Consider the following 144,179-nt stretch of genomic DNA (forward strand, 5'->3'; position numbering starts at 1 on the left):
TTTGAACCACACAATGTTGGAAGAATTGACTAATGCAACAACATATTTTTCTTTTGTTGTAGACTGAGAGATACAATTCTACTTCTTGCTTGTCCAAGATACTAGCCTCTTTCTAAGAAAGAATGCTCCACCACTAGTGATCTTCCTGTCATCGACACTTCCTGCCCAATCAATATTAGTGAATTCTCTCAATTCAAAGTTTCCTCCTTTCTTATACCACAAACCATAATCTTCAATACATTTCAAATACCTCATGAATCTTTTGTTTGTCACCTTATGATTTTCTTTAGGATTAGCAGAGAATCTACAGACCATACCAACTACTAATTCTATATCAAGTCTTGTGTGCACTACATACTAAAGTTTTCCAATCATTGATCTATATGTAGTCTTCTCTACCTCCTTGGAATCATCATTTTTGGAAAGATTATGTCCAGTAGGCATAGGTGATCCAACTAGTCTAGAATCCTCCATTAAAATTTTCTTCAGTATCTCCTTGATGTATTTTTATTAAGTAGTGTAGATACCATCCTTCATCTCTTGAATTTGTAAGTCAAGAATGAATTGTTGCAAATATTACCAAAATCATCAATCCATCATCTATTTCTCTCTATTATAGATTATTGTCTGCCATACTTTTTCTAATTCCAAGCTTTGTTAAATGCTTGTGCAACCTTGCATACCAAGTTATGGATGCTTTCTTTAAGCCATACAATGCTTTCTTTAGTCTGCATACCATGTCTTTGGCATCTGTTGAAGGAAAGCCTTCAGATTGTTCTATGTATATCTCTTCTTCAAGTTCTCCATTTAGAAATATTAACTTAACATCCATCTGATAGACTTTGAATTTCTTATGTGCTGTATAGGCTAAGAATAACCTTATTGCTTCTATTCTTGCCACAAGAGCATAGCTTTTTCCATAGTCTATTCCTTCTTGTTGTGAGTAACCTTTACAGACTAATCTTGCTTTGTTCCTTACAAATTCAGCTTGTTCATTCATCTTGTTCCAAAATAACCATGTTGTTCCTATCACATTCTTGTCTATTGGTCTTGGGACCAACTCCCATGTATCATTCTTCACTATTTGGTCCATTTTTTCTTTCATAGCTTACTTCCAATAGTCATATTTACATGCCTCATATGCATTCTTTGGTTCAACTTGAGATATTAGGCATAGTTCTTCATTGATTCTTCTTTTGGTCATCACACTTTTATCTATGCTTCTAATGATCTGCTCTGGTAGATGATTCTTTTTCATATTCTTAATAGAAGTAGGAGTTGTTATCTCAACTCTTAGCTCTATTGAAGGTTCTAAACTTTGTTCCTACCTTTTCTCACCTTCATTTTAAAAATCATTATTAGTCTCAAATAATACTTCATCATTCCTTGGTTTAGTAACAAAATTCTCATCATCAGAATTGTAATCAACTACTAAGTCTTGTATCCTAAATTTCTCATCAACTCTTACATTTGGACTTTCAATAATAGTCTTAGTTCTCAGATTATAACATCTATATAATGAATAATGAATAACATCATTAGTTTCAATGAATAATGAAGAAACATACCTTCATCACTTTTAGCATCAAATTTACCAATATCATCATCATCTCTTTTGATGTAACATTTTCTACCAAAATTTTTGAAATACTTAAATGTAGGTGAATGACCAAATCATAGTTCATAAGGGGTTTTTTTTTGTGTCTTTCCTGACTTGCACTCTATTCATAGTGTAGACTATTGTATTCATAGCTTCTCTCCAAAAAATCTTGGTTACATCATTCTCAACTAACATAGCTCTTATTGCTTCTATTACTGACCTATTTGATCTCTCTTCAATGCCATTTTTGTTTAGGGGTTCTTGGAGTTGAAAAGTGTCTTTTGATTCCATTAGCTTCACAAAAGATGTTAAAATCATTTGAAGTAAACTCTCCTCCTCTATCTGATCTTAAACATTTAATCTTCATACCTAATTCATTCTCAACTCTATTCTTGAATATCTTGAACTTATCAAATGCCTCAATTTTTTCTTTAAGAAATACAACCCACATCATTCTAGAAAAGTCATCAACAATAATCATTAAATACCTTTCACCATAGAATCCTTTAGTCTTCATAGGACCACTAAGATCTATGTGTACAATCTCAAACTTTTCTGTAGTAGTAAACTTCTTGCTAGAAAAATAAGTTTTGGTATGCTTTGCCAATACACACTCCTTGTAAATTATGTTAGTAGGCTTTAAAATATTAGGAAAATCTCTAACTACAAACATACTACTAGTTTTCACAATGTTGTAAAAGTTTATATGACAAAATCTCTTATCTCATAACTAGTCGTATCTACCTTTGTAACCAAACATGTCATTTCAGTGGGATTCAGCTGAAATACATTACTTCTAGATTAGGTTTATGTTCTAATTACTTTTCCAACTTTGTCTCTGATCATGCATGTATTCTCTATGAACTATAACTAATAATTTTTATCCACTAGTTGTCCAACACTCAAAAGATTGTGCTTCAAACCATCAACAAGATATACATTCTTAGTGTTAGTCTTACCATCAAGAGTTATAGATCCAATACCTTTAACATGGAAAGATTTTTTGTTTCCAACTCTAACAATGCCTCCATCATGAATTTTGTAATCAATAAACTTGTTCATATCACCAGTCATATGATGTGAACAACCACTATCTAAGAATCCAATGTTACACTTTAAGACTAAGCACATTTCTATCAAATATCACATGTTGAGAGAGAAAGTTGTAGAAAAGGAAATTAGACTGGAGTATGTAAGCACCAAAGAGAAGATTGCAAATATTTTCACCAAACCTCTTCCCAAAGAGACTTTAAGTATTTGTGAGGTATGCTAAGGGTTATGCCCCTTCCTACATCATAGTAGATGATGCAAGAGTGCATCAATCCAGTGTTACAAAGTACTATTATTTATTTGGACTGAATGTTGATGCTTCTTGTATGGGGGAGTATCTATGATGGATAGAGTCATCTAGGACTCTTGTTAGATGTTATTTTGAGTAGTGTCTTTGGACACTTGAGAAAGTCAGAGACAATTGTTGCAAAGATTGATGGTTGTTGAAACCTTTGACATTGATGTTAATGTGGCAAATATTATACCATGAAAAATAGTTTGATATAGAGTACATTGAGGAATATAAATGGGGAGAATGATTGATGAAGAGGATTTGAAAAGAAAGGATAACAATCTTTTACAGTTAGTATTTTTGGATCTAGATGTTTTTCATCTATGTTTCCATCAATGCCAAAAGGGGATTTTTTGGAAGCATGAATGCTGATGATACGAATTCTATGGGGGAGTATTGTAGAAACGTGATTAGATCATTATCATGATGATATGTTACATTCATGACTATGTTTTGCATTGATGTCAACATAGCAATTTTTTGTGGTATCTGACAGAAGAATAGAAAAAAGATCAAGTTGGTATGGATAGATCATTGAGAATTATCACTAACTAAGGTTAAAGGGAGATACTATTATGTGTCTAGTATATGCGAATAACCTCAAAAACATAAGATATTAAGTCTAGAAGAAGTTATGCATGTTTTGGTGAAGATTGTTCTGAGATAGAGTTTACAGAACCATATTCTAGTAAACTTGTTATATCTATTAGTAGAATTGATATTATAAGAAGTTGAAGTTAAAGATGTGTAGAATAAATTCTACAGATGACATGGCTAAGCTTGCTCATTATAATGTCACTTGTACAAAAATTTATTCAAGTTACAAGGTGAAAGATCAATGTTATCACTAAGTGTAACATGTTCTTAATGAGGTCCTAAAATAATTAATTGAGAAGGTGTAATAGCTGACTTAGGGAAATTTTTTATGGATTTAGTATAAAGGAAGGACATTTTCCTTTATCATTTATGAAATCTATGAAATATTGCAAGAAGCATGAAGAGCAAAATGCAAAGATAAGAAGAGTAGAGAAAAGTTAGAGAAAACTTCATTGCTGATGTTTTATTGTGAGATCCAAGGTTTGATATTTGGATCTAGGGTTTGTGACATGGTCTACAAGGTCAAAAAATGATTGATTTGGTTGAGAGGATAGAGGAAAGAGGTTAAAGCACATTATAGACAATTATTCTGCAAGGAATAGTTGAGAGATCGGTTGGACAATAAGTTCAGTGATCTGCCCCAAAAGCTATTTGGACAGTGGGTCCTTCTACCTTCTACAACTCCTAATAGGGTTGGCACAACTCTTAATAGGGTTGGAATTCCTAATAGGGATTTAAAGTCTCCTAACAAGGACTCATATGTACTAAATTTTTTAATTTACTCCTACCAAGGTCCATCCTCTAACAAGGAATATTTATATTAGTACATCATCTTGTGGGCATCATTTTTGTTGGAGTTTTTCCTCTGATCAAGGGTTTCCCTAGTTAAAAAATCTAGTGTAATTGTGTATGTGCATCTTGTTATGGTTGTTGTTTACTTTGATTGAATGGTTAATATTAATTAAGGTTGATAAATGCTTTAATTGGATAATTGATTCACCCCCACCTCAATTATCTTGGTGGACTATTGTTTCCAACAACCATCCTTCACCTATTGAATCTATAAGCCAAGAAAGAATTTTATATCTCCAAACACTAAAATTTCAAATTCCTTACTCATTTCCAAAGAAAAATATTTACACAAGTCATCAGTTCTAGTTAATAATGTAGCATCCACAAAGATTTCTGCCAACAAAATCTTCTTAGTTGGTCGTTCTTTTATGTATAGGTCATTGCTATCATTAGTTCTTTGAAATCAATATTTATGAGATAATTATGTAACCTTTCATACTAGGCTCTATGGGATTTTTTGAGACCATACAAAGCTTTGTGTAGTCTAAAAATCATGTCCCTTTTTCTAGGATCAATGAAACCTTTTGGTTGCTTAATGTAGATTTCCTCTTCTAAGATTCCATTCAAGAATGTTGATTTCACATTCATCTAATATACTTTGAATCCTTTGTGTGCTACATATGCAAGGAGTGTTCTAACACCTTGTAGTCTAGCAATAGGAGAAAAATTCTCTCCATAATCAATACCTTCTTCTTGAGCATAACCCTCGCAAATCAATCTTGCTTGTTTCTTTAAAATTCTCCATTCTCATTCAACTTATTTTTAAAATTTATTTTTGAATGCCCATTTTGTGCCAATTACATTCTTGTCCTTGGATCTAGGAACAAGAGTACAAGTTTTATTCCTTCTAATATGATCAATCTCTTCATTCATTGCCTCAATCTAGCTTTCATTTTTTTAATGCATCTCTAATAGTTCTAGGTTCAAACTTAGTAAGAAAACATGTACCTTTTTTATTTTTTTCCTTGTTGTTGTACCTTATGACTAATCTCCAATGATTTTCTCAAATGCAAGATGCCTTTTGACATATCAAACACGTCTAGGCTCCTTTATAAATTCATTAGGCTCACCATGATCTTCTAAATCATGCTCAGGTCCTACTTTCTATGACTTAGGTCCATCAGATGACTCAATTTGCACTGGCTAAAACTCAGGTCCTTCTGACTATGACTCAAGTCCTTCTGACTATGAATCAAGTTGCATCGGCTGCAACTTGGGTTGAACTAGAGATTTTGGGGACTCAGGTGGTGAAGACTACCAACTTCTATTTTCTTGAACTTGAAGTAAAGTATCAAGCTCATAGTAAACAAAGTTTCTGTAGTTTTCAGGTTCTTTCTTGATTTGTTCTTCAAATTCTTCTGCAAATTCATCAATCTTCACATGTGCACTTTCTTAACTTTATGAGTAGATAGATTCAAATATTCATATGTTTTTCTCTTATTGGAGTATCCCAAGAATATGCCTTCATTACTTTTCACATCAAATTTTCCTTTCCTTGAGTCCTTCAAAATATAACATTTGTTTCCAAATAATTTTAAATAACAAACATTGGGTTTATAGCCATACCATAATTCAAAGGATGCTTGATCTAAGTCTTTCTTCAGATAAACTTGGTTCAAGGTATGAACTGCAGTGTTGATTACTTCCTTCTAGTATTTGACAGCAACATTCTTCTCTATCATCAGTGTCCTTGCACAATCCATGATTAATCTATTCCTTTTCTCAGCAATGCCATTCTGCTAAGGTATACCAAGTGTAGATACCTGTCTTTTGATTCCTCTTTAATTGCAGAATTTATTTGAGATGAATTCACCTCCTCTATCTATTCTTAGACACTTTAGTTTCTTTCCTATTTCTTTCTCAACTCTAGCCACATACCATTTGAACTTTGAAAATCTTTTGATTTATCTTTTAAATACATAAATTCCATCATCGTAGAATAATCATCAATAAACAAAATAAAGTACTGATCTCTAGAGTACCTTTGTATGCCAATAGGCCACAAAGGTCTATATGAACCAGCTCCAAGACTTCTTTAGAATGATAGTTCTTGCTTTTAAAACTTGTCTTTCCCATCTTTCCAATTTGACAATTATTGCACATGCCCATATCAAGTTTCTTTAGGCTTGGAGTGCTTCTAACCCTTTTATTCTTGCTTATGTTGACTAGGTTATCAAAATTCACATGACACAACCTTTTATACCATAACCAACTTTCTTCTACTTGAGTTATGAAACATGAACTTTCAGTTAGATCTAGGTAGAATAGATTACCTCTTATTTAATTGCTAGTCCCAACTAGATTTCCATTTCCGTCTAGCAACTTGGCTTTCCTATTCATGAATTCTACCTTAAATCCAATGTTATTCAATTATGCCACACTAAGTAGATTATGTTTCAATCCTTAAACCTAATAAGCATTGTCACATCTAAGATTATTGGTTAGTGCAATATAACCATTTCCCTTCACATAACAAGGTTCATCATTGCCAAATCTGACACTTCCACCATCATAGTGTTCCAAGTGCTCAAATTTAGATTTATCACTAGTCATGTGGTGAGAATAACCAATATCAATAATCCATGTATCATTCTTACTAAGATGAGAGATGAGGGTCATCTTATCATTCTCATCAGTTGATTCATCCTTAGTAGCAATGTAAACCATTTCGTCTTCTTCACTACTATCAAAATCTTTACCCATGTAACCATATTTCTTACCTTTGTCCTTGTAGTCTTTGTAGCTTTTGAAATCCTTCTTGCCTTTGTACTTTTAATGCTTGTTTTCTTCTTTACCTTCTTTTTTTGGACACCTTGCAACAATATGACCAACTTCTTCACAAGAAAAGAAGATCAAAGGAATTTTTCCTTAGTACTTTCCTTTGCCTTTGGGAAATCTTCTTGCAAGAAATGCTTCAATGAATTCAAGTTCATCATCAACACCAACTTCATTTTCACTATTAGACTTCTTGCTTTTAGATTTTGTATCTTTCTTCTTGATTGATAGCTTGGCTTGAAATACAAACTCAAGGTTACTAGAGTTAGGAACATAATTATCAAAAATAGCTAACTCAAATGTTGTCAAACTTCCCACTAGTGCATCCAAGGTTATATCATTCTTAGGATCACATGTCATTTCTTGAATATCTAACACTATAATTACATAAATAGGAAGAAGGTTTTTTATTACCTTGCTAACCACTATTACATCATCAATTTTCCCACTTGAGGCTCTAATTGCACTCACACTAGCTTTGATTCTTTCACTGTACTATGCAATATTCTCATCTTCTTTCATCTTCATCTAATCAAACTGACCTCTAATACATTATGCCTTAGCTCTCTTTACATTATCATCACCTCCATAGAGATTCTTTAATTTGTTCCACATTTCATGAGTAGTGCCACAGTCTTTGACTTCATCAAATTCAACATAATTGAGAGTGGAAGTTCTAGTTGGTGCCACATATTTTTTCTCTAGATATTTCAAGCATGTGTCACCAATGGTTCCCAAATGGATCTTTATAAGTTCTTACCATGCTTGGAAGTTGTCTTTGTTCAGCTTAGGAATCTCCCTTCTATAAGAGATCTTGATCTTTAGCTTAGGTCCTTGAAACCTTCTCTACAAGCACCAAAAGCCCTGATCCCAATTGTTGGAAATATAAGAGTAGTAACTAAGATGGGAGGGGTGAATTAGTTACCACAAAAAAGATCCAAGATCCCTTAAGATGTCAATACAATTCAAAATCAAACTCTTCTAAAAATGAAATGTTGTTGTAACTCGATTAATAGAAGAACACATAGTTAACACTAAGAATTATTGTCAGGTGCCAAACATTGAAATAATGACTTCTTAAAATGTTTCATGTGTTTAACCTTAATTAAATTATTTGCAAAATCACAAAGTAAATACCATGAACACTAGAGACACTAAGATTTAACATGGAAACCTAATTTGGGAAAACCACCATTTGCAACTAGTTACTATTTTTCACTCTTCTGAAGTGAGTTGTATTAGGAGCCAACCCTATTAAAGGTTACAAAACACACTATTCGGTGTAACCCTATTAAAGGATTGAGTTCACCCAAATAGGAGTGGCCTTGCTAGATGTTTTTAGACAATTCAATCTAGAAATGCCACCATTTTAGAGGATTTGACAAATAGTTGTTAAGCTAACTCTATTAGGAGATTTGATTCATAGCTACAATTATTAGAGAGTAAAAATGATATGACCTAATTGTTGATGCAACTATCTTTTCTAATTTTAGATCTTTTTTTTTGCTTGAATACTTGATCCTCCTTCATTAGAATGTTCTTTGTAGCTCAGTCAACTTAGATACTTTGATATCCTTCCAATTCACTTCCTTGATTTATATTTTTAGTCTCATGCTTCTTCTACAATTCAATCCTCAACTTGACCTTATATTTATATGTTTTACCTTGTCAAGTCAGCTTGAATACAATTTCAAACAAATGAAATTCATCCCATGAGTTGGCCAAAACTAACCAACAAAACTGTTAGATCAAATATACTGATGTAAGAAAATCCTTCATTAGTTGACCGAACTTAGTCAACAGTAACTCATAAATGAATTTCCTTCAAACTTCTTTTGGTAACTATGTAAGCTCAGTTAAGATTGGTTCCATGCCAATTTTTCTTTGGTAACTGAGTGAACTCAATTAACACTGGTTCCATGCAGACTTTCCTTAGGTAACTGAGTGAGCCCGGTAGACACTCACTCTGAACTTGGTTAACATTGAAACACTCATCATACACTAGAACTTCCTTTGACTCCTAAGTGAGCTTGGCATACACTAATTACTTGGCATATATTTGACATATGTGTAACATCAAAGACAACATACAACTGAATGATTGTATCAGACAAAAAACATGGGATCCCCTTTCTCAGCCTTTGGTTTTTAATGTTCAACATAATTTCCCACTTCTTCACCCTCTACATTATTTTAGGAATACAATCGTTTATGATGATGTCCTCTTTAATGTTAAATTGGTGATCATATCTTGCAATGAAAGACTTAATTTTTCCCTCACAATCATGTTGTCTTTCCTTGTGACTTTGGAACCCAAAGCTATTCATAATGTACTCCTCCTTTATTCTTGAATAACCTATTATGAATCCATAAAGTTTTATAAAATGAGGCATATGATTTACCTTTCTCCTAGGTTGTGCAATATATCATTTTGTCTACATTATTTGCTAGATAAATTCAATAAAACCTACCCTTAGAGACACAAATTGGGGTAGCCTGTGAGGATCTTGCCTACATCCATATAATCCAATCATTGTGAAATGAGATTTTCATATCCAATCCCCAAAGTTGAACTAATATTTTGTATTAGGAAATTATTCTTTAGGTATCAAAATGATCTTGATATGTTTGGGTATCCTAGTCTTTGGCCTTGCAAGCAACTTGGTGATCCTACTACAAACACATCTCTAAATACCTTAAAATCCACATTTTGACCATGCTTGTTAAAGAAACTATATCACATCCAAATGGGTATTAGGTTTCCTTGGTCATTAATGGTAGTCAATTTCAAAGAATTCTTGAACTAGTCATCATTTTGAAATAGTAGTAGATGGCATAGCAGGGAATAATTTTTGAAATTCTTGGCGGTTCTCCAACTAGCTAACTATGTATGAAGTATTCTTTCAATTTTTTTGGAAAAGTCAAACTCTAAATAAGAATGGGGATTGTGAATCCTCATTTACATTTACATGTAATCAAGGAGAAGATACTCCTTCAAATCATCTCCAAACAACTAAGACCAACCATAATAGTTGTTCTTGAAGAAACTCATAAACCTATCCACAGACTAAGGACCCCTGTGCTCACCTGACATCAACCTATTATTCATACCTCTATTCATGAAGTGTGAAATTTTAGTGAGTCTCAATTTTTATTTTTTCTCATAGTCAATTCTAAATTGGTCCCTATCTATCTTAGTTAAGCCTTGGGTGCTTAAACCAAACATTTTTCAATGCAAGACCTAGTTATGACTAGTAGAGGCATTCCATCTCATTTCCTAACTATTCTTGTGGCTAGTTCATAATGTTCAGCTAAAATGTTGATGATTTCAATGCCTACATACACATTTGAAAGTATAATAATTCCCAGGTCTAGTTTCCTACAAGAACTATTTTTGGGCTCCTTTTCATCATTGTTTGTATAAAAGTACCAAAATAAGAACTTACCATAGATTGGAATCTTTTTATCTTTACATACATCATACATATAAAAAAATATAGACATGGTTCTAGTAGGGGAGGAGTCAAGAAATAATTCTAAGAGTGTTCTCTGAATATTTTTTTCTTTATTTTCTCCTTTATCTCTTATAATAGCTACTTATTTCTTATCACTAACCTCTTTCTTGGGTGACATTTGAAAGGAATCTCAAATTCAAGGGGAAAATTAACTTATGGCTTCTTGAAGCCTAAGATGCAACCACACAACTCATTTTCATATTCTTCAAATCATTTTGCAACTTGAAATGGCACTTAGCATAGAATGATTTATTACCTTTAATAACTTTTTTCCTTAATTCTTCTTTCAATTCTCATTTATGACTTCAAACACTTCGATAAGGGGTCACTTCTCCACTTTGCTTACCCATCACTTCAAAAATTCTGCGATTAATGTCTTTTACTTTAGGGTAGATGAAATGACTTATTTCACCCTTTTAAAATGTTCATCAATCATTTTTTCATTTTTCTATGTGGTTTACTTATCCTTTCCAAAATGGAAAAAATCACCACTTCGCACTTCCCACTTGAAGGTGCTTTTGAATCAATGAGAATTTCTATTTCATTGTTACTTTGTGTTAGTACATGCGATCTCACATCAAATTTCTATTTTGAAAGTCTCTCATCTTAATCATCCAAAATAGAAAAAAAATCATTTCTTCATGAGGTGCCTTCCTTGTCCCATCTGAAATAGTGAAATTTCACCATTTCATGGGTACTCTTGATCTCTCCTTCCAAAATGGTGAAAACAATATTCTTATCAAGGTGTTCTTTAAGAAGACACTAAAAATTTATGGTTCTTTTTGACATGAAATTTTTTAGGGTCTACCACCTTCAATTTACTTTCATATATCATATTGTATATCATCTACTTTTCACATCACATATATCATCCTTTCTAAGAATACAAATAAACTCTTGAACATAGATCTTGCATTGGTAACCTTCATCTTTTTGGTTGTGCTAATAAAATTTTTTTGAGGTTGGGTTTGTATTCCAATGCATATACCACAAGAGAAAACACTTGGAGAGTGATCTACATCTTCTCATTTCTCACTATTTCCCACTACGCAGAAATTAATAGATTTTGACCACATATTTGAAAATCCCTCTAAACTAATTAGATGGAAAGTTCAAATATGGTGCAAATATTGAGGTATACAACTCCTTGGTTATTGTATCCCTTCGTATATAGTTTCCTATGTAGTTTATACCTATTAAAATGAGCTCAAACTTAATTGGGAATGCAATAATGGTGGGATGACATTGAACTAAGAAGAACCATGTAGTTTATCAACACTAACAATCATGTGATGTAGTGCAAAACTAGATGATCCCCTAATGGAGGTGATCTATTCCCAATAATTAACCACATAATAGAAACACAACACAAGATGCAAGATCTAATACCAAAATCAATTCTTTATTCATAAAAAAATTAATTGTATGCAATGTGTTAGGTTTTAAGGCATTCCCAATTATGGTCAAATACAAAGAAAGTAATAGTTCAGAAAGATCCCTCAAGATCCAACCCAAACCCTAGCTAGTCCATATTTGTAGCACAAGAAAAATCTAGTAGAAACCTCCAACAAGATCTAAACTTGTGCTCACAAGCCACCAAGAAATCACCTTTTTTTCCCAAGCCATAGCTACTAGCTCTTCTCACAAATTATCCACCCCAAATTCATGACTCGAATCTTTCTACCTCCATTAATTTATTGAATGCCTATAAATCTACGTAGGCGCTCCTTAAATACTTGCATGATCACATGTTGGCCTATTGTGAATAGAATCATCTAGAACCCAACTAAACATAAAAATCCTTAGTTGGCTTACAACCATTATTAAATACACATAGGATAAATAACCAAGACCCAAATTGGTCCACACATACCCCCATGATCAATCCACATCACAATCATATGCTACACATATTAAATGCACTAAGTCAACTAATCTAATCAACAAGAACACCATTCAGTGAGTCAAATTGTCAAGTGTCAACAAAACTACCAAGCATCATCGAGAAATAGTATATGCTGAGTAACATAGTATATGTCGAGCCCAAAATACACCAAGAAAAATAGTATATGCCAAGCCCACTCAACCAACACTATGTAGGTTTTTCGAGAACCAAAAGCTATGCTGACCTTCATTAGTGACTGAGTTCCTTGGCCAACACTACACCCAAGAAATGCTCAATAATGACTAAGAATCAACTCTTCTTCGACTGATTTCTCCAACCTCAATTTCAAAGTACTCAAGCATGTAGGATTATGAACTACCCCAGGATGCTCATGCATCAACATGAAACCTCTAAATTTCCAAAATGAGGCCTTTTAAAGAATCTAACTATAGGTACTAACACATTAGGATCGTAGAAGCACAAAATTTATTAGAAAAGTAATATTTACATATTTAATGCTATAAAACATTAAATAGAAAAGTTAAATCTAATTCAGGATGTCAAAATGTTATGCTTTTTGGAATATATTTGGGTTTACACCATATTGATAAAGGGATTTCTAACACTTTTTGGAACTTGATATTTGAAAGAATCTTAAGGAAGCTTACAACATGGAAGGTAAAATTCTTAGAATTTTAGGTAAACTTCAACTCTTAGGATCCTCCCTATGAGATATTCCTTTTTACTTCCTTTCCTTATTTCAATTTGACTTGAAGGAGTGCACAGAAAATATCTCATGGACTAGTACAAAAGAGTAAAAAAAATCACTCTTACTCATTTTTATATAGTGTGCTACCAAAATAAAATGGGAGGTCTTTGCATAAGGAAGATTTCTCTTCTCAAAAAGTTATTTACAGAAAAAATGGGATGGAGGTTGGCACATCACAATAATGATTGGTGTAATATAATGAGTTCTAAATATCTTACCTTTGAGAATTTTTACAAGGTTCATGTTAGCCAAGGATTCTCATATTGTTCAAAAATATGGAGCAATGTCCTCAAGTGTAGGGGTATTATATAGATGAACCATAAACACTAGATTGAGAATGACTAATATACAATTAGGTTTTGGGAGGACACTTGGCTTGGGTATAAACATCCATGTTTGATTCATAACTTTAGATATTTTTGTGGTATTGCTAAGATTTTATTTTGACACTAGTTTGTAATTTACTCACCCCTCTAAAATTCTTGGAAAGACATTTCTTATTGTTTCCTCAACTAGTTTGATATGCTATTAAAAGAATATGGAGCTACAAAAGTTGTTAAAGAGAACCAAAATTCCTCTCTTCTAATGGGATGATAAGTTCATTTGGACTAAGACTCCTAGATGAATTTATTATTCAATCAACATAATGTTATTTTGAAGGTAGGAGACCCCACTAGTTTGTCGTAGAAGGTTTGGAAACCTTTGTTAATTCCCAAAATTAACTTCTTTTGGTGGAATATTATGCACAAAAAACTTATGACCCAAGATAATTTCATAAGGCATGGATTTCAAAAACTAAAAAGATGTGTAATGTGTAAATGAGATGAAGAAATTTTCCCCAACATATTGTTGCATTACAATTTTTCTTTAGACCTTTACAGTATGACATGCTCAAAAATATTGAAATTTAGTAGGTCATGATTGGAGAGATCCAACAACTAGAAATAGAATGGGTAAGAATATCACATAATCCTCTTATTAAAAAAATGTGAAAGTTGATTTCCCCATTCATCTTGGTTGGTGTATTTGGAAGTGTTGATCATTGTTATTGCACAATGTCATAGTAGGGAAAAGAGATATGTTTCCCTCTCTTGAAATAATAATAGAATTGATCCCAAGGTTTTGTATGGCTATGGTTTGATTGGTAGAGATTTCAATTGAAGATAAATGTGATTATTCAAAAGCATATGTTTCCTAGATTGATTGTTTGAAGGTTCAAAAACAAACTTTTAAAAAAAAAAATTGCATTTTTTTAAAAAATGGGATACACACAATTCAACATATTGATTTCATGTCAGATTCATCTAGGAATGAACATGAGGTTGTTCATCCCGAAGGATCCGATCAAATTGACGTGTTGTCTTCTATCTAGTAGGGGTTTGAGTACCCACTCTCAGGGTCAAGAGTTATAGTGATTGTGTACTTAGCTAGAATGAAGGATTTAAAAGCATGAGATGGATGCAAAGCTAGAACTAGATCTTTTTTTATTTTCTATGCAAATAGATGAACTGATCTATATGAAAATGTAAATTTAAAGTAAGAATAAATAAGAAAAGAGATATAACTAATATGTATTCAAGTTTAATCTATGTTTTTGAGATTTTTTCAAATTCAATAAGAATGAGATCTCTACTATAAAAAAAAAGAACAAGATAAGATAAAATTTATGCAAATATGCAACTAAAAATGAGAACACTATTCAACAAGATTGGATGCAAAGAGTGAATTTCAATTTGACAAAGTTTCAATACTCAAATGTGGGATCCCTTGCGAGAGATAAGAACTCTCTATTTGTAGAGAAAGTTGGTCAAAAGTCCAAGTAGAGAAATGGAAGGAATCAATTATAATTGGAGGATTCTACAAGGAATAAAATGGCATGTGTCATCCTTTTTCTTCCTTCAAGGATTCCTTTTCTAACTTGTCCCATCTTGAAGCTTCTTTTCGACAAGTGTCTCTTTTTTTGAGTATTCCAAATAGTGTGTCTCATTGTTGAATATTTAAATTCAAATAAAGGAATATGTGGAGAAAACTTTATTTGAAATGATTTAATAAATACCATTATCATGTGTTATTGACTAAAGTATATTAATTTAATAGAAAGTGTTAGAACTTTATATTAAATTAATTAATTGGAGAGATCTAACTAGGGAATTGTAATTGAGTATTTATGAATTTATTTAAGTTAAATGATCATTGAACATTATGGATTTTATGCAATTGATATCCAAATCAAGTACTATGAAGTGGGACTATAAATTCCTAGTGATTTTAGGACTTTAGGATTGATTTAAAGGTTTAGGGCCAAGTTGGTTTAGGAGAAAATTTTATGGTATTACAATTACCCCTCTATATATTAATCCTAGTATATTAATTTAATATAAAGTTTTAGAACTTTTTATTAAATTAATTAATCAGATAGGTTTAACTAGCTAATTTTAATTGAATATTTAGGAATTTATTAAAGTTAAATTATTATTGCACATTATTGATTTTATGCAATTGATATCCAAATCAATTAGCATCAAGTGGGACTAGAAATGCCTAGTGTTTTTAGGGCTTTGGGATTGATTTAAGGGTTTAGGGGAAATATCTCTAGCCTACGTGCATTTAGAAGATTTGAAATTGCCTAAATAAATTTAGGATATAAAGTAAAGTTCAGACTTTATTAAAAAGTTAAATACTTCCAACATTTAAATGGTTTGTTCATGGCCCAGAGCCAACATTTTCAAATGCACACTAGAGGGGAATTTTTTATCAAAAATGCATATTGCAGTATACTATTAGAATCGATAAGAGATAAGCTTTCCAGATCTATAGTCATAAAATGCATAGGTTTTCAGTGGTAAGAGCTACAGGAAGATTTCTAAAATGGGGACATTCTCAACAGATTGAGAAATTTTCATGATTAAGTTACAAAATCAGTTGGAAAGAAGTCATTGAAATTTGTTGCTACCAGATACAAAGTAAAATGATTCTAAGAGTTGTATTTTGCCTCTAGAAGTCATTTGACAAGTGTTTTACCCTTGCTTTGATCTCATATCTGACATTAAAATTAGTTACACTTTTTAATCATTTGGAAGATAATTTCAAGGCTTTCAATAGTAGCAAAGAAAAGATATGATTTTTAGTTGCAAAGAGAGCATAGAGAGATGTTTTGCATCTACAAATGGAGGTTTTCCAAGTGGACAAATGGCAGGATCAAATTTGATCTAGGATTTCTTCTTGTCTATTTATTCTCTTCTTCTCTCATTCACAAGGGTTCCAATCTTGAGATTTTTATCACTATTGTGAGACTAGGGTTCCAATTTTTACTATGAGATCATAGGGTTCTAGTTTCTTGGACTTTTTTCACGGATGTGATACCACAAGGATGGTTCCAATTCAGTTGAAACTTTTGTCATGACTATGATACCATTTTCTCTAGAACTTTTCTTTGTTGTGAGAATTAGTTGTAATTTATTATAAGAAAATAGATTAATTAGTTATTTATTGTGTATATTCTAAGTTTTGACATATACCATGATGTATTGGTTTCAAGGAGATTAATACAAAGCTTCATTTTCTTCATTCCATTCTGATTCTTGTCTCCTTCCTATGTTGTTTGCAATGTTTTGTGTTTAATAACAAAGAGCTTATACTCATTTGCAATCCCTTAAGGTTGTATGTTTGGATAGGATTTCTATTGGAACAAAGAGCCAAGTAAATGCTTATTTACTTTGATAGGGTTGTAGGTTTCACAGGAGGATATTATAGTAAGTATGAGAGTTTTGATGAAGATAGATGTCTATCTACAATGTGAATGGATAGATTAGATAGCTAAATATATGAGTATATCTTAGGTATCCATGTGTATGATTTGACTTAGCTTATGCCCAATGGATAAGGGACTGGTCAGCTAGGAGATTGCATGTGTTTTTTGCTGCATACATGGGTTGTGCTGATATTCAATATCATTAATCAAAATCTTTTCCCTTTCATGTTGAAGAGCTGAAAAGTGTTACCCTCACTCAACTTGTGGATTTCATAGAATTGCAATTTTCTACTGTACATCTTTGTTATTACATAAGTATAGGAGAAAGAAGGGTTTTATTTGCTTTATTTAGATTTAGTGTATGCTTTTGAATAACTAGTACCATATGAAGAATCTATAGGTATTGTATGCCTAAAATGTGAGCACACTTTTATGAGTCATTATATCCAAGATTGCTCAAGAATGAGGTCTCGAATGGCGGCTCATAGCTCTCTATTCATGGAGTACAAGGATTTATAATAGAGGCCATCAGTTTGACCTAGTTTGTGCCCATGCAAGTACAGCATAAAATGAGATATTCAAGGATCAAAATATGAATGCAAATAAGGATGCAAACTAATTGAAATGATAACAATGCAAAGCAATGCAAGAAAAGGAAATCTTAGCTATAAAAGGAAATAACAATGCAATATTAATCTATGAAAACAAATATGGTTCTAAAATAATATGAAAATACAAGGATGAAACCTAATGATGGAAGCCATGGATGCAAGAGAGAATAAGACAAGAAGAGAGCAGTTGCAATGAACCTCCAATGTCTAAACCCTAAGGCTCAAACTCCTCCAAAATTGCTATCTAAACCTATAGCATAATAATACTATAGCAATGAGCTATTTTCTCTATATCTCTCTCTCTATTGTTCTATACCACTCTATATTGTTGTATATCTCTCTATATTGCTCTATATCACTCTATATTGCTCTATATCTCTCTATATTGCTCTATATCACTCTATATCACTCTATATTGCTCCATATCACTCTATATCACTCTATATCAAAATGAGAAGGAGAGGGATCCTTATAAAGGAAAATGTGGAGGTGAGAGGCCTCTCACAAATAATATGGGATAATAGAGTTTGATCCATGTGAAACAAAATTCCACCAATGAGAAAAGAGGCGTGTTTGAGAAGAAAGTGGAAAGAGGAAAAAGAGGAATCTCACTTAGAGAAAAATGATTTATTTATTTAATTTATTTTCTTTTTCAAGTAGGTTTAATTTTTATTTATTTAATTTCATTTTTCACCTGGGATTTTATTTAATTAAAAGGGAGCAAGTTCTTTTAATTAAATAGTAAATATTTAATTGAATTAAAAGAGGGGTTTTTCTCTTAATTAATTAAATGTGGACTAATTATTTAATTAAAAGAGAGGTTTTATTTTAATTAAATAAGACTTAGGATAAAATGATCAAACCTTAGGAAATATTGAAATAATTAAATTAATTACAATTTGATTAAATAAATTGATTTGAATTGATTTAATAAAATATTGCAATCTATTGGTTCAGGAAATTTGATAAATTGAATAATGAGGGCCCATAGTCTAGGTGACCATTTTAGGGTGCATACATTTTCCCCTCTTTGACTAATGTGTAATCAATTTGGGAACACATGTAGTCAAAGAAATAAATTGAAGTGTGAGACCGATTTGGGATCACAAAACAACCTAGATGTGTGGTCAATTTGGGAACACATCAGGACAAAGAATACAAATAAATTTTGACTTTAAAAATTCAAGGATAAAGTTGATAAAATTGAATCAAGGATTGAAGTTGAGAGGTACTACCCCCCTAGTGATCAAAATCAAAATGAGATAGAGGAGAAATAAAAAAATTGATAAATTTGATCAAATTGAACTAAAGATAAAGTTCTTGATGTAAGATGAAAGATATAAGAATCACACAACCAAGGTAGATCATCAAGCATGAAATATTATGCCCCAAAGGAGAATTAGAAGAAAAGAAGTGGGGTAAAAGCAAATGGAAGACAAAATTTTGGAAGATATGGAAAGAAAATTTTCATAAGAAATATAATGCCCCAAAATCAATCAACTATTTAAGAAAGAAATTTTGATTGAGATCACAAAAGAAGATAAGGAAATGAAGATCAAAACATGACCACAATTGATTAAAATTCCACAAGAAAGATGAAGGGAAAACCCTCTCAAACTCATAATATAGCCTAAAAATGTAAACTCGCATGAAGTTTAATAATGCAAGCTACATGAAAATGCAAAGGTGTACTTGCTAAAGAGCAACTGCAACATAGGATTTTGTTTTCATCATTCATTAGAGAATGTTAAAGAACTTATTTTCATCATTGGGCCATTATTAATGGACATCATAAAATCACACAATCATCACTAGTCACAAGCAAAACTATGGAGATATGAATGTGATTTATATTAGATTGGAATGTCGAAAGATGCTAACATAAGCATCAAAGACATAAAGGTCAAGATGACTTTGATTTTAGCTTACCCAATTTAATGTAGCAAAACCATGCTCACATCAAGGCATAGATGCTAGGATGACTAGAAGAATGGTTATGCAAAAATAGTCAAGGATGATGCCTCAAATATCCTAAGTGTTTCAAGGGGACAACAAGAGACACTCTAGAGTTTTAAGACCATACCCACAAGAAGAAAATAAATAAAAACATGCCCCATACCCCAATTCCTCTAGCTATGCATCCCAAAGAGACTTATCAGACAAGGATACTCAACAAAAATCAATAACATTCAGCACACAAAGAAAAGATCATGACATAAGTCAAACATTAAGTGTTTGTGTTTAAAAATTGAAGTGTGTTAATTGATACTGAGTTTCGACGATAAGGATTGAATGCTTGTAGGAAGGTAAGATCACATGACAAAACTGGGTAAGACCAAACTAATAAGTGTTGAAAAACACATGATGTCAGGGTTGTATTGAAAAATATAGTTGGGATGGTGTTGAAAAACACCATTTGTGATGTTTCCTAAAGACTAATGCAACCAAGACACCAAAGCTAACATAGTTATGCTCCTAGACAAAGACCAATTCCAAACCAAGGCAACAAGGACAAGGAATGATGGAGAAAGGTCAAGTGTCAAGGACACGTGCTAAGAAACAAGGGTGCAAAGGCCTCAAGTAGTGCCCATTTCTAGGTTTTCACCACTTAGATTTTTTCTTTTTTAGTTTTTTTCTTTTGGAATATAAATTTTGTTTGGGAGATACATCAAAGTGCTTATTACTAAGATGATCATTTTTTCAGGACATTTTCCAATTTTTAGAATTTTGGTAGTATATCATTATTTTGTATTTTTTAAATATATCATTTTTAAATATTTTTTTAGGAACAATAAATATGTACAAAGATGCCCCCAGATAGAATGAGCATCATGGATAGAACTTCTTCAGGTGCAAGACATTGATAAGATTAGGGAGCTTCTCTCCCTCTACTATAGACAGTAAATAGGCACCAGACCCAAAAGTTGTTGTAATAATGTAAGGCCCAAGCCAATTAGGTTCAAATTTACCCTTTTTATCTCTATTCTATTGATTCTTAGGATTTTCATGTAGGAAAAGATCTCCCACCTATAATTCTCTAGGGTGAACCTTTTGTTGATTGCTTTTGACATGTGCTTTTGATAGACCCCCATATGGTTAAATGATGCTTGGCATTTCTCAACTAGAAGTTCTAACTCTTGAAGTCTCATGGCATAGTAGTCTTCATCTATAACTAGACCTTTGAGGGAAACTCTGAGTGAAGGAATCTCAACCTCTAAAGGTAACACTACTTCAGCACCATATGTAAGGGCAAAAGGAGTAGCCCCAGTAGGAGTTAAAATACTCATTCTATAGGCCCACAAAGATGAATTTATTTGTAAGTACCAATCTCTACCATTCTTATGAACTGTTCTATGCAAGATTTTGAGAATGCTTTTATTTGATGCTTCTTCTTGACCATTTCCTTACAAGAAGTAAATGGAGGACCAATGTTATTTTATCTTGAATTTCTTACAAGTTGTCTAAGGTCCTTATTTTTAAACTAGCCTCCATTTTCAATGATAATCTTGGAAGGAACTCCATATCTACAGATAATATGATTCAAAATAAAAAGAGAAACTGTCTTGCCTGAGGCAACAAAAAGTGGGACAACTTCTACCTGTTTAGTGAAGTAATTAGAAGAAGTGATAATAAACTTTTGTCCACATGATGAGTTGGAATGAATCTTCCCAACAAGATCAAAGGTCTAATGCTAAAATGACTAATGAGAGATAGAAGGAATGAGTTCCCTACTTGGAGCATGTGTCAGGTCATTTTTTTGACACTTTTCACATGACTTTGCAAAAGCTACTGCATCAATCTACATCATAGGCCAATAGTATCTCACCTCAAGCAATTGTCGAGCCATGGAAAGACCATTGGAATTTCCTCCACAGATGCACTCATGGATGTCAACTAACGCTTGATCAGATTCTTCCTTTTCTAAGAATCTAAGAAGTGTTCCATCTAGACCCTTCCTATAAAAATCTCCAGAGATAAGGGAATGGTGAGAGGCATTTTGAATAATATTTCTACATTCAAATTGGTTAAAGGTGTTAGGTATAATGCTATCATGAAGTTATGAATAAATCGCACTGTAATAGGGTGACTCATGACCAACAATGGTACAAATAACATAACTTTATTGGGACTCATAAATAGGGTGATGTAGCTCTTCCACCAAGAATTCAAATCTTGATTCATGTTGCTCTAATTGAAGAAGTGAAGCAAGTGTAGCCATAGCATCAACTCCTTTGTTTTCTACTCTAGAGATTTGCTAAAATGGGATAAATATGAAGTAGCATCTTAAGGAATCAACCATTTTTTTGTAAGGTACCAATTTCTCATTTTTTGTTAAATAATTATCATTGACTAGGTTGATTATCAGCTGTGAATCCCCATAGATGTGTAACTCTATAATTCTCCATTCTATCACCATCTTAAGTCCATTTATTAAAGCTTCATACTCAGCAATTTTATTTGTACATAGAAATAATAACTTGTAAGATTTAGGAATGTGTACCCATGAGGAGAAACAAACAACACACTAGCTCCAAAACCATTTTGTGTAATGGACCCATCAATGAACACCTTCCATGTTCTTTTAGTCATATATATGAGGTGCTTATCTAGGAAATCAACTTGTGTAGGTGCATTATCTTGTAGTGGGAAATCAACCAACTGATCTGCTATGGCTTGCCCTTTGATTGCTTTACGCTCAATCTACTCTATGTCAAACTCTAAAAGAATCATCATCCATTTAGCAAGTCTACCTGTGAAGGGAGCCTTACCTAGTAAATACTTAAGAGGATCAAAATTTTCTATGAGGTGTATAGTGTGAACTAGCATATAATATCGCAACTTTTTGGAAGCAAATACAATTGCAAGGCAAGCTTTCTCAATACTTGTGTAATTAACCTCATATGAAACAAGAGTATGACTAATGTAGTATATTGCTCTTTCTTTGCCATGTTAATCTAATTGAGCTAATAATGGCCCCAAGGAAGACTATATTACTAAAATTTATAGAATAAGTGGTTTCCCTAATATAAGAGGCATTAAAATAGGAGGATTTGCCAAGTATTTCTTGATTTTATCCATGCTCTTTTGACAATCTTCATTCCATACGCATTTGACTTCTTTATGTAAGTGTTTGTTAAAAGGTTGAGCTCTGTCTACCAACTGTGAAATAAACCTCCTTATAGATTGAAGACACCCTTGAAGACTCCTCATTTGACTAATGTTTTTAGGAGGTGGCATATCAATGATTGCTTGAAATTTTTTAGGGTCCACCTCTATTCCTTATGCTGAAATAATGAATCCTAGTAATTTTCCAGATTTAACTCCAAATGCACACTTTTTAGGATTAAACCTTAGTTGAAATTGTTCCATGTGATGTAGAATGACTTATAAATCATTTAAATGTGTATCTATTTTCTTAGACTTGGCCAACGTGTCATCCACATAATCTTCCATGTTTTTATACATCATATCATGAAAAATAGTTATCATGGCTTGTTGATAGGTGGCTCCTACATTTTTTAATCTAAAAGGAATAGCATTCCAACAATAGGTGCCCCATGCACAAGTAAATGTAGTCTTTTCTTGATCTTTAGGATCTATCTTAATTTGATTATATCTAAAAAAACCATCCATTAAGGAATAAATCGCATAACCTGTAGTCATATCCACTATCATGTCTATATTAGGAAGTGGAAAATCATCCTTTGGGCATGCTCTATTAACATCTCTAAAATCTATGTAAACTTGAATGGTTTTGTCATGTTTTGAAACCAGCACAATTTTTTATATCCATTTAGCATAGTCAATAGCTCTTATTAATTTCGTACCAAGGAGTTTCTCTAATTATGCTTTGACTAGGAGAGCTATGTGAGGATGCATCTTTCTCAATTTTTGCTTAACTAGTTTAACACTTGGAGCTATGGATAAGTGATGCATAATAAGATTAGTGTCTAACCCTACCATATCTATATAAGTCCATGCAAATTTGATCTTCTTTTCTTGTAAGAACTTAGTGTAGGATTATTTTTCTTATGATGACAAAAATTGAGCCAAATGTACCATTTGTGGAGCTTCATCCATACCCAAATTGCCTGCTTGTGTTGGTTCAATAAGCACTAAAGATCTATCTTGAAAATAACTAGGGAGATGATCAAGTACCTCATCCTTAGATGCCTCAGAGAGGTTTTCACCCTCAAATATCTCCTTTCTTTTTATTTTTTCTGGTTCTAACACTACCACATAGTGGTTTTCGCCATTAAAACTCCTATTCTTTTTATTTTATTTTCTATTTATTTTGTGACTAAGGTATTTGATGTCTGGCTCTATCATGTTGGTAGCTAGTTCACTAGTGGAAGAGACTACAGGTTCAATGGAATTCAAATAGTAGGCTATCTCATAATCATTTTGAAACATTAAAATCTTAGGTTCATGATTATGTTGGGACCAATCAATCAAATTAGGATGAATAAGGGGTAAATCAATGACCAGTTCAAGGTTATGAATATGAATGATATCTCTGGTGATTGAAGAGTCGGTGTTTGTCAAGTAACTTCCTAAACTACCCAAATTAGGATTTCTCCTAATAAGTGAAGAATCATCCACTAAGATAACATGTGAGTTGAAATCATCTAATCCTACACATGAATCTTCTACTAACTCAGGTTGAGAACTATATGTATGAACAACATCAATGTCCATATCAACTGTAGAAGGCTCCAAGAGGGAGTCCCATTCATACTCATTAGAATCTATTTTTGAATCTTGACTAGGATGCTTACACCGTGAAGGCTTGGGACATTTAGACATGGAAGTCTCAATATCATCAAGGGTCACACTCTCTTGTTCTAAATTGGCAATTGTCTCATGAGATATTGGACTATCTGGATCTTCCCAAAGGAGATTAGTAGAAGGGACCCAATCTTCACACATATCTTGTTGATTTTCCAAATTAGGTATGTACTCTTTTTCTTCTTCACTATTTGAATTATCAAGGATAGGAGAAAGATTATTGTTATTGGCATATCCTAGGCCAACTGGCTTCTTAGACTTACATCCGAAAAGACCATGATCAAGGGGTCCGGCTCTAGCATCCAATCTTTTACTAAGAGGGCCATGTCTAGGATAGCCCATCTTCTTGACCAAAGTACACCCTCTTCCATAAGCTTTAGGAGAGGGAGTGAAGTTCTAATTGTGCATATACTTCCCTTCTCTATAAATCCAATCTCTAACATCCACATCTTCTTTCTCATCTTGAATAGGCACTAACGACTATACAAATGTGTCAAATAATCTCATAGCTGAAAAGGAAGGTTTCATCTCTTATGAAGGTTTACCATAAAACCTAGGTGAAACTGGTAATCTTGCAAAGGAGTTGAGTTGATATCCCCCCATGCCAAGGTCTATGGATTTGAACTTGTCTTTATATTAAGCTAAAGTTGCATCAAAATCATTTGCTTCTCTATTGAGGGGAATATGAGTACTTTCTGAAATCAAGTTAATAGACAAAGTATTGTCCCCAAGTATACAAATCTCTATTCTGTTGTAAGGGAACTTAACACGCTAATGATAGGTAGATGGAACTACTTACATGTCACAAATCCATGGTCTACCAAGTAAAATATTGTATGCAAGGGGTCCAACATCAACTATTTGGAATAAAATATCTTTTTCAATAGGACCAACCCTAATGGGAAGGATGGCCAACCCCTTTGAACTTCTCTCTGCCTCATCATAGGCTTTGATAATAATCTTCCTTTTGGTATCAATAACTTGTTCAGAATAACCTAATGTCTTTAAAATACTCAAATAACAAATATTAAGCCCAACACCCCCATCTATCAACACATGCCTAACATGGGTCCTATGGATCATGACCTCAATATGAAGGGCAAAGTTGTGCAGATGGCTCAAAGAATTATCATCTTCCTTTAAAAAGGAAAGGTAATGAGGGCTAGCAATATGATTAACCATATTCTGGAATTGATTGACATCTAAATTTTTTGTGACATTTGCCATGCACAAAGCATCCTCAAGGACTTGTTTGTGTCTCAGAGACAACTCTAAAAGCTCAAAGATCAAAATTTGAGCGGGGGTTCTTTGTAATTGATCAACAAGATTATAATTTGACCTAGGATTAACCATTGATCTTGAAGGAACATACTTGGATTACACTTTCTTTAGCTTACTTGGTTGTTTTGAACTAGGTCCTTTGACGATAAGGGGACCTTGACTTCACGTAACAACATTGAGACTTTGGGAAGACACTTGCTTGGGTTTACTTGACTAGTTTGAATAGGACCCTCTAATGACAAGGGGACCTTGAGATGACTCTCTAGAGTGAGCACCCCTTAGCACCAAAATAGGTTTTTCACCAAGGATAGGAGAGCTCAAGTTTAAATCATAACCACTGGATATTTATCTTCCATCATGTTGACACTTTCTTCTACAACCTCAAGCATATTGACAACATTTTCTACATTTGCATAAGTGTAATTGATTGCAACTTTGCCATTCTTAGGTTGGGAATCTTCCCCTTTCTCATACTTGGGCAAAGGCTCTTTGAATGTTGTGTGATCAGCATTGGTATTTAATCCATCTATTCCAAGTTTTCCATTCTCAATAAGATCTTGAAAAATATGCTTAAATCTCCCATAGTTTTCAATATCATGTCTAATACCATTGTAAAGCTTGTAATAGGCCTTCTCATCCCACCATCATGGCTTAACTTCATGTATGCAGAAATGTGTGGCATCATAAGGGTGCACATGATTATGATCAAGGAGCTTCATGAATATCTCTTCATATGACTCACCCAATTGTATAAAGTTACATTTCTCTCCTTTAGGCCTTTCTTAATATCTTGGCTTGTTACTTTGCTGATTAGCACTAGCCAAATGGAGAACAACTTGGTCTTTAGGCTTAGCAGAATCCACAACTCCATCATTAACCACTTGTTTGTTCTTATTTCAATATGTATTCTTTCCTTTATCCTTATTATTGTTGTTATTATGACCATTATTGTTGTTGTTTCCATTTTTTGTCAAAATACCTTGCTCTCTCAAAACATCCTCAATTCTAAATCCAGATTCAACCATGGTATCTAAGGACTAAAAAATAATCTTCTTAACTTTGTACTTCATCTTAGGAACCATGTTACTAATGAGGATTTCAATCTTTTCTTTCTCAGGAATAGTCCTAGAATAGAGAGAGCATTGTCATCTCCATCTTTGCAAGAAAGTAACAAAGTATTCTCCTTGATTTTGCTTTGTGTGGCATAAGTCCAATAGCGAGACAAATCATGAAAGATTGTATATAAAGTATTGAATAAATCTCTAAATTAACTCAGGGAATATCTTAACAAGAGGAGTTATATTAGTAAACTATTCCATTGCTTGACCCTTAAGACTCCTTGGAAATAATCTCATAAGATATGAGTCTTCATGATGAAACTCAAAACTCATAGTATATAATTGACGCAAATGATCATTTGGATCCCCATTTCAATCATATTTATCATATTGATGGATCTCAATTTTTCTAGAAAAATCTTTCATGTCAACACTCTTATCAAAAGGATTAGGACAAATTGAATCAAGTGAAAAAGAACTCTTGGGTGTTGATATTTTCTTCAACTATTTCTTCAATTGTTCAATTTCTTCTTTCATATAGGGCTTGTGCTTTTGAATCTTTTTGTCTACATAAAATTTTTAAGGGACATTAGCACCCTTGTTGATTAAATGTTGAAAGCATGCATCTCTTTTTTGGTCCATATATGCTTCCATATGTTGCTAAAATTGTGGGTCTAGTTGCATAGCCAAGAAATCATAAGCATTATTGTAAAAGTTTGAGCTACCACCTCCATATCATGAACCATGATGAGCTTGTTGTGAAGGTTCTCTTGAAACTCTAGGAGGTGTTGGTCTCCTATGATAATCATGTCTTGAAGCTCTCCTTCCTCTAGGTCTAGGAGATTGGGAAGATGTTCTCGAGTGTTTTCCACTTCATGGAGTCTTAGAAGGGGTAGATGGAGGAGTTGTTTCCACCACCAATGTGCACATTGTTTAATTGATTGTCAAGTTGTGAAGCCATGAGAAGGTCTTGTGCTTCTTGATGGGATTTTCTTTCCATCTCAATAATAACTTTCCTTTCTTCCTCTAGGTGTCTAAATTGTTCTTCCTTCTTAGCTTGTTCTTCTAGAAGGGATTTTCTCTCATGCTCAAGTACTTTGAGTCTACCACTCACATAACCTAAAGGTGTCATGAGCAGTGTACATGGTCTTGACTATCTAAACCGCTTACCAGTAGATGTTGCATTCACACAAGTGCTAGAAGGCTCACTAATTTGATCATCATATTGAGATTTCTCTTCTTGATATGCATAATGCTTACCTTTCTCATCCCTTTGGTATGCATCTAAATATCTATCCTCAATATGGGGTGAGGTTGATCTATTTTCACGAGTGGGACCACCACTCAAGAGGTCAACATAGTATTCACCACTTCAATTCTTCTTTTGTGGAGCCATTGTAAAATCCATATCCATATCCAAGTAAGGTGATGCTAAGGGTGTACTCAACTCAATAAGGTCACTACTAGGGTCAAACAAAGCTTCTAGAATATTCTTGAGCGATTGAACAAACATAGGTTCCTTTCCCTTATATCTTTGATGAGTTTGAACCAATGGTAATTATTTAAAGACAACTTGAGGTCACTTTCCTTGATCTACTTGATATCTTGTTGTAACTAAAATGAAAGAAAAGATACCAGGTGATAGGATAACCCTAAGAAACATTGGTACCAAACTAGGATAGTAAAAACACTCACTTGTCCAAAAGAGAAGTGATGAGATAGATATTTGCAATAGGCATAAACCAACACTACCACAAAAGTGCCCACAACTTTGGGTGAATACCCTATAACATATGGACCAGAAGGAAAATTTAACCAAATTATAAATAATTAAAATTGAATTTTTATGAAAGTGGATGGACAAAAAATGACTAAGACTCTCCAAGCATAATATCAAAGAATCCAAAGGTATATCTTTCTCAACAAGGACAGTTTCTAACTCATCGACTCTAAAAAAAGTCACTTGTGAAATCAAAGATCACTAATTCAAAGGGTCAAATAACAATAAACCAATGTGCAAATAAGTTTCTAACAATGGGGTAAGTAGCCTAATCTGAACTGGATCAACCTAGGAAGACTAGAAATAATAGGATAGTAAAGTAATTTGATCATAAAGTCTTGATTCAGGAACTTAGATTTTATTTGTTTTAAATATCCAACTAGGTGTGATAAAGTTTGAATCATAAACTAGGCACACAAGACATCAATCAAGGATTTCAAGCAAACATCTTCAAACAATGAGCAAGGGGCAAAGAAAACTTGCACATAAACAAGAATAGTGTCATAGTATGAGTCTAATCCCTAAAACCACCACTGTGTATGTTCTCAAAATGTTTTCCAATCAAGCACATAGTCGTAAAAAAGAAAATTTGGCAGCACTATGGTTCTTAGTAATGTTCAACTCTATGACTTTTGCAATCTAGAGTGGGTAAAATCCAATCCCGATGCATTAAGGTTTTGACATATTCTAAGAATTCAATCAATCAGAGATACTGAGAATTTCCCTTACAAAGACATTTATATTGTGGTTGCTACTACCACATCAAAAATAGCTATTACCACTTGAGGTTCCATCCACTTGGTTGACCCAATAAAGAGAATGCCCACTACAATTAACCCTTTCTAATCAAGAAAGACTCACAGAGTTGTACCACATGGGGACTTGGTTTGGATTCAAGGGTTCCAAGTTTCTAATGTGCACAAAAGGGAATAGAGCATACTCCTCTAGCCTTGTCACCTTACCCAAACATAGCAAACAATATTCTTTGACATGCTAATTCAAAATCATCTCACCAAATTTTTGGAAAATCCAACAAAAAAAACCACCAATCTCAAAAGAGAAAGTACTAATGGTATAGGACAAATCCAAGTGGAATAGTGAGATAATAACAAATATCCTTCCCTAACTACAAGAGGATCTATTGTTGAGAAGAGATTCACATATAAGGTAAGAAAATGAAGGAAATTTCCTCAAGAACTCCACAAATAGTGTTCATAGGGCCTAATTACATATGTGAAACAGATATGCATGAAAGTAAATCTAGATCCAATTTTAGAGCACCAAATGAAGTGTGAATCTATGAAAGCATGTAAAAGAACTTAAGCCAAACACATGAGAGGGTTCATTTTACTTCCAAATTCAAATGTTGTAGAGATCCAAAAAAGTACTTGGTAATCCTTGCAATGCATCTTTTCTCTGTTGTACCTTTTGTTTATGCTTGAATGCTCGCTTGCAATGAAAAAAGTAACAAGAAAAACAAACCAACACAAGATGTGCAATATATCCAACTTATGCCAAACTAGGGTTAGATCTAAAAATCTAATTTTTATGGATACTAATAACTAAGAAATAACCCAAATGAAAGCTCACATCATGCATTGATCCATATGAAAATTAAATGCAACCTATTCATTATATGCCTTTTTTGAATATTGACTTTTGACCTAGTCAACAAGATTGGACCTATATGATATGAATTTGGATCAAAAATCCTAAATGAAAAAAAGGGACCCTATCAAAAATCAGAGAGCTTTCCAAAAATGTTAGAATTTTGAAAAGATCTTTTCATTTGTGCCCTAGAGAGCCATTTTGTCAAAATAGACCAGTTTTTACAAATCAAATTTTTGAACCCTAATATGATCTCTAAAATCAAAATAAAAAGAACCAACTCCATTTAGAATTTAGAGATATTTCCAAAAATGTAGACTTTTTCAAAAAAATCATTAATTTGTTCCCTAAAATGATTTTTTATGAAAAATAAATAAAAACTTATAAAAAATTGAACATACCTTAGGAAAATCTAAAAATTGGACTCAAGCTTTTTTGATATGTCATAACCCTACAAAAAATAATTCAGATGAAAAAACAAAGCTGTTTGGGAGATATGATCAAATCTTTCAGATCTAAGTTTTTTTGTCTCCAAACAAATTTGCACAAGGGGGTTAACTCCAAAAATATCTAAAACTAGCAAGTAAAGATGGGTTGCCCCATGGTGGGCACCAAAAATGTATGCCTAAAATTTGAGCACACTTCTATGAGTCATTATATCCAAGATTGCTCAAGAATGCGGTCTCAAATGGTAGTTCATAACTCTCTATTCATCGAGTGCAAGGATTTGTAATGGAGGCCCTTAGTTTGACCTAGTTTGTGCCCATGCAAGTACACCATAAAATGAGAGATTCAAGGATCAAAATATGAATGCAAATGAGGATGCAAACTAATTAAAATGATGAAAATGCAAAGAAATGCAAGAAAAGGAAATCTTAGCTATGAAAGGAAATAACAATGCAATATTAATCTATAAAAACAAATATGGGTCTAAGATAATATGAAAATGCAAGGACGAAACTTAATGATGGAATCAATAGATGCAAGAGAGAATATGACAAGAAGAGAGAAGTTGCAATGAAGCTCCAATGTCCACACCCTAAGGCTCAAACTCCTCCAAAATCACTCTCTAAACCTATAGCATAAAAATACTATAGCAACTACCTATTTTCTCTTTATCTCTTTGTATTGCTCTATATCACTCTGTATTGCTCTATATCTCTCTATATTGCTCTATATCACTCTATATTGCTCTATATCTCTCTATATTTCTCTATATCACTCTATATCACTCTATATCAAAATGAGAAGGAGAGGGCTCCTTATAAAGGAAAATGTGGAGGTGAGAGGCTTCTCACAACCAATTTGGGATCATAGAGTTTGATCCATGTGAGACAGAATTCCACCAATGAGAAAAGAGGAGTGTTTGAGAAGAAAGTGGAGAGAGGAAAAAGAGGAATCCCACTTAGAGATATGTGCATTCAAGTGTGGAAAAAAAGGATTTACTTATTTTTTTTTATTTAATTTATTTACTTTTTCAAGTGGGTTTAATTTTTATTTATTTTATTTCCTTTTTCACGTGGGATTTTATTTAATTAAAAGGGAGCAAGTTCTTTTCACTAAATAGGAAATATTTAATTAAATTAAAAGAGGGGGTTTTCTCTTAATTAATTAAATGTGGATTAATTATTTAACTAAAAGAGAGGTTTTCTTTTAATTAAAAAGACTTAGGATAAAATGATCAAACCTTAGAAAATATTGAAAATAATTAAATTAATTACAATTTGACCAAAGAAATTGATTTGAATTGATTTAATAAAATATTGCAATTCATTGGTTTAGGAAATTTGATAGATTGAATAATGGGGGGCCATACTCTAGGTGACCTTTTTAGGGTGCATATAGGTATACCCACCTAGGTTTTGCAGAGCCTAAAGTAGAAAAAGGGTCTTTCCTTATAGTTGGCCTAGTTTCTAAAAAGATATGTTGCAAATGGGAAGTACCTGCCCCTAGATATATCTTGTTCTCATTGGGATAATTTGAAACCATGATGTTCAGAACAAATGACAACTCTAATGGGGAGATGATGGCAAATAAACCTTGTTAAAAGGACAAGAATCTTTGGTGTGAATTGAATATTTTAGTCTTATTTTTCAGTATGGTTTGACCATCCAAGTCCCCAACAAAATGGTGTCTCTACTAGGGAGTCTATGATAAAATTCATTGTTAAAAGTACTAGAATCTCTAGTATAAATTGCATTTTTAGAATCTGTATGATAGACAAACTTTGAGAATTTAAAAAATATTCAATACAGTAAGAAGAATTTGCTACAACAATAAGTTTATGAAGTGTTTCTCATTTCTTCGTTGAAGATTCATGTCTCCCAGTAATGTTTTATCCATTTGTAGCAGTAGCTTTGAAGGTTGGGTGTAAATTGTATTGTTAGGAGAGTTCATCTTCAATCAATTCAACTAGATTTTTTTTTCAAAGTGATGTTGTAAAATTAGAGTCAAGAATGAATAAAAGGTTTTGTTCTCTTTTTCAAGTTTGTAAATCTACAAGAGTAGTTTGATGATTTGCATTTCTCCTACATCTGAAGGTCTAGTTTAGATTTGTCAAGTGACAAGTTATGTTTTATTTCTCACATGTGTGAGTGGTGACTCTAAATCTCTGTACTAGTTTGTTCCTAGTTGATTTCATTGTAATATTTTGAAGGACTTTCAAGTTGTATGGGCAGATATGAAGCTCTTGATGGCATCTTGAAGAAGAAGTATAAGTTCTTGATAAGTTTTAAGGTATTGTTGCATCTACTATTATAAGAAATAGAAGTGTTAAAAAGTAAGTCACATGAATGCTTTCTTTATCCTCTTCACGGAGGTGGTTGCTCTACATGGTTTTGATTAGTGGTGTAAAGAATTTTTAGTATGCACCCATGCCAAATTAGTAGATCAAAGTTTAGCATCAGCACTTAAGGTATTTTTTATTTTCATGTTTCTCTTTCATGGAATTCAAGTGTTAAGAAATGGTTGCCTCTATTTAGTGAATTTCAACACTAAGGAAAGACATAGTTAGAAGTTTTTGTTTCAATATGGTTTCAGATTTTAGATCTAAGGTTAGTTTGCCAAGTTCTGGAAGTTTGGAAACTGTGGTTAACAAAATTGCCATGTTTAAAAAGGAAATCCTTAATAAGATTATCAGTTTCATAAGGAATATTGTAGGAAATATTAAAGGTCTAGGAGATGATCATATATATATATATATATATATATATAAAGTTTAAATCAACACTCATGGAGTTGCATTTGTCTTTAATACTTGAGGAATCTTCATGACCTATGGTTTTCCTAGATGTTTTTATGTCTAGTTCAGTCAATCAGCCAACACATTTAAGAGTACAAAAGATTTTGGATATTGAGAGTCTTTTCAAGAAATTTGAGAGTATTTTAAACCAAAATGAATGTGCTGAAAGTTAGAGTGAATGTAATGAATCCATATATAAAGATAATTTGTCTTCCAAATGTGAAGGGAGGGATTCAAGTGTTACTAAATCATATGATTGTAGTTAGCATGAGGGAGATGGATATGAAAGTGAAAATGAACCTTGTTACAGTGAATATGGAGTTGAAGAATTGTATAACAATAGTGGAGGTAGTTCTTACCATGATGAGAATGAATGTTGTAAGGATTCTAATGTTTCAAATTGTTATACTAATTTTTATGCTACTATGAGTTCTTTGTGTCATCTAGATAATAATCACAATTAGGAGAAGATTTGTGAGGCAATCTTCTTGAGTCATGATGAGATTTTAGATTTGTTGGCTTGTGATTTTGAAAAATATATGAGTGTTTCTAAGGATGATCATATTTTCCCTCATGCATTTAGTTAAGTCACTTCCCTAAGGTGTGATGTAGAAAGAGATACAAAATCATAATAATCTTTGTCAAATTTTGGAGGTGTATATGACAACACCTCAAATGTCTTTGCACATGATGACTTGTTGGATGTGGGGGATGTTAGTGAAGGGAAGTTTGATGTTGTTTTGGATTTTTCTCATGTTGGTAATAATGTTGCAATCCATTTTGATGTTTCATATGATGAGAAGGAAAATAATGAGTGTTGTAAATCTAATTATAGATTTTCTTTATATGCTGATAAGTCTTGTAGTGATAAGTTCAAGGTTCATTTTGACAGTTTATTAGATGAAGAAAATGATTGTGATCAACATATTTTAGATCAACATTTTTTTAAAAAAAATTCAAACTTGGTGACTAGCCAATTTTTTCAGTGTGAAGAGGTTTCAACAAATGAAAAATCTGATTTGATCAGTAACAGGACAAAAAATAATGAGGGATCAGATTTCACATACTCTTCACATCCAGGTACACAAGGTGAGTTGAAAAATTTGTGATGAATATGACTCAGAAGAGTATGAGAACTTTGTGTTTCTAGCTAGTAGCATGCATGAGTCTTTTGATATTGAAGACTCTCAATTTGATTTTTGTATTCAAGCACATCTTGATATGCATTTTCATAGTGAGCAAGATGAAGAGAGTGATTCAGATTTTTATATGCACAATGAGAATGATTTTTTTTCACCTAATCTACTAATGAGAAATTCTAATGTATGTGGTGAGACTGATGGAAGTGATACTTATAGCTTACCTCAAGGATATGTAAATGAAAATCAAATTTGTTTGACAGAGTTAATAAGTTTTGAGAAGTTTTGGTGGCTCGGGGCCATCATCTTGTATAGTTGGAGTAGACTTCCTTGCTTTCAATAAGTTGTTCGAGAGAAATTTATGCTATCAGGTGTGTGGTCTACTTCTTCTAATGATTTTGAATCCTTTCCATGCTCGCAAGGGGCATGCATGCCCAAACAAAGCCACTATTGGGACTCAAAATCACCTTCCCCATTTGAGGACCGTTCCAAGTTTTTGAGCCCTTAGTGCACATTTAATGCATGTGTACTTGGCTATCCTTTTGAAGCCTAAGAGGTGTTTAATGTTTCTAATACCTTGCATTCAACATATGCTTGTATCCCATAATGATAAGTCTCTTCTAGCCATTTTCCCCCCCATTCAATCCATTATTGATAACCGATTTGAGAGATCTTCAATGGGTCATTTTCCTTGATGTGGGTTAACATGCGATTTGGTTGGGGTTAACATTTTGTGTTAACTCAATCTCTTCATGAGCTTAGTTTCTCAGTTCCTTCATGTGCTAAGCTAGTTAAGTTTATTCTTTGGTTGAGTGAACTCGGTTTCCTTCATGTGCCGAGTTACGGGTTAACACGCACATCTGCAAGGGCTAACATTTCCTGTTAACCATTTTTATTATTTTGGGAGTGACTTTTCTTTCTTTCACAAAATTACAAAATCACATGCTACCTCCTCTACCATGCATTTGGGAATGTACCAACCAAAAAATTCATGCCATGTTGTAGATCCTTCTTATTCTGGGCTTCTATAATCAGACGGTGCTTGTATTTTTGCATCATTGCTTGGGCCTCTTGCAAAGATATGATGGTTGTTAGATTTTGGAGAATCTTAGGAATTTTAGAGTGCATCTCAGCTATTTGTTTGACATAAAGAGATATTGGATCTATGGTTATGTTTTATACCTTGTTGAGGAGATTTCTTGCAGCATCTAGGCCATTTATTTCAAAATAAAGATCTACATCAATGACTCATCTTATTGGGGGAAAATAATATTTTTTCCATGTGGATCAACTCTACATTTTTGTAGTGGGTTAACATTGCATGTTATCCCATCTCGCATTTTTTAGTAGGGACTTTGTTTATCCCACATGGAGAACTGATAAGTGGTACCAGGGGATTGGTGAGAAACAAGGTAAAGTGATAAAATAAAATATTGAAATATCTCTAGCCTACGTGCATTCAGAAGATTTGAAATTTTTAAAATAAATTTGGGATATAATGTAAAGTTTAGATTTTATTAAAAAGTCAAATACTTTCAACAATTAAATGGCCTATTCATGGCCCAGACCCAAAATTTTCAAATGCACACCAGAGGGGCAATTTTTATTAGAAATGCATAGTGTAGTATACTGTTGGAATCAAGAGGAGACAAGCTTTCTAGATTTGTAGCTAGAGAATGCACAGGTTTTCAGTGGTAAGAGCTATAGGTAGATTTCTAAAATGGGGACGTTCTTAGTAGAATGAAAAATTTTCATGATTAAGTTACAAAATCAGTTGGAAAGAAGTCATTGAAATTTGTTGCTACTAGATTCAGAATAAAATGATTCTGAGAGTTTTATTTTTCCTCTAGAAGTCATTTGATGGGTGTTTTTCCCTTGCTTTGATCTCAAATCTAGCATTAAAATTAGTTACACTTTTTAATCATTTGGAAGATATTTCCAAGACTTTAAATAGTAGCAAAGAAAAGATCTAATTTTCAATTGTAGAGAGAGTAGAGAGATGTTTTGCATCTGCAGACGGAGGTTTTCCAAGTGGACAAATGGCAACATTAGATCTAATCTGAGATTTCTTCTTGTTTATTTATTCTCTTCTTCTCTCATTCACAAGAGTTCCAATCTTAAGATTTTTCTCACTATTGTGAGACTAGGGTTCCAATCTTGAGATTTTTCTCAATATTGTGAGACCAGGGTTCCAGTTTTAACTCTACGACCATAGGGTTCAAGTTTTGGAGAAAATTTCAAATTGTTGTGATACCATGTTGGTGGGCATTTTTCACTATGAGACCATGTTGGTTCTAGTTTTGATATGTTTTCATTACTATGATACCACATTCTTCAACATATTTTCTCTTGTATGAACAATAGTAGTTAAGCTAATATAACTAGTTCTGATCTATTTAGTGGTTTTATGAATTGTTTTACATGCATCTGAATATACAGTTTCAAAGAAATGAATACAAATGAGCAGGAATCTCTTAGCTCCATTCTGATTCTCATCTCCTATCTCTGTAATCTGTAATGTTTTGAGGTTTTGGGATAAAGAACTTAGACCCATTTGCATCCCCTTAAGGTTGTATCTCTAATATATTTTTCTATTGGAACAAAGGGCCAAGTAAATGATTGATGTATTTGAAAGGGTTGCTAGTTATTTGAGAAGGATATTTCATGAAAATGAGGTCTTTATGAACATCGATGTTTGATTCACAAAGTGATAAGATAGATTTAATATCCTAATGTATGGAATATGTTAGTGGTATCATAGATGTATGGGTTTAATTTGTGGAATTTCCCAATAGGTAAGGCACTTATCAACTATAGGATCAACTTGTTCTTATTGCTACATAGTTGGGGTTTTTCTGAAATCAACATCATTAATCAAATATCTTTCCCTTTAATGTTGAAGGAACTGAAAAGAATTTCCCTCACTTAGCTTATCAATTTCTTTGGTAATGTTATTAGCTATTCCATGTTTGAGATCGTTGCATAAGTGTTAGAAGATTAAGGGTTTTTATCTGCTTTGTTAGATTCAACTGTATGTTTTAGCACTGGTACCATATAAGTGAATCTGAGGTCCACCTGCCTAGGTTTTGCAGAGCCTAAAGTAGAAGAAGGGTATAGCCTTATAGTTAGCCTAGTGTCTGAAAGGGTATGTTGAAGATGAGAAGTAGTTGCCCCTAGATGTATTCTATTCTCATTAGGGAAATTTGAAACTGTGATGTTTCAAAACACCAACAAAATCTGACATTTCAAATCTTGTCAAATGGTACATTCTAAAATGCTATTGCCTTACCACCTGCTCTAGTGAGCTCTCCCAAATCTACTTCCTCTATTGTATAAAATTTTGGGGGGAGGCCTCTAGGATAACACTAGGAGGAGGTACTACCACCTAAACTTTCTATCTCCCACTCTTATCTTGGATCACACAAGACATTATTCCACCTTATAGTTGAATTTTTCTACATAAAATTCCTGACTCAAATCTTCCATGTCTATGTATTCAATCTCCATATATGTTTTATATGTAGGGAGGAAAAAAAATTAATCCACCCTAATACATAATGAAGGGGGAAAACCAAGATCATCCTCTTAAGATAGGTTTGATCAGGATAAGTGCACAAAGATGAGTCTTAATTCAATGGAAGTCCTTTTCATGGAATGATACTTCTTCAGAATAGGGCACCCAATTCTTAATAATCAGATACCCATTATTGTTTAGGAGCCTAATCTATTTTCAAAAATTGGGTGCCCAAATTTTGAATACAGATCGAGCTCACGAACATAAATGGGCACATGATTTTAAAAATTAGGTGCCTAATTTGTAAAAACTTAAATCCCATTTTTTGAGCTTTTTGTTGTCATTTTTGTCTAGTGATAATGACATTTGAAGACGAAAGCCAAATTTTAGACATCCTACCGACCAACCCCCCCAAGTAATTTTTTCATTCTTCTAGGTATTTTAATTTTTTTAATATTATTTTATTTTATTATTTTCAATTTTTTGCTTTAAAATTTGCTCAATTTTGTTTTTTTTTGTTCATGATTAATAGTTTTATATATGTAGTTCTAGATCTGCATTGTAGTTACTTTAAACATTATTTTCTTTGACAAATTTAGCTTATAAAATGTAGAATAGGTAAACTATAAAAAAAAACATAAATCATACTTTCAACTAATACTGAAAAAAATATATAGGTTCAATTTCAATTTAAAAACATAAAATTTAAGTAGAAAACATAAACATTAGCGTTAGGTAAAATGTAATTAAAATATAACACAAATTAAAAAATTAGGCAAAAAAAATTAAAAATATACTCTGTCACACCAAAGAAATCTAAATTTGAAAATTGTAAACTTAGAAAACCAAAAAACGTAATAATTCGCATTCATATCCTATTTTCCTCAAGCTCCTCGGTATTAGTTTAAACACTAAAGACTTTAAGTTGATGTAAATCCATACTCTAAACTTAACCCTAATCCATTTAAACCCTAACTAAATAAAATAATATTCTGAAATAGTAAATGGTGATTGTAAATCTAAATACTAACCATAGTTGTCAACAAAAATTCATATTCTACCTAATTACAAATGCTAAAACTATATTTTAAATGTTAAACCATAACCCTAATACTAAATGCTAGATCATAATATTAAATATAAGCCTAATCCTTATCCTAAATACTAAATTGTAACCTTAATTCTAAATGGAAAAACTTTAATTGACAATGTTAAATCATAAATCTTAACCAACATATATTAATGCTCAATCTAGTAAAACCTAATTTTGTAAATGTTAAGTTCCATAATTTTAAATCCTAACCCTAAAATTAAATGCCAAGCCCTAATTATAATCCTAATTTAAAAAAGTTAATCTTAAATGTTAATCTCTAATCTTAATCATAACCTTGAATACTAATCCTAATTATCCTTTAATGATCAAGGACTAAGGTTTAGCGCTTAACATTTAGGATTAGGATTTAACATTTATTATCATGGATTGTATTCAATTTTAGATTATAATTACCTAGGCTTAGGATTTAGGGGTAGGGTTAGGATTAGGATTTTAAAAAATTGAGGTTAAAGTTTAACATTTTGTATTAACAGGTTAGGGTTTAGTATTTAGGATTATAAGGGTTTAACATTTATGATTAAGGTTTCAATTATGATTTATAATTTACAATTAGGGTTCATGTTTACCATTTATAATTAGGGTTCATTAGTTAGGATTATTTTTAGGATAGAATTTAAGGTGTACTATTTTAGATTTAGATTTAGTATTCAGGACTATTGATTAGCAAATTGGGATTCAACATTTAGGATCAAGATTTTTCATTTAAACCCTTACTAAAAACCTAATCCATATATCAAGTGTAACCATAACCCAAAATTTAATATCAACCCTAACACTTTAGAACCAAAATTATAACCATAATCATAACACTAACTATACTACTAACTCGAATCATAAACTTAAATTCTATCCTAATCATAACCTAAACCCTAACCCTAGCACTAAACATAAGTATTTATTTGAACTAAGACTAAATTTGATACAATGGTTTAATAAAAAGTTTTTAAGGAGTTTTAAGTTACGTGCAAGTTATTTATATTTCTACAGTTAGATAATTTTGTGTTCACTTTGTTAATTTAGAGTTATCATTCAAAGTTTTTACTTTATTTGGGGTTTTGGATCTCCTTATAAAACTTATTTTTACCTTAATCCAAAAAATAGTGTCTATTGTTTACTATTCCTAGTCATTGCCATCATCAAATGCTATAATACACATTATAAGCTTTAAGGTCAACATCAATGGAAACACATAACACTAACCAAAATATCATATCAAAGTTTGTTTACGTAGCCATTAGCATGCATAATCCAAAACATCAATGGTAGAAACCACATCCATGAGTTTATCAAAAGCCATAATATTTATGGTGAATCTCTCATCCATTATTGATGATATACCCACAATATTATGTTTAAATAAAAATATAATTTAATTTACAAGGTTGATAGAATCTTGATCATAATTTGAATTGTGTAAATGTAATTTTGACATGCTAATTATTAATGTTTATTTAAATATCATTTTATTCATTTTATTAATCTAGTAATCTCCTAAACCACTTGTCCAATCATCTTGATATTTTTCAAAATTCAATAGTTTATGAAACATTTATATAAAGAAAAGAAAAATTTGTGCAAATAAAGTCAAAATGTAATATAAACACATAAACATTAAAATGTAATATATAAACCCTAACACATTAGAACCAAAAGTCTAAACATAATCGTAACACTAACTATACTACAAACTTGAATCATAAACTTAACTATTAAACCCTAATCATAACCTAAACCCTAACCCTAGCACTAAGAATTAGTACCAACCTAGATGAAAAAGAATTATCACTAAGCATTAGTACTATTTATGGTGAATCTCTCATCCATTATTGTTGATATACCCACAATATTATGTTTAAATAAAAATATAATTTAATTTACAAGGTTTATATAATCTTGATCATAATTTGAATTGTGTAAATGTAATTTTGACATGCTAATTATTAATGTTTATTTAAATATCATTTTATTCATTTTATTAATCTAGTAATCTCCTAAACCACTTGTCCAATCATCTTGATATTTTTCAAAATTCAATAGTTTATGAAACATTTATATAAAGAAAAGAAAAATTTGTGCAAATAAAGTCAAAATGTAATATAAAAACATAAACATTAAAATGTAATATATAAACCCTAACACTTTAGAACCAAAAGTCTAAACATAATCATAACACTGACTATACTACTAACTTGAATCATAAACTTAACTGTTAAACCCTAATCATAACCTAAACCCTAACCATAGCACTAAGCATTAGTACCAACCTAGATGAAAAATAGGTTTCCATTACATAATCACAAACCCTTACACTAACTATGACATGTATTTTAAGATGTTTAAATAGTTTTAAAGACATGTAATTAGATTTATATATTTTAAATTTTTTTAATTAAATAGTAATTTTGTGATTTTTATGTTGTATACAAATATGTTGATTATATTTCATGGATGACATATTTGGTGAGGACCCACCCCCACCCTATCCCCACCTCCTCCACCACCTACCCTAGAAGAGTTGCGAGAGAGCATGAGGTGTAGCCTTTGTGACCTCATGCAAGACATACAGAGTCTTAGGTGTGAGACCCAAACCCCTCAACTACTTCACCTTGTAGATAGCATGCAAGGTAATGTACAGTCTATGGAGCACTTAGACTATGATATAGATAGCTTTGGAGCATGGAGGAAAAACATGTGTGCCTTCTATTCTGATGGCCTATCTTATAGATAGGTCCATGAACTGAATGTAAATAAAGGACATTTAAAAATATATTTTAAGAACTCAAAGATGGGTGAAGAGATAAGTGACAAGAAACCTTGTATCTCTATTAGATGGTGCACACACCCCCACATATTAGAGAATTTTTTGCAGTGGTGGTGGATGGTATTTGACAATCCACCACACACTAATCATGAGGTGCCCATGTGCTTTCTTAAGAAATTATGGGAAGAGTTTAAATTGGGTTTGAAACCCAATTATTTTTTTATAAAACCATTTCAGAGGGTTGGGGTAGGGATGTCATGGGATAGGCCTAGGGAAAAGCTCAATGATAATACGTGAGGAATCACCAATTTCCTTAGTCTCTTGTTCCTCTTCCTACACCAGTTATTCTAGTTCCTCTTCATCATCAAGCAGTGTCATCTGCTCTTAGTTCATTGAGTGCCCTTTTGGAAAATTTAGTAGAGCATTGGATGCAAGTTAAGGATATTTGTCCCCTTAGACATATTTGTACCAGCTATGGGGACATATACAAATTCCCCCAAAGTGATGTAGATACAACATAGGATTCTCATGATGCTAAGGGTGGTGATTTTGATGATGAGGCATATGTTTCTCATGGTGGTGCTAGTGATGATATTGATGTGTCATCATTTGTAGACCTTTTTTATGGGGAGGGAGATAATCAGGAGCAACATGTAAAAATTTAATTAAAATTTATAAAGTACAATATTATTTACTTTCTACATATGCATAATTGTATTAACTATATTAATGTATGTTTATTTTCAATTAATAGAGGATGGATGATATTGTCCCTCCTAGGAGACAATATAGTATATTTTTGAGACCTTCAGACATTGGCATCCCTCATATGGTATGCACTTTGAATTACACTTAAAATAATGTGCATTGAAACTCAAATTTAATAGCATGTGCTTATATATTCTTTTTATCTAATTTTGTAGGGATTGTCATCAATTACATAGTTAGAATCTTCTATAGGTCTTGATCCATCCATTAGTGAGGCACAACCTCAAATACCTATGATATGAACTTTTCAAGAAAAAATGTGTTTTACTATTTTTATGTATATAAAATTTTGACTAAAGGTTTATGTATCCATGATTTTAGGAGGATGTCATCCTGAGTGTTGGTGACCAAAGTATATGACTAAGCTAGATGGAGATACATACATCATCCTTTGAGGTCAATATTGTTATTTATACATAATTCATTATGATCTAGATCAAAATTTTAAAATTTATGTATTCTCTTACAGGACTTGACCATTGCCACATTTGGTAGCTATGAGAGTGCACCTCCTCCTATTATAGAGGGACACCTATCTCACATGGTAAAATTTAATATAAGTACTAAATATTTAATTTTATTTGAAACTATATTTTGAAACCTATTTCAATTAAGCATGTACATATTGTCTTCTCAAGATGCCACATAGGATGTGACACACGATGCCCCATATGATGAGACACATAATGTTACACAGGATGATCCATCTGAGTCCTCTTCGCATGAAGTAAAGATGACTATAGATTAGATAGATTAGGTCTTTTGGAACCTTTACATTGTGTTTTTATGACACATTTTGTTTATAATGATACACTTTTTATTAGGACAATTATTTGTATTAATTTTTTTTGACGCCATAGATCATCTTATCACATATTAGACCACATTATATATTTTTATGACTTGTTATCATGCTCTTATCTTATAATGTTGTAAGTATGATACATTTTGTTTATTGTGACACATTTTATTCATGTTTTGACACATTTTTTTTTAGATTACAGTAAAAGCAGGTTTTGAGGGGACCCAAAACCCCTTACAACAAAAAAGAAGGAATAAAAAATCAAAACACCCCAGGTTTTACAAGGACCTGGAACCTAACAGAATATTAGAAAAATAAAAGTTGAAAAATAAAAATTGACACATAGGAAACCAAGGCCAGCCACCAAACCAAAAATTAAGATAGCTCTTTTATCACCTTAGCTATCTCATTAGGAGAAGCCATAGTTCCTTGAAGGATGTCCTCCACAGTCAATCCAAGAGCAACAATAGTAGCTTTCTTTGTACTTTTCCTAGTTCTCTTACTAGGGCCACTAATTAGCTAAACAATAGCAAGGGAGATGGTTTCCTTATTACTTTTTCTATCGATGCTAACAGCAACTACACACAAACTTGAGGTAACCATATCCATCTTTTGACCATTATCCTTAACTAGTTGGCGCAACTCCATTTCAGAGGCCTTTAGCTTCTCAAGGGTATTGCCCACTTGGGTGTCGAGCTATATTCTTTTTGTTCTTTCTTCTTCCAAGTTATTTTGAAGCTCCCCCATCTTTTTCTTGAGACTAATAATCTCATTGTAGAGCCAAGAATCAACCTAGAGAAAAGCATCAACTTTTAATTTGGCCTTGTCGAGGAAAGTAAGCTTCCCCTCATTATTCTCATCTTATTTGGCCTCATTTTCAAACATATTCTTGGGATTATAGGTAGCATTCTAGTTCTCATCTAGCTTTAAATGATTGTCCTTGTTTGAACCCTCCTGGCTAGTCTTTTCCTCTTGTTTACCCTCATTCAAATTTTGATTATTAATCACAAGGGTATTATTTTCAGCAAACTTGTCTTTAACTAAGTCAACCAAGAGCTTCACCTTTTGAGTCTCTATTTGGGTTGGTTCTTTTCCTTGATTCATGATTCCTTTATCCTCATTCTAGCCTTAGGGTTCAGAATGAATCTTCATCCCCATTTTCATGGACCCATAATTAGTGCTTTCCCTATCATTTTTAGCTGAAGAATCTCCCTGACTACCAAAATACCCTTCAAAGTTGGAACTAAGAACACCAGTCTCAGTTTCACCCATGTCTTTTTCTTTGCTCTCAAAATCTTTTACAGTATTTTCAGCCTCAGTCTCCTTATTTTTACCCTTTATAATTTCACTACTACCCTCCTCATTTTTCACATTTTGGCTTTTGGTCTTTTTGGCCCTTATTTTATCTAGAGGCTCTTTCCCAAAAGATTTCATCTTCTTATCCACAGTAGAAAAAATTTCCACATCATTCTTTCTACAATTATCTTCAATTAACAAAATAAGACCTTTACAAAGAACAAGCCTCCTATCTTTCTTTCTATGGGCATGGAGGCTATTAAGTAGAGAATACTTCAAATAGAAGGGAAAATATAACCTACCCTTATACCGGAAGTGGTTCAAAAACACAAAATGGAATTTATGAACCCTTTTCGACCTCCCATCCAAAATAAAGTATTCACAAACACAAGGTAAAATGTCTTGCCAAATTATGTTAATCTTGTCCAACTCATAGAAGTTCCCTTCCTTCACTAGCTTACTTCCCTCCTCTTTTTTAGTACATGGTATGAACAATAATAAATAATTTTAATTAAACATAACTAAAAATTAATTTAAACATGTTTGAATGTAAAATTAATGGAAAAATATAAGAGGTCATTACAAATTGACAAAGAATTTAATATCAAGTGCACACCAATAACTTTCCAATATAAGTGAACTCCCATATTTTACACAACTAGAGTTATCTATTTAAAAAACTAGTGAAGTCATATATATATATGTATTGAAACAATATGAAGGACATAAATAGAAGTGAACTCCTATATTTTACACAACTAAAATTGTATATTTTTTTAAAAAAGAGTGAAGTCATACATTTAAAACAAGAGAAGTCATAATTATGTAACACAATATGAAGGACATAAATAGAAGTGAACTCATGTTTTTGAATGTTTACAACATATTTCGATTGACATAAAAAATTGGTTGAACACATTTCTTCAAATGAGATCCTAATAAATAAATTAAAAATACACAAATTAAAACTAAAAGCATAAATTTATAAGACCTATATGTATTAGGTAAATATGTTTAATGTACACTCACTATGTGTAATTGTACAAGATGTTGATGTTGGATCCACCTAAAAAAAAAATTGTTGCATAAGTTGTACTTGAGACCTGAATAAGAGGTATATAAGTTCTCTAATTTTCTATTGACAACACATACATACATTTAAATTATATAAGTACATATATAAAAATAACACAATAAAGACAAAACTTACGTGTGTGTATTGGGAAAGTGCACCAAGTTATGGCGCCAAAAGGATGACACCTTTTTTCTTTTTAAAAAATATCCAATAGTGTGCACACACTATAGCATGTACATACTATAAAATGTACCTACTATGGCCTAGGCTTAGGATTATGGAGCCCAAGCCATAGTGCGTGTGTACTCTATAGCCCATACATGCTATGGGATTCTCCATAGCATGTGTACGCTATAGCACATATGTTCTATTTGAAATCACATTTTTTTAAAAGCATCTACTCTCTCTCCCTCTCCCTCCCTCCCTCCCATCCCCTACTCTGTGTCCCTCTCTCTTTCTATGGATCCCATCCAATGTACTCTTTGAACCACCATTCCCTACTCCCTATTAATCTTTCCCTCTCTCTCTCTCCCTCCCTCCCTCTCTCTCTCTCTCTTCCTCCCTCCCTCCCTCTCCCTCCCTCTCCCCACCCCCGCCTCTCTCTCTCTCTCTCTCTCTCTCTCTCTCTCTCTCTCTCTCTCTCTCTCTCTCTCTCTCTCTCTCTCTCTCCTCCCTCCCTCCCTCCCTCCCTCCCTCCCCTAATCTCTTGAGCTCTATCTCTATTTATCTCACTCTCCTCTCTTTCTCCCTCTCCATTTCCTACTCTCTCACTCAACCTTAATCCATCTCTCTCTCTCTACATCCTATCTCGTGCTCTTTCTCCATTCTCTTATCTCTCTCCATGCTCTCTCTCACTCTACATCCTATCCCCTACTCTCTCCCCATCATCTAGTCTCTGTTACTATCTACCCTCTCTCTCTCTACCTCTCTCCTTTGCTCTCTCCATATCCAACCTCTCTTTGAAATAAAAGGCTTACAAAGTGTGTGTGCACTATAGTGCATACACACTATTGCATGCGCGTGCGCGCGCGCGCGCACACACACACACACACTATATATATATATATATATATATATATATATATATATATATATATATATATATATATATATATATATATATATATATATATATATATATATAAAGAATTGGATACCAAAAAGCCTAAGGCTTGGATTTGCCATGGGGATCCAACCCAAAGGTTTGGACACTCTAAACTGGTCTGAGACGTGCTTTGTTGTAAGCATACCAAAAATGCTTGATTTTTCTTTTGTGCTCTCCTTCAAGTTTGCTTGTAGTTAAGCATCGATAAAATCAGGTTACATGATATTGTAGATCTCTTTGTTAGCTATATATCCATATAATTTATTTTGACTTCATACTATTTCAAGTATTTCAACTATAATTTATTTTGAGTGTATCTCCATTTTCTCTCAAAAACCAACATGTACTAATTGGGGTGTATATTTTAGCTCGTTCATTGAATTTTGAAACAAGTTAGTTTTTTAGAAACTAGATTCCATTCTACACATTTTGAAAAAAATTGATTTTGGATTAGTTTTCAATAATTTATAGGGGGTGCACATAGATATTTCATGTTTTTGGGATGTGTCCCCATACAAAATTCATTATAAAAAAATACACGTTATAAAATTATGCAATTTTTTTTGGGATAAACTACAAAATGTTAGGTAACTTTTGACTAGACCAATTAAAGAATTTTAAAAGAAATGTTAAAATTTTAGGGGTGCCACACTTCGCACTATGTTATGTTTTTTTTCTGAAAAAATAATACCACTTTCTGTGGCCCCCTTTTTTGAGGGCCTAAAACTAAACCATTTTGAAAAAAAAGTAGTAGTTTAGAAACTAAACTCAAAGGACTACTACTTTTGTTTTTGTCATATCTTAAAATGTTGAGCGTAACTAGCTTCAAATTCTTCTCGAAGTTTAGAAATTGTTAAGTGGCCACTTATACCCCCCTTTTGGCACCACAACTTTGTGCACTTACCCTATTTTTTAGTCATCCTACTTTACCATCTACATCCTCTCTATTTTTCAATGCATTTATGATTTCCTCATGCTCTTCCATTGAAATTGCCCATAATACTTTATTGGCAGGACTCCCTTTTTATATTTCAAAATTGATATTTGTTGCCACAACCAAATGAGAATAGTGTTAAATAATCTTTTCTAATTGGTAGTCTTCAAATAGTGGTAAACCATTTCTTCTTCTTACATCTATATGTAGTTAGGTGCCATCTACAATGATAGACCCAATTGGACACTCAAAATCATCATCATGTACTTGATGACATCAATTTTTTCTTAGGCTCTGCACATCAAGCTAGCCAATACTTGGTATTTTCATCATTATCATTAGGTGCAATAGCATCATAAGCATGTCCTCCAAGATAAGATAACGTACATAAATAGTAATCATATGTACATAAATAAATTGATGGGAACACAACCCAAGAACAGAATGGACACAACAGAAAAAGGGAAATTGTATTAACTAAAAATAATCTAGTACATTCTATACAGAGAAAATAAATTTCAAAACATGCCCTAAGGGCTTACAATAGCATAAATGTGGAGATAATTTCTCTTTTTAGTACCTCCTCTCAAACTCCACTTCGAACTGTCTTCTACAATGCCAAGAATCTCCTTAAATAGACCTCAGAGGGTTAAGGACTAGGAATACATTCTAGAAAGTGTTAGTAGGCATCCACCAACCAAATAGAAGGCTCCAGAAGCTATGTTAGAAGTCGGTGCAAATCTAGAAGAATCCAAAAATGGTAACTGAACTTTTGAGAGGCATAACTTTTGAACCGTAGCTCTGATTGATGAACTGTTTACATTTCGGAAAGCTCTCAAAGCGCTCTATAGTCCTATGGATAGCTTTGCTCGTCCCCCATTTTTGGCCCTTTTCAAGGTCATTTAATGCCCCTAACCTGACTTTGAAGCATTCTTAGGAGGTCTCCAAAACTCAAAAAATTGCAATAACTTTCAAACCATGGGGCCTTTTGACCTGATTCTTTTTTTGGAATGCTCTAAATCACAATTACATTCATCTGGCCAATTCACGCCTTTTAGTTTACCAAAATGATGGCCCAATTACATACTCCTATTTTTTTGGGATTTACTAGCACAGTGATAGTGGAACTATGAGAGTTGGAACCTTTATTTGACCCAAATGGGTGTCCAAAATGAAAGCACATGAAACAGAAACTAAGTCTAAGTACATTTTTTGGGTGACACAGGATTGCCCTTATACCTCTGGATGCTCCTGCATCAAACACCCAGGGTAGATTGAAAAGTGACCCTGTCACTTTATGAATGGTAGAGGAAATCCCAAATGGGAAACCTTAGCTGCTGAAAGCCAAGTTGAGTCCTCGATCGGTCATCCTTTCCATTTGACCAAATACTCTTCATACTGCTTGTTTTTGGTACTCCTACCCACACGATGATCTAGAATGTCTTCTATCTCCTCCTTAGAAGCAAGAATTGGACATGGCTCTAACACTAGCTCCTCATATGACTATCATCATGATACTCTATTAAATCTGTAATGTTGAAAATGGAAGAAATGTGAATAGCATCTAGCAGCTCCACCTCATATGCATTTCCTGAGTCATGTTTCTTCAAAACTTTGTAGGGGCCAAATTTCTTCATTTTCAGCTTGTTGTAAGTACCAGCTAGAAATCTTTCTTTTTGTAAGTGCACCATGACTAGATCCCCTACTTGGAATTCCTTATGTCTTCTTATTTGATCAGCCCTAGCTTTATACTCTTGATTCATCTTGGTAATGTGTGCCTGAACCTCCTCATGTAGACGCTTGATATGTTCAGCAAATTCTTCCACTTCAACACTTGTCTTCTCCCCTTGCACTATCTTCCTCAATTCTGGTGCAGTCCTTGGGCTATTCCCATATACAATTTGGAATGGTGATTTTCTAGTACTCCTATTTATAGAGTTATTATAAGAAAACTCTGCTTGTGGTAGAATCAAATCCCATCCCTTGGGCTTATCCCCAACTAAACATCTCAGAAAATTTCCTAGACTTATGTTTACCACTTCTGTTTGGCCATCAATTTGTGGGTAATGCATGGAACTGAATTTCATGTTAGTTCTTAACTTTTTCCACAATGTCCTCCAGAAATACCCCACAAATTTAGTATCTCTGTCAGAAACTATGCTCCTTGGAAGACCATGTAGTCTTACCACCCCTTTGAAAAACAAGTCTGCAATATGGATAGCATCATGAGTTTTGTGGCATGGAATGAAATGTGCCATTTTGGAGAACCTATCAACCACCACGAATACTTAGTCATTACCCCTTTGTGTCCTTGGAAATTGAAGAACAAAATCCATACTTATGTCCTCCCATGGCTTTGATGGAACAGGCAATGACTGATATAGGCCAGTATTGTGACTAAACTTCTTGGCAACTTGACAAACCTAGCAACTCTGTACAAACTTCTTCACATCTTGTGAAATTTGAGGCCAAAAATAATGTTCTCTAAGAATGGCAATGGTCTTATCTCGACCAAAATGTCCTGCCATCCCTCCACTATGTTTCTCCTTAATCAGATTTTCCCTCATGGAACTCCTTGGAATGCACAATTGACTACCTTTGAACAACATGCCATCCTGAATCAAATAGTCTAACCACTTGGTTCTATCTACAGCAACAGGTTCTTTACAAGCTTTCCATGCTTCAGCAAAATTAGGATCCTCGGGGTACAAATTCTTGAGTTCATCAAACCCAACTACTTCAACCTGCATTACTGTAAGCAACAATTGTCTCCTACTTAGTGCATCTACAACCCTATTAGATTTTCCACTTCTATGCTTCAACACAAATGTATAACTCTGCAAGAACTCTACCCACTTCATATGCCTCTGATTCAATTTACCTTGGCTATTTAGGTACTGTAATGCCTAATGATCAGTATACAAAACAAATTCCTTTGGCAATAAATAATGCCTCCATTTCTTTAAGGCTTGAATTATTGCATAGAATTCTTGATCATAAATAGAATACTTCTTCTTTGCATCATTCAATTTTTCACTAAAATATGCAATAGGCTTACCTTCTTGGCTTAATACAGCCCCAATAGCACTGCCACTGGCATCACAATCCACCTGGAACACATTTCTAAAATCTGGAAGTGCCAACATAGGCTGTTCTGTCACCTTCTTCTTCAGCAATTCAAAACTTCTCGTAGCTGCTGTAGTCCATTTTAACTCTTTTCTATCCCCTCTTATTGTATTAGTTAGGGGTGCACATATGCAACTGAAATTCTTAATAAACTTCCTGTAAAAACTAACCAGACCATGAAATGATCTTACCTCAGTAGCAAACCTTGGAGTAGGCCATTCCAAGATGGCTTTTACCTTCTTTGGATCCATTTTGAGACCTTTAGATGATATAACAAACCCCAAATAGACTAACTCCCTTTTTGAAAAGATACACTTCTTCAAATTAATTAATAGTTTCTCTTCCCTTAGCCTTTCAAGGACACTACGAATATGCAGTAAATGTTCTTCCAAAGTCTTGCTGAAAATTAAAATATCATCCAAATAAACAATAACAAATTTTCCCAAGAACTTCTTAAGTACCTCATTCATGAGCCGCATGAAGGTGCTTGGGGCATTCATCAATCCAAAGTGCATGACTAACCACTCATAAATACCCTCCTTGGTCTTGAAGGCTATTTTCCACTCATCTGCTTCTCAAATCCATATCTGGTGATAACCACTCTTCAGATCTATCTTTGTGAAGTACTGAGCTCCACTCAAGCAGTCCATAAGATCATCCATCCTTGGCAAAGGAAACCAGTACTTGATGGTTATCCTATTTATAACTCAAGAATCTGTACACATCCTCCTCTCTCCATCCTTCTTTGGTGCGAGTACTGCAGGTACTACACATGGACTTAGGCTCTCCCAAATCAAGCCCTTCCTCAACAGCTCCTGAACCTGTCTGTTTAGCTCCTTTGTTTCAGTAGGAGTCATCCTGTGAGCAGCGTTGTTAGGCAAACTAGCTCCTAGGATTAAATCTATCTGATGACTGATTTGCCTTACTGGTGGCAATCCATCTAGAACATTATCAGAGATAATATCTCCAAACTCCCCTAGTAAATCTGAAACTTAAAGTGGTATTTCACTACTACCTTCTTTATCTTTCCAAGGAATGAAAGCATAACACATATGCTGATGTTTCATGGCATCTAAAAACTTCCTTTCATCAACAAGACAAATCCTAGCACTGCTACATACCTTTTCACCTTCCTTTTTCATGGGCTTCAATTTGTGGCGAACTCCATCCTTTGTCAGAGAGTATGTGTTTGCATGTCCATCATGTACTGCATGTCTATCAAATTACCATGGTCTACCCAACAATAGATGGCAAACATCCATCGGAATAACATCACAGAGAACTTCATCATGGTAACTCCCAATTTTGAATTTCACTAAACATTGTTCACTTACTAGGACCTTATGATCATCTTTTACCCAAGCAATCTGATAGGGCTGGGGATATTTCTCCTTCTTGAGCTTCAGCTTAGAGACCATCTCTTCTGATACCAATTTATCAGTGCTACCACCATCAATGATCACATCACAACATTTATCCTCACACTTGCATCTGGTACGAAACAAACTCCTCCATTGTCCTAGTTCAATCTCACCACTTAATATGACTCTTTCATTTACCAAGGTCTCTCCTCTTTCTACATCCTCTGAATGTGATGATTGTGCATCTTCATCCACATGAGCAACCCTAGCTTGGCTGTCAGCTCTCCTATCTTTCCTTCCTTGTCATTGAGGGCATTCAAAGGCATGATGACCTTCTTCATTACAATGGAAATAGGTACCATGAAATCCACCTCTTCCTTTTTGACATCCTCTACCTCTTCCTCTCTAATTTCCAAAGTCTTGATCATGGGAGTGGTTAATACCCTCATTCCTCTGGTTCCTGTTAGTACCCACATCTTCATTTTTCTTTTGGGTTTCATTGCAGCCTCTAGATGATCTACCGCTTCCCCTTCCTCCTTGACCGTGCCCTCTTTGTCTTCCTTCAAACCTTTTATTTAACTTCTCTTCAACTCATAGGGCAAACTGGTATGCCTCTTCAACACTGGTCATTCTTACCAAACTTAATTCCTCCTGGATGCTAGGTCACAACCCACTGATATAACGAGCAACCTTCTCCTTATTTTCTTCTGCATGCCCCGCTCTAATCAAGATTCGATAAAATTCCTCTGTATATTCTTGGACTAATCTTCCTGCTTGCTTTAACCCATGCATCTTCTTAAATAAATCAAGCTTGTAGTCCACATGAATGAACTACTTCTTCAATTTGTCCACCATGTGATCCCATCTTGTGATCTTCTCCTTTCCTCTTCTGTTTCTTTCCAATTGAACCTCTTGCCACTAGATTTTCACTTAACCCTATCTGGGTCCCTGATATCCTCATACTCAAAGTTATTCTTCCAGTTCATTGATCCAATCGATCAACTCATCTGGTTTCAGATTTCCTGAAAATACACCCACTTCAATTGTAGGTCTTTTCCTAAACTTATTAATGGCCCTAAAAAGCCTTTCCTTTGCATGATTCAGAACTTCCCTATCAAATTCCCCTTCTGGTCCCATTTCTTCTTCTTCATTGTCATCCTCACTTTCATCACCTGTGGCAACATTTGCTCCTCTACGGAGCTCCTCTTGCAATGCATGAACCTGCCTTTGGAGGGCTCTAACCTCCTCAAGATTAATAGCTTTGGCCCTTTCGCCATGCTCTCTTCGTGGAGGCATCTTCTAACTTGAACCCACAACCACACAGTCCTGGTGCAAACTACCTCATAGTCGACACTCTATCTACACACTCAGGAAAACTGGCTCTGATACCACTTGATGGGAACACAACCCAAGAACAGAATGGACACAACAGAAAAAGGGAAATTGTATTAACTGAAAATAAGCTAAAACATTCAGTACAGAGAAAATAAACTTCAAAACATGCCCTAAAGGCTTACAATAGCATAAATGTGGAGATAATTTCTCTTTTCAGTATCTCCTCTCAAACTCCACTCTGAACTGCCTTCTACAATGCCAGGAATCTCCTTAAATAGACCTCGAAGGGTTAAGGACTAGGAATACATTCTAGAAAGTGCTATTAGGCATCCACCGACCAAATAGAAGGCTCCAAAAGCTGCATTAGAAGTCGGCACAAATCTAGAAGAATCCAAAAACGGTAATCGAACTTTCAGAAGGCATAACTTTTGAACCATAGCTCTGATTGACGAACCGTTTACATTTTTGGAAAGCTCTCGAAGCGCTCTATAGTCATATGGACCAGCTTTGCTCATCCCCCATTTTTGGGCCCTTTTCAAGGTCATTTAATGCCCCTAACCTAACTTTGAAGCATTCTTAGGAGGTCTCCAAAACTCAAAAAACTACAATAACTTTCAAACCGTGGGGCCTTTTGACCCGATTCTTTTTCTAGAATGCTCTAAATCACAATTGCATTCATTTGGCCAATTCACACCTTCTAGTTTACCAAAATGATGGCCCAATTACATACTCCTATTTTTTTGGGATTTACTAGCACAATGATAGTGGAACTGTGAGATTTGGAACCTTTATTTGACCCAAATGGGTGTCCAAAAATGAAAACACATGAAACAGAAACTAAGTCTAAGTACATTTTTTGGGTGACATAGGATTTCCCATATACCTCTGGATGCTCCTGCATTATAAATAATATATTATGGACATGTACATAAATAAATAATATAAATTGAAGAACGATCACAAAAAAATTTAATTAAATTGTTTATACCAAGTTGTATGAGGTTTGGAATATGACCATAGTCTTGTGATGTAAATGTAACATTTGGGCCTTCATTTACCATATCATCTTCAATACATGTGTCAGTAGGTGCTAATGATTTTTGTTTCCAATTGTCAACTCATTCTATACTCTTGCATTTGTCCCATTCATCTACAAGATAAAATTGACAAAACAAGAAAGCTCCCTAGTCCAAGTGTTAGAATCCAAACTCCTAAATGAATGCCATTTAGATGACCCGCTAATTGTATCACATTCATATATTGAAAGAATATTATTCTCTTCAATTAGGCAGAAGAAACATCTAATTGTAGAGTTATAACTTGATCCTATGTATAAATATTTGTTACACCATTCCACAATGTCATGTACATTTTTGAATTTGGCTTTTTCCTCAAATTTTAATTGATCTCTGCAAAGGGCTCTCTTCACGCATGCACCAACACCATCATGTTCTCCTTTACCATGTCCAATCACAAAAAAAAAATCCACATATGTTGGATATTAGTTTCCCTATACGTCCTACTCAACCAATAGAACATTCTAGCATTCTTGAATTGCCCTTTACAATTATCTAACCATATTAGATGTTGTGTCATTTGAATTTTTCTCTCTCTTAAATTATTATAAAAGACCTTGAAGCAATATTGGACAAACTCAGATGAATGAATTTTATTATCACTCATATAGAAATGGTACTCTCTCAATATTTTTTGATCCTCTTCTATACTATCAGGTGCATGCCTATAAACTATATGAAAAAAAAATTCTACTTGCGTTGAATTGTAATATTGTGAGTGTACCTCATCTTGGGATGCAAGTGTGTAGTTCTTTATAAAGTCAACAAATGAAAGTATACTACCAATTTGAAACTTATTCTTACATATGTGAAATTTTCCATCAAGCCATCTAGAATATTGAGAGTGTTTAACATATTTTGGTATGATCACACTCTTAAACTCATCTATAAATGCATGACAACTAACTTTATCTATAACTAGATCAAACCTTCTTCCAATCTTCTCATCCTTCAATGGATATTCAATAGTTTTGAATCTTTTTACATCAACTAATTATTGTCCAAAAGTAGTCAAATAATTTTCATGCAAAATTCATCTAACAAAGAAATATTTCCACACATATCACATGTACCAAAAAGATATACATTGAAAAGAAAATATTTATCATTAGGTGGCTTGCAAAACAAATCTGATATGGAATCCTTTATAGTTTGAGGTGGTATTTTTATACCACATTCCTATAACATTTCTTTACTATGCATGGTACTACATATAGATTGAAATACATCATAATGTTAATGAAATTGAACATGAGTTTTACAATAGCATGTGACTCTTTCCTTGTTAATCCTTACATGCCATGGTTTACACTTTTCAAAAGATCTTTGACTAATGGTAATAGTCAACACCTTATCATCTAAATTGTTTTTGAAAAATTCAGTTTGAGTCATGTCAAAAAGTTGTTTAGGATGTGGATAACATATTTTTGAGCCAAGTCTCAAGTTAAGAACATCTCTTGAATTAGGTGATACTCTTGTAAATTATCATGGAAAAAAATTTCAACCAAACTTTTGACTTCACTAGTAAGTTTCATATCAGATCTCAGGGGTCTACTACTAGAATTCCACAAACTATTTGTTGGATCACATTCAAAGTTGACCCTTCTCTTTACATCTCTTTTTAAAGTTTTACAACTCATATTAAGATATCCACTTATGTTACTAATCAATCTTTTGTCAAAAGTTGAATTGTTAACTAAAGTTATTGTTATTGCTTGTTGTGTTACATTCTTATCTTTAGAGCAACTTCTCTTTTCCATAACATTAAAGGCACTTGCAACAATGGATACAACTTGTTTTAAACACTCATTTTTATTCTTGGTTTTTGCATACATTCCTAACCTTTTCATCACTTTTCACATTTTAGACATTTTAATTAGTTGCAACATCAATTGCAACATTAACTGACATTGAAACTCAAATTTCTTATTATAAAAAAAATGTCTATATAGCCTATTAGCATGTGTCCTAATCTGTCTCCACGAAACCAATCCATAAAGATTATCTAGCACATCATTAGAAAAATTAAAATTATGTTCATGCACTTAAGTATCATTCAAACATGTTTCTGCGGTACTTGGTGTTTCCATGTCTACATTCATATAATTGTTGTTTTCAATTGGCATTTCATTTTCAATGTTATTTGGAATTTGAATCTCATTTTCATTTTTTCTTGGTATTTATTTTGTGGCTTGCATTTCCACTGAATTTTTTTGTGCATGATCATTTGACAATCTATTCTCATGAAGAAAACCTAAATCATTTAAATTGTAACCCAATTCTATAAAATCACCAATTTCATCATGAGAATAAACTTGAGGGTTTGGAGAGACACTTGTATTGAATGTTTTCTTAGAATGTGCATCTAAATATCCTTTTATTGGGTTCTCTTCTTTATCCTCTTCATCCATCATGGTATCCTCAATGTCCTTCTCTTCTAAAACAATATTCAAAATTGAAGACCCAACATTGCTCAACTCTCTAATTATTTGTTTTCTCTCCCATTGGCATAGTGCTTCATTCTCTTTATTTGTTGCAATCTCCTCATTTTCTAGAACTTTCATTTTCTTCTTTCTTCAATGTTTTGATCCGATGTTTGCACCAACTTTAAATTCAAATCAATCAAAGATTGCAAAATGTAGAAGATGACATGAAAGTAGCGTAATATGACAATAATTCATTATTCTAGATTGGGACTATCAAACAATGATTGCAATGATTGTTTAGTGCTTTGTGGGTCAGCTTTTGGGATCCAACGACTATCTATGAATTGGGTGCCCAATTTATAAATTGAGTACCCAATTTTTAAATAATCAAGTACCCAACACTTTAAATTATCGGGTGCTCGATTCTTACAACATCTAGATTAGAGTTTGGCACCCAATTTTTGAATTAAGAATCGGGTGTTCGATTCTAAAGCCATGGGCGAGAATTTCCCATTGGTATTAGATTTTTCCTTGGGGAAAGGCATGGTACAAGCTTGGTGGGACCAAGCCTATGCCTTTATCTATCAAATTTTGACTAAGACAATTATTCAACCATTTCAAGTTTTTCCATAAATTTTATAGGGTCTTCATCATCAAATTTTTTAACAAAATAAAAACCCACTATAAATATTATTGTTCTGACTTCATAAATGTAAATTTTATAGTGTTCTGAGTTTATTTTCTATTTTTGCATTATTTATTGATCAAAAGTATCACCTAAACATAAAATAGTGAGATTCACTAAAGCTTTAATAACTTCTTAAATTTTTCATATTTCTTAAATTAATTTACATATCATCAATCTACACAGAGTTCTTTTAAAGTTTTAAAAAAATTAAACAGTGAAATTTTGATTAAACTATGGTGTTCATAAATGAGGGTTTTTAGAAATTAGCTTTATCATCAATTAATAATTAATAATAAAAAATTCGTTAAAAAATTAAGGAAAAATATTCTTATCAATCTTTGGTGTGTCATGTAACTTCTTTTAAAAGGATTCATAAAAATATACTATTTGTGTCAAAGTATGGTGTTCATACACTAGCATGGTATGGTCATGAAACAGGCATTTCGAAAATGTGGTTTCTAAAGATCCATACATAAAAAAAAAAAATGGTTATATTAAGTATTCAAATAAATTACATATTCAAAAGGTAGACTTTGAGCACTACAATTTCTATTACTAAAATTTTGTGATATTCAAACTATAAGTGCCTCAAATTCTACCATCATTTGACAAGAAAATTTAAAAATAGGAAAAGCACTTCCACTTTTTGGCCAAAAGTGAGACCCAACTTCTTGCACTAACCCATCAACACTAATGAAAGTATTAATTCATAAGATAGTACAAAAGGATGAATTACTTGGATTTATTTCCCTTGCATCTCCATCTTAAGAGGGTTTAGGAAAGTAGATATGCAATGTAAGTTTGAAATATAAGGAAAATAAGATGAAAAAGGAGATGTTATACCTTGTAAGACACAAACCTACAAATTAGCTACCAAAAAACATCTAGAAGGGATAAATCCCTCAATTTGAGCTAAAAACAACTAGACAGACAATCTTAATGTTTGGTAGCTTCAGTTGAATAAACCCATGAGACTAAACTAAAGATGTGTATGTATGTGAGAGATATAATATATGTATTTAAATAATTAATTATTGTATTAATCAAATAATAATGAATAGACATGTCTCTCCATGTGTTTTCCATAATATAAGAGAGAGAGAGAGAGATTGCTACTCTTGGAAAACATATACCATAGAGACAATATTAATACATTTACAACGATTGTGATAAATCAACATGATATCAGAGCCAAATATGTAAATACAACAACAAAAAATATAGAGGCTTCCTTGGTGAATAGATAAAGGAATCACGTAAAAAACATAGCAAACAATGAAAAAAGGATAAATGGAAAAGAGAGTAATGAAATTGTTCAAGCTGGGACTAAATGTAGTTGGTCGTAGTTGAAGTTTAGAATTCTATCTCGAGTTACATCTTCACATTGCACTTAAATTAATGATATTGATATGAATTTTTTTATCACAGTTCTTCAATTGATTGTTCTTAAGTTAAATATCATATTGGAAATGTCACATATGCTATCAAATTTCTCATTCAATGATATTAATAGTTGAGTACTTACTATGTCAAAATATCAACTTGATGATTTTAAATATAGATTCAAAAATTAGAAGTATGATAGCATAAAAAATGTATTGATGTCTTATGTGATAGACAATTCTAATATTTCATAGCAATTTAAAGAGTACAAGGACACTCTCCATGTAGGACCATTGTGATCACTTGGTGCTATCTTACAATGTTGTGACTTTCATGATAGTTGCCACCATGGTGAACGACTTGTGTGGAGGTTCAAGTGATGGATCCACTCCATACATTGCAAATGTCCATTTCTCATCTGAAGTTAGTTACGTGTTTGATATCATGAGTATAGGTTATCACAAGATCTCTAATACAACCTTGTCCATTTATTATTATTACACTTTGGATTACAAAATAAACCAAGAAGTAGATATTGTGATAGGAAGTAGAGGAATGGAAACAATATCAGCATCTAAAAGATGATGGGAGGAAAATATATAATATTAAAAAAAGAATGTCTAAACTTTATGATTTCATCCAAACAGAATAATTTTCACTTTAGTTTGAAGGCATATGAGGTTGATAAAATATTGGAAAGGAAAGCATACTTGGTGCATCTATAAGGATATGACCTATTACAAGACCTAGACAAGACAATGTAGGTTCCTATGTGTTATTATTATTATATATGCATTCCAAATTGAAGATAAGCAATTAAAGGAGGTAAAAGACTTGTATTAACTAGTGAATAAAGACTATTCATTAAATGATCAATATCCCCCTTTGAATGAAGGAAAATGGAACCCATGTGATTGAAGGGATAGGGATAAAGTGGTCATCAGACCCATGCATAAACTAAGGTAATGTATATTATTACTAGCACTTGCACCTGAAGGAGCAAGGGGTACATCGATAGTGAGAAAAGATGGTAGTCTATATAAGATACACACTCATGTCTATTATTTTCTAAACATATAATAAGATAGAAAAGGAATATGAAAAACAAAAAACTAGGTTGAAAGTTGTTATTTTGACATAACTAACAATTAAATTGAAGATAGCTATATCTATACAATTATACTCGTACAAGAACCATTGAAGACAAAAAACAAAAGAAATCCAAGAAAGAAATTAGTTACTTTATTTCAAAATTTTCATTTTCATGAGCATCTATTTAATACCTTACAAATCAAAATAAATAAGAATACAATTATTTTTATTTATTTTTTATTAATTAAAAATTATGATGAATGATAGTATGTGTATAGACATCGCATAAGGATCACTTCTTTGAGTTTGACATTTTTTTTTTCATCAACTACATTCTTAAACACGAGCATACCCAAAAATGTACATGTGAAGATAAAATATTAAAGTACATCATTAAAAAAAATTACATAAATAACTACAATATTTGTAATTTTACAAAGTGAGTTATGATTAGGGGATACAAGTTACAACATATATATAATTAAAGTTGTGTAGCCAAAGAATGATACCAATAGTTTCTCCACAAAGAACACATATTTATTATTCAATATCATCATACATAAACATAATAGATGTTGAGAGTGTAATACACATGGAGACTAGAGAATTGTGGCGTTCTTGCAATTATTGACAACAACAGGCTTGGAGGTGCATCCGCTAGAGTAGCATATGCCATCAATGACCTATCCAAAGATGACATGTTTTCCCATCTGATATGGCCAATGTGGCTCCTTTGGAGTTCTTAGAAAATCGCATAAATAAACTACAAATTTGAAATGACAAAATGAGTAATGAGTAGGGGATACAAGCAATAATATATGGTATGTTTTCACCATATATACCTATAACATGAAAACTTTTTACATTAGCGAATGATGATATTGAAATGCACAAATGTAGCCAAATTAAAAAATCGATGAATTAAACACACACATAGTCATATAAATTAGAGGAAAGTACTATATTTTTTACCTATCCACTCTATAGGGAGAGTTTTTGCAATCGAGAATCTTCCTTTTTTCTAATAATGGTATATGGGTTATCTTTCATTCTTTCATTTCAATTAAAAGAGAATGGTGGCTAGATTATCTTTCATTCTTTCATATCAATCAAAAGAGAATGGTGGCTAGATTATCTTTCATTCTTTCATATCAATCAAAAGAGAATGGTGGCTTTGTACGTAGGTTGTCAAGTGTTTTAACTCTTGGTATAGCTGTAAAAGTCAAACCTTGTTGTTCTATTGTACCAATAATAGTTGTTGTTCATTGAAGTATCAATCCTTGGGATTTGTGTATGGTGAGTGTCCATGACATAAATAGTGGGATCCATATATAATTACCTAAGGTTATAGGTGTTATAGGTAAACTATATGGGTCACATTGGTCCCAAGGTGGACTATTATAATTATCAAATCTAGCAACCACATATAGAGGTAGGTCAAGGGGATTACAACTAGGTGTGTACACAATATCTACCACCTCCCCATGTGATTCATTTACAAGGCCCATTTGAATCCAAAGGTTTTTCATGAACATTGTTCATTGGACTTTACATAGCAATAGTTCTTTTGGAAGTTAATTGACATCACTATCAAGGTTTGGTTGTAAGTGCTTTTTTACTGCAATACTAAGTCCAACAAGAAGATTGAGTAATTTAAACATTTTTTTTTGTCTATCATAACTAAATTGTTTGTAGAGTAAAGGTGTATTGACTAATCAAATGCTCTTTGTTTGGAAACAGATTTTTTTTTATTTGTACATTGCATAAGTAATTCCCAATTTTGTTTAGTTGGATCTGCATTTCACATGTTGTACAACATGCGACAAAATTTGATTTGAGCTTGAGTGTCACCTTGTTGGTGAAATATGGTTTTCAATGTGATAACCATTGTAAATTTATCCCAAAGGTATTTGGCATTTGAGTGTGATGAATATATTGGTTTATCCATGATAGGGGGTAGTTGTGCTAAGTTACCAACAAGAAATATAGATGTACCACCGAAGCATTTTTTTGTTAATGGGGGAAAGCCTCATGTAATCTACTATCTATTTTCAAAAGAAATTATGTCCCTATGAAGCTAAATTCATCAATAAGCAAGTATTTCACATGTCTCATCTCTTCATGAAAGATTAGTAGTGATTTTCTGCTTAGTGGGTACATTTCTCTTATTGGTATTCTAAGGGTAGGATGTATGCTTGAGGTGTGTATGTTGAATGTCACAATTCCTATAGGTGCAACAGTAAGGAGTGGACTATTATTTTTAGATGCTAAAACCCAAAGTGAATGTTTGATGCAATTTATCAAGTATGATTTTCCTATGCCTATTTTTCCTTTTATGATCATGCAGAGGGGTTGTTTGGAGGAACTATCATTAATATTCTCTTCTATAGTCATAAGTGCTAGTTCTTGTTTGAGAGATAATGGATATAGTGGAGCATGCTCTTGTAATATGGACTAGTCATCCATTTGGGATGTCTTGTTTGTACTTATGAAATACTCTACAATGTTGTGCAAGTGGGGAGGTATAGAACATTCATCCTAATTGTTGATATTATCAAAGTCACCTTGACCAATTATTTCAAGGGCATTCAATTTCTCACCACTAGAAACTCCAAACTCCCATCTATGATAACAACTCTCATTCATCTAGGGCACTCATATTTCTTGGATCCACCTCACTTGTATCATTTAAATCCTCTTCATGGTCAGGCTCTATACTATAAGGTGATCCACATGGCAGACATGGTATTTATTTAATTTCATTTGTTTCCAATTTGTACCAATGTCATCTTTAGTGAGACCAATATATATAATGATGCTACAATAATGCTTGTCCAAAAGTATCTCACTCCAACAAAACATCTCAAACTATTTAGATTCCTTGTTAGGGGTACTATAGAAACAAGGAAAATTATTGACAGTTGCCTTCTATTTTCTAACCTTCCACTTGCACCCTTTATAAGTAGATGAAAACAAGTATGATCTAGAAGTTTCAATCAATGCATTATTCCATCTTAGCAGCTCTTCTATATGGGAGTGTCAATAACTCACTCGTAAAGTATTATCACTTGGATTTTTGTTAATCCAATGCAAAACTTTATGTCCAACATTTAGTATTATAAAGGAGTGATTATTAACAAGTGGTAGCTTTTGTAGCATATGGCACATCTCTTGCACTCCAATATCATGATCTACAATAATCTTAGACATAAACCTATGATATGCTGATAGTGCATGGTCTTCACCCCCTTGTTTCTTGCATATGCACATTAGCATATCAATACAACTCTCTAATTTCCTTTCTACCTTTGATGCATATTTTTATATATCTTTAAGAACAAGAAACTTTGATACAACTAGTTGGGAATTCATATTGGCCCTCCATATTTAAATCATATATGGGTTGTGTATATTCAACCTATTATTCTAAGTTGGACCATATGTTTTTTTTCCAAACTCATCACAAGCCAAGGATGAATTAAGACTTTCTAACCAAGAGGCTTTTTAGTGACACTCTAAAATATTACCTCATTTACATAAGCACATTTCTTCAATACATTGTGTGTGGTGTTGAACAAGGTTGATCAATTCCTCATAGTCAACATGCATGTCTCTAGAGAAGATAGTATTTGTTTCCAACAAGAAAGGATTTTCTTGCAATGATCAATCTTTTGTGTTGTTTCTACAAGATAGAGTGTAGGAATTCTATGCACTCACATATTTTTCAAAGAATGACCTCATTTGTTCTACCTCCTCATGATTATTCCAATCAAGTTTGTCCATGTCAAGTGCACCAAGAATCCAAATGAATCCATGTATATTTCTTGATCCTCAATGTTTCCATTCATATCTATACCAGTAATCTGTCACATGAAAGATTTTTTCTATTACTTCTTCATGAAATATTATGAACCTTTCATGAAAGAATGGAGAATTTGTGTGTGGGTTATTTATAAAGTTGTTTGTGCATTATTTGTTGGTCTGAACCATTGATGGAAGGCCATTTCAAAAAAGTCATTATAATCTAGGCCATTTAGTATCTATGGCACTAAATGTGAAGAAAAGAGTAGGGGTTCCTATCTGGTTGATCATATTTGTAAGTTTACCATGATGTTTACTCCAATATACACGCGTTCTCCTCAAGGAAGATCCAAAGTGCATCAACTCTTCAGTCAATTGAGCGTTGGGAATCTTTTTTATGTAAAAATGAAGGTTTTCAATGGTAGTTGGGATGGATTCCTCTAGGTTTTTCTTGACAAACATAGAAGAGATTCCTTCAGTTTGATGTAGCATCATTAGATTTAGTACAAAATAGTGGAACCTTGGGTGGCTCCCAAATCTACTACCATGGTATCTCATTAAATGCAACACATATTCATGCATCTTAACTTTTCAATAGAGAGGTTGCATTGGTAATGCAACACCATTTGGGAAAAGTGTGGGAAAAGCCATATCCAACAATCCTTTAGTATTGTATTCATTTATTGGAGAAGGATTGAGCTCTGGCCAACAAATAAGAGTGTCATTTGCATCTAAAATTTGTATTGTTTCTTTGATGATATCTATCTCATGTTGTCTATTTGGTAAGTTATACATAAATGATGATGAGTATGTTATGTCATTTTAATTTTCATCCTCCCCACATGGATATGCAAATTTAATTGAGAGATCATGTTGATTGTCTACATCAATAGTATGAAGCATGCTTGAAATGTCTATACTTGTATCTGGGAGTTGTTGTAGACATTCATTAGAAATTAGAACATATTTATAGTATGGATCATATTTGATCTTATATTTTAATGTAGCCCAAACATGACCCTTACTTACATAGAAATCATAGTAAGTTCCATGGGTCTAGAGTCTTCGAACTATTAAGACATCCAAATTCAAAATTCTATGTGAGAGGTACTTCACTATTGATCTAATGTCTTATGGAAAGCTAATTGTATGACCATAATATTTGTATTTCCCACTACGAGCGTGGGTTACTTGCACTATTGGATTTACCCATACTATGAGCATCTCTTCAACTTGGGTTAGCTTTTTTAATTCATCTGGTTATTTTCCTAGATTCATATTATTAGATTTTGCAAAGCGGTGTCTCCCTTTTTCATGAGAACATCTAGTGAAAATTATGAAACAACCTAATAAAGAGGTTTACATGCTAGGGTAACATTCATTTCACACTTTTCATGTTTTCATGTTTTCCGACACATCTATCCTAGTGTGGAATTTTTTAGAAGCTATTGCAAAGTCTATATCACTTTAGGGTACAAGATTGTCTAAATTAATAGTTGGTATATGGGTATTTGTTCCTAGATCTATGCCACATGTTTTATTTTTTTCTATTGTATATGATGATGAATACTGATTTATTCTCTATGGCGAGCATAGTACTCTTGATCTCTTTTACGATGTTGATTCTTTTTACTTTCAAGTGCCGAGAGCAGTCTCTCACAATTTCAAGAGGAGGAACTCATTATCTACAAACAACATTACACACTTCATGATAAATATTATATTGAAAATACTTTATGAAATAAGATGTGAATAATATTAATGTCAAGAAAAAAAAGCATTAACATTTTCAAATATGTATTGTAAACAGCGGATGTTGCAAGGTAGTAGAAGCATCATTTTTAGATTCAAACACCAAATATTTAATTCACAAAAAGTCTATCATAAAGAAATAAGTTGTTGCTAAAGATATCATTGGATTGAACTAAATAAAATTATAAAAAATTGAAATCAACCACCAATATTCTCATTTGCTAAGGATACAAAAAGCTTGCTAACTTTGAAAAACATTATTGCGGAGGTAATCATTCATTAACATTTATTCCCTTATAATGGACTACTTAATGCAATCATAAATGTTTAAATTTACCAAATATATGTTAGTTTAATATATTGGTACATAGAATCAATGTTGGGAGTACTAAATACAATCATAAACATGTAAATTCACCAAATATTGTAGTTTTAATATGTTGATACATAGCATTGATGTTGGGAGTACACTTATGTACTTGTTATAATAGAGAAGAAGCAATACAGATATATTTAAGCACTCTTGCCTTCCATATCATTGATTTCATTAAACAAGGAAGCATTTTCTTCTTCAAGCTTTAGAGTGTCAACTTTGGTGATTGTCAACTTTGAACGACCTTGAGCAACAATTTAGTCATATAGAACTGAGATAGTGAAGAGGAACTCTTTGAAACATCTACGTTTGATTACCATATCTACATCATGATTGAATTGGAGCATGTATAATTCATGGGATGACATACACAAAAGGTAGGTTGTAGGTTCATCAAAAGCAACAGCCCAGAGTGTGCTTTTTATGATCTGCTAGTTTTAGCTAAAGTATGTACCTATAAATACAATCTACAAATGTGCCTTTATAGTTTGCACAAGTCCATGTTTCATTAGCATTTCTAACAAAAAATTTCTTGCATTGCTTTCCATTCAAGTAAATGGGTAAAGATGGATAATAAATTAAATTTATTTTAATGAATTGAATCGTTGCCTTTACAATGTACTGAAAAGGTTGGGAGACATTCATGGTTTTTTCCTTAATCTTAGCAATTATTTTCATTATAATTCATGAGGCACATCTATAGCTTGTGTTCATGATGTTAAAATATCCCTCCCATAATCATCAAACCATAGCCTGCCTCCTCTATGTTTGGGCTTAAGAAGAGTTGAGTGCTAGCCAAAATGCTTATGACCTTTACATTACATTCAATGAATTTTCTAGTTTTATTTGCAAGATCAACAACATTGTGTAAATGGTACATTTCTTGGAGTCTTGTCCCCTCTTTTTGAGTGGTGGTCCCCATAAAGTTACATTTATAGTAGACGAAGACATATCCATCAACTGGACACTTCTTCTAAGAACTTCTATCTCATAAAACCTCCTTATTGTGGTACATGGATCCACACAAACAACTATCTTGATAACATCAACAAGGCAATCATTGGTCACGTGCACAATTTGATCAAGAGGGGTGAAAGTAAGTTGATCTTTTGGAATTTACAAGTCATCATCTAAGAAATAAACCCTTGAGTTGTCTTCCAAACAAATTGCAAGCTAGCTATTAAGTTTGTTGTAGAGCCTATTTGTTATCTTGACGGTACCACCCACTATTGTATATATAGATCCTACTTGGATATTTACGTAATGAAGATCTACAATTTTGTTGAAGCCAATGATATGTACCTTAGTTTTATCACAATCCATAATATCAAAGGAGAAGACTTTACCTTCTCAATATTAGGTCTTGAATGGGTGAATCTCTTTTTTGGTTGTAATGTGACCCCTTATTAGCCACCTTGTTTGATATGGGATCAAGTTTCTAATTGAAGTAATAGTATGGTTGATTTCTTTATTCTCTAACGAAGATGTTATCCCATGCACCACTCTTTAGGAAGGTATTTGTGTAATATCAGTTTTTTTAAGCACAAATATCGATGCAAAACCCAAGTCTAGTGTATGTAATTCTAGGCCTTTTTCCTTGCATATGTAGATGGGTTCACCAATAATATCATGATTCAAACAAGTAATATCTATTTCAAAAACAACAATCCACCTGCATGAGCACACTGAGTTCAACTATTATACATTGTAACATATCACAAAAGGTTGGACTTAAAAATGTTTTTGTATTCATAATTAGAAATTATTAGATAAGTTTATAAAAGTTCATACTTAGATTTGCAAATAGAAGGGTAAGTATACCCATTAAGTAACACTATAGACCCCTTTATGATTTCTCCTAAGCCAACATAATCATTATATTTCTTTAGAATGGTTGATTTTTGTTTAGAAACTCCATTAGAGAGGTCCATTCTATATCAAAGTGTTGCCTTGCAATTCAAACCCAACACAACAATGTCTACAACTTGGAGGAGTGGTTGAAATTGTAGGTTTCCATCATAAATCATTGTAATTGTAGATTCAATTAAGGGAGCCATTCAATTTACTAGTAGGAGGCTAGGTAATTTAGGTCTATAAATGAGAAATCATATTCATTAAAGTTTCCTTCTTGCAAATGTATGATATTACTTTGTATTATACAAAACAAATACTATTCTAATAAATTTAATATCAATATATTAGAAAAGGCTTGCAAAGAAAATAGAAAATTTATAGGCATCCAATAAAAAAGAAATAATATTGATTATTATAAAATGTAGAAAATACTACCAAATCATATTAGACATAAGGTAAATGATAAGAATTTTGGTTAGCATAACATGAGGTTAATACACTAAACTCTTTCTTTCATTAATAATATAATATTTGATAAAATATATTTAACATTATATTTGATAATATTAGAGTATATTTATAATTTATGAATATTATTTAATATTATATTTAATAATATTAATATTTAATTCTAATGTTAGGGTTAGAATTATAATTTGGGTTAAACAACAGCATTTTAATTGGTATTCCTATAAAATTCTTCTTCTTTGTTTTGCCAAAAGATTTTCTGCTTTGTTCTTCTTCTAAAGAAATTCCAATTTCAGGTTAACAAAAGAAATTCATAAACTATGCGGGTTTTAAAAGAAAATGAATATTTATTTTTCTACGATTTTTCCTTATCGAGAGATATAAAAAGAAACTATTCATATTACTGGACACGTTAACAAAAGATCTGGTCTCGGTAAAAAGCCAGTCACCCATTAATTGAACTAGCACCATCACACACATCTACCCATGCTCTAATCTAAATTCATTATACCTACTCATGTATTTGAACTCCCCCAACCAAAAAATCATCCTTTGTGCCATAGTGTCTCAATAAGTTAGGGTTCCTACAAAATAGAGGGAAACCAAATAGTTTACTACCTTCCACTTCAAGGGCGTGCAATGGCTTCTTACAACTTATGCATAGAAATTTTTCATGCAAAAGAAACATAAGGCAATGAATTGAAAGGATTTGCAATGGGAAAAGATGTCAAAGTGGTATTATGGAGTTCACCCATTGGAAGGATTTTCATGTTAATATTTGAAATGGATGTAGAGGCTACTACTTCTTAGTGTGTTGATACAACACGCAAGATCCAATTAGAATCAATACAATGCCTTTAGGTGAAATCCTCTTTGAAAAAGAAAAAAATTCTTGAGTTATGTTGGTGCATTGAAGGATTGTATTTGGGTAATGCGTACATTTAGTGATAAAGATGTACACCAAACTAGGTTGAAGTTGCATCAACAAAAAGATAACATAAAATTAAATGAGAGTTCCCTGTTGGATTTTCCTTGAGAATTTTAGCCCTCAATTTGTGCACTTGTTTTTCTCTATTGAATGTTCCAAATTTAACTAGGGTTTATATCTTTTTTTGAATTCAAAAATAACAATAATTTTTTGAGTTTATTTGGAAGAGTTAGATAGTTAATCTTAAAGCAGTATTCCAAAAGCTTCAAAGAGATGTGTTAAGTAGATCTAATATGTCAAACCATCTTAATTTGTAGAACACCATCCAAACCAATAGATCCACATTCACACATTTGCAGTCTCGGCAATATACAATCTTCCATCATTAAACAATATACAACAAATACAACAATTCAGTATACATGTAAGTAATGTAGTTTCAAAGTTGTATACAAAATATGCTTCATTTCAACACTATTATCTAACTAGATATATCTATATGTGGCCAATTCCTCCAAAAAACAAAAAAAAGTGTGCACTCAATACTAGTTTCAAAGTTATTTGTAAATAAGGCTCATTTCAGCAACCTCCACTTGACCAACAATATGTGTAGGTGGCCACTTCCTCACAAAAGTAAAAAAAGGTGGACACTCAATCGGGAATAATGTTGTACAATATTAGATATACTATATTCATAGGTAGATTATATACACTACACATTATTGAGGTAATTTTAAAATGCAACTTTGATACTAGGAGCACAACCAACAGCATAATAATCATCTGCATGCATGTCACATAGGAAGTTACAATAACTAGTTAACATATCGCACATCACATGGAACTCTAGAAATCTTGTATCCATTAGCATTACATCGATATCTTGAAAAAACTAGATAGTTAAGCACATTTCCTTTGCATGTTCTAGGATGTTAATGCAACTAAGTGCAACTCCAGTTGAAAACTCAGGAATACTATTCATAGGGCAACCCATCTAGTTGATTGAGGGTGGTGATTGATTCGATAACATGGGGGGGATATTACTATTGTTAGTCTCAATAAAATCCATAGAACTATGTGTATTTTCCATAGCCGACTAAAAACATTCAATAAAATATTAGAGTTCCAGAAATGTTTGTCCAAAATGATGCAAAAATTTGGATTTCTTATTCTAGATTCGAGTAACCAAAAAAAAATGTCAAACTTAACAAAGTTCCAATTTCAATAATATGATAGTGTAGAAATACTTCATAATAAAAGAGAGTAAAAACATTGAAAGAGGAGCTAATAACTATGAGAGAAAGCTAAGTCAAAAGTTTAGACATTGATATCTAACTAATACATTCAATCAAATATTAAAGTTTAACCTGCTACAAGGTATCTAAAACTACAAAGGAAAAAAATGGCTTTATACACTTGCTACAAGCAAAGGTTCAGAAAGTGATAGTAAAACATTTTAATAAATTATTTTATTTTTATCCTCCTCAACAAAAATATATGCTACAATAGGCATATCTCATTTAGAAGTATAAGTAGCTTTGATATAATAGTGAATGGTAGCCACTTTTTCTAATAGAGAAACATGGGCTTGAACAAGTCATGGATGTGATCATCAATAACCATTTCAATAAGTGGCTCATGAATAATAACATGAAAGAAGAGGTTGCCCCTACATTCCATGCACAATAGCTTCTATAAGGAGGTATTTTTAGTGGTTGTTCATGGTTTCCACTTGAACTGCAATCTAGTAATGGTATGAATACTCCAATGCCTTCAATTATTTTTTAGATGAAGTTGTCTTAATTCTTAATGGTTTTCATAAGTTCTACTATTATATCCAGTGGAAGAGGCTTGATTCATGAAGAAGGTATGTGTAGCCTCCTATGGAGAACTACTTTCCTATAGATTGGAACTCATGGTGTACCATTATAAGTCTTGACTATTTGAACCTTTAGCCTTAGCCTCTCAAACTTGGGTAAGGAGGCACCTGTAATGGTTGTTAATGGTATGAATGTATGATGTCTTCAAAGTTGTTCTAAATGAAGTAGTCTCAATTCTTGTGAACTCTTTGGTAGCTTAAATAGTTGAATTAAAGAGTGTTCATAATGATTGATGATATTAGGAGTAAGCCAAAGATTTGAAGCTTTGAACAATAATCAGGATATTAGTTCATGCTCAACTTATAGTAAGAATCATTTGAAAAATGTTAGTTCATGTTCAACTTATAGTAAAGAATCATAGTATGTGACATTGTTCAAGATCTACTCTCTTTTACATTCATTAGATGGATATAACCATCCATTTGTTCTAGAATTACAAAAATATTATAGTCATTCAAAGATCATAGAATCTCTCATCTTCTCTATAAATTGGAGGACATTGGGTGGTACTGTATTTTCTAAAGATGATGATTTGGTAAGCAAGGAACTCAACCAAATTGCACAAGAGATCACAAAAAATGTTTAGGGATTTCAACATTGGAGACTTCATTCCTTCCATTGCTTGAATTGATGACTTGAGTGGTGTGAAGGGGAAATTGAAGAAAGCCTACAACTTCTTTGATAAAGTCGTTGAGAAGATTATTGATCAACACCTAGAAGGGAATCAGGAAAATGAATAATATACTAAGGACCTAGTAGATGTTCTTTTAAAATGGCACAAAATGAAAATTGAAGGAAAATCACCCGAGAATACATTAAAGCAACAATCCTTGTATGTTCACATCCCTCTCTCTTTACCTTTTGATATTGACATTTGCTTGAATTTTTGGTACCGATTACTATAGTCTATGAATATTATTAAGTTATCTTGTAGACTAAATTGCTTTAGTCTATTTTTGAAATCACTTTTTGATCCATAATCGAAAAGAAGGAATTTTTTTCTTGAATTTGCTTGAATTATTTACCTTCTTTAATTTAATGTCAAGGTTTGAAGGAAATCCTGAATATTTGTTTTTCCACTTTTGATAGGACATGTTTCTTGACAATTTGGAGACAACAATCAATGCCTTATAGTAGGAAATGAGTGAGATGGTGAGAAACCCACATGTTTCCAAGAAGTTACAAGGAGAAATTGAATATATAGTTGGTAAACAGTGATACAAAGAGGATATGGGTAGGTGCACTTTGATGGCCAGAATAAATGGAAAAATAAAAAAAATCTTTATTAAGTTAAACAAATAGCTACATAGTTAATCTACTAAATATTATGTTAAAACTATCAAACACTCAATAAACAGAGGCATCAATGGTAATTCCACCTGACTACTAAAGATTCGTGTAGTTACTTGGATGACAAAGACAGCTCACAAATAGCTCTGATTCTCAAGATTCTAGCTCCTATACAGAATGTTTACATTGCTCACAAATATTTTTTACATCATTCATGGAGGTTATTTATAGAAGGTTTAAGTGGTTAGAGACATCTACCATGAAGTAATTGAATGGAATATCTACCCAAAAGCAATCCATATACATATTCTACAAATCGTCAAAAGATATGTTTAGATATATAAAGATCTACAACTATAATATTTTCAAATAAATATGGTTGATAAAGAAGATTTAAAAGATATTTGAACTGAGTGATCATTGTATAGTACTTAATATAAAAAACACCAATGGTATATGGTTTGATGAATAGATAGGTTGAAAAAAAAGGTCCACCTATAATAGCCTATCAACTAATTATTATTATGATGGTATTTAATAACTGAGATAATGTATTTCCTTTATAGTATTATTATTATATCTCCATTGTATATTATGATGTTAAATATAATGATTTTATATATATATATATATATATATATAGACACACACACACACACACACAATCTTCTAAGCATATATCTTTAACCTTTATTTTCACATTTATTACTTTATATGCATATATATAAGCACCATATATTTTTGGTTATACTGTCTAATATTATATAACTACAAAATAATTATTAATAATGACACATATCAATGATGACTTATAAAATAGAGCCATAGAAGAGGGAAATTAAGGAGAATCTTCAAGATCCTAACCCTAATTTCACCTAGAATGAAGGAATCAAGTGTAGAATGCATCCTAAATGCAAGTCTATCATGATAAATGTACTAAAAGAGGGTGTTAAACCTATCAATATGGAAGAGCTTCTATTTTAAGATGATGCATTTAGCCCCCACTTTAGCTTAGATATGAAACTATGTGAATATGCAAGCTAAAGTAAGAAAATATCATAGTAAATAAAAAGGATATAGCCAAGTCCACAATGTAGAGATCCTACAAAAAATGTTTGAACTTGCAACACACAAGGTTAATGAAAAATCCATAAATCACCTAAAGCTTACTAAATGACACTTGAGAAGTGCATAAATCCCCTTATGCCCCCTATTTTGGCTTTCTACTTCTGAAGGGTGAAACATGATGATAACTCTATATATTGGATATGCAATTTATTAAAAAGCTCTCTCCTAAACCAATTATAAGGATTCTTACCCTTCCTAAACTAATTCAAGGACTTAGCTATCTGAATCATGATTCTAACACCACTAACGATACTGAAAATGGATTTACTGAACTCAAGTTATGATGAAAAGAGTGGATGTCTATCTAAATACATAAAAAGGGGAATTTGAGTTTACCATGAGTAAACCCTAAAAGAAAACCCTAATTTTAACTATAAATTAATGAAAGGAATTCATAATTACTCATTCTTACCATTTGTAGATTCAAAAAGAGAAAGAAATATGCCAAGGAGAGAAGAACTTTGAGTGACACATATGGAGCTTCTAAGACAATGCCTAGCTACCAGACAGTCACTTCCTGAGGTGAGTTTGTTGTTGTTTGTTACTGTAAATTCCAAATTATTGATTTCTTTAGGCAAGGTTGACTCTATCCCTTAAAGATCAAGCCTAACCTAGCAATGTTGACCTTGACCCATGAAGGTTGACATGGACTGGAAGGTTTCTACTTGTTCTCAGATGTGGTTGACCTTTATGGAAAGGTCAACTCTAGCCCTTAAAGGTCAACCTTGACCTAGCAATGTTGACCTTGACCTAAGAAGGGTGACATGGACTGGAAGGTCTCTACCTATTCTAGGATGTGGTCAACCTTGATCCATAAAGGTCGACCCTAATCTAGAAAGATCAACCTTGACCTAGGAAGGTTGATCCTGCCCTAAGTGAGGTTGACCTTTACCTAGTCAAGTTGGATTTGTATATTTGATGATGTAGAATTTTGATATGATGTTTATTTGTTCTTATAGGACATGGACAATCTCCAAGAGTGTCCCTTTGGAGAGTTTCTAGTGATGATCAGAGAGAGACTGTCTGAGCTCAATGAGGATGAGATATAGCTACTGAGAGATGTAGGACTATACTAGGTAGCAATCCTACCTTAGACTAGGCTACACTAAGCCATTCTATCAACTTTGATAGAGAGAGGGGATGAGGATACATGGTCCTTCCATCTTGCCTCAAGGGAGATCACAATGATACTAGAAGATGTCTATAAGATCTTGTAGCTTCTAGTCTAAGGTGTGACCATATGACCTAGAGCATATTGGGTTTGTGAGGAGATCCTTAAAAATATAGATTATTTCTTGGGATGGGTTCCACAAATGCAAACTTGATCAAATCATGTCCTTTTATCATCCATACTATCAAGCCCTACACCTTTGGTACAAACAGTGATGCTTAGTATAGTATCCTTAGTTGTGTTACCCAACTCAAATCATACCATATTTTCTACACCTCTTATCCATCTTATATAGAGGATAGAGATCAAGAGGATAATTTTCTCATGGGGTTGTGGCATGTTAGCCCAGCTATACCATGAGCTATGTTAGCTAGGGAGATATTAGAGAGAGTCTTTTGATATGCACACTCTTGCAAATTTGGTTGTTTGAGCATTTCACATGTACATGTCCATAGGGTGTTCCAGTGATGGTAGATGTGAGTACACTAAGATTCTTTTCTTATCCTCTAAGGAATTCCTAGCAATTTGGAGATATCCTCTATTGGAGGGTACAACTAGACTACATTCCTAGTATAGATGTGATATGGAGACCCTACTGTCAGATGATAGAGTGGTCAAATACATGATTCTAGATGAGATAATCCTAGTGATGGAAGCTAATAGAGGGTTATCAAAATCATATATTGATGCCATACTATTATGATAAGGTGATGAGATAGTTTGGCTTGGTATAGGATATCCCTAGAGCAGTGCCTCACTATGTACATCTGATGAGGTATTATCAGAGACCTAACACCATACATTGATCATTGATAGTAGACATAGAGGATAGTAATGTAGATGAGATAGAGGATATAGAGGTACCACTAGGTCTTTTAGAGATGACACACCAGGATGGTGATATAGAGAAGAGGAGTATGAGGATGTCAAAGATGAGGAGGAGGACATCTTTGAGGGAGATCCCATGGAGGAGGAGAGAGAAGAGGAGATGCCCCCAACTAGTGATATTGGTGTGGATGTACACATTTTCCATGTATCACCACTGAGATCTCAACAGCCCCCATGTGCCCACATAGAGACACCACTAGCAAGGCCTAGACATAGCAAGCATGGAGAGAGTAGTCACTTCATGACCCCACCATCTAGACCTTTTAGTGATGTCTAGGAGGGAGACCTAGGTATGAAATATGAGATTTGATTAAATATGTAATGTGATTTTAGAAAGTACAAAATTGATAAATGTAATTTTCATTCTACAACTAGCATAGCGGAGTAGAGGAGCTTTGTATCTGTGATTATGAAGGATACATGCATATCCTAATAACTACTAGCAAGCAAGTGAGAGTCCTCTCTTGGCTATAGAGATCCCAGTAGGAATGCTGATATCTTTGCATGTGTCTAGCAATAGCTAAGGATGTGTAGAGAAAGGGAGGAGAAACTGATAGCTAAGCTATAGAGTGTCTGAGAGTGCTCCCATGATACAAGCATATTGAGGACCCATAAACAGACACACAAATCTACATCTTGCTATTATAGAATAGGGAGACCTAGAAGCCATCAGCCAACAAAGTGTAGTGATGGACATAGTGATAAATAGGGCCATTGGCCACATATGTATCAGAACATGAAACACTTTTGATGAATGAAAAACTTTCACAACAAATTAGTTCTATGTTTGGTATAAAACTTAATAGAAAGAAAGAAGGTGCAAAAATATATTCAATATGTAATTTCTGGTAGAGCTACATAGCCTATAAAGTTTTTTTATAAGGAATACATAAATGCACAAGGAAATACAGAATGAACTTAAGGATAATAATGTTTGAGATGAATAATATTAATAGGTTACTTAAAAGAAACACCATCCATATCAGTAAGTTTATAAGCACCTAAACCAAAGTTTTCAATGACAACAAAATGTCTAAGCCAATTAGGGATAAACTTTCCTTTTTCACTAGGTAAAGCATTCACATTTCATTGATTCTCATATAGGACTAAATCACCAACTAAAAATGTTCTTTCAATTACCTTATGATTATATTGTTTCTGTAGAGATTTGTGATAATCTTATATGTGTTCTAATGCATGTATTTGTTGTTCATCCAACATTACTAGCTCTTGTAAGTGTTGTTCCTGAAATGTATCTTTGTCAATTATACTATGAAATGAAACATGTAAAGAAGGTATTTCTAATTCCAAAGGCATAATAGCATCAATACCATAAACAAGATTGTAAGGTGAAGTACATGTGGCAGTATGAACACTTGTCCTATAAGCCCATAAAGTATATGTCAATTGAATACGTAAATCTTTCACATGCTTGTTAAATATTTTCTTAGAATATGTTCAATGATTTTATTTGATGCATTAGCTTGACCATTGGGTTGAGGATAATAAGGAGTTGAAAATTTATGTTGAATTCAATATTTCTCCAAGAATTTTGTGACTTATTTGTTTTTAAAAGAGTTACCATTATCCAAAACTATCATTGAAGGTATAGCAAATCATGTTATGATATTGTTAAGGATGAAATCACAAATAAAATCCATAGTTGTTGAACAAAGAGGGACATCTTCAACCACTTCGTGAAGTAATCTATAGCATTCAAAATGTAAGTATGTCCTTGAGAAGAAGTTGGTGAGATTTTTCCAATAAGGTGAAAACCCCAAATATTAAAAGGCCATGGAAAAATTTTATTACAAAGTTCATGAGAAGGAGCATGAATCAAATTACTATGTTGTTGACATTGAGGAAATTTCTTAACAAACATGAAAGAATCTTGCTCCATTGTTTTGCTTACGTAAAAAAAAGTTTTAAAGGACTCAAAACCTTTAACAAAGTATCAAAGAGAAACTAACTAAAGAGTTTAGAAAATAAAAGACCTTAGTGAATAGATAAACTAACACAAAAAAATGACGCCAAGTACAACTATGCATAAAAATACATCCAAAAAGAAAGAAAAAGGATAGCACCTAGACAACTATAGAGTTTTCAACAGGTTCATTGCTAGAGCTACCAGAATGTTCATATTTTCTGCAGTGGCTTTCATTTCCTCCATTTTTTTCACTCCCCCACATGCATTATTTTTGGAGTTGGCCCTAGTGTGCTTGCTTGGCCCCTGATCCTCATTCACAATAGAGGAGTTAAGTCCTCTAGCCTGATCCATCTTATTTAGCAGTGTATTGAAGTTATCAACCATAGTTTTAAGAATGTTACAATTTTTGTCACCCAAATTCTTGATTGTTTTTTCCATATTGCTCACTCTAGCTTACAGGCTCTTCATCCTTTTTTGGATATCTTTATTAACCTATTCCCAATTCCTATTTTTGGTTTCAATTGGAGGCACCCTTTTCATTAAGTTTTTAACCTCCTCTACATTATGAATGACTTCTAAAAGCCTATAAATATGTTGGCCTAGCATGTATTCCCCCCTTTTCATCTTATTGAGTTGCTCAAAATCCTTTGAAATCACCTGCATTTGTTGTTTAAGGGTCCTAATCTCCTTCAAAATTGACCCTAGGTTACCCATGATTCATTTTAGAAAATCCTTCTTGACCTCCTCCTTGTTATGGTCCAAATGGTGTTCCTACTCCCCTTGTTTGTTGATGCCTAAATCCACCTCTTTTGGGAGATTTTCCTCACCCTCATTCTGAGTTGACACCAGTTTTATTTTTCTTTCTATCCTTTGAATTAACAGTTCATCATTAGAGGGAACTAAGACCCTATCCACATTCAAACCTTATAGCCTGAGCCCTTCCCTACAATTTCTCTCTTCTGAGAACTCTTTCTCATTTCCTCCTCGTAGTCACTATCCTAATCCAACTCACTCCTCTTTCATTTCTTTTTCTTCTTGGAACTACTACCATAATCCCCTTTCATAATCTACTTAACATCTACTTCATCCCCTTCATCCTCAGTGTCCTTATCCATGTCCTCCTTTGAATCACTACCCTCTTTCTCATAATCAATCACTTTCTTACTCTACCTCAACCTATCCACCTTTTTAGACTTTAGAAGCTTCATAATGAGAACCATTAACCCCTCATGGCAGACATGATCACCATCTAGGTCATTGTGCAAGGCCATAATTGAGTTAGCTAGAGATTTTCTTAGATAAAAAGTTAGATTTATCCTAATCCCATGCCTAAAATGATTGACTAACATAAAATGATGACCATAATTTTTTGTGAACCAACCATTCAAAGTGAAATATTCAATAATCGTAAACACCACAAATTGCCATGGGCATGAAATGGAAGTTGGGGTAAAGAAGGAATTACCTATTTTAACCAATCTATTGTGTTCTTTGGTTGAATCTACAAACTTGTCGACCACCCTATCAAAGAACTTTCTATCCTGATAAAAATTGATGCCCTCCATCTCCAAACCGGTAGCTTTCTCTATGATTTCTTTAGTCACCTCCATTCATTGATTCCCCACTAGAATCGTCCCACCTCTCCAAGTCTTAATGAATTGTCAAGTAATATTAGGGTTTTTTCCTTTTAACTTTTCCATATAACCAGTAAAGTTTCCTTGTTCAAGAATTACCCAAATTTCCTTCTTATTCCTCCATTATTTATAGCTAGCCAGTTCAATTCTTTTTCATTTTCCTCCCATCTTCCTATTTTGAAAATTAATATCCTATCTTCTCCAAAAAACCCTTTGCAACTGAATATAGTAATCGATATTACATCCAAGGCACACAATGACAAATAAGACCCACAATCAATGTGGAATTAAGTGGAAGAACTTTGTGCTTCTCATAAAAGCCCACCACAACCCAAATTTTTTTTGACATGGTAATCATTAATGGACCACTTTTTCTTACTTTTAACTTTGTTATGTTCAATTAGTAACCACCCCTCTATGGGTATCATATCATTATTGATCATATTACCTTTTCCTCACTCTTACAAGCCACATTGGTAGCCTAGTTAGCAACTTGATTGGTTTCTCTAAAATTATGACTAACAATATAGTTTCCAAAGGAATTAATAAGATCTCTAGCTTGGAAAATAATATTATTAATAATCTAGAAAGACTTGGTAACTCCATTAAGGCAATTGATAATATTAAGGGAATCCACCTCAAGCCATATAATATTCAAATTCAAACTCTTTGCATAGATAAGGCCATAAAGGGTAGCATTAGCCTCAGCCATATGATTAGTTTGAATACCAATAGGGATGGACATACCCCCCATTCTATCTCATTTCCCATTCCTAATAATGACTCTGCAAGCCACAATTCCTAGGTTGCCCTTTGAGGCCCCATCAAAATTTATCTTATACCAATCCATCAAGGGACAATCCCATCTAGTTGGATCCCTCAACTTAGGACCAATTTGTATCAGGTTGATATCCTTAAGATTCCAATTTTGGATCACCAAATCTTCCCATTCATTCTGAGATTATTGACCTTTTCTACTGGATCTGATATTCTCAATCACCAAATTCTCAATCTTATAGAAAACTTGATTAGGATTTGATTCAATTCTCCTAAACACCTTCTCATTTTGTTCCTTCCAAACACCCCAGCAAAGGAACGGGAGAATAAAATCCAACAATTACAAAATTAAGGCATTATTAGAAGGTGGCTTCCAACCATTGAAAAAGTGTCAAATGGTATCAAGGAAAATCCAAGCAATATTCAGTAGACCACAGAACCTATCCCACAACTTTTTAGTATAGGAGTAGTGCACAATCATATGGTTGATTGACTTAGCATCATTCTTACAAAGGTAACATCTATTAAAAATGTTGAACTCTCTCTTCAATAAGTTATTCAAATTTAAAATTTTATCTTGTAAAGGTATCTAAAAAAATGTGTTAACTTTGGGAGTCATACCTTTAAACCACACTTTATCCCAACAAGGCTCTAGATGCTCTTCAAAATCATTAGCATACACTGAAAATACAAAGAAGATCCCATTAGGATTGAATTTCCAGATCAGTGCATCCTCCTCATGGCTTAAGAAAACTGCATTCAGAATCCTATTGAGATCATTCAAGTTTCTATCCACCCTATTGAGGTCCAGCCACTTATTCCCCTCCCAATAATCCTCAACAAAAGTCTTGAAGAAATTCTTACATTGCTCCATAGAAGCATTCCACCTTTGATTAGCACTAAGAGGATGATCAAGAATCCAAATATCTTTCCAAAAAAGAACAGTCCTCCCATTTCCCACCTTCCATCTAACCCCTTTCTTAATAAGATGTTTATGTTTTTGGGCATTTTTCCAAATCATAGAACCTCCTTGCACCAACTCATTATTAAGAAAGTAATTAAGATCTTGGTTCTCCCTATTATACTTATCATTCCAGATTTCATGCCATTCTCCTTCTTCTTTGTGCCACCTCCATAACAATTTGGCAAGAAAAGCATCATTCATAGTATAAAATCTTCTCAGACCAAGGCCACCTTTATTATAAGGCATGCAAACTTTCTCCCAAGTAATTAGAGGCAGTCTTTTCTTTTTTTCCATACCTATCCATAAGAAAAGCATCTAAATTTTTTCAATAGCCAACGCAAACTTTTTAGGGATCTTAAAAACACTCAAAGCATATAGTGAAACATTCTGTAAAATGGATTTGAGAAAAATAATCTTACTAGCCTAACTAAGGAAGGAGCCTTTCCAACTAGCTAACTTTGAGTGAATTTTGTCAATCAACAAACTCCAAAATATCTTAGGTGGGTCCAAACAAATAGGTAATCCTAGATAAGAACTCGGTAGGGAACTGATCTCACATCCAATAATTCTTTTAATTGTGTTCTATCTCTTCTCATTCACATTGACAAAATAAATCACACTTTTTCTCCAATTGATAATTTGACTTGAAGCTTGCCCATAATCCTCCAATGCCCTCTTTAAATTTCTAGCATTTCTAACTGAGGCTTCTCCCATAACTATAGAATCATCCATAAATTTTTGATGTGAACAAATCAACTCTTTGGAAGAGGGTTTAAGACCAAAAAAATCCCCCACAATCACCAATTTTTCCACAAATCTTCCCAAACATTCACCCATCAAAATAAAGAGGATAGGTGAAAGTGGAGCCCCTTGCCTTAAACTATGCAAAGCCCAAAAAAAGGGGTAGGTGATCCATTCACAAGAACTGAGAAAGTGGCCAAAGAGACCAACACAAAGACTAGATCCCTAAATCTCATGTTAAAACCAAAAGCTTCGACTCCTCTTATAAGAAAAGCCCAATCCACTCTATCAAAAGGTTTGGATAGATCTAACTTAAGAAGAAACCCCTCTTTCTTAGAAGCATTGAGAGAGTGAATATTTTCATGCACCAAAATAATTGAATCCAAAATTTTCCTTCTTGGAACAAAACCATTCTAATGCTTGAAAATCAAGCTACGGAGAAACGACAAAATTTTGAGAGTAAGCACTTTAGAAAAAACTTTATAAAAATAATTACAAAGATTGATTGGTCGAAACTGATCCAAACCATCAGCACCTAGCTTCTTGGGAATTAATGCAAGGAAATTTCCAGTCAACTCTTTGAGCATTTTCCTAGAGCCAAAGAACTCCTTAACCCCATTACAAACATCATCATTGATGATACCCCAATACTTATGAAAAAATAGGAAAGGAAACCCATTTGACCCTGGAGCCTTATCTTTGTCAAAGGAGAAAATAGCCTTTGATATTTCTTCATAAGATGGAATAGAAGTTAGGAATTTATTCTGCTCCTCTGAGATACAATTTGGAATACAATCTAGAAACATATTCTACTTATCCTTGTGCAAATTGGGGTCACCTTGAAGTAGATTGCTGAAAAAATTTATGGCTTCCCTTTTGATAATCTCCTCATCCTTTGTAGGCCCGCCATTAGTATTGAGTCTAAAAATTCAATTAACCATCCTATGCTTCAAAGTGGTCATGTGAAAGTACTTAGTATTCCAGTCTCCTTCCTTCAAAAAAACTTTTCTAGATCTCTGCCTTCAAAACATCTCCTCCTTAGTAATAATGTCATGAATCTCAATCAATTTCTCACTTTCTTCCTGCCTAGAAACATTCTCATAACCGTCAACTTGAATACTATCCTGAATATCTTTAAGTTCCTTTAAGACCTTTTTATTCTCAAAAATGTTCCCAAAAGTATCCTTATTCCAAATTTTGATTTTTTTTTTAATGTTTCTTAGCTTCGTAGCAACTTTGAACATAGCAGTGCCCTCCATACAAATGTTCCACCATTCCTTGATAAGATTTTCTAGTCCTGGATGGAGGGTCCAACTTTTTTCAAATTTAAATAGATAATTCTTCTAAAAGGTTAACATATTTGTGCCATGAAAAATGGGATAGTGGATCCAAACCAATACAAACTTGAGAAGTAACAAAAAAATTATATTTTAAAAACCAGTCACTACTAATGAGAGCTTTATCCAATCTTACCCGAATGAGATCCTTACTAGTTCTTCTATTGGTCCAAGTATAATCAATCTCATGCAGATCCATATCATGTAGAAGATGATAATCAATGAAGTCCATTAAATCTAATCTATTATCCAAGTCGGTGTGACTTCCTCCCATCTTTTTAGATTCTTTCAGCGGGGTATTAAAATCCCCCATAATGATCCAATTCTCTTCCACAAAGTTTTTTCTTTGATTGGTAATATTATCCCAAAGAACCTTCCTACCCCATTTAGAATTGGGAGCATAGACATTAATAAGCACCCAAGTAAAGCCATGCTTAGAATTAGTAAATCTAATGTTAATCATATTTATATTTTGAGAAATAAGTTCCCCAGTAATGTATTTATCATTCCAGTAAACCACCATACCACCTAAGGCCCCATCTAAATCATTCCCAATAATTTTCCCTCCCCTGAAAACCAAGAGACCTTAAACTTTATCCTTCAACATTTTAGTTTCTTGAATCAAAACAATATCCAATTTATTATCCCTAATCATGTTTTTAATAATATCTTTTTAATGAGGATTATGTCGATATTTGATTGAAAAGATCATTGGAAAAGAGACTGTTAAGAAGGAGTTTGTTAAAGAAGATTATGTGTTTCAATCATTATTTTGTCACTGATGTCAAACCTACTATTTGTTGTTAAGACAATTACTTATAAGATTCAAGTACTATCACTTAGTTGATTGATGAAGAGGATTTGATCAACAAGATGTAAAAAAAAGCTTCTAGAGAAAAGGTTGAGTTATGATTATGTAATGAAGTAAAAAGATCAGTTAAGATAGTGATGACATGATGTATTAATGATATACTTAAGGTTACAAAATGGCAAGCTACACTTAGAAATTTTAGAAGAATAAGTTAAATAAAGTTTGTCTACCAAGCTTGATCAAGTGGATAGTAGGTGCCAAGCAAAGTTAGTGCAAGCCAAGAAAAAAATTAATTGGAGCTGAGTGAAAGCAAATTCTAGTGGATGCTAAGCTAAATAGTTGATGCCAAGTAAATTTTAGTTGATGTCGAGTAGCAGTAAAATTTGGTTGATGCCAAGTGATTTAATAGTTGATGTCAAGTAACACAGTATGTGTTGAGCATTAGAAGATTGATAATGTCAAGCTGGTGCATTATGATAAAGATCAAAGATTCACCAAATCTAAGCCAACAAGTTTTTTTTTTTGTTTAGAACTTTTGAACCAAGAGGAAGATAAGATTGATGAGTTGGTGACACAAAATTTGATATAAACCATTTTTAGGAGAAGTTTCTAGAATAGAAAAGATATGGGGTAGATACATTGTATCCTACCTAATCTATCCAAAACTCTAATTTAGACAATGGACAATGAGCGGGAAAATGTTCTAATTTCCTTTATATAGGAATTTTTAGTCATGAAGCAAAAGAGTTAGAGAGGTTGGTGTTATGTGCAAGAACCTAAGGAGGAGAAGGAATTAAGGGTTATTGCTTCATCAAGTGACCCAAAAGAAGAGTCTGCAATGGTATACCAAGCAAGAAGACTTAAGGAGATGAATGCTTGAAGGATGAACAAGTTGTCAGAGCTATAAAGTATAAAAGCTAAGTAGAATTGAGGATTGAATAGAGATCTATAATCTACAAGTGAAGTTGTAAGTTGTATCAGATCAAAGCTCTACTATTACTCTCTAACAATTGTATTAGTCTAGGGTAAATCCTTTGGATGAAGGTTGACCTAATGGTCATTGGAAAATCCTTTACTAGGGTGGTATTCCATGTGAATGGCCTAAAGTCCTCTAACAAGGTTCACTTTTAATAGGGTGATTAAAATCCCTTAACCGAGTCACATTTAATAGTGTGTATTGTAACCTTTAACAAGGTTGGCCTTTCACAGGGCATCACTTCAAAAGAGTGAAAAGGAGTAGCATGTCATTGGTGGTTTTTCTGAAATTGGGTTTCCACATAAATCATTGTGTCAAGTGTGTTGATGAATGTGTTGTGTTACATGCTTTACATTTTTGCAAGTTGATTTGATAGTAACATATAAGTTTTAGTAAATACACAATGAATGCATGCATAAGTATGAATATTTTATGGGTTCACTGAATTGTGAAAAGTTTTATTTTGTACATCTAGACCTTGAATAACTGATTCACTCCCCCTAGTAATTCTAAACTAATTCCAAAAATTGGTATCTAATTCATCTTCTTAGGAGGACTAGATTTAATGTACTAGAAGCACAAAGATCAAGAAGTCTAAAAGAGAAGTACCCAAGCTCAATAGAGATAACTTTCCTGCATGGAAAAGTTTCATGAAGCTACACCTTGGAGGACTTGGAGAGCATGGACAATCTACCATTACAATGGAATATGTTGATCCAATATAAGCCTTGACTGCTGAAGCTATGAAGAAGAAAAAGGAACACAATCAGACGATGTTGGAGATTGCCTCTACTCTAAGTTATGTTGAATTTGATGATATCAAAGGCTACAATATTAAAAAGAAGAGGTGGGATGCCCTAACCACCATTAATGGAGGAGACAAAAATAATAAAAGAGCCAAATCTGAGAGCCTCAAAGGCAAGTTTGATGATATGAGAATGGAAGAAGGTGAAAATATTGCTCAATATGTTGATAGGATAAAGGAAGTTGTTAGTGCAATAATGAGAGCTACTAGTAATATCGATGATGATATTGTGTTAAGTAGAATCTTGAGAACATTACTACCTATCTATACTATTAGAGTTTCCACAATCCAAGAGTTGAGATGTATTCTAGGAAATGATCTAACCCTTGAAGTTCTAGTAGGTAGACTCACTACTTTTGAGCTATCTAACATTGACAACTACAAGCCAGAGAGTCTTGAATCTACTTTCAAAGCTAAGTTGTTATTGAAGGATTCTGAGGAGGTAAAGTAGAAAAAGAAGAAGAAAAGAAAGATAAAACATGCATCCAATGATAGTAATATAGATGAGGAAGACATTGAACAATAGGAAGCACTACTGGCAAGGAGATTTCACAGAGGTAAAGGCAAGTTCAAGGGTGAGTTACCCATCATTTGTTTCAATTGCAATGAAGTTGGTCATATTGTTGCAAGATGTACATAGAAGAAGAACTAAAGAGAAGGAAATAAGTACAAAAATAGAAGAGAGGATGAAAACAAAGATTACAAAGAAAAAGGCATGAAGTCATTGCTGATGAACATGGCTCTGATGAACATGAAGATGAAGTGGTATATGTTGCAATAAAGGATGAATTTGATGAAGATGAGACAACTACACATGTGACTTGTGTGAACAAGAATGATAGATGGATCATTGACAGTGGATGCTCACATCACATGACTGGAGACAAAAGTAAGTTCATTACCTTAACCTATTATGATCAAAATAGTGTAAGATTTTGTAATGATGCACCATGTTTGATAAAAGGAAAAGGGTCTATCAAACTCAAAGACAAGATTTCATGTGACAATGCTTACTATGTTGAAGGATTGAATTATAACTTGTTAAGTGTGTCACAATTGAATAATCTAGGATGCAAGGTTGAATTTGAAAATAAAACTGCCAAGATATATGACACAAATGGGAAACTCATTGCAAAAGGTGATCAAACTAGACATAAACTATTCTATTTGGATATAGAGGATGCTACTTGTCTTATTGCAAAACTTGATAATGTATGGCTTTGGCACAAGAGATTATGTCATGTTAATTTTAATAATTTGGTTAGTATCAGTAATATGAAAAGAGTTAGAGGATTGCCAAAGTTGAGGAAACCTAATAATATAGTGTGCAAACAATGTCATCTAGGAAAAATATCAAAGTTAAGCTTTAAGATTAAAGCTTATACCTCTAAAGAAATACTAGAGATTGTTCATGCTGACTTGTGTGAACCAATAGAAGTGCAAAGCTACAGAGCAGATAAGTACATAATGTTATTTTTTGATGATTACTCTAGGATGATGATAGTCATGTTTCTAAAATAGAAATATGATGCTTTTCAAATGTTTAAGTGTTGCTTGGCAAGAGTTGAGATAGAAATAGGTAAGCATCTAAAATTCTTGAGATCATACAAAGGAGGAGAATTCACTTCAAATGAGTTTGGGATGTTCTGTAATGACAGAAGAATCAAAAGACAGACATCTGCATCTAGGACCCCCCCACAAAATGGAATTGCTAAAAGAAGAAACAAGTCTATAATGGACTATGCCAAAACAATTATGATGGAGAATAATGTTGCTCTAAAATACTAGAGACAAGTTGTAAGTACTACTATATATACTTTGAACCATGTGCAAGTCAAGAAAGGTACTCATTCAACACCTTTTGAACTATGGTATGGATATCCACCTAATGTGAAATACTTTAAGGTATTTGGAAGTAAGTGTTATATTCTTAAAGATGTTAGGAATGGAAATTTTGATGCAAAAAGTGAAGAAGGTATATTCCTTGGATACTCCACAAGAAGAAAAGCCTATAAGTCTTTAAATACTAACACTAACAAAATTTTGGAAAGTGCAAATGCAAATTTTGATAAATTTACAAAGTACATGAGGCTGAACCTATGAAAGAACCAAAAGAATACAAATAATTTGTATACTTCAATGAAGGAATGCCTACTAAAGAAGATGTTGAAAATTAAGTTACAAACTAACAACAAGTCTCAGTAATTGTTGAGTCACATCCTATGAATGTTGAGTTGCATTCAGGAACCAAGCTGCATTCAGATATTGATTTGCAGAATGAAGAAAATGCACATTCTAATTCTCAGATTAGTACACATGAAAGAGATGCTGAGGAACCTAACAAAGATGTAAACAATGAAACTAAAGTTGAAAGAAAAAATGTAGAAACAAGAGTTGAGAAAAGATTGTCTAAATATGTCAAAAGGCATCATTGCGTTGATCAAATCATTGCAAACAAAGATGCAAGGTCAATGATAAGAAATAGACTAAGAAGTGAATCATGTGTATTAAGCATGAAGGAGCCCAAAATAGTGAAAGATGCATTAGAAGATAATGACTCATACAAGGCCATGGAAGAAGATATTTAGTAGATAGAGAAGAAAAAAATGTGGAGTCTAGTTCCTAGACCAGAAGACAAGAATGTGATTGGCACCTAGTGGGTATTCAAAAACAAGCTAGATGAGAATGGTGAAGTGACAAGAAAAAAAGCAAGACTAGTTTGCAAAGGATATGCACAAGAAGAAGTAATTGACTATGGTGAGACATTTTCCCCTATTGCAAAAATGGGAGTAACAACTCTACTTGCTTATGTTGCATACAAAGGTTTCAAAGTTTATCAGATGGATGTCAAATCTACATTTTTGAATGGCATACTAGAAGAGGAAGTCTACATAGAATAGCTAGAAGGATTTGTTGATGATAACAATAAGAAAATGGTATGTAGACTACACAAAGCCCTATATGGATTGAAGCAAGCACCAAGAGCATGGTATTAGAGACTTCATACTTATCTTGTAAAAATTGGATTTGAAAGGAATAATGACAATAAAAATGTGTACATAAAGGAAAATAAAGACAAAGGTATTTTGCTATCTAAAACATTTGTTGATGATATCATATTTGGAGGACAAGATGCTTTATGTAAAGATTTTTCAAATCAAAGGAAGCAACAATTTGAAATGTCTATATTTGAAGAAATCAATTTTTTTGTGGGATTGCAAGTATATCATATGAAGTATGAAATATACATCACTCAATCAAAGTATGTCAAAGAGATATTGAAGACATTTGGACTAGAGAATTCCAAACTAGTAAGTACACATATGGTGATAGGACACAAGTTGTCAAAGAATGATGATTCAGTTGAGGTGAATCAAACACTGTATAGGTCTATGATTGGCAAATTGCAATATGTAGTACATAGTAGACCTGATCTTGCATTAGCTATGGGGATAGTTGAAATATTCTCTACTAATCCCAGAGAGAATAACTTGATGGCTATGAAAAGAATAATGAGATATTTGAAAGGAACAAAAGAGTTTGGTCTATACTACAAGAAGAATGAAAGGTTTGACTTGAGAGCCTACATTGATGTTGACTGAACTAGAAACATTGATGACAAAAAGAGCACCAGTTGAGGAGCATTTTTCTTAGGCAAGAGATTGGTTACATGGACGAGCAAGAAATAAAGTTGTACTTTCCAATCTACTACTAAAGCAGAACATGTTGCTACTACTATAAACTCCACAAACATTGTATGGATCAAATAGCTACTCAAAGGATACAAGTTCTATCGATATATCAAAGAATCCAGTGATGCATACAAAGACAAAGCACATTGCAATCAAGTATCACTATGTAAGAGAGTTAGTTCAAGACAATGAGATGAAGATGGAATATGTTAACTCAAAGGACCAAATTGCTGATATCTTCACAAAACCATTACCTAAGGATGGTCATGAGTATCTAAGACATAAACTAGGGTAATACCCCTATCTAAGACTATGTAAGAAATAGAAGCAGTGCCCTACATCAAACAAGATAATATTCATATAATAAAAATTGATGCAGTGGATCTTACTTTAAAAACTCTTGAAAGTGATCACAAAGTTGAAACTTCAAATCAGTCACAAGCAAGGTGACAGAGGGAGAAAATGAGGAAATTGCAAAGCTTAAATCTACATATTTTAAGGATGAAAAATTGTTTTTGTGTAAGTCTTGGAATTTTTGTCAAAGAGGGAGAAAGTACATTATACTAATCATCATCACAAGAAGAGTTTTACTGATTAAGTGCAAGAGAAAATTGAAGAAAGTACATCATTAGAAGATCAATAGAAAAGTGGAAGAAAGTCCTAACTTGATATGTTGATTAGAGAGGGAGAAAAATATCAAGAATCAAGTCAGAACAGAGAGGGAGACATTGATCAGAGAGTTAGAAAGAAAGAGGGAGAAATCCTAATCTACCTAGTAAGAGGGAGATACAAGAAGGAACTCAAAGGGAGCTTTAAGGAAGAGATTTTGTAACCTAATTAGAAGATTGAAGTTTTCAAAAGAGGAATACAAATTCTTTCTTTAGCATTGCCTACTATCTTAACCTAGTTAGTTTGGTTGAACAAGATGTTCATCATTTGATGATATAGGTTGATCAATTTGGTTTTCCACCAATGCCAAAAAGGGAGATTGTTGATATCTAATTGAAAAGATAATTGGAAAAGAGATTGTTAAGAAGGAGATTATTAAAGAAGATTATGTGTTTCAATCATTGTTTTGTCACTGATGTCAAACCTACTATTTTCTAGTAAGACAATTACTTATAGGATTCAATTACTATCACTTAGTTGATTGATGAAGAGGATTTGATCAACAAGATATAACAAAAGCACCTAGAGAAAAGTTTGAGTTATGATTATGTAATGAAGTACAAGGATCAATTAAGATAGTGATGACACGATGTATTGATGATATACTTAAGGTTACAAAATGGCTAGCTACACTTAGAAAGTTTAGAAGAATAAGTTAAATAAAGTTTTTCTACCAAGCTTGATCAAGTGGATAGTAGGTGTCGAGAAAAGTTAGTGCAAGCCAAGTAGAAAGTCAGTTGGAACCAAGTGAAAGAAAATTCTAGTGGATGTTGAGCTAGATAGTTGATGCTAAGTAAATTTCAATTGATGCCAAGTACCATTAAATTTAGTTGATGCCGAGTGATTTTATAGTTGATGTCAAGTAACGCAGTACGTGCAAAGCATCAAAAGATTGATAATGTTGAGCTAGTGCATTATGATAAAGATCGAAGATTCACCAAATCTAAGCTGACAAGTTTGTTTTCTTGGAACTTGTGAACTAGGAGGAAGATAAGATTGATGAGCTAGTGGCATAGAATTTGATATAAACTATTTTTAGGTGAATTCAAATAGATTCTAGGAGAAGTTTCTAGAATCGACAAGATATGGGGTAGATACATTGTATCTTACCTAATCCATCCAAAACCCTAATTTAGATGATGGATAATGAGCGAGAAAATATTCTAATTTCCTTTATATAGGAATGTTTGGTCATAAAGCAAAAGAGTTAGAGAGGTTGGAGTTATGTGCCAGAACCTAAGGAGGAGAAGGAATTTAGGGTTTTTGCTTCATCAAGTGACCTAAGAGAAGAGTCTGCAATGGTATACCAAGTAAGAAGACTGAAGGAGATGAATGCTTGAAGGGTGAATAAGTAGTTAGAGCTGCAAAGTATGAAAGCCAAGTAGAATTGAGAATTGAATAGAGATATGTAATCTACAAGTAAAGTTGTAAGTCATATCAAATCAAAGCTCTACTATTACTCTCTAACAATTGCATCAATCTAGAGAAAATCATTTGGATTAAGGTTGACCTAACAGTCATTGGAAAATCCTTTAATAGGGTGGCATTCCAAGTGAATAGCCTAAAGTCCTCTAACAAGGCTCACTTTTAATAGGGTGATTGAAATTCCTTAACTGGGTCACATTTAATAGTGTATATTGTAACCCTTAACATGGTTGACCTTTCATAGGGCATCACTTCAGAAGAGTGAAAAGGAGTAGAATGTTACTAGTGATTTTTCCCAAATTGGATTTCCACATAAATCATTATGTCAAGTGTGTTGATGAATATGTTGTGTTGCATGCTTTACATTTCTGCAAGTTGATTTTATAGTAACATATAAGTTTTTGTAAATACACAATGAATGCATGCATGGGTATGAATGTCTTATGGGTTTACTGAATTGTGAAAAGTTTTATTTTGTACATCTAGACCTTGAATAACTGAATCACCCCCCTTCTTAGTTATTCTAAATTAATTCCAATAGACTATTTAATCCTCTTATATTCCATGAGATGAACTTCGTTTCTTATGGAATTTTTTCTTTTCTAAGATAGTCCTCTCACTACCATCTCCAATACTTCTTTTAGTCTCAACCATTCTTCTCTACATGTTAGATGGTCTACCAGCTAAAGAGGGAGATAAACCAACATCTCCAACCTTAAAGCCTTTACCCAAAGGTGTTGCATGTGTCGATAGCATTCCCTAGCCTTGATGTTCTTTATTTCCCCTTTTTTATTGCCTTTTTCCAAAGTTGTGCTAGGGATATCATCTTTCTTATTGCTCCTAGTTTTAACCACAACATTCTCTTTATTCTTTTTGGAGGAGACACCCTCATTTTTATTTTTAGATTTAGAGGTTCTAATACCCCCAACATAACTTCATTCTACACCAGAGTTCTCCTCTACCCCCTATAGCACATTGCAGATTTCCTTAGCTTCCTCCCTATTTTGATAACTTTCTAGAATTTTCCAAAGGTTCAGTCAGACCATGATCTACCTTACTTATGGGGAGAGAAGAAAATTCCTCAATAGCCACAAGAACTTCATGAGTGAAATCATGCTTAATCTCTCCATCATCATCTCCATCCCCATAAATGGGACTCATCACAACTCCTTCCTCAACTAGACCAATGTCCACACTATTGAGATCCAATGGGATATCCTGATCATTTCCTTTAGTATTCCTCTTTGGTTGAGAATCATCCTCAATAGACATTAGTGGTTCCTTAGCCAAACCACTAACCACTAGGGAGTTCCTAACCTCCCCACTGCAAATCTCACCTCCATTCTGAACATCTTTTCAAACCCATATTTTTAAAAGCTTTTTGGGTGCCTCATTCAAAGATGGACATTTGTTAACCCAATGTCCAATTTTTTTGTAGTGGAAACAAGCAAAGGGGATGGTCTCATACTCAATATGTTGCTTCCATATACCAAGTTTAGATTTAAGCGAGATAGACTCTGGCATATACGAACCTTGTAAGACACCCACACAAATTCTAGTACAGGTCATCCTTCTCCTCTAAACAATGACTAGATCCATAGAAAGGAGTTCACAAAAGGTACCAGCAATACCCTAAAACACATCCTCCACCCAAAACTCTAGTGGAAACCTTGTCAATCTAATCCAAATAGGAGCTTGGATTCTAGATGCATCCATAGAATACAAGTTTGGAGCCCATTTCTGTGGGACCAGAGCATGTTTACCCACAACCCAGGGACCATTGTCGACGATCTCACATTTATCTTCTTCATAGGATCTCACATGAAAGGCATCCTTTAGCCATCACTACAATATCCACTTGGCCTTTAAGAGCTCACTTCATTCTAACAAAGGCCTGACCACTTCAATGTTGGGCCTAGCCCCTAAAAACTTTCCTACGAAGGTCGAATCCATCCTAGAGATATTTTTGTCAATGATTTGATCCAAGATCTCAAGTGTAAACATACCTTTATCCTTATCTAAAATATTCTTGACTGGCAGTAAAGTAGATTTGCTAGCCGATTTGATACCAAACAGACTAGCCCATTTCTTTTGTAGAAAAATAGTTTGATTGGGACCCCCCCCCAGATCCTTCATAGTCCCACCATCATTCGGATTTTTTTATCTTTACAGTATTTTCCCCTTCTGACTCTGATCATACTCTCGATCTAGTCAAATCTTTTTCATTTCCCCCCAAAATTTTGAAACCAATATTCTCACCTCTCGCTCCTGCACCACTCTTGCTTTCCATCTAAATTGTTAGCACTTCCCTTCTCAATTTTATGTTTTGAATAGAGTAAAAGAGTTAACTCCAATATTTATCCATTGTTTGCCAATAATATCTTATTCTAAATAATTTATTAACCACATATTTTCCACCAAAATGCCCCCCACAAGAACCAGAATGAGCTTCTACCAAAGCTACTAAAATTTAAGTTCTAGTGAGACATCTTAACAATAATCCTTCATAAGAGAATTTTTAAAGTGTATCTCCTAAAATAGTTTAATGTGTTGCAAGATTCCTAATATGATTATGCGTGTTTCTTGTTGTTGATTCAAGAAAATTACCATCTTTCCAAAAATGAAAAATATGGGAATGTCATTCATCTAAAAGAAAATTGAAACAATCAAAGGTAATCTTTTTAGAAATTATAGGGCTTTTAAGAGTTTGTATAGTAAATTGAAAGTTGTCAGCATTATTCTCAAGACACACCAAATAAGTTATGCTTGACATGGTATCTACATGTCGATTATCTTTCCTAGGTAAGATTTGAATCATATAAGAAGAGAATTGTGAAAGTATATCAAGAGTGAAATATTTATATTGTGTCATTTTATCATTCTTAGTTTGATAACCTTCTTTAATTTGTTCAATAATCATTTGTGAATCTCCATATATTTGCAAGTGTTTGATGTGAGGAGATGAAGCTTCTCATAGGCCAGCTATAAGAGCTTCATACTCCACAATGTTATTAGTACAAGGAAACGTTAATTTATATGATAAAGGGATTGGATTTCTCATAGGAGGAATTAAAATAATACCAACACCAAAACCTATATTACATTTAGAGCCATCAAAATACAATTCCCAAATATCATCTTGCTGAATAACTAAAATATTATTATCAAGAAATTCTATTGAAGTAGATCTTTTATCCAAATGAGGACAATGAGTTTTAGCTAAGTAATCTATTAAAGCTTGTCCCTTAATATACTTTTGAGAAATGAAATTAAGATCAAATTTTATAAGTAACATCACCCACTTTTCCAGACAGCCAGAGAGATTAGTTTATGAGAAAAGATGTTTCAAAGGATCAAACTTGATAGTCACATGGACTTCAACATTTATAAGATAATGCCTAGGTTTCTGACATGCATAAACTAGAGCTAGACATCATCTTTACAAATATATTTATCTTGCTTCATAATCAAGTAAAGTCTTCCTAATGTAATACATAGCTCTTTCCTTACCATTATTGTCATTTTGAGCTAACAAGGCACTCAGGGCCTTCGAAGTCACTGAAGTATACAAATGAAATGGCTTATCAAATTGAGCTAGCTGAAAAATAGGAGGATTTTCAAGATACTCCTTAAATTTCTCAAATTTTTTCTTACATTCATCATTCCAAGACAAAGTGGTACCTTTTCTAAGCAAGGAAGTAAAAGGAATAGTTTGATCAGCTAAATTAGAAACAAAGTGACAAATAGCTTGTATTTTTCCTTGTAAACTCCATAACTGAGAAATATTCTAAGGAGAAGGCATATTAACAATAGCATCAATATTTTTTGTATCTACTTCTATGCCTCTCTTAGAGATTATAAATCCTAATAATTTTCCAAAATCTACTCCAAAAACACATTTCTTAGGATTCAATCTCATGTTGTAACTTCTAATCCTTTCAAATATTTGTCATAAAATAGGAACATGATCTTCTCTTTGTATAGATTTTGTTAATATATCATCCACATAATCTTCAAGAATCTTGTGAATGTAATTATGAAAAATCAAAGTCATGGCTCATTGATAAGTTGCTCCTGCATTCTTTAATCCAAAAGGCATCATGACCCAAAAAAATATTCCCCAAGGTGTTATAATGCAATCTTAAATTTATCTTCATGAGGAATAAAGATTTGATTATGTCTAGAAAAATCATCCATAAAAGATAAAAAAGCATGACCTATTGTTGAATCCACAATCATATCAATATTGGGTAATGGGAAATCATCCTTTAAGGATGCTTGGTTTAAATCTCTAAAATTAGTACACATCCTTATCTTATTTTCTCCTTTTGAAATAGGCACAATGTTTGAAATCCAATATGATTAATCAATAGAATAGATAAATCCATAATCCAATAATTTTTCAATTTTAGTTTTAACTAATAAACCAATTCATGGATTCATCTTTTGAATTTTATGCTTCGCAGGTTTCATATTTGGTTTTAAAACAATATTATGAGTAATAATCTTAGAAAAATAAAAATTTCCTTGAATTCAAGTAAAAGGGAAACCAATTGATCACATTCATCCTAATTCAAACATTTCCCAATATTTATTATCTTTTTAGGATTATTCTCATCCATTTGAATATCAATAGTCTCAGTTATTAACAAATCACTTCGTATCGAAGAATCCATTAGTAAAGGAAGAATATCTTGATTATCATGTTCTCCAAAATAAGCATATGTATTTAAACAATAAAGCTTATGATGTTTGTGATGGAAATCAGCTAAATCTTCATAAACCCCTAAAAATTCTATTAGGGTTTCATCTTCAAGAAAAATATCTAAAGTAGGTGCTTGATTAATGTCAATGAGAAATGGGTTAACCAATTTCAACTATCCATCGCATATATGATTAACATTAAGAGGAAAAGTCAAGGGTTGTTTATAAGGATTAAATCCTAATCCATAAGTATGATCATAAATTTCATTATCCAAAGGTACTTGTATACCTTGCTCATAATTACCACATCCTTACCCATTAAATCCTAATTTCTTAACCAAATGACAACCAGAACAATACCGATCAGCCATATCAGATGGAGTCCAAGGAGCAACATAAATCACAATGTCAGAACAATCAAGTATTATCATTTCAATTTTTTAATTATTTGAAGCGGAAACAAAATTACTTTTTAGTTCCTCAAAAAGTGGAGAAGGAACAAAAACTTGTTTCTCAAATTCACTTTGTTTCTTCATGAAATCCAAATCAGAGGCCTTATATTCTCTAGTGAAAGTAGGATTAAAATCCAACATCCCCCTATCATCCTTAGTCAAAGAAGAAGATGGAGCTTCTAGTTGTTAAATCTTAGGTTGTTGTGTCTCGGGTTGTTTTTCAATCTCTTTACTTGGTTGAAGAGGCTCAAAATTTTTAACATATTCTACATTTAGGTAAGGATTTGGCACATCATCAGCATGAAATGTGTACTTTAAGTTGTTATAAATGAGTCTAACCTTGCAATAAAGAGTAGAAGGAACTACATGCATAGTATGTAACCATGATCTTCCTAAAAGAAGGTTATAATTGAGAGGTCCAAGCATAACATGAATAGGTGTATTTAAAATAACTGGACCAACTTTAACAAGGTAATAATGCCCAAAGTTCTCTTCGCAATATTATCAAATCTATGTATAGGGACATTATCAAGTTGAATTGTAGTAAGATCAGCCTTAATTGCCTTAAGAATCTCCATGCTACAAACATTAAGCCCATATCCATTATCAATTATTGTTCTTCGATTGATACTCTAATTAATAGAGATAGTAACCATAAGAGCATCGTATTGATTTTGCACCTCAAAAGAAGGTAAATCATTATCAAAAAACAAAATAGGAGGTATAGAAGGAATAGCATGCATGCAATCTAAAACAGAATGAATGTTCTCTTGATTAGGAGGCGAAGCATAAAGAGTAGATAATTTTTTTTGCAATGCCTCGTGATATGTCTGAGAAGTTTGAAGTAATTCCCATAAAGATATCTTAGTAGAGGTAGCACATAATTGATTAACTAATTTTTACTCCTTAAAGGTAGAAGGAAACCTAGGAGCTTGAGGAAGCATAGGTTGAGAAGGGGGCAAAGAAACTAGAATATTAGGCTAAGGGTTATTCCATGTGTGATAAGCATGTGAAATAGAATTAGTGCTATCAAAGAAATCCAAAGGATCTCTAGGTTTACCCTTAATTTTTATTCAAGTACATCCTTTTACCATCATCAAAGGTCTAGGATATCTCATTTTAGGTTTATCAATGTTGCATATAGTGGGACATGAAGGTAACCATGCACATGCCCTATGGTAAAGTTCCATTGGAGAGATTGTGGAGGAGAGTGAAATAGGAATGGGATCCATGGAGATCTTATCCAAGCCATTTTCAGCCTCACTACCATGTACCTCATTCTATCCTCTTTTTGAAATAAAAGCCTCATCAAAGTATTCTAAACAAGAATCATACATATTGAAATAGTAAAAAGATGAAAATATAAATGTTTTTGTATTTTAAAAAAGAAAAATTGTAATTTTTTTGTATTTTTGAAATATAAATGAAAGAAATTTAATGCAAGATTTAAATCTAACACCAAAAAAGAAAGAGTTGTCATAAATGGGCTCACCAAAATGAATAGGATAAAAATGGAGCTTTAACAATGCCTTTAACATTCACCACTATTCATTTTAATTTTAGAGTTGAAATGGAATAAGTAATGTAAATCTGGAAATAATAGAAATTAGACAAGATAAGATACATACCTCATGATGGAATTATTTTGGAAATACCTATTTTCTAATGTCCATATACGGCTTTTGGAAATTCTCCAACCAGATATAAGACAAAGAAACAACAATAGAGAAAACCTCAAAAAAAATTGTCCTTCTAGAAGTAGGTTAACTTTGACCCAGATAGTGGGGCACAATTGTACCCCTCACTAAAATTCATCCTTGACCCAAAAGTTGAACTTGACCTGTACTGCTCTGATGGAAATTATGTTCACATATCTTGAAAGTTTTCCAAAAAGGGTATCCAAATTTGTACTTCAATTCTTGAAACAACAACTGTATATATCTAAAAAATGGTTTTTTGGCATGGATATATAAGGTTTTTCCTTAGTAAAACCCTCATTTTGGTGATCTCCACCTCCACAAATAGCCAGTTGTAATAGAATATGTGTGTATATTGAATGTGTAATGCCAAGATCTAATCATCTATATTGAAACCCTTGTATGAATATGCATGAGAAAGAAATGCATAGACTTGAAGGAGATAAGAAAACATACTAAGCCCCCAAGGTTAAAGTACTCCTACCAAAATCATAATCTATAATTACTACCCCATGATTGTATCTTTGAATGCTTGAATATTGATAATGGTGGATCAAGGAAGATGGGATCTCTCTTGCTCCAAATAGATGTTTGCAATGGTGTGTTCACAAAATGTTTAATATCAACAATGGCTTGATCTTCTATATCATCCTTATGTAATTTTGCATCTCCATTTCACCATTGCTTGCATGCTTCCAATGACCTCTTGTTGCAAATGAATATAAAATGAGAGTGTTTATATAGAGGTTTCAAGGTTAGGCTCTTAGAGTAATGTGAGGACCCATAATTTAAATTTCACCTTGAATTATGGTCCAATCACAATAACCAACTAAGAAGAGAAAAGAAATAAATGAATTTCAACTTAAAACCCTTCCACATTTGGATCTAAAAATCTTGACATTGATTTTGGGGCCCTCCGAGACCAAAATTTGAAAAGGGGGATCAAAGCCTAAAGGAGGTCAAGGACTACCTTGACCCTAACCTAGGTCAAGGTTAAATTTGACCTTTCCCTAGGTTAGAGTTGACCTTGAACTTTCCCTAGGTTAGGGTTGACCTCAAACTTGACCTAGGTGTCCAAATCTAGCTAGAATAAAAAATAGGAGGTCCTGTGGATGCCCAAAGACCTAGAAATGATATCAGAATAGGGAAGAGTACCATAAATGGGTACAAAATCCTATGATGAATATGATTAAGACCAAAAGGACCTATACCAAATTTCTACCTAGAAAATAGAGCCATAGAAGAGGGAGATTAAAGAGAATCCTCAAGATCTTAACCCTAATTTCACCTAGAATGAAGGAATCAAGTGTAGAATGCATCCTAAATGTAAGTCTATCATGATAAATGTACTAAAAGAGGGTGCTAAACATATCAAGATGGAAGTGCTTCTATTTTAATATGATACAAAACTAAATAGAGAAATGGTTAGATTCATTGTATCATACCTAATCCTACCTAACCCTAAAATGGAGGATTGTGGTTAAGCAGAAAAAGATTTGAATTATCTATATATAAAGATAGTTGATCAAAAGAAAAGGTTGTCATGTACAAGAACCTAAGGAAGAAAAGGAGTCTAGGGTATTGCTTCATTCAATGGCCAAACAAAGGTGATTATGGTTGGCATGCAAAGCAATAAGTCTTAAGAGTATCCATGCTTGAAGGGTGAACAAGCTATCAAAGTTGAAGAGTATCAATGCGAAGAAGATTGGAGGACTGAAAAAGAGATCTATAATATACAAGTGAGTTGTAATTTTTTATAAGATCAAGCCTTATTGTTACTTTCTAATCATTGTATTAGTCTAGGATAAATCCTTTGGATTAAGGTTGACCTAATAGTCATTTCTAAATCATTTAACTGGGTGACATTCTAATGGAATGGTCTAAAGTCCTCTAACAAGGCTCACTCCTAATAGGGTGATTGAAATCCTTTAACTGGGTCACATTTAATAGTGTGTATTGTAACCTTTAATAGGGTTGATCTTTCACAAGGCATCACTTCAGAAGAGTGAGAATTAGTTGCATGTTACTAGTGGTTTTTCCTAAATTGGGTTTCCATGTAAAATCCTTTTGTCAAATTATGTGAATGTTCTTATGGCATTTCATGTTTACATTTTTGCAAAGTTTTTTTGACCTAGGACAGTAACCTACAAAGTTTAAGTATTGTATGTTCTAATGGATGCATGCATGATAAGGTTTTATGGATATGGGTCTACTAAGAATTGAGAAGTTTTATTTGTACATCTAGACCTTGGATAACTGATTCACCCCCCCACATTCTCCTTAGTTATTCTAAAGAGTGATGAAGCTACATCTAGGAGGTCTTAGAGACCATGCACAATCTACCATGACTACTGAGCATGTTGACCCTACTAGAGCTCTAACTATTGAGGATCTGAAAAAGAAGAAAGAACATGATCAGGCTATGTTAGAGATTGCATGTGCCCTAAGCTACACTAAGTTTGATGGCATCAAGGAATGTGATATTGCTAAGAAGATGTGGGATGCTACAAAAAAGATCTATGGAGGAGACAAAAATGTGCTTAGAGCCAAATTTGAAAGTCTAAGAGGTAAGTTTGATGATATGAGAATGCAAGAGGGTGAGAATATAGTTCAATATTGTGCTAGAGTAAAAGAAGTAGTTAATTCTATTATAGGAGCAACTAGCAAGATTGAAGATGAGACAATGATCAAAACAATATTGACAACCATGATACCCATGTATGCTATTAGAGTCTCAGCCATACAAGAACTAAGGTACACACCTGGAAATGATCTGTCCCTCAAAGGATTGATAGGTAGACTCACTACCTTTGAACTCTCTAATTTTGATAATTTCAAATGTGGGAATGTTGAATCTATTTTCAAAGCTAAACTATCATTAAAAGAATCTAAAGAGAAGAAGAAAAAGGTTAAATATGTTTCTAGCGATAGTGATACAGATGAGGAGGATGTTGAATAGCTTGAAGCATTGCTAAAAAGGAGATTTCACAAAGGAAAAGGAAAATTCAAAGATAATTTACCTATCATGTACTTTAATTGTAATGAGGTTGGTCATACTGCTACTAGATGTCCAGAGAAGAAGAACAATAGAAGTGGAGACAAATACAAAAGTAAAAGAGATGATGATAGCAAAGATTATATAGATAAAGGCAAGAAGTCTTGATACATTGTTGAGGAGTAAACCAAAGATGGATCTAACAACCATGATGATGAAGTGGTGTATGTTGTAATGAAGGATGATTCTAATGAGGATGAAGTAATTGTACTAGTATCTTATGTGAACAAGAGTGATAGATGGATCATTGATAGTGGGCATTCACATCATATGACTGGAGATAAAAGTAAGTTCATTACCCTTGATTATTATGATGGAAATAATGTAAGGTTTGGTAATGATGCATCTTGTCTAATAAAAGGAAAAGGATCAATCAGAATCAAAGAAAAGATCATGTGTAACAATGCTTATTATGTAGATAGACTTAACTATAACTTGTTGAGTGTGCCATAGCTAAATAGTTCAGGTTGAAAAATGGGGTTTGAGAACAAGATAGCAAAGATCTATGACACTGATGGGAAACTAATTGGGAAAGATGATCAGACTAGAGGGGTAAGTGTACCAAATTGTGGTGCCAAAAGGGGGGTATAAGTGGACACCCTTTTCCTAAAATTTGCAATTTTTGAACTTCAACAAGAATTTGAAGATAGTTACGCTCAAAATTTTAAGATATGAAAAAAATAAAAGTCATAGTCCTTTGAATATAGTTTCTAAACTACTAATTTTTTTTCAAAATGGTTTAGTTTTAGGTCTCCAAAAAAGGGGACCACAAAAAGTGGTACTATTTATTCCAAAAAAACATAACACAATACAAAGTGTGACCCCCCTAAAATTTCAACTTTTTTTTTCAAATTTTTTAATTGCTCTACTCAAAAGTTACTTAACACTATGTAGTTTATCCCAGATTTTATAGTTAAGTTTATAATGTGTATTTTTTTTAATGATTTTTTCAACTAGGCACATCCCAAAAATGTGAAATATCTATGTGCTCCCCCTAGAAATAACTGAAAACTAATCTAAAATCAAAACTATTTTTTTCAAAGTGTGTAGAATGGAGTCTAGTTTCTAAAAAACTAAGTTGCTGCAAAATTTGATGAACGAGCTAAAATCTATAGCCCAATTAGTACATGGTGGTTTTTGACAAAAAATGAACATACATTCGAAAGAAATTATAGATGAAAGGCTTGAAATAGTTCAAATTAAAAATAAATTATATGGTTAGATAGGTAACACAGAGACCTATAATGCTATGTAACCTAATCTTATCGATACCCAACCATGAGGAATCTTGAAGGGGAGCACACAAGAAAAATCAATCATTTTTGGTATGTTTGCTAGAAAGCACGTCTTAGACCTATTTATAAACTCCAAACCTTTGGGTTGGATCTCCAAGGTAAAACACAACCTTAGGCTTGGTTTTAATAAAAAGCTTTCAATAACGCATGTGCCCTATAGTGTGCATGTGCTATAGCGCACACGTGCTATTAAAAGCATTTAAATTCTCAATAGCACATGCGCGCTATAGGGTGCATGCACTATTGAGACCTAAATTGCAAACCAAGTGCAACAGAGAGCTGAGGGGGTGGGGAATGGTTGTGTGTGTGAGAGAGAGAAAAAGAGATAGAGAGAAAGTAGGGGATGTGAGAGGGGAGAGTACAGGATGGGAGAGAGGAAGTGAAAAAGAGTAGGGGTGGCAGAGAGAGTACAAGATGCAAGAGAGAGGAAGTGTGAGAGAGAGTAGGGGTGGAAAAGAGAGCATACGGGATGGGGAGAGAGATTGAAAGTAGGGGATGGTAGAAATAGGAAATGTGGGAGAGAGTACAGATTGGGAGAGAGAGATTGAGAGTAAGGGATGGGGGAGAGACAGAGTAGGTGGTGGGAGATGTTGGCTCCTGATTTAATAGTGTTTAAACAACCAAGTATGCAAGACAAGAATGTGTCTATGGGCCGCAACTATCTCCAATAATTGACACACTTTACCAAGAACCTGGGCCAACTAAAAGGCTACACTCCTTCTGCACTTCAGGCTCTACAAAACCTAGGTGGGTATACCTATAGATTCTTTATATGGTACCAGTTATCAAAGCATACACTGAATCTAATGTAAAGTAGATAAAAACCTCTAAATATTCTATACTTAACCAAGAATCACAAGCATAAAATAGATAAGAACATAACTCATGAAACTGGCAAGCTAAGTGCAGGTTAACATTGAATAGCTTTCAACATAACAATTAAAACATTTCATTAATGATGTTGATTCAAACAACCTCAAATATACAGTAGTATAACAAGTGATCCTACAGCTGATCAGTGCCTACTCCATTGGGCAATTCCATGAATTAAAAACATACATCTGTGAAATTAGGACATATCTCATATACCCAGACATCAGATCTATCTAACCACCTTGTGATTTAGACATGAGTTTTCATTCAGATCTCATTCTCACAAAATATCCTTCTCAAATAACCAGTAACCTTGTTTAAACATATCAAGCATTTACTTGGCCCTTTGGTCCAATAGAAAAATACATCAATCATACAACCTAAAGGGGATGCAAATGGATCTTAGATCTTTGTTCCAAGACCACATAAAACTTACAGATTGTTGAGACAGGAGATAAGAACCAGAATGAAACTAGTGAAATTACTGCTCATATGTATTCATTTCCTTGAAACTATACATTCAGATGCATAAAATTAAAACATGAAAAACACCTAACATATCAGAACTTCCTGTATTATCTGTACTACTACTATTCACATGAAAGAATTATGCTGAAGAATGGTATCACAGTTAGGGAAACACATCAAAACTAGAACCAGAATATGGTCTCATAGCAATGTGCAAATTTTCTCCCAGAACTAGAACCTACCGGTTTCTCAGTCACCAAAAATTGGAACCCTTACAAAGAGAAAGAAAAAGATAGATATAGGAATAAGAAAATCCTAGATCTAATCAGGAGATGACTAGTGTCCCTTCAGAATTCCTTCCCAAGAAGAAAAAAAACCTCTCTCTACCTTCTCTTTGTAACTGAAAATCAAATCTCATCATTTGGCTCAACAAGGTAGAAATATCTAAGATATTTGATTCACCATCGTAACTGATTTCTGATGTTAAAGATGAGTTCACGGTAAAAGGTGAAAAACTAGTTACAAAGTTCCTTCAAAAAGCCCATACAACCTTTTCATATTTTTTTTCTCCATATTCAGGCTACAAAAAGTCAAAAAATCTGCCCTCTAACAAACTTTGATGATTGATGATCAAATTTGCCTGTTCTGTTCCCAATGACCCAAATTTTACAAATTGACTTGTAGCATGAACAGATGAACACCTATGAAAAAAATGACCTCAAATTTAGAAATTTCAAATTCTCCTAGTTTAGGTGGTATATTGGAGTGCCCATTTTTGACAAAAATAACCGTTGATATGGCCCTCTGAAGATCAGGTTTCCATTCACAGCTTTGCATAACAAAAGAATGAAATTGAAAAATTTAACATATTCTATAGTTTCAACTATAGAAATCCAACATTTTAAATCAAATTTTCAATTTTAGTCTAAATGTGCACACAAGAATATACTTTTTAAACTTAAAAACTCTTCTTACTCCTTTGATGCAATTAGACCATGCCACTTCTCAATACTTGATTGAGCCTTTGACCTGTATTGATGCCACATGTCAATTTTTCATTGGTTCAATTGGAACCACATGTCCATGTCAGCACCATGTCATCCATGCCACATCAACGTCACTATCTCACCATGGCTAACTGGTGAGCATCTTTGCTTATCAAGATAACAAACATCACACGATCTACCACATGGCATCATCTTGCAACCCGGACTCCATGTCAGCATATCAATCAATGCACATTTTTCTACTACCACTAGTCATTCGATGATTCGCTGGCTGCAACTACATGTGGGACCCACAAGCTTATTCAACTTTTGCCAGATTTTGGAGGTTTTTCAGCAACTCGCTACCTCGCTAGCTAGATTTTTTGAAATTTCCCGGCTAGCAAAGTAGCAAGGCACCAGATTTCTAAATTTTTTGGCAACCTCATATTTGCTGACATCATCTCCTTTATTATGGAAGTTTGTTCAAAATTTACATTCTGTTGCCATTTGTCCAGGCAGGGTCCACATTGCATGGTTGGCGTTTCAAAAGCACATGTCTCTAAGACATTAAACATTTCATAAACAATTGTATTTAAATGACTATAAATTCTATCACCCACCCAATGTGGGATATTTCTTTTGCTGATTCCTCCCTGCCATGTGCGAAAACTAATAGCTTTGACTCTACGGCAGCCACTTTTTAACATCTTGGGTGCTTTTTATAGCCCCACACATTGGCTACTTCTTCTTTGCTTGACTGCGTTGGATGGCCTTTTAAGTACATGGACTCCTTTTGAAAAGTGCAACTTTCTTCCTTTTAACTGTTTTCTCCCTTGTTACATGCATATCCTACATTTTTTTACTCCCCTGCTCTGCAGACATTCTCTTTTATTGAGTGGGTTTTCTATTTATTAACTGGCTATGTCTTTCTTCATGGGGTGTGATCTCTTCTTTGAGCATGGTGCTGGGATGCCCTTACTTCTCTCTATGCATTTTCCTACTGTGTGAGCATTTTCATTTTTTATTGTTTCACATGATCTTCCTGTACATGTGGCTTATTTTGACTTTAATGCATTCTTCCTATTAGGCTACGACTTCAAATGCTAGAATCTATCCTTTAGCATGATCTCCTTTTTCCTTTAAAAGCGTGCGTCTTCATATCAGAATGTGGGTGGCTTTGACGTGAGGGTTCCTTGCTTAGAATGTGTGGGTGCCCCTGTTGACCTTTCTACCTTGTTTGATAGCAGCTCGTACAAAAACATCTTCTTTGCTTATTTTTTTTGCCAAAACCTTCCCTTGTGGCTTGTGCATTGAGCATGTTTTTCCTTTGAAGCTGAAAAATTCTTGTCATCAGTTCAAGACTTCTGATTATGCAATTTTCCATTCAAGTCCTATAATGGTTGTTTATGATGAACTTGATTTTCTCTTTTTGTCTAGATTGTCCTATTATTCTCTTCATTATTATTAAATGATGATCTTGCTACAACTTTGGGACTCTTAAAAAGCAGCTTCCTTGAATTTTTAATGGAGATCCCCTATAGAGAATTGATGTTGAAGAATCAGATTTTACAAATGCCTCATCGTCAGACAAAGGTGTTTTTGTCTAGTCACTTCTGCAAGTACAGGAGGTCTCCCTGATAAATGCCCTACCTCTCAACCATAGCACATGATGTAAGGATTCTCACTTAGACACCTTCTTGCCTGTAAACATTCTTCAAACCATCTATGGTTAACTATGGTTAGCATGAGCTTTTTTTCCATTTCAAATCTCGGCCCTTAAAATTTCCAGCAAACCAAATGTGCGTTGCTCTTAGTTAGGCTACCAGTGTATGTTGCACCGGTTTCAATAATTAATTCAATGAGGTTGACTTTTTCTCCCCTATCAACAAGTGATCAATATAGGTCAACATCAAGTACAAATGTGGAAGAGCTCCAAATCCACTAATTTTCTACTTGGAAAAGTGTCTTGCTGAAAATATATATTGCATTGTTGAATATTCTATCAGAAAGCGCATTGGAACAACACGATGTTCATCCAATGACTCTGCCATTGTTTGCATGTGCTCTAATACTTCTCCCATTTCCTTCAACTCAATCATTAGCTTCTTAATTGTATCTTGTGTTGCTAGTAGTTTCAATCATGGCATTGACATTGGCATCTGTATCTATTAGATCTCTAAGAAACTAATTAAATCAGTCGGGCCCCAAATCGGGTCCGGCTAAAAAAAATTTCATTTTCAATCAACTAATATGGAAAAGTGATTCATTGATCATTTCAAACCATCTGAAATCAAATTCAAACACAAATTCACTACTTAAAACCTGTTTTAAATAACCTCTATACCACTGTGAAATATGTGCTAGTAGGCATGTTGCCTGGCTTTTAAAAATTGATATAAACATCTGGTCGGGCTCTGAAAACTGGCATACTAACTCTTTGTTTTGTATTCTTGTACCCTATCAAATCTTGCCTCGTGACAAATTTGGGGTCAAAAGATATTCACTATCAAAGTTGCCTTCTCAGATGTACCTACAAGGAAACATGTCAGAAAATAGTAAGAGGGGTTCGAATTCGACTTGGAAAACTGGGCAAATGAGCACATGAGGAAACAAAAACTAGGACACTAGTTCTTTGTCATGAGGACATTATGGATCTATGATTTGGACTCATGACAAATAATAGGACGCAAATGGAAATCAGTCAAAATGGGCTACTCAAAATTAGTAGACTGGAAACACTGGCATAAAATCATTTTTTGCAAATGGAAATGACTTGAAAAAGTGTACAAATGGATTCGTCAAGACATGCAAACTAGCACACTTGAAGCATTTTCAATGGAAAACACGATGGTACAATTCATTTGATTTCACCAATCACGGATTAGGAGTTATAACATCATGAACAGGGGTACCAAACAATTTGCAAATGCTGACACCAGTAATAAGATGGAAATTGCATTTGGAATCACATTTGAAAACTAATCAAACAGATTTTTCAAAAGCTAAAAATTGAAACATAACAAGTCTCTGACATCTACAATGCAATACAAAAGGAATTTTAGCATTTGGTTCAAGTGGTCAAAAGTTATAGCACGTCAAACAGGGCTACCCAAAATTAGGAATTAATTGAAAAAGTATGAAAACAGTAACTGACCAACTTTTAGGGATTCAAAACCTAGTCAAACGGACTCAAAATGACTCAAAATCTGAAACATAGGTTCTTGGGTATGGAGACTAAACACTCCCAAAGTGGTGAGTCATGAAACATTTTTGGGTGCGAGATATTCAATCATAAACAAGGCCTCCTGTCACTTTTTGACACTAAGGGTAAAATGCAGATTTAGAATTTGCTCAAAATAGGACTTCACTAAACTGCTCAGAATATCAATTTATCATTATAGAATATGTCAATGGGATAAAATTAGGTTGTTAGAAACATTAAACACCATTTATGCATTAACTCAACAGTAGGGTACATCACAAAGCATTTATAGGCCTGATTTTCTCAAAAAAATTGAAATGTGACTAAAAATGAAGCATGCAATTTTTAGTCCCAACAATGGCTCTATTTGGGGATGCATGCCCCTTGTGGACATGGAAAGATTTTAGATCTCTAGGAGAAGTAAACCACACACTTGATAGCAAAAACTTCTCTCTTGAACAACTTTATTGAAAACAGGAAACTACTAGACCTACTATGTACAAACAGTGCCCCTGAACTTAGCAAAAACTTTTACCTCTGTCATATACTTGATTTTCATTTATGTCTTTATGAGTTAAACTGTGATTCTCATTCTCCTTTTTTTCACCAATCAGATCAGCATATTGAAACAAATTACTTGGCAAAACGAAACAACTTCCTTCATTCTCATAATACATACATATATCAGCATTAACCTCTACCTCATGCTCATTATGAGAAAACAATTTAGCATGCTCATAATTATACAAACTAAACTAAGAATCAAAATCCAACAATGATTCATGCACGCTGATCGGAAAAAAAAAAACTTCATAATCTACATCATTCACCAAGTTGCATGTACCAAAAACTTGCAACTCACCTTGTGTCTCTAGATGTGAAGAGTGTTTGAAATCCGATTTTTTCCTACTTGCAACTCAAATAAGATTTATCATTTTCTGTAACATCTTCACATTTTTCAAACAACTGATTAGTTCCCAAACATAAAAACTCATTCTGTAAGTGATGATCTACATTATTCTGATCACAACCATTTTCTTCATCTAATTGAAAGTTAGAATAAACCTTGAACTTATCTTTACAAGACTTATCAACACATGAAGAAAATCTATATTCGGGTTGACAATATTCATTGTTTTCCTCTTCATCATATGAAACATCAAAACAATGTTTAGCAAGATCGACATAAAAATAATTTGAAACAACATTAAAATTCCCTTCATTAACATTCTCTACATCTAGCAAATCGTCATGTGTAAAGACATTTGACGAACCGTCACCTACACCTCCAAAATCTGATAAGGATTATTCAGATTCCACCTCTTTCTCCACATCAAACTTTGGTGAATTGATCTGACTGAATGAGAAGATATTATGAGAGAAAATATGAAGATCCTTAGAAATACTTACTTGCTTTCCAAACTCACGAGCCAATAATTCTGAGATTTCATCGGAGCTCAAGAAGATTACCTCACAAATCTTCTCCCGGCTATGGTTATCATCTAGATAACATGAAGAACTTACAATAGTAGGATCCTTAGTGTAACAACATGGAAAATCAACATTATTACAACATTCTTTCTTATCATGGCAATCACTAGATCTACTATTGTTACAGCTTTCTTCAACTTCATATGTACTATAACATAATTTATCTTCTCTTTTATATCCATTTTTTGCATGGTGATTGCTATTACCTAATTCATTGACATTTGAATCCACCTCTTCACCTTCGAAAGATAGATTATCTTTCTCTACGGACTCATTGTATTCATTACTACCTTGGCTTTCAGCACATTCATTATCATTAGAAGATATAACATGAAATCTATTATCATCATTTTCCATCTCCTCAATAAATCTCTCAATTTGCAAAAACCTTTGTAATATTATAGGTGTTGGCCAATTGACTGAATTGGGTACTAGAATATCAAGGAAAAGACTAGGTAGGGAAGATTCCTTGGGTCTACAATGAAAAGGCATCTTACTGATTATTGATTTAAGCCTTAAATAACATTTTTTGGCACTTAAATGTTGAGTACTTCTTACTTGAATTCTTATAAGATTGGAAATCCTTTTGTAGACTAGTCTATTCAACATAGCAATGTTATTATTCACAATTTCTAAACTCTCAGAATTTGGGAGACTAATTTCAGATGTGAAATCTGACTCCATTATAAAACAAACTTTCTACCTCTTCTTTCTAGTGCTGAAAATCACTTAATAGAGGCAACCGTGTTTTTTTAACATTTAACCTCCATGAAAAGAGACATGAAAATCAAAATACCTTAAGTGTTGATGTTGAACTTTGATCTACTGATTTGGCATAGGTGCAAGACTAGAATTCCTTTACACCACTGATCAAACTTTGTAGAGTCGCCACCTCCTTTGCAAGAGGAATAAAAAGATCACTACTATGGTTCACTCTTTACACTTCAATTTCTTATAACAGCAGATTGCAAACAACACTTAAAACTTATCAAGAATTTAAAACTCCTTTCCAAGAGACTATCAAAAGCTTTTGATTTGCCCATACAACTGAAGGTCCTTCAAAATTTTGCAATGAAATCAACAAGGAACGAACTGGTACAGAGATTTGAGAATCGCCACTCACACTTTATGAGAAATAAAACATATTTTTTCACTTGACAAATCTGAACCAGACCTTCAATGTAAGAGAAACTTGCAGATCATTATCATCTTGAAAAGAAACTACACTTTATAAATGAATTCTTGACTCTAAACTTTCTCAACAACACTCTCAAAGATTGAAGTGATTGAAGATACACCTATAACAGTCATAGCACACAATTTTCATCCAATTTTACAACATACTATTGATTATGAATAAAGCTCAACTAGGGTGCATGATATTTTGAGTAAGAAGATTGGAAAACACATCAGACAATCTTACTACTGTAGATTTTTATGCACTTCTTCTACTATATTGAATCTCCTCTTTTAAATTCTCAAGGTTTTTCTTTCTTTCAGATTAATTACAGTCCACAGTGGAGTCACCATCTTGTTGGTGACTCGGATGGACAAAACCCAACTGAAAATAGGACTAAAATTTTCAATGAACACCAAAGACTCTTGTCCATTCAACAAAATGGATTGCCATCTTATATCCCCAGTAGAGTTTCCATTTTGTTGGCTCCTGATTTAATAGTGTTTAAACAACCAAGTATGCAACACAAGAATGCGTCTATGGGCAGCTATCTCCAATAATGGACACACTTTACCAAGAACCTAGGCCAACTATAAGGCTACACTCCTTCTGCACTTCAGGCTCTACAAAACCTAGGTGGGTATACCTATAGATTCTTTATATGGTACCAGTTATCAAAGCATATACTAAATCTAATGTGAAGTAGATAAAAACCCCTAAATATTCAATACTTAACTAGGAATCACAAGCATGAAATAGCTAAGAACATAACTCATGAAACTGGCAAGCTAAGTGCAAGTTAACATTGAATAGCTTTCAACATAAAATGGAAAAAGTTTGATTAATGATGTTGATTCAATACAACCTCAAATATGCAACAGTATAACAAGTGATCCTACAACTGATCAGTGCCTAATCCATTGGGTAATTCCATGAATTCACAACATACATCTGTGCCATCAGGACATATCTCGTATACCCAGACATTAGATCTATCTAACCACCTTGTGATTCAGACATCAGTGTTCATTCAGGTCTCATTCTCACAAAATATCCTTCTCAAATAACTAGTAACCTTGTTTAAACATATCAAGCATTTACTTGGCCCTTTGGTCCAACAACAAAATACATCAATCATACAACCTGAAGGGGATACAAATGGATCTTAGATCTTTGTTCCAAGACCACATAAGACTTACATATTGTTGAGACAGGAGACAAGAACCAAAATGAAACTAGTGAAATTGCTACTCATATGTATTCATTTCCTTGAAACTATACATTCAGATGCATAAAATTAAAACATGAAAAACAACTAACATATCAGAACTTCTAGTATTATCTACACTACTACTATTCAAATGAAAAAATTATGCTGAAGAATGGTATCACAGTGAAAGAAACACATCAAAACTGGAACCAAAATATGGTCTCACAGGTAATGTGCAAATTTTCTCCCCAGAACTAGAACCTACTGCTTTCTAAGTCACCAAAAATTGGAACCCTTACAAAGAGAAAGAAAAAGATAGATATAGGAAGAAGAAAATCCTAGATCTGATTAGGAGATGATAAGTGTCCCTTCAGAATTCCTTCCCAAGAACCAAAAAAACCTCTCTCTACCTTCTCTTTGTAACTGAAAATCAAATCTCATCATTTGGCTCAACAAGGTAGAAATATCTGAGATATTTGATTCACCATCGTAACTGATTTCTGATGTTAAAGATGAGTTCACAGTAAAAGGTGAAAAACCAATTACAAAGTGACTTCAAGAAGCCTATCCAACCTTTTAGATTGTTTTTCTCCACATTTAGGCTCCAAAAAGTCATCAAATCCACCCTCTAACAAACTTTGATGATTGATGATCAAATTTTCTTGTTCTATTGCCAATGCCCCAAATTTTAAAAATTGACCTGTACCACGAATAGATGAACACTTGTGCAAAAACTGACCTTAAATTCAAAAAATTTGGATTCTCCCTGTTCTAGTGGTATACTGGAGTGCCCATTTTTGACAAAAATAACCCTTGATATGGCCCTCTGAAGATCATGTCTCCATTCACAGCTTTGCATAACAAAAGAATGAAATTGAAAAATTTAACATATTCTATAGTTTCAACTATAGAAATCCAACATTTTAAATCAAATTTTCAATTTTAGTCTGAACGTGCACACAAGAATATAATTTTTTAACTTAAAAAATCTTCTTGCTCCTCTGACGCAATCAGACCATGCCACTTGTCAATACTTGATTGAGCCTTTGACCTGTATTGATGCCATGTGTCAATTTTTCACTTGTTCAACTAGCACCACATGTCCATGTCAGCACCATGTCATCTATGCCACGTCAGCGTCACTATCTCACCATGGCTAACTAGTGAGCATCTTCGCTTAGCGAGATAACGATGATCACACGATCTGCCACATGGCATCATCTCGTAACTTGAACTCCATGTCAGCATATCAATCACTACACATTGTTTGACTGCCACTTGTCATTTGATGATTTATTGGCTGTAACTACACGTGGGACACACCAGCTTATTCAACTTTTCATGAATTTTGGAGGTTTTTTGGCAACTCGCTACCTCACTAGCTAGATTTTTTGAAATTTCCTGGCTAGCGAAGTAGCGAGGCACCGAACTTTTGAATTTTTCAGCAACCTCATATTTGTTGATGTCATCTCCTTTATTATGGAAGTTTGATCAAAATTTACATTCTATCGCCATCTATCCAGGCAGGGTCCACATTGCATGGTTGGCACTTCAAAAGTGCATGTCTCTAAGACATTAAACATTTCGTAAACAATTGTATTTAAATGACTAAAAATTCTATCACCCACCCAATGTCAGATATTTCTTTTGTTGATTCCTCCCTGCCATGTGCGAAAACTAATAGCTTTGACTCTGTGGTAGCCACTTTTTAACATCTTTGGCTACTTTCATAGCCCCACGCATTGGCTACTTCTTCTCTTCTTGACTGCATTGGATGGCCTTTTAAGTACGTAGACTCCTTTTGAAAATCGTAGCTTGCTTCCTTTTAACTATTTTCTCCCTTGTTACATGCATATCCTACATTTTTTCACTCCCATACTCTGTAGACATTCTCTTTTATTAAGTGGGTTTTCTATTTATTGACTAGCTCTATCTTTCTTCATGGGGTGTGAGCTCTTCTTTGAGCATGGTGTTGGGATGGCCTTACTTCTCTCTGCACATTTTCCTCCTATATGGGTGTTTCCATTTTTTGTTGGTTCACATGATCTTCTTGCTCATGGGGCTTATTTTGACTTTAATGCATTCTTCCTATTAGGCTACGACTTCAAATGCTATAATCTCTCCTTTAGTGTGATCTCCTTTTTCCTTTAAAAGTGTGAGTCTTCATATTAGAATGTGGGTGGCTTTGATGTGAGGCTTCCTTGCTTAGAATGTGTGGATGCCCCTGTTGACCTTTCTAACTTTTTTGATAGCGGCTCGTACAAAAACCATCTTCTTTGCTTATATTTTTTGCCAAAAGCTTCCCCTGTGGCTTGTGCATTGAGCATGTTTTGCCTTTGAAGTTGAACAATTTCTATCATAAGTTTGAGACTTCTGATTATCTAATTTTCCAGTCAAGTCTTGTAATGGTTGTTTATGATGAGCTTGATTTTCTCTTCTTGTCTAGATTGTCCTATTATTCTCTTCATTATTATTAAATGATGATCTTGCCACAACTTTGGGACTCTTAAAGTAGCTTCCTTGAATTTTTAATGGAGATCCCCTGTAGAGAATTGATGTTGAAGAATCAGATTTTACAAATGCCTCATCGTCAGACAAAGGCCTTTTTGTCTAGTCACTTTTGCAAGTACAGGAAGTCTCCATGATAAATGCCCTACCTCTCGACTACAGAACATGATGTAAGTATTCTCACTTAGACATCTTCCTACCTATAAACATTCTTCAAACCATCTATGGTTAACTATGGTTAGCCTAAGCTTTTTTTCCATTTCAAATCTGGGCCCTTAAAATTTCCAGCAAACCAAATGTGTGTTGCTCTTAGTTAGGCTACTAGTGTATGTTGCACCGGTTTCAATAATTAATTCAATGAGGTTGGCTTTTTCTCCCCTATCAACAAGTGATCAAGATAGATCAACATCAAGTACAAATGTGGAAGAGCTCCAAAGCCACTAATGTTCTGCTTGGAAAAGTGCCTTGCTGAAAATATCCATTGCATTGTTGAATATTCTGTCAGAAAGCGCATTGGAACAACACGATGTTCATCCAATGACTCTGCCATTGTTTGCATGTGCTCTAATACTTCTCCCATTTCCTTCAACTCAATCATCAGCTTCTTAATTATATCTTGTGTTGCTAGTAGTTTCAATCATGGCATTGACATTGGCATCTATATCTGTCAGATCTCTGAGCAATTAATGAAATCAGTCGGGCCCCAAAGTGGGTTTGGCTAAAAAAAAAATTCATTTTCAATCAACTTATATGGAAAAGTGATTCATTGATCATTTCAAACCATTTGAAATCAAATTCAAACACAAATTCACTACTTAAAACCTATTTTAAATCACCTCTGTACCACTATGGAATTTGTGCCAGTAGGCCTGTTTTAAAAACTGATATAAACATCTAGTTGGGCTCTAAAAATTGGCATACTAACTCTTTGTTATGTATTCTTGCACCCTATCAAATCTCATCTCCTGAAGAATTTGGGGTCAAAAGATATTGACTGTCAAAGTTGCCTTCTCAGATTTACCTGCAAGGAAATATGTCAGAAAATAGTAAACAGGGTTCAGATTTGGCTTGGAAAACTAGGCAAATGAGCACATGAGGAAACGAAAACTGGGACACTAGTTCTTTGTTGTGAGGACAGTATGGATCTATGATTTGGGCTCATGACAAATAACAGGATGCAAATGGAAATCAATCAAAGTGGACTACTTAGAATTAGTAGACTGGAAACACTAGCATAAAATCATTTTTTGCAAATGAAAATGACTTGGAAAAGTGTGCAAATGGATTCGTCAAGACATGCAAACTAGCACTCTTGGAGAATTTTTAGTGGAAAATACAATGGTACAATTCATTTGATCTCACCAATCACAGATTAGGAGTTATAACGTCATGAACAGGGGTACCAAACAATCTACAAATGCTGACACCAGTAAAAAGATGGAAATTGTGTTTGGAATCACGTTTGAAAACCAATCAAACAGATTCATCAAAAGCTAAAAATTGAAACATGATAATTCTCCAACATCTACCATGTAACGCAAAAGGAATTTTTTCATTTGGGTCAATTGGTCAAAAGTTATAGCACGTCAAACAGGGATACCCAGAATTAGGAATTAATTGCAAAAGTATGAAAACAGTAAATGACCAACTTTGAGAGATTCAAAACCTAGTCAAACGGACTCAAAAGGACTCAAAATCTGAAACATATTTTCTTAGGAATGGACACTAAACACTCCCAAAGTAGTGAGTCGTGAAACATTTTTGGGTGTGAGATATTCAATTGCAAACAAGGCCTCCAGTCACTTTTTGACATTAAGGGTAAAATGCAGATTTGGAATTTGCTCAAAACAAGACTTCGCCAAATGGCTCGAAATATCAATTTATCATTACAAAATATGTGAATGGGCTAAAATAAGGGTGTTAGAAACATTAAACACCATTTATGCATTAACTCAATAGCAGGGTAGATAGGCTTCACAAAGCATTTATAGGCTTGATTTTCTCAAAAAAATTGAAATGTGACTAAACATGAAGGATGCAATTTTTAGTCCCAACAGGAGATAGAGTGGGAGAGGAAGAGCAAGAGAGAGGAGGATGGGAGTGCATTTGTGTGAAATAGAGAGAGTAGGGAATGGGAGAGGGGGAAGACAGAGTAACTAGAGAGAGAGAGAGAGAGAGAGAGAGAGAGTAGGTGATGGAAGAGAGAGTAGGTGATGGGAGAGGGAGTGGGAGAGGTAAAGAGAGGGGGGATGGAAATGTGTGTAAGAGAGAGAGAGAGAGAGAGAGAGAGAGAGAGAGAGAGAGAGAGAGTAGGGGATAGGAGAGAGTGTGAAAATGTGTGTGTGAGAGAGAGAAGGGGGTAGTGAGAGTGAGAGAGAGAGAGAGAGAGAGAGAGAGAGAAGAGAGAGAGAGAGAGAGAGAGTGTGTGTGTGTGTGTGTGTGTGTGTGAGAGAGAGAGAGAGAGAGAGAGAGAGAGAGAGAGAGAGAATAGGTATTAGGAGAGGGAGACAGAGTGAGACAAATTAGGGGATGGGTGTGTGTGTGAAATAGAGAGATTAGGGAATGAGAGAGGGGAGAGAGAGATAAAAAGAGTAGGGGATGGGAGAGAAAGAGAGTAGGAAATGGTAGAGGGAGTGGGAGACAGAGAGAGGGGAGATGGGAGTGTGTGTAAGAGAGAAAGTAGGGGATGGGAGAGAGTGTGAGAGTGTTAGAGAGACTAGGGGTGGCAGAGAGAGAGTGAGAGTAGGGGATGAGAGAGAGAGAGAGATAGTAGGTGGTGGGAGAGGGAGTGGGAGGGGAAGAGGGGGGGAATGGAAGTGTGTAAGAGAGATAGAGTAGGAGATGGGAGAGAGTTTGAGAGAGAGTAGGGGGTGGTAGAGAGAGCTTGTACAGAGGGATGGAGGGAGAGAGAGAGAGAGAGAGAGAGAGAGAGAGAGAGAGAGAGAGAGAGAGAGAGAAGGGGATGGGAAAGAGTGTGAGAGAGAGTAGGGGATGGGAGAGAGAGTGAGAGTAGAAGATGGGGGAGAGATTACTTGAGAGAGTGAGAGATAGTAGGTGGTGCGAGGGAGTGGGAAACAGAGAGAGAGGGGGGATGGGAGCATGTGTGACAAATCTAGAGAGTAGGGGATGGGAGAGGAGAGAGAGAGAAAGGGGGGATGGGAGTGTGCATGTCTATGAAAGAGAAAGAGTAGGGGATGGGGGAGAGAGAGCAGGCGATGGGAGAGGGAGTGGGAGAGAGGGGGGAAGGGAATGTGTGTAAGAGAGATAGAGTAGGGGATGGGAGAGAGTGTGTGAGAGAGTATGTGGTGGCAGAGAGAGCTCATATGAGATGGGAGAGAGAGTGAGTGAGATTAGGGGATGCGAGAGTGTTAGAGAGAGTAGGGGATGAGAGAGAGAGAGAGAGAGAGAGAGAGTGAGAGTAAGGGATGGGAGAGAGAGAACTTGAGAGAGAGATAGTAGGTAGTAGGAGAGGGAGTGGGAGAGGGAGAGGGAGAGATATAGGGGCGATGGGAGTGTGTGTTACAAATCCAAAGAATAGGGGGTGGGAGAGAAGAGAGTGGGGGGATAAGAGTGTGTGTGTCTATGAAAGAGAGAGAGTAGGGGATGGAGGATAGAGAGTAGGTGGTGGGAGAGGGAGAGAGTGAGAGTAAAGGATAAAAGAGTCTGTGAGAGAGAGTAGGGGATGGGAGAGAGTGTGAGAGAGAGTAGGGAGAGGGAGATAGAGAGAGGGGGATGGGAGTGTGTGTCACAAATCTAGAGAGTAGAGGATGGGAGAGAAGAGAGAGGGGGGATGGGAATGTGTGTGTGTGTGTCTATGAAAGAGAGAGAGTAGGGGATGGGGGAGAGTGTGAGAGTGTGAGAGAGGGTAGGAGGTGGCAAAGAGAGAGTATGGGATGGGAGAGATAGAGTAAATGGATGGGAAAGAGTGTGAGAGAGATTATGGGATGAGATAGATAGAGTGAAAGGATGAGAGAGTGTGTAAGAAAGAGTAGGGGATGGGAGAGAGTGTGAGAGAGAGTTGGGGATTAGAGAGAGAAAGAGTATGGGATGGGAGAGAGAGAGAGAGAGAGAGAGAGTAGAGAGGGAGAGACAAAACTTAAGAGGGAGATAGTAGGTGGTGGGAGAAAAAGTGGGAGAGGGGGAGAGAGAGGGGGGATGGGAGTGTGTATCTATAAAAGAGAGAGTTTAGGGGATGGGAGAGGGGGGAGATAGAGAGAGTAGCAGATGTGAGAGAGAGTAGTGGATGGGAGAGAGTAGGGGGATGGGAGAGAGAGAGAGATCGTAGGAAGTGGGAGAGGGAGGATGGGAGTGTGTGAGAGATATCTAAAGAGTAGGGGATGGGAGAGGAGAGAGGGCGAGAGAGGTAGAGAGAGTAGGTGGTGGGAGAGGAAGAGCAAGAGAGAGATAGAGTAGGGGATGGAAGAGTGGGAAGAGAGAATGTAGGGGATGGGAGAGAGAGTAGTGGATAGGAGAAGGGAAAGAGAGAGAGAGAGAGTAGGGAGAATGGAGAGTGATGTGTTTTCAAATAGTGCGTATGCGATATAGTGCATATGCACTATATGAAATCACCTTGAAATGGTCAAAAAGAAACTTTAGGGCCCATTTCATCCATTCTCTACTTTTGGTCTATTGTGCACTCTGTTATTTCGATAGAAATCATGGGTTTCAACATAGAAAACACTATTTCAACACTTTTTGAAGCTAGCAAACACCAAATTCAATCATTGGATATGCAATTTGAAGACTTTTTTAATATTCCTTGTATAGAAAAGGTTAGTGCAATCCATTTTAAATATTGTTTGTCGATATATAGATACAAATTTGATTATAATTTGATATGTTGTTTATATATAGTGAATTCATTGAAAATTGTATGTTTGAATGAAATGTTATTTCAAAATGGTTAGAAATTTGACAAGTCGTTTGATATATATTGTGTATTCATTCAAATAATTATAATTTTTATATGTATTTGAATAATTTGTAATTTACACATTTAAAGTATATCATATGTTTAAATAATTTGACATGTAGAAATCATCATCATGCCAAGGAAGAAACCAAAAACTCAAACAAATGAAGATAGGGAGAGAGATTTGGAAATTAAAAGAGATAAAATGAAATTACTACATGAACAAAGAAAATTGCAAAGCAATAATGAAGAATTTACTTTCAAAGAGCATCAAGAACCACTAGTACAAAGAAACAAAGAGGAAGAATTAGAAAGACAAAAAGAATGAATGAGACTATTACACTCAAGAAGACAATTGAATTGTGAAGCTACACCATCTTCCAATGTTGGAGTCATATCATCCACTACACCATCTTCCAATGTTGAAGTCATATCATCCTCTCATGTTGAAGAGACACTGATTTGTAGATCCAACGATATACACACTCCATCATGTCATGTTGAAAGCACAATATCAACACATCAAGTAGGTGATATTCCATCTTTTACATCTTATTGCCAAGGCACAACATCTTCGGTTCAAGGTACACAATACACTCAACCTTATAGTGATGTTCAAAATGTTGAGAGAATTGAAGAGATTAGATCAGCTTCTAGAATTCTTTTTAGAAGACTAAAATATTTGATTGATATTAATAATAACATTTTGAAATCAATTCCTAACAAGATTAGCAAGCGTACTTGTCAAAGAAAAGTTAATCATATGTGGAGATTTTTTTTGAAGAATTAAATATTACAAGTCAATGCCAATTATTTGTTGAAATGATGAGGAATTTGAAATTTAGTCCTATCATGAAGATTCTTGGGCTAAGAACGATGGACGATTCAAATGCAAAAAACATTGTAAAGAATCAAAAGAGTGCTTTTGACAAAGTGGATTTTAAATCATGCACCAAAAATAGTAATATCACAAGACAAGTACTTACATCAAAAATAGTAAGTAGCCAAATGAAGAAAGCTTGACTCATGAGAAAGACAAGAAAAACATTAAAAATTGGTAGAGGTACTCTAAGGAGAGCCATGCTAAGGCATGAGAGATTGGAAGATCCAACAAAAAATGAGTTATGGACATTTAGCAGTAGACTACTGCAAAAGGATAAAGAAATTAGTGAAACCTTGAAATCATTGATCGAAGATTTTTTGAAAAATAATACACGTGTTTCCCCTAATCAAAGAGATGTTGTAAGAAGGAGGATTGGTAGCCAAAATTGCGACCCACATGCAAAACATTTTTTGGACTCAACTCAGACACAATTTTTTGCAAAATTTATTGCTATGTATCCTCAAGTTCGAATAAGTCAAAGATTTTTTTAGATGGGTAAACCTTTTTATGTGAAGATAAACACACATGCACAACTTCTTGTTGTAGGATACATATTGAATTTTCTAACCATTTTTATGTTTTTACGCATATATATGTATTTTTGCATTCTCAGCTTGTTTTGCAGGATTGTGACATGAATGAGCCACCAAGATCTTCAAGGGAATTCATATCCAACATTTTATGTGAAATAGGGGATGACCAACAATTTTACAAGACATCATGCTTGGATGGTATGTGCTTATTTTGTGGTTTTTTGCAACTTTTATCAACTTGTAAACATATGGATCGTACACGTGTAATTGGAAATGAAATAGTAGATTATGGAAAATTTAAGACACTAACATATGCTCTAAAAGATGGGAAATATGGTAAAAGATGTGATTTAGTCATTGAAAAGATTCCAATGTATGAGTTCATGAAGATTTCTCGTGAAAAGATTATTTACAAGCATGCAAGGCATACCCATAGATCTTGATGGCTAGATTTGCAATTCAAGTTGTGCAAGGATATGTTTCCACTAGATACCATTATTTTGGTTGTAGATTTCATAGAGAACTACACACTACAAACAAAAAATGAGGTGCAAGAAAAGTATTATATTTCTCAATAGGTTTCCATATTTGTTCTCATAATATTCATGCATTCACCTACAAGTATAGAGGATGACAAGAAGATATTGAGGGAGTACCATTTTTACATCAGCGATGATCGATCACATTCTATGGAGTTCGTACATGGTTGTTTTCCAACTATTTTATGGAGATTTGGCTAACAGGGGCATAACATATCGTCAGCACATTATTTGGTCAGATAATTGTGAATCTCAATTCAAGAATGCATGAATGTTCTATTGATTGAGTAGGATGCATAGGTTTTGTAGAATTCAATATATGAGGAATTTCATAGAGGCTGGTCATGGTAAGTGAGAGCACAATGGTGCAAGAACATGCGTTAAAAGAGCCTTGGCTCATGAAGAACTAAAGTACAAAGATGGAGCAATATTGATAGATACAAAATCCATCATCCAATGGTGTAATGCTACAATGGTCCAAGTAAGGAAGGTGAGTCTATGATTCATAGATTTTTTTTGTTGATAGATAATACTAACATTTCACCATATCAAGATTGTTGCACACTAACAGGATATAGTGAGTTACACTCTTTTAGAAGCTTTGAAGTAGGTTCATGGAGTATCTAGACACGAAAAATGGCATGCTATTGTCCATCATGTGCAGAGGAAAATTGGGATGACTGCAAGTCAATTGAATGGGTGGATAAATGGGATATATGGGTTTTGGACCCAATTGACACCTATCATCCCCCACAAGCACTAGAAACAGTAGAGATGGATTCGTCTATTGACTTTGATAGCTTGTTAGATCTAGTGCAACTTGGTAATATATATATATATATATCTATATATATTTGTAATTTCAATATGTAACTTTATAACTTTTACCTAAGTATTTTCTAAATTAATGACTGCATTTTGTACATTTGTCACTGCAGGCCATGTTTTTGCTATTATTGCACCTAAAGAAAATGAAGAAGGGATAGATTATTATTTGTATCATTGTGTTGAAGCCAAACAAAAATTTGATCACTCGATTATAGATGGTGAAGGTTTAGAGTACCATGTAAATGCGGTGGTTGTAATCGGCACATGGCTTAGACAATATTCTATGAAGAACCCTAACTTGTGGTTATTCAAGGATTGGAAGACAAAGAGGAAGATTCTTTATTATTCAAACCTTGTTGTCGCATCAAATTTCCACTTGATAAAATATGTTGAAAAACCACATAATAAGATTCTTTGGAAAGTTTGGAAGTCAGACCATGAGGCAATACTTGAGACATTAAAATGTCGAGCAGATCTAGTTGGCTCATTAGATTGAATAGGGAGAGAGGGAGAGAGAGAAAGAGTGATCAATTGGATCCAAATACAATGTTGCAACCTCTTCCCAAAGACTATCCACATGACTAAGGTGGACCATATTGTTATGATGTGTAAGTGATGAGATTTAGTTTAAATCATAGATTTTATATTCTAATTTGTTTAGAATCTAGATACATTATTTGAATTTATATTAGATTCTTTAGTAGGACCCATTTTTAGATTAGTTGTTTGAATAAGTGAAAGTTTACAATTTTTTGTTTAGATCAAAATCTAATGAAAGAACATGAAAATTGTTAGAATGTGAATGCTTTGTGATGTAAAGTCATGATTGTGTGCATGTAACCAGAAACTTCAAACTGGCGAGAGCAAGGATACAATGGGAGAAATTTTCAATACTCATCAAGCAAGGGTTATCATACAACTCGGAAAGCAAGGATTTGTACAAAATGGATAATTCTTAATCACAAGCCAAATTCAATTTTTTTCATTCTCTAATTTTAGTAGATTAATCTTATCTTAGATTTTTTACTGTGCTAATTCTTCATTTGCAGGTCACCAAAGAAGAGGGCTAATAAAGTCGAAGCACCAGTGATAAAGGGTGAGATGCCAAAATCATTTGCAAAATGGTATTATCAATTCACATCCTCAATATTTATTAGTGTTTTTTGTTAAAGTACCATTTTGTGTGAATCATCTTATGCCTGGAATTGCAAAGGATCACAATCATCAAAAACTAACAAGGAAAATGGGTCTCGATCTGATGATAGGTTTGTAACATTTTAAGATTTAATTTTGTGGATTTTTCCCTCATGTTGTACATGATAGGTTTGTTCAAGTGACATATGATGAGGTTGTCTGTACAACGTAATGATTGAGTTGAAGTGATTTATGAAGTAAAGGGCTATTTAATGTAGCTATTTAAATCATGCATATTTGATGGCCATTTCTAATTTAGGGACATCTAGGAGGGCAACTGAACAAAGGAGGACTCAAAGGACTAAGGAGGATAAAATACAATCAAAAGAAGTCAAGTGGAATGTCTTGAAGCCTATAATGGCCTTATGTAATGATGAATACAAAAATTTATGTAAAGGTCATGATAAAGGTCTAAGGACCAAAATACAATGTAATAGGTGATAAATGCATGTAATGTGTGGGGTAGTTTTCATAGTTAAATGCATTCAATGAATCCATTTGACCCTTCATAGGTCGATGGAATAGGCTAGGAGATTAGAACATTCATAAAATGCATAGTTTGAAATTTAAATTTTGAATTCAAACAATTATATGAGCATTTTGGAGGGAATTAGCTTTTAGATTATTTTTAGGCTTAGCTAAGCCTCCAAATATTTAAAGTTGGTTGGGACAGGTAGAGAGAGTCTATTAAATGACCAAGACATCCTAGGTATAAGGTTTTCAAGAGATTGGTAAAACCCTAGGTACAAGGGTTTCGAGAAATTGGTAAAACCCTATCTTTCAAAAGTTCTTCCTTATCCTTATAACTATTGGATTTGAGTTTAGTTTCAATATTTGGTAGCTTATTACCAAAATTAGTCATCTCATAGAAAAGAATTCTTCCAGCCTAAGCTTCTCTTGAAACTTTTTTTATAGTTCTTAATTTCAAAATAGATATGACATTATCATTGTAACATGTAGGCACAAATCTCATAATTTTACTCATGTTCATCATCATCGCTTAATGGTGTAGGGGAACCAAGGTTATTCTATGAAGATATATTCATTGAAGACACCAAGGACTAAGGATCTAATGGACTTCTAATATAGGGAGACTCTACCCTACAAGTGGAATCCACTTCATAAGCCCAACCCTCAAACTTAGTGTACTCAAACAACTTGGATCAACACCTAGGAACTCCCTGCCACCAATAGGCCTACAAAGTCAAATACTTCTTAAATGTTTTCAAGACTCAAATTTTTAGATGTAAATTGTTATTATAGACTCAAAACAACAAGAAAAATCCCAAACTTGAGGTTTCTTAACACTCAACAATCAAATTTCAAAACTATTACAAGCACTTCCTACCAGGACAATTTCTAGTTTTAATGGTCAAACTCCCAAACCATAAAAAGGACCCCTAATATTTTTTCATTTTTAAATACTCTTCAACATCCCCTAAGATATTCCAAAATATTAACCACCAACTCGGCTCCAACATCAAGTTATGCCCACTTTGTGTCACAGTCCTAAATGGCCAGTTTAGGCTGGGTTACAAGGAAAACATAAAAAAATTGGTTCAAAAACTTGGTTCAACCCCTTTTATCTCTGCTATACATCAAAATTTTCCTTCTACACCCTTCACCTAGGTCATATTAATCGGTTTGTGAGCCTGATCCTTCTTTTTCCTTCAAATCTAGACTAGACATAAGATTATGTTCAGTCTAGGGCTTGCTGGTAAAAATAGATTCCATGCTCCTAAATCCCTGAATATTTTCCATCTCAAATAACCCTCTCTTAACTTTTATTCCACAAAGTGGCATTGAAATCCCACAGTGGGTTTGCAAGTTAGGATTCCATCTTGCTAAAACTCTCAAATTTGGTGTAAATCTGACCTACCTGCACTAAAACTTATATAACTTTTTCTGTATACAAGATAAAGACCTCAAACCAACTGAAATGGAATCTTTACTCAACCCTCTATCCAACCATATAATACTTTTACCACTACCAATCAATACAGGCCATATAGAATTGAAAAAATAGTAAAAAAGACATAAAATCTAAGTTTTTTATTCACCAATGTTGTCCACCGTCCGTACAATGACATTTCCCACATGTGGGGATCTCAATTAAATGCCTTCCAAAAGTTATAACTTCCATTTGGATGGTTGGAACACCATACAACCTCATTTTCAGTTTGACAACTATTATTTGCAAAAATTGTTCTTTAGCAACTTTTTGCATTTTGCAATTTTTTGCACCTTTTTGCAATTTTCACAAAACTTTAACCCCATGGTGTCTTAATTTCTTAATGGTGTCTTAGTGTAGTCCTTATGAAATTTATTCAAGCCTTGAGTGGTATTGTGGAGTATAGAGGGTTTGGATGGTAGTTTGAATTGCTTGGTGATTCAAAGGTGCATTGGAGTTGTTTCCAAAGTGTTGACTCTGCATCAACTGACCTCTACATCACTTAAGGTGCCATCTCTACTATTGTATACTCTTCCTAGGATCTCCTATAATTTATTGAGTATCCCTAAACCTTTTTCAAACCTCATGGTTCCTATTTCCAACTACAGAGGATGGAATATCAACCTTTATATCCTCTTGATGCATTTTATTTTGCACCAGCTTTTCCATATTTTGTGAATCCTCACCACATGATCCTACTTTGTAATAGTAACTATAATTAAGATTTGATGCCTTTGACTTGGTTTATTTATCCTTGTAGCTTTTATCAACTACTCACTTTGATCATCCAATATAAAATATTTATACCTTCTAAATGCCTTTTCCTCCATGACCTTAACATCACATCTGAGTATAACTCTTCTAGTGTTTGGAAGAAAATTCCTATATTCCTTTGAGGTTTTACTATACCAAAAAAAATTACCTCATATCTATAGTTAAATCTTACTTAGTACATGTGTATCCCCAACTTTATCCTGTCACCTTCAGTGCTCGAACGTTCTCGGGCATGCCGAACTGGAATGTTCCTAAGTGTCACTAAATGCCATAGGGCTGTGATCTTTGATGGGGCATATCTTCAAGCTCATGTGAGTTATGGATGAAATTTCAATTCCTATAGGACCATGTTGTGGAGACCTAAAATAACCTCTCTCACTTTTTGGAGATCACACTCTGTTTTCATTTTATGATGCCATCTTGGGTGATGCTAAAACTTGTAGTGTTGGCCAGTACAAAGTTGCCAACTACCAAATCTCTCTCACTTTTCATCATGGGATTGAACTGTCTACTCCATTAGCTCTGAGTGGCTAGGTAAACCCTATCCCCAACCTTTTCCTATTCCCTTCAGTGCCTAAACATTCTTGGGCATGCCGAACCGAAACATCCCTAAGGGTCACGAAATGCTATAGGGCTACGATCTTTGACGAGGCATATTTTAGAGCTTGTGTGAGGTATGGATATGATTCTAGTTCCTATAGGGCCATGTTGTAGAAAACTATAATAACCTCTCTCACTTTTTGGAGATCACACTCTATTTTCATTTTACAACACCATCTTAGGTGATGCTAAAACTTGCAGTGTTGGCCAGTACAAAGTTGCCAACCGTATATGAGAAATACGTTAGCAAGTAATACTAATCTATTAAAAGAACAAAAGCATTAACTAGCATAAAAACTATAACATATATGAGAGACAAAGTGAAACCCTCAAATGAGAATATGAGCCATAGAATGGCTCTCCCAATGAGGATGGTCACTTGATTTAGGGATTAGTCTAAGTAAAGGATTGATATATATGCTCAAGGCTTCTCAAACTAGCTTCAATGGTGTTCTTGATGGATTTTGGCTTGGGTGAATGGATTTGATATAAAACTTGCTCTCAAAATGGCATTATAACTTTAGCTCAAGGATTGTGATGAAATGGCTTGGGAGGGGATTCAATTTATAGGCTAAGGGCTTGAGGGATGGAGGGTTAAGATGCAAGGATAGATGAAAGCTTAAGGAGGGCTAGGATGCACTCAAAGGGGAGCACATGGATTGTGCTTGTTTAGCACCAACTAGGGAGTGACACATGTCACAAGGTGAGTGGATGGAAGAAAGGGGAAGGATGAGTCAACAAAGGAGGCTCAAGGGATAATATCTTCATAAAGACCCTTCATTATGGCTTGTAAGAGCTTGTAAGAGCATTCATTGTTGGGTGGTTGGGATATTTTGGAGGGAGTTGAGATTGTTGACTTTCCTTGGCTTAGGAAAGTCTTAATCTTGTTTAGGGAATGTGACAACATTAGGGGTTGGATTAGGTTTGGGTTTAGGATTAGATTAGGGATGTTAGAGTTTTGCAAGTGGATGGAATTCATGAGGGTGGATGAGTTAGTAGCTAAGCTTGGTTAGTATGGGTGGATGGGGTGGATTAGGCTAAAAAGGGAGATTTAGGATAGGTTAGGGGTTTATTATCTTTGAGGGTTTTATTTATCAAATAGATTTATTTAATAAATGGGGATTTTGGAATTAGATAGAAGAATAGGATTTAATTGATAAATAATAGGTTATTTGATTTATCAATTAGGACTATAGATGATTAATTAAATTAATCAGCTAGGGGATGCCAAAGGATTAATTAAATAGGGATTTAATTAATGATGCCTTTAGAGATAACTAAATAAGATTACCAAAGTGGTGTAATCAAATTTAGGTGTCTACACCAACTACCAAATATCTCTCACCTTTCATCGTGGGATCAAACTGTCTACTTTGTTAGCTCTACATGGTTGGGTAAACCCTATCCCCAACCTCATCCTATCTCATTCATTTCTCAAACATTCTTGGGCACACTGAACTGGAATGTCCCTAAGGGTCACTAAATGCCATAGGGCTACGATCTTTGATAGGGCATATCTCGGAGCTCGTGTGAGGTATGGATGTGATTCTAGTTCCTACAGGACCATGTTGTGGAGGTCTACAGTAACCTATCTTTCTTTTTGGATATTACACTCCATTTTCATTTTACGATGCCATCTCAGGTGATGTTGAAACTTGCAGTGTTGGCTAGTACAAAGTTGCCAACTTCCAAATCTCTCTCACCTTTCATCATGGGATCAAACTATCTACTTTGTTAGCTCCAAGTGGTCAGGTAAACCCTATCCCCAACCTCATCTTATTCCCTTCAGTTCTCAAGCATTCTCGGGCACACCAAACTGGAATGTTCCTAAGGGTCACTAAATGCCATAGGGCTGCAATCTTTGATGGGGCATATCTCAGAGCTTGTGTGAGGTATGGATGCAATTCTAGTTCCTATAGGACCATTTTGTAGGGACCTACAATAACCTCTCTCACTTTTTGGAGATCACACTTCGTTTTCATTTTAAAATGTCATCTTGGGTGATGCTGAAACTTGCAGTGTTGGCCAGTACAAAGTTGCCAACCACCAAATCTCTCTCACCTTTCATCATGGGATTGAATTGTCTACTGTGTTAGCTCTAAGTGGCTAGGCAAACCCTATCCCCAACCTCATCTTGTCCCCTTTAGTGCTCGAACATTCTTAGGCATGTTGAACCAGAACGTCCCTAAGGGTCACTAAATGCCATAGGGTTGTGATCTTTGATAGGGCATATCTTAGAGCTCATGTGAGGTATGGATGCTATTCTAGTTCCTACAGGACCATGTTGTGGAGGCCTACAATAACCTCTCTCACTTTTTGGAGATCATGCTATATTTTCATTTTATAATGCCATCTCAAGTGATGCTAAAACTTGCAGTATTGGCCAATACAAAGTTGCCAACTACCAAATCGCTCTCACCTTTTGTCACAGGATCAAACTATCTACTTTGTTAGCTCTAGTTGGAAAAGTAAACCCTATTGCCAATCTCATCCTATCCCCTTCAATGCTCAAACATTCTCAGGCATGTCAAACTGAAATGTTCCTAAGGGTCACTAAATGCCATAGGGCTGTAATCTTTGATGAGGCATATCTTAGAGCTCGTGTGAGGTATGGATGCAATTCTAGTTCCTATAGGACTATGTTGCGGAGACCTACAATAACCTTGCTCTCTTTTTGGAGATCACACTTCATTTTCATTTTATGATTCCATCTCGGGTGATGTTGAAACCTGTAGTGTTGGCCAATACAAATTTGCCAACTGCCAAATCTCTCTCACCTTTCATCATGGGATTGAACTGTCTACTCCATTAGCTTTGGGTGGTTGGGTAAAACCTATCCCCAACATCATCCTATCCCCTTCAGTGCTCAAATGTTCTTGGGCATGCCGAACCAGAATGTCCCTAAGGGTTGCTAAATGCCATAGGGTTGTGATCTTTGACAGGGCATATCTCAAAGCTCGTGTGAGGTATGGATGAAATTCTAGTTCCTATAGGACTGTGTTGTCAAGGCCTACAATAACCTAAGAGGAATTTAAGTCCATAAAATTAGAGTAGGAGACCTACAAGGAATTCTATGATAGTCAACATTTTGTACTGTAGGACAATTGGAGGGTTAAACAAAGAGTTGATTCTCAATCAGTTCAACATAAGGAAGGTGTCCCAATAGAAACTTGGGGTTGGTGAAGCTATTAGTGAAGAGTTACAGTTATTGGCTTGGAATAGGGCTAGTGTCCCTAAAACAAAAAGGTGCAAGATCTTGATTGGAGAAGTACTCACCTTGGAGGAGTTCACAAATGACCCTATCACTTTTGATAGGCCACAAAAATGATATCCTAAAGGAGTAAGATATTAGTAAGGCCACAAGTTTAGTTTGGTAGATTAGGAAGAAGAAAGTGTTGAAACCTCACTTCTTGCTCAACATCTCTGCATTAGTGAGGGGGGAGATAAAGATGATAGATGGCTACATAGATATGGAAAAATATAGATATGGAAAAAATAGAAATATAAAGAGGGGGGGAATAAGAGAGAGTGAGATACAAGGATAACATGAGCCAAAACTACCAAATTGTAGTGCTTGAATCCTTCATTCAAAAATTGACACCCAAATTTGAATACGAGTCTACAAAACAACATGTTCCTTCCACTTGTCATACTCTTTTATTTCCTTTTAAAGATGCTCTATTATTTTCCATAACATGCATTGTAAATTCGTTAATAAGTATAGCTTCCTCTTACAAGTATCTTATGTGTCATCTTAGATTCGTTGCCCTCTCACGTGAGATATCTCTATTTCCTATACATCACAATTATCTATTAAACTATTATTTTTACCTTAATCTAGTTACTATAGAATAATAACAACACATTCCAATTAACTGGTGATTATGTTACAATCATTAATCTATGAAAACACATAAAACTATCAGTGATTATGTTACATTTATGATTTTTTAAATGACTTTTTTTGCAAATAATCCATCTTTTCTCTACTATCTCTAACATTTTTTAATTGATGATAAAGAATGGTGGTTATGTATTGAAGCTCGACAAGCTAATTTTTTTTTTCTTCTTGTCTATATTCATTTTGTAACAATGATTTTTTCTTCTACACAAACTTTGTGACCACTTGTGATCAAATTTTTATCTTATTTTTAACATAAATGTTTAGAGAACTTTTGATCTAATTTTGTTAGATAGAGTAATTTCAAACAAATATAATTGTCAATAGAGCATTGGTCTATTGATGAAGTTGAAATCTCTTTAAGCGTCTAGCAAATATCAATTTTACTAAATGTAAGACAAAAATTCAAATGAAAAATCTTCCATCAAAAAATTATTTTCATAAAAGACTAAAACTCTATTATAACTAAATTATTTATTATTTATAAAGATTATAAAAATAAGTACTAGAGAAGAGCCACAAGTGACCATGAAGATTCATATTGTAAAAATGGTATAACTAAGCCTATAATGAAGAAATATTTAGAGCAAAGTTGTATCCATTAAAATCTTTAATAATAAATTAAATCAAAATCAATACAATTTATTACTTAAAGATATTCATAGTTCCATCTAACCACCTCCGAAATCAAAACATCATGGAGCCAAGATTGTAATCAAGGGACAAAAACAGACTTATTCAAAATAGCATCTACATATGGATTTCCATATAGCATAAGACTGCAATGAGCTCTACCTTGGAGAACCTCCATGCAAATGTGTTGATCATTAGGATCATCATAATAAAACACCCACTTATCAACCATTAAATCATCTTCAACTTCAAACTTATAGTATGCCCTTATTTTCACCTTCTCACCTCTCTTTGCAACATAAGCATGTTTCCTAACACTATCCCTATAACTCCAATGCTTGTTGAACATGGAGAAGATGCATAGAGATAGAGGGAAACAAAAGAAGGTGTAGGTAGACATGAAGATTAAAGGAAATAAAACCATAGTGATAAATGAATAGAGATATAAGAAGAGGATGAATGTGAGATAAAATAGAGAGAGTTAGGGAGACACAGAGAGACATCTAGATGGTGATATAGATTCATAGAGATCATCATATTAATACTTAGTTTTCTCTAATTCAAAAAATACTGAAGATATCATGCTAGAACTCTCTTATTGATTTTGTATCGACTTCATACTTAATTTTTCTTCTTTAGGTCATCCTTTTTAGGTTTAAGTGTATGTGCATACATTAGTGATTATTAGCAATTGTAAAACTTGATCTTCTTCTTATGTAACAATATTTCTATGCTTAGATGAATACACTATTTATTTGATTATATATCTATAAAATTGTTCTGTACAATGAAGGCCAGCCATCTACAATCCAAGGTTTTAATTCAGCTAACAAATGGAGAGCTTCTCAAGCTACTAATTTCTTTCATGGGGTTCCTAATAAATCTCAAGGTTCTCATTTAGGTGACCAATTGCTAGGAGGTCCATGAATATTGCCTAATAAAGTTTATTGTCAAGAGGTTCTAATCAATCTTGGCTAATAAAGTTTATTGCCAATCAATATTGTATCAAAAATTCAAACTAATTAGGTATTGAACTAAACTTCATAAACAAATTTTAGAGAAGGAAACCTTTAAACATGAATAAGATCATAAATCATATGACAGTGACATAGTGCAAATGATTAACTTATGCTTAAACAGTAATAAATTTTATTGTTAATCAATATTCTATCAAAGTTTCGAACAGATTAGGTATTGAATTTAATGTCATGCATAAACATATCTAGTTTAATGTCATACATGCACATATCTAATTTAATGTCATACATGAACATATCTAATTTAATGTCATACATGAACAAACATATAATATAAAATGATAACCAATAATGTCATGTACATTAACAAACATATCACATATTAACCAATAATGTCATTAGTCAAATAATTTCATACATCAAATATAAAATTTCATATACATCAAATGTGTATCGAATATGTCCATTGATGCCTATATATATATATATATATATATATATATATATATATATACACACACACATGTCTAGATCAACTATATCTTTTCCTTCCCATGAAGGGAAGGAAACAAATCTCTCGATGTCTTCTATCATCGTGTGGAGGGAGACGGTGGAGATGATGGGGCATCGTAACACACTCACTTGTCCTCTTGTTGAGGCTCTTCTCTAACTCAAGATGATACAAACAAAGTAGATATGAATCAATATTTATTATACCTTGAAATCAAATATATGTACACACTAAATTAATTATTTTCTTACCACCATCAAATAGTCACTCTGTAAGTCCACCTTGAGTGCTCGTGGATGATCAGGTGTGATGAGACCCTACAAAAATTCAATAAATATAATCACTTATAAATAACATTATAAATTTTGATACTAACTATTATAAACAACAACTAAAACCAAGAAAATTCTTTCATACCTCAGTCAATGGCTATGAGCTAGCCATAGCTGTGGCCACTCCATGATCAACAAACTGTTGAAGATGAGGAGTGTCCAATGTCATGAGCTACATGTCATAAAATACACATTACATGTAACATGAAACATGAAACAAATATAATCAAATGAATTAAATTAACATGAAACAAATGTACTTGTATATAGCTCGTATGATGTCTATGCTCTGAGTCCGTAGTAAAGGTTGACAGTCCAATAGAGAATTGAAGCACATGCATAGTTTTTTTTTCAATCCTTAATATGATTACTTAATAAATATATGTATTAATTAAAATGATTAAATCGATACATACCTCTAGACTCATGGAGGGGACAAAAAATGGGACTAGAGGATTACTGCTAGACCCAACAACACTTTGACCCTGAATTTTGAACAATGTCAATAGATGATAATAAATTAATCATTCACTATACATATGAAATGTGATAAAATTAGTAAATTATAATTGTAATTTAGCTTTGTGTCAATGCCAAATGTGTCTTTCAAAAATTGATCAGTGACAAGCCCATCATCCGCACCATCTCCAGCATGAGTGCCAAATGTGCATAAGGATTTGCATGAACTGCACATTTGACCATGATGCACAGAAGGCTCCCCCTCAACTAATGGGCTCATCAAATGGATGAGGGTCTGCATCAAAGAATTAATGGTCCCTAGAGCGCTAGCCTCTACATGTTCCTTCACGACTAAAGGAATAGTTACATGCTCATGTTGTGGCTTGACCACAGGTGCCCTAACTACATTAGGGTCACGATGTGCTCCCGACCTCTCAAATGATGACCCCCCACCTCTACCCTAGGAGTCTAATATATCAAAATAATTGGAGATCTCCCCAAGGACAAACTCATAATATAATTTCTTCAAAAAATACATAGGGACCTAGTAATTGTTGCAAGGGGCATCAAAAACCATCCACCATCTATCCCAAAAATTATTTCTAATACCATCGTGTATGCACCAATGGATGGGGAACCATTTAGTGCCCTCTTTAACAGTATTTTGCTCACCGGGTTTTCTAAATAATGCACATATTCTACCTTTTGGTATTTTTTTTTTTTAAACATCTTCATATGAAAATTTATTTGCATAAAATCTTTTTTATTCATCCCTCTTAATTCACCAAATATCTAACTAACCACTAAATAAGACTATCTGGGTCTTAATGGATTCGAGGGATGATGCCAATTGAGCCCTCATTGGATTGGTTTTTCTAGATTCTTTCAACCAAGCAATGAGTCCTTCTAATTTAGTTTTGTCTCTCTCTATTTCATTTATTATATTTTCTTGTGTGCTTGGTAGAGGTCTTGCAATTGGTTTGGGTTATGGAATTTGTTGTTCTTCTTGGGGAGGGTTTTGGTTTTGAGGTTCTTGAGGGTTTTGAGGTTCTTCTGGATTTGCCGATTGATTATGGACATTTCCTAATAAAAAATTAATTGAAATCCAAATAAATAAACAAATCTAAATAAAAATTGTAAAAACTCTACAAAACAATATAAAAAACCTACCAAACAATATGAAAAACATATCAAACAATGCAAAATGAAGTTTAGATCACATACAGCATCAACGTCGGCATGCTTGTGATCTCAAATTTTTTTGTGAGGAGGCATATTGGCAAGGGGGATGGTGAAAACCTTTGTTTCTTCAACTTGTGTACACGCTATTCAAAATAGAAAAAAAAAAAAAAAAAAAAAAAGAGTTGTCACCTTTTTGGCACCACAACTCGATGCATATACCCAGAGGTAATCTATTTTATCTTGATATGAATGATTCTACTTGTCTTGTTTTAGAATTTGATGATGTGTGGTTATGGAAAAAGAGGTTATGTCATGCTAACTTTGATAACTTAGTGACTATTAGTGACATGAAAAGAGTCAGAGGTTTGCCTAAATTGAAGAAACCTGACAATATGATTTGTAAACAATGTTAGTTAGGCAAGACAACAAAATCTAGTTTTTTAAAAATAAGACTCACAACTCTAATGAAATTCTAGAAATTGCTTATACTAATTTTTGTGGACCGATTGATGTACAAAGCTACAAAGGTGATAAGTATATTATCCTATTTGTTGATGATTATTCTAGGATGATGAAAGTTATGTTTCTAAAACAAAAATATGATGCTTTCCAAATATTTAAGTAGTACTTAGCTAGAGTTAAAAAGGAGACATGCAAAAGCTTGAAATGTATGAGATCTAATAGAGGTGGAGAATTTGCATCAAATGATTTTGAGATGTTTTGTAATGATAGAGGAATTAAGAGACAGACTTTTGCACCTAGAACCCCTCCACAAAAATGATATTGTTGAGAGGAACATATTTGTAATGGATTGTGCTAGAAAACTCATGATGGAGAAGATTTTTTCTTTGAAATACTGGAGAAAAGTTGTAAGTATAGTTGTCTTTACCTTGAACCATTTACTGTTATTAGAAGAAGAAGTTTACATAGAACAACCTTAAGGATTTGTTGATGCTAATAACTAGAACATGGTATGTAGACTATACAAAGCTTTATAGCTTTATATTTTACTAGCTGAAATTTTTGTTGATGATATCATATTTGGAGGTCAACGTATATTATGTAAGACATTTACAAATGAAATGAAGAAAGAATTTGAGATGTCTTTGTTTGGAGAGATCAATTTCTTTGTTGGTTTGTAAGTATATTAGATGAAATATGGTATATACATCACTCAGCCTAAGCATGTGAAAGAAATATTGAAAACTTTTGGATTGGAGGATTCAAAACTAGTGAGCACTCCTATGTTGATAGGACACAAACTATCAAAGAATGATGATTCTACTGATGTAAATCAAAGATTTTATAGGTCTATGATTGGGAAGTTGTAATATGTAGTACATAGCAAACCTAACATTGCATTAGCTATTGGGATTGTTGCAAGATTTTCTCCAAATCCTAAGGAGAATCATTTAATGGTTGTTTAGAGAATTATGAGATATCTAAAAGGAACATAAGACTATGGTCTATACTAAAAGAAAAATGAAAATTTTGAGTTAAGAGCCTATATAGATGTTGATTGGGCTAGAAACATTGATGACAAAAAGAGCACAAGCGATGGAGCATTTTTCTTAGGACAGAGATTGATCACCTAGATTAGCAAGAACCAAAATTATATATCTCAATCTATTGTTGAATCTGAATATGTGGCTGCTATAGTAAATTATACAAATGTGTTATGGATCAAATAGCTACTCAAAGGTGTGAAGTAGGAAATCACTAGATCTGTGGTACTTTATTGTGATAATACAAGTGTAATAAACATATCAAAATAGCTTGTGATGCACAGAAAGACTAAGCACATTGCAATCAAGTATCATTACTTGAGAGAGTTAGTTCAAGATAAAGAAGTGAGTATGAAATATGTGAATACAAAAGAACTGATAGTTGATATATTCACAAAAGCTTTACCTATAGATGCACATGAATATCTTAGAGGTAAACTAGGGGTGATACCCCTATCAAAATCTACTTAAGAAGCATGCGTAGTTCCTTGCATTAATTGATTTGAATGTTGTATCTTAAAACTTGATGCAGTAGATATTACTTTAGGAGATGCCTAAAGTAATGAAGGAGTTGAATTAGAAGACTTATAGTCACATGCAAGGTGATAGAGGGAGATACTTGAATTGATTATATCTACATATAGAGATGAAAAGTCTTTGGCATTGTTGTCAAAGAGGAAGAAATAGCCTATAAGAGCATAGCAAAGAGATATAGAATACCTGAATATTAGAAAGAGGGAGAGATACTCTAAAGAGGGAGATACAAGAAAGAGGAAGCATTAAAGGAACTTGACAAAGCTCACATTACCCTTTACAGAGGAATGACATATACTGATATAGGGAGAAATTTCAAAGATATTTTATTTTTTTTGGTATTGTTGTTGGTAATGGTTCGCCATCAATGTCAAAGAGGGATATTGTTGATATAAGATTGTTTTGAAGTGAAGAATATGTAATGGAACAATCATTATTTTGTTAATGATGTCAACCCTGCTACCTATTGGTGAGACAATTGTTTTTTGTCTGAAAGCTATCATTTAGTTGATTGATGAAGAGGATTTGAAAAGAGGGGATAACAATAGCACCTAGAGAAAGGTTGAGTTATTTGGTATGTAAAAGAAGCACTTGTTGATCTTACTTTGGTTTTGATAATTGAGTGTCAAACCACTTAAGATATTTACTAAGTTCATGCTGAGCTAGTAATACATGTTGAGAATAATATGTATAGATGCCAAGTTACAATGAGTGTCAAGTCACTCATGTGTCGAGTCACTCAAGTTTCAAGAAAATAGACCATGCCGAGAAAGTTCAAGTGCTGAGTGAATAGTTAATGCCGAGAAAGTTTAAGTGCTGAGCAAGACAAAATTATAGTAAGTGTCGAACATCAGTATTATCAAGTGCCAAGTAACACAGAATGGACTTAGTTGTTTGTAATGACACAAAAAACTATGTAAACCATTTTGATGCCAACTTTTGGATATATCTCAAAGCTTTAAAAGATAAGATCAAATTTATTTAGTTTTCCTATGCAATCAACATGCAACCAATCAAAAAATTGGAAAGGTTAAATGGTAAAATAGATGAATCTTAGTTGCAGATTCATACCTAACCCTAAGCCACAAAATTCTTTATAAGTAAGATGAAACCCCATAATTTAGTATAAATAAGGAAGTGATGCGAGTGAAGAATTAAAGGATTGAAAGGGGTGAATTGATCAAAATAGAATAGAGGATTAAAGACTTAGCATTGGCAAATTAGATAAAAAAGGATCAAGATGGATAGAATTGAGATCTAAAATTAGCAAGACAAAGTTGTAGATTATTAGATCAAATATTCTACTGTTACTTTCTAACAACTATATCAACAGGTGAAATCCTTTGGACTAAGGTTGACTTAATAGTCATTGTGAAATCCTTTAACACCATGACATTCCAAGTGAATGTTTTGAAAGTTCTTTAACCAGGCACACTTCTAACAAGGTGTTCAAAATCCTTTAACAGGGTAGGATCTAAAAATCCTTTGTAAGCCTTTAACAAGGAAGGCCTTTCATAGGGCAAATCATGAAAATGGTCAAACTATGTAACCTTAACAGGTGAAATTTTATTGTTGTATTAGTTGAAGAGTTGTGGGTGTCATCCCCACCCCAATTTTACCTTCTCATTGGAGGGTTTCTGGGTAATCATTTCAGGTGTCAACTTTGTGTGTATGGTTATATGTTTGATGCATTTACTTTACATTTCATTTCAATTTTTACATGCAACTAATGAATAGTAAAATTTGGTTTAAGTATTAAAGTTTGAACTTATAATTCACCCTCCTCCCCTCTTAGAAGTATATGTTTCCCATTTGTACTTCCAACAATTGGTATCAGAGCAAAGTTCTCATCAAGAGAAGCCTTATAGCTTAGAGAAAAGATCTTGAGATGGAAGTCTACAAATTGGGAAAGATTATAGAGAACCAAGCAATTGAGATCCAACTTATTCTGCATTCATTGGATGAAGCCAAAGAGGAATTGAGGAATTCCTTGAAGAGAAGGAAAGAGATTTCCATAGCAAAAAATGACACACAATATAAAGAGATTGACACCACAAAGTTATTTGCAAGTGGAGACTCAAATAAATTAGATGTAGCAATTGCAGATCTAATGGAAAAGAATAGAGCACAAGCTGAGGAAATCAAAAACCTCAAGATTGAGCAAGAATCACAAGCCATGATGCTATGTGAGGTAACTAAACAAAAGAAGAAATCGATTTAAGACAAGGTTATGATTGAAGAAGATAAGAGAAACCTAGCCAACAGATTAGAAGAGAAGACAATCAAGCTTGCCAAAATATCCAACATGCAATTGGATACCCTAAGTCAGATGATGAATGCTCATCATGAGTTAAATGTCAAAGACATTGAGATCACCACACTAAAGTTGTAGAATGAACAACTACAAAATGATCTGAGAAGAGAAACAGATATTGTTGCAAGCTTCAACAAGCAAAATGAAGCCATCAAGTACTTTGAGAAACTACTAAAATCCCTTAGATCCAACAATGATACATTTGGACTAGGCTATACAAGCACTGAAGAGGGAGAGTCATCTAAGACTACTGAAGAAAGGAATGAGAAAGGTAAGAAATACAAACCCACTTGTCATTATTGTGGTAAGAAAGGACATATAGCTAATGTTTGTAGGAATAAGCAAGCAAGTCAGAATGCTAAGCCAAAGAACATGACTCATTGTCATAAGTGCAATAAATAATATCATCAAGCACATGAATGTAGAACCAAAATCATGCATGCACCAACATTTGAAGGATACTACTAGAATTGTTAGAAGTATGGACATAGAGCTTTTGAATGTAGATCCAAGTCCACATGGTCATCAAGAAAGCCAACAAAGGTAAGAAGCAATGAAAACTCCTATAACTAGGATTACAATACAAGATATAGCTATCACTATTTTCAAGAGTATGGACACATCCCTAAGAATTGCATAAGAACACACTTTAGTGGTAACTATAATAGATGGTTGTGTCAAACTACATGCATTAGCTATTTGAAGACTAGTCATATCAGCAAGCATTGCCCAACAAGGTCAAAGGAACCTAATTCTAAACTCAATAAAGGAAAAGGTAAGGTAGATTTTGAACACATTAGAGGAGAGATGAACAAAACATGGAAGAATAGAGATGGATGTAGCACATCAAATGAAGGGATCACTTCACCTGTTAGGTCAAGTGGTCACATCTCATCAAATTAAGCAAAAGGATGTATGTGGAACTGATATTTAAAATGTTTTATCATACATCAATTCCAAAAGAAGTTAGTACTAAAAATATATATTAGCATGAAGAAAGATGCAAGATAATAAGGAAAATCCAAGGTCAAATCTTCAAGTTTTCACATTACTATCGAGTGTGAAAAGTTCTCTTTAGATGTTGAGTAAAATACTAGTATGTGTAGAGTTGTCAGCCAAAGTCAATTGAAGCTAGCTTAGTGGTAGCTTCTAAGTGAGGGAAATTTCTATAGGTGTTGAGTAAAGGTAATTCTAATAGTTATTGAGTGAAACAGAAATTATAGTGAAGTTGAGTTTACAGCTGTACATGTACCATGCAATAAATGCTATATTTTGAAAAGGTATAAGGTTGAATTTCACATATTTTTTCATCATTACAAATTCAAAGCAAGACTGAGCAGAGTGAAGAGGCAAGTTATAAGCAAGATTGAAGAATTTGCACAAATCATATGAAGATCAACCATCAGTTCATCGATTTTAAAGGTATTCTTCATCTACCGAGCTACACAGTTTCATATTTTTTAAAACCCTAGCTTGCATAATGGCCTCAAGTTCAAATAATGTAAAGGAGAAAGAAACATTCAATGTTCAATTAGTTAGCAACAAGGTTAAACAACTAGATTTCAAGGCTATAACAGAAGTTGCTCATAAAAATGACCCAGCAAGTGCATTATCTATGATTCCACCTAAGGTTGTAATGGTCCAAGATGTGTGAAAGTTTTATAATTGCAAGGTAGGAGGCATTGGAGACATGGAAATTAGACAAGCATACAACAAATTGTGTGAAAATGGGGTGTTGAAGGAAGAATTTAAAATTGTAGAGATGAAGGGCTTAACCTATGCCCTAGATTTCCTGACAGTTTTCAAAACTGAATGAATCAAAATAGTTTTGAGTAGAATACATGATGGATTTCTATGGTTATAAGGAGGATCTATCAAAAATTTTAAGAGAATTTTACATAGGGTTACTGGATGCCCAACCCTAGATTGACCCAAGACATTGAGAAATGATTTTAAAGAGTTAATTGAGAGAAACATAGGGGCTAAGTAGAACAAGCATGGAATGACTATTGACACTATCACAGATCCACTTCTTGACTTTTCCATTAGAGTCATATCACCTAAATTCTATTAGTCAAGAAAACTAAATAGTGTTCCTTGTATAGAAGTTGATGTAAGCTATAAGATTGTCAAGAAAGATCATACCTATGATCTTGTGGAACTCCAATTGTAGTAGATAATGGAGAACCTAGGAGTAATAAGATAGTCAAAGATTTCTCAATGTAAGTTTGGTTCAGTATTGGTATGTATATTTTTCTATTTGAAAATGAGTTCCCATCTTTTGGAAAATTAGGATGGAAGACCAATAGGTCAATTTTTGTGCAAATCAATGAGTATATTGAATAAATGGGAGAAAATTTTGAGTCTGTAATGACTAGCTATTTTGAAGACTTCAAGAAGTCCATGAAATAGGGTTAAGAATTCATGTTTCCCTAGTAGAGAAACATTACAATGATATTTTTTTCCTTGCAGACATTGACTACACTTTCATCTAGGCTACAGTACCTAGAGTCAAATGGTTAAGGTCTTTAGGATATGAAATTATTATTGATGAAGCCTCAACTGCTATCACTACACTACTTGCTAAATAAGTTGATAAGAATACCAAAACAATTGGTAATTATGATGTTGTGAAGTCAAAGGTTGAAATAGAATTAACGACAACCTCAACTTTGAAAAAGAAGGACAAAATGGTGAGGAAACTAAAGGCTAAGTTTGGAGAAGGTGTAGGAGATAATAATGAAGAAGATGATGAAGATGAAGAAGAGGTACAAGGTCAAGAACATCTTGCTTTAACCCAAGGCGTGGGTGAAGATCAGAAAGAAGAAGGTGCAAAGGAAGAAGAAGATGAGGAAGCACTAGCAAAGCCACTACCAAAGAAAATAAAAGCCAAGACACAGTTTTTTTCCCTACCAAAGGCAAAGAAGATTACAAAACCAAGTGCAAAAAAGCCTATAGCTCCAGCAACAAGAGCCACTACAAGGGAAACTACTCAAAAAGCCAAGAAGCAAGCAAAAGAAAAAACTAATGCTACTGAATAGACTAATCTAGTATAGAAGAAATCAAGAAGAAAATACATAGCACAACCAAAGATAGATGATGAGAAGATAGAGTCTAAGGACACAAGTCAATTTAGAATGGTAAGTCATGCTCTTAAATCTGATCTTGAAAACATTTCTGATAATGTTAGAGATAATTTAGATTTGACAGGATTAAAAAATATTGAATTTGGAAAACTTGGTAGAGAAGACCAAAACATGATAGAAGAGTCAGTATATGCCATGATGGAAAAATTCAAGAACGCTCCTCTTGAATTTGATAACACAATGCTGAAGGAATTGTACACCATTATTGAGAATAAGTGGCATCATTTCCTAAATGTTGAAAAAGAAATAAGGGAATCAACATTAGCACAAGTGATTCCAAAGTTAGCAAGGGGAAAAATTACCAAAGAAAACAAGAAGTATGGAAATCAATTTGCACCCAAATATAGAGCTTTTAGCATTTTGCAGAACAAGTTTGAGGATGTTGTCAAGAAATCCACCCAAATGTGGAAGTTAATATATGGATTGAAAACTATCAAAGAAGGAAAAGAAGATCCCTTTGAGGGAAGAAATAATGGGGAAGAAAGTGAGGACAAGGAAGAAGAAAAAGAAAAAGAAGACACCACTGTGGAGGAGACACAACAGAAGAAAGATGAGATGGCAATAATTGATAAGCAACAAATAGAATAGAGTGTGGAAGACAAAAAAATGCTAGCAATGAGCCCTCCACATGACACAAACACACTTGCAAAAACCATAACAGTGAAAGATCTTCTTGATAGCTCACCTTAGAACATTAATCTATTAACTACAGAAGATCTGAAAAAGATACTTGACCAATCCACATTACAAGCAAGATTATGTAAAAATCCTGTATTGGTCAGTGTGGATGAACTTCAAAAAGTAGTAGCTGATATAACAAGGGAAAAGATGAACACACAAGAACCACCTTATGCCATCCCTATAGCTACTAGTGTTCAACCATTAATACAATCAGATGATAAATCTACAAAGGTTGACACTAATATAAAATTTGATATAGCTCAGACTATAGGGGTAAAGGAGCCTACAATAGAACAAGTAGGATAGACAAATGTTTATATACCTAATACACAAACATAAGGTGCACCACAATTAATTGTAATTGATAAAGGCATATCTGATGAATAAAAGGATACACCCAAGGAGAAGGAGCAAGAAGCCATACAAACATTGGTAAACTTACTGACATCTAGTACTCCTACTAAAGTCCTTTAGAGGCTGAGCACTGATGCAATACAATTGCAGATTTCAACACCAAGCTCTAGCTCAAAAAAGGTTGCTAAGGTATTTCACTATGGTGATGCACTTTTAGATGAAGAAATAGTGATACCCAAATATGACTATGCAACCATGACATTAGAACAGATAAATATAATGCAAGAAGCATTAGAGAGAAAGAAGAATCAAGAAATACTCAAGAAAGAGTACAAACAGAGGCAAGCACTACAAGAAATAAAAGACATCTTTTTGGATGCTTTTATCTTGCAAGCACCTGATGAATTTAAACCTATATTAGACCAACTATCAAAAAATGTTGAACAAGTGACTAATGAAGACCAAGATACTAATCTTAAACTTATGGAATGGTCTAAAAAGAAATTTCAAGGGAAAGTTAATGAGAAAATATTTGGTGAAATAGCACTATCACAAGTTGAATTGGCTACCAAAATTGA

This window comes from Cupressus sempervirens, chromosome 11 (genome assembly GCF_028749045.1).
Source record: "Cupressus sempervirens isolate cs-2001-9-10 chromosome 11, ASM2874904v1, whole genome shotgun sequence".
In the NCBI taxonomy this organism is placed as follows: Eukaryota; Viridiplantae; Streptophyta; class Pinopsida; order Cupressales; family Cupressaceae; genus Cupressus; species Cupressus sempervirens.